The 144,179-nt window shown below is 39.4% G+C and overlaps 2 protein-coding genes across 5 annotated transcripts; both read right to left on the bottom strand.

Moving 5' to 3' along the window:
* Window positions 1-49,937: 49,937 nt before the first annotated feature.
* NXNL2 (nucleoredoxin like 2) lies at window positions 49,938-57,207 on the bottom strand. The gene is made up of 2 exons (XM_084503568.1): window positions 56,869-57,207; window positions 49,938-50,541 (listed from the first exon to the last, which is right to left on the bottom strand). Exons 1-2 carry the CDS (start codon window positions 57,168-57,170, stop codon window positions 50,373-50,375), a joined length of 471 nt encoding a protein of 156 aa, XP_084359694.1. The 5' UTR covers window positions 57,171-57,207; the 3' UTR covers window positions 49,938-50,372.
* Window positions 57,208-72,329: 15,122 nt separating this feature from the next.
* On the bottom strand, window positions 72,330-129,157 carry SPIN1 (spindlin 1). 4 transcript variants are annotated; one of them, XM_084504759.1, is made up of 7 exons: window positions 127,919-128,610; window positions 112,009-112,088; window positions 96,674-96,895; window positions 85,146-85,194; window positions 79,845-80,098; window positions 78,645-78,878; window positions 72,330-76,174 (listed from the first exon to the last, which is right to left on the bottom strand). In XM_084504759.1, exons 3-7 carry the CDS (start codon window positions 96,723-96,725, stop codon window positions 75,975-75,977), a joined length of 789 nt encoding a protein of 262 aa, XP_084360885.1. In that variant the 5' UTR covers window positions 96,726-96,895; window positions 112,009-112,088; window positions 127,919-128,610; the 3' UTR covers window positions 72,330-75,974. The 4 variants fall into 4 exon arrangements, with proteins under 4 accessions (XP_084360885.1, XP_084360887.1, XP_084360884.1 ...); XM_084504761.1 differs by lacking the exons at window positions 112,009-112,088; window positions 127,919-128,610 and adding an exon at window positions 129,105-129,157; XM_084504758.1 differs by lacking the exons at window positions 112,009-112,088; window positions 127,919-128,610 and adding an exon at window positions 128,869-129,098.
* Between the last annotated feature and the right edge of the window lie 15,022 nt (window positions 129,158-144,179).

Below are 144,179 nucleotides of genomic sequence, written 5' to 3'. Positions count from 1 at the left end.
GGTGGTATAGCAAGGGGGTTTCAGCCTGCTCTTTGATAGTCAGGTTCCTTTCTGTCCTCAAAGGCAGGCACATCACTGCTAGTCATGGACCTTAAAACAGCTGATGGTGTTTCAGGCTTGAATGCAGTACCAGATAACTCTTTCTGAGTAATATTGTGCCTAAAACCTCACTTATGATCCTTAGGAGATGTGACCAAAGGGACATACTAAAAAGGAAAGAAAGAAAGAAAGAAAGAAAGAAAGAAAGAAAGAAAGAAAGAAAGAAAGAAAGAAAGAAAGAAAGAAAGAAAGAAAGAAAGAAAGAAAGAAAGAAAGAAAGAAAGAAAGAAAGAAAGAAAGAAAGAAAGAAAGAAAGAAAGAAAGAAAGGAGGGAGAGAGGGAGGGAGGGAGGGAGGGAGGGAGGAAGGGAGGAAGGAAGGAAGGAAGGAAGGAAGGAAGGAAGGAAGGAAGGAAGGAAGGAAGGAAGGAAGGAAGGAAGGAAGGAAGGAAAGGAAAGAAGGAGAGAAGGAAAGAAAGAAAGAAAGAAAGAAAGAAAGAAAGAAAGAAAGAAAGAAAGAAAGAAAGAAAGAAAGAAAGAAAGAAAGAAAGAAAGAAAGAAAAAGAAAGATGCAGAATGAGTCATTTTCATTTGTGATTTTCTAATGATAATTTAATTTCTCTACAGCTCATAGAATCATTCAGGTTGGAAAAGACCTCTAAGATCATCTAGTCCAACTTTTAGCCTAATACTGACAAGTCCACAACTAAACCATGATACTAGTTCTGAATCTACATGTTTCTTCAAGACCTTCAGGGATGGTGACTCAGATGAATACTGCGAATTTTTTTGTCTCATAAAGATTAAAACACTTAAGTATTTAACAGAATTTTTAAAAGGAGAATTACTTATATTCAACTTTTCTGTTTGCTTTTCTATTGTGTGAAATACATGTATATATATATATTAATGAGCTATCTACAGCAGTTCTAGATCCCAAATGGGAGCATACATTAGGTTAGAATTAAGCTTCATGTCTGTAAAAAGACAGATCAGGGGAAAACAATGACATGAAACCACTCTTCATGCTCATTCCCATCTGTCTTGGATCTGAGACCAAAGAGTTTAGCTCTGAGGCCTCAATCTGTCTTACAAACAACAGGCCCTTTAAAACAAATGCCGAAAACTAAACAATTATCAGTTAATGTGTACATCGAAGAGCATGATATGATGAGCACGTTATATTTAATGCTATACAAATATTTGGTATGATTATGCTAATATATGTAGGACCCTTCTCAGAATGTCTATGAGATAAAACTGTAGGGTTGCTCATAAACAGAATTTTTCTAGGCCTGTCCTATCTAGAAACCTGCATCTTGCTGTCACCGTGCACTTTAAAATGTGATGGGGGGGGGGGGGGGGGGAAAGGGTTCACTGACACAGTGTTTCTGTTCCACTGTCAGTAGGAGTGCAACTGGTACCATCAGGATGTGCTGTACTTGCTCCAGGTCAGTTAAGAATTGTCTGGCTTATATAAAGATATACCTTGTACACCCACTGAACATTATTTGCATTTTCACAAACAAGAAGCATTGTCTCTGTATCAGAAAATACAATATTCTAGTCAAAACAGATGCAATTCCTCCCCAGTTTTCACAGAATCTCTTTAGGAAACAGACTCTGACTGTTTGACTCTGACTCTGATGGGAAATGTGGGTCACTTGACAAGAAGAAGTGGAGCTGGAAATGGCTTGCATTATGTAGAAGTTCCTTCTCTCTGCATGTAAGTAGAAGAACAGTAGAATTCTGTAAGTTACATCAAGGAGTGTTTTATTCACAAAACTAGAGAACCTGCACATTTCTGGTAGAGAAGACATTGCAAATATCCTGCATATTTGTTTGAAGATAAACCTAAGAGGGAGAGAGAGAGTCAGTATTACTGAAATATACGTTGTGAAGGAGACCTAGGCAGCAAAGATAAAGTGCAGCAATAGGCCTGTGCTGGAGAGACTTGCCTCAAGGCTCAGTAATTGCTATGGTCTGTTGTGTGAGAAGGGTGGCAATGAAACAGGTAGGCCAGACAGAACAAACAAGCTCCATTCCCTACAAAGAAATTACACTCTTGCATAAAACCAGGGCACTGTTTCTGGAAGATCTGTACATATTCATATGAAAAGAAAGAAGCAAGCATAATTACTTGCAATGTCACCATGCATATAATTACTGTTGTGATAATACATGACATAAGCCAAAACATTTGCTGAGTTGTTTTCTTCAGAAGTAGCCAGAAAACACCATAATAATAACCCTGTCAATCTGGAAAAGGACAGCTTCTGCTGTGACACATGGACATAACTTTGAAGAAATTTTGGTTGTCCTGCCAAATGTGAAGAGACTTACTTTCTTGTTGTTGTACTAGGTTAACATACAGCTTTAGAAGTTATAGTCCTGTTTTCTTCCCTTTTTTTTTTTTTTTTTTTTTTTTTTTCTTTGCTGGGGGTGGATGATAGATTATTAATCCCTGTTTTCTTACCTTAGTACTTTTTTCCGTCTTTCTTACTTTCTGTAATTTCACTAGTTTTCAGGATTCTCCCAGTATAATGTACATCACAAGCATTCACAGTGGGAGGATGGACCAATTTCCCATACGTGATTGTTGTGAAGCATTTGCAGATTTGCTTTCCTTTGTAGCTTTTTGTTGACCCCTTAAAAGCAGACAGTGGTCCCCCATGGTTTTGCTGTCCTCAGCCTGATAACTACTGCTCTAGACACTTTCACATTTGGTAATGTGTTTCTCTGTCATTGTGTTTTTAAACAGCTGTTGTTCAGAAGTAGGTCAGCATGTACAACCAGCTCATGATCTGGAGAAAAGGGGACACTCTGGGTCACGACTCAACATGGCTGTGGGAGTCCTGATCCATGAAATGAGTGTCTATTCAGTTGCTACTCCAGTTTTTCAGCTCACACAGATGCATACACATACACAGAGTGCAAAATCTTTTTGAACCACGGGCAATTATCTGCTTCCTCTTTATATATATACGACCTGGGTAGGTCATTAATGTTGAGTACCTTTTCCCGGAGCCATGCAGAAAGAAAAGTTGTGTAGAAACAGTAGGATTTAAGCCTCTCATTTTTAATGAAGACTCCCAGCCTCATCTGCAGTGACCTTCATGGCAGACCTCCCATGGACTTCACTAGGGTTAGGGGTTTTCTTAGAAAACCACATGCTGGAACATGTTGTTTTCCTCAAAGAGAGTTTACAACTTAAGGAAAGCAGAAGTTGCACATGTAATGTGGTGAGCTTTAAAAGTCCTGGTTGGTTTATTTTTCAATGTTAACTTCCCCAGCATAACACACCACATCGTAACCTCAGGCTCAGGGGTTCAGCCGTCTGTGACCAAGACCCAGATTTGAGAAGAGTAACAGTGCTCCAAAATGACATCAAGTTATCCATATTGCAACATCACAAAGCTCTTGGTTTATATATGCATTTTTCTCTGGACAATTGGGAAAAGTATTTCAGGGTTGTTTAATGTTAAAATAAACATGACAGAATAGCAAGTCCATCCCTACTATTTTTCAGCTTGTCATTATTTTCTGTACCCACACGGGACTTCCCATCCATATCCTTCCAAGACCAGCACTAGCCACACAGTTATGTCAAATGGTTAGGGAAAAAGTGGGTTGATTACAGTAAGCATCTTGCTTAGTATACAAAATCATACAGTTCCACCTGGTGGTAAAACTACTTTATAAAGATTTTATCTGTGATATTTTTTTCATTAAAACTAGCCAGATGGTACAAATTATCCCCACTTTGCACATTAGAAAAGCAACCAAAAATCATAGAGCCACAAATTTGTAATTTTGAATGCCTTGTGGCAAAATACTTTTATTATAACCTAGTGTGTTTTTAGCAATTGTTACAAACGTGTGTGAACACTCATTTGAACACTAAAAATATTAACTGTTATTGACATCTTAAAACATGAGCCTGTACTTCTCCACTAACATGTAAAGGTATACAGGTTTGTGTCTATCATCAACCAACTCTATTTTAATGAATTGATTCTTAACCAACAATGATAATTTATTCACTTTTTGAAGAACCCCATTTTTTCCCATTCCTCTCCACTAGACTGTAACAACTTGAATGCCATTTTCCCATTCTCTTCAGAATTTTCTTGCGACTTTAAATTACTTACAGAGTGCTTACTCTCGTGCAGAGCAAGTAATGATATGACAAGAAGCACAGTGATATTGTTAGCATGCAGTTCTGAATGCTCATGTTAATCAAATAAAAAAGAAAGGTGGCTTTTGGAACAAAATCTACTTCCTTTTTTTTTTTTCCAATACTGAGTTTCATTAGCACTAAGTAGAACATCAACAAGTAGCAATCAAAGCACTATTATTTTCTTCTCTTTAGTTCTGAAGTTACAGATCTAAAGGCAAGAAAATACCACTTTAACAGAGCAAAGATATTTGTTTTGGAAAAATATTTCCCCTATAAACCAGAATTGCAAGATGAAAAATCTCATCTTACTTTTTAGTTATTCTCTATTGAAAATATTAAGCTTTACTTCTAGGATTGTGCTTGAGCTTGTTTAACTTCAAATCTAAGCTTAAAGATGGATTTTGCAATACCTTTGCTTCCTAAAGGCTATGCTAAAAGTAGGTCTGATCCTGAAGCCTCAGTCACACTGCTAACAACTCTGCTGTATTTCCATCTCTCTACAATGAGATTTTCTACTTTGTTGGGACAGAACCCACTGCGGTAAAAAATAACAATTTAAAGAATAAAACAAACCCCTCAGTCCCTTTAGCATAATTCCTAAATACAGGTTTTGTACACACTGTGTTGTCTTTGGTCTCCTGTTTTCAAAGGCTGTCCTGTTTCTGTTTTCTCCAGGGTAGATGTATAAACTTTCTAGGAGCATCATTGTTGGAATTAGTAGGGAACTCTGGTTTCAAACTTTCTTCCTTTGTAGTCATCGAAGACTGAACTTGAAGACAGCCACATGGTATATAACAGTTTATAAGCATAAACTTGGTCACTCCTTACTTTTTTACAGCAGTCATGTAAAAACCCAGGCAAAGAAAAGAAAGGAACATCAAGGTACTTACCACTTTTAAATTCTCACCATGTTTTCACTTTGGACCTCTGAGGCACTTAGACAGTTCTGTTGTAGCATCAAGTTTTTCCTCTGAATCAGAGTGCAATTAAAATGTGTAGTTCCTCTGCAAGAAATTTCATTTCTCCTTGGTTGATCTCAAAGTTCAATCAAGCTTCTTCAGACTGTTTAAACAACTTTTCATTTTCACACCTATCCAGTGTAAGTTGCTTGTAATCCATTCTTTGACTCTTTAGAGATACTATTTCTGAAAGGCTTTAACAAACGCTGGCTTTTTTTTTTTTTTTTCTTTTTATCCTCATTGAAATATTTTTTTTTCCCAGGTCCTAATACTTTTGGAGATATTGAAGAAAATGAGTGGCTCTTATGTTTCTAGCTGCCTTTCTTTCAAGGTGTTTCCAGGCTGAATGGCAGCCATGTAAGTTCTACATCTCTCCCAAGACTTGATTTTAGTAACAACATTTGTTCCACAAGAAAAAAAACATTTATAATTCTGGACTTTCACAGCATCAGCCAGAATCCATAGGGGATATAAAACCAAACTACTGAAAATGAAACTTCTACAAATCAAGTAATTCCAATCCTTCTCTTTGATAAGCAAAACAGTATAATTCTGGATGCCAAATTCATAAATTGTGATGCTTCTTTTCCAACACTTACACATTCATCAAGGCTTTTATCTGACTGTTAAAGTGGTAATATTTCATTTGTGATCATAACAATACCATTAACAATAACATACCATTAAGTTACTTCATTATTCTAATTTCAGAGAGTCGCTGGATAAAATGAAGAGTGTCAGGATGGGGTCCAAACCTGACAACTGAGTGCTTCTTTCAAAATAATGTGAGGATAGCACTAATCATATATGTTCCCAAATATATTGTCTCATCAAATTTTTCATCTCAAGTGTTGAAATGACAAAATATCAATAACCATGTGTGGTGGTTTGAGCATTTTCCTAAGTGATAGAGGTTTCGATTCCTTAGAAAATAAATGAACTAGGAATCCATCTAACATTATCCTCTAAACATTGAGTTAATCTCTGTCAGTTTGCTCCAATGCTCTGTTCAATATGCTGGAGCTGAAACGTCTTACTGAAAAAAATAAATGAAACATAAAAAATAAAAGTTTTCAAAATGATATTCTAGTCAAACAATCATACAGTCTAGGACTACCTCTATTATAGGTCACTGGGCATTTCTGAATGACAAGGCCATCTTTTTGGAAGCATTCACTTCTCTTCAGCTGAATGAAAACCAAATACCTTGTGTATTCACAGGGTATTTCTCAAAGGAGAAATCAAGCTATGACAATCTTACACTGACTAATTATGAAAACTGCTCAACAGTGAAAGCTGTCTTTACTCTTTTTTTATCTCTCATGCATTTCCCTCACTCATGCATCAGTATAATTTCCTCCAGCTGTGATTCCTCCTCTGTTTAAACTGTAACAAATCCTTGAAAAGTGTCCTCGGAATTACATATTAGGGAGGGTGGGGGAGGGCATCATTCCAATGAGAAGATTGTGGAGATTAAGATGTAATATAGTAAAACAAGTCTTCTAGAAATATGCACTTTAACTATAAGCAGACCATTTAATAGATTTTGTTACACTGGACTCATGCCAGTAGATAAAAATCACATGCAACATACAACTTCCACAATGAGATTTTCACTTATTGCTTCTAACTATGAGAGACAGCAGTCACCTCCACTGGTGCTCCGTCTTCGGCCCCCTTCAGAGATTTAGGCCATTAAATTGTTTCCACATGACAGGACTTGGAAAGCTGAAAATCAGTCTAACTTTTGATACTGAAGTTTAGTTTCCTTTCAAGAGTCATATTTCAGAAGTTCACAAATGAACCCCTTCCTCTTCTTGCCTCAAACAGGGATCATCTAAAGGTAACTTAAACACTATGAGAAGATTACAACATAAAATTTCTCTTCATTTTTTTATTTTGCAACACGAAAAATTAAGAGAACAAAAACCTTTTGGAATGTATTAAGTACTAATATTAAGGCATTAATTTCAATTAATATCAGAAATAATGAACTTTGCTTGATTGTTGTTTATTTGATCAAGTCATTCACTATACAATTCAACAGCTCACTTTCAAATTTTCCTCTCCCTGACACAGATTACCAGCCACTAGGATCTAGTTTCTGTAGAGGTATACTGAGTGCTCAATTTAGACATCATTGGCTAATCTTCACAAACACCTCAGAGTAAAGAAAACTGATCTTTCAATTTTTATTTATTCCAGTGCTGCTTGCACTGAAAACTCTGACTTGTCCAGGAAAAAGATTACATCTCCATATTTAAGTGTCCTTGATGCAGCTTTGCTCCCAACAGCCAGGAAAAAGCTGTGTTGCTAGAATAGCATATAGGTACATACTAGCAAAATTTCTTAGAACATAAATTCAATGTGATTCTTTCACCAAACTGGACCTAGTTGGTCACTTTTAATGGCCTTTTCAGCAAAATTAAAAGCAACAAAATAAACAATGTATAAATATTTAGATATTATGTTATTTACAAAAACAAACAAACAAACAAAACATATAAAATATTTGTTTCTTTTCCTGGGGTCCTTCTTCACACTATCCAGCCCTGATTTATGGCCTGAGTATTAATATTATACAAACAATCATTTATTTCAAAAGAAATGTGATCATTATGATGCCATTCCCTTGGTTAAAGGAGACTCTGCTTTCTTTATCCCTGCTGGGTTGAGGTAATTGCCTTAGGCTGCAGGCAGGAGAATGAAAAGCAGATGAAGCATGTTGAAGATTAACCTCACAAAGAAACTGCCTGAACAGAGAAAAGACAACAATCAGAGATGCAGGGAAAATCTCTCAGCCTAAATAGGAATGCTGGAAAGGAAACTGCAGTGTAAGATTTGTAGTTACTGCTTCACAAAAAATGAGGAAGTCATTGGCTGGCGGTTGCTGTAGACTATTCAGTGTGTATGCAAGCAAACTGGGCTTGCAGACACTTTCTGTTAAGAAAGGAAATGCAACAGCCCACAAATGTAATCTGTCATTATCCTAAATGCTGGTACTAGGAAGATTGTTTAAAGGTAAGGCTCTTCTACATTTTGGTCAGTTCATAGAATAGAGGCCAGAGGAGTATATTTAAGAAAAATAGAGGCTCAAGTCAAATCTTTTAAAAAAGCTTCAGAAATCTCTTCAGCCACATAACCCCTGTAGGTGTCATTATACTATGTCCCAAGTTCAGTAAAGCTTTTTGTGTCCTGTAACACTTCGTATGGGATTCACCTAACTGAATAAATTTTAGAAGTAGAAAAACTGGCATTACTCACCCTAGATTCCTTTGTAGTCAAATAAGAAAAATAAGCATTGATTTACGTGACTTGTCTTAGCCACCTGTGCTGAAAAGAGATGACCTGTCCTTTGGAGATGCTCACTTTCTACTGACTATGAAAGGAGACTACAGTGACTACTTTAGGCTTCAAAGTCTAACTCTAAATTGCCTAAAGAGAGAGAACATCCAAGTATAGGAGTTCACTTTCTTCTAGAAAAGAGACTCTCCTAGACATTTTCTGGAGCCTGTTGCTGTCATTACAACAGGATTATTCTCTCCTACCATCTTATCAATAATAATCACAGGGTGGTGGTTTTCCTTATTATTTTTTTTCCATAAAAAACCCTAATACATTGCTTAATGCTCACTGCCAGATAAACATCATGTTACCTGGCAACCAAGTCTCAAAATGAGACTATGGACAGTGTTAATGATACCTCAGACAATCATTAGCACAAGGTGCCCACCAGAAGACCCAAGAAAACATCTTTTGAAATCCTCTTGTTGGAGGGACACCTTTGGAAGGCCTCCAATATATTTTTTTGTTCTTTAATAAGACACTGAGTGTCAGACAAAAAACGTTATGTTTTTTGAACTTGATAATTCCTAAGGGACCAATCCCTCCCTTTCAATCACTAATCTCAGGATAGATCTTTATTTTCAAAATCTTTATGTACTCCACATTAAAGAATTTTCTTTTCAGTTAGTCTTAAAGAATAATTATTACTGGTTTTACTTAGCTTCTAGCTGAAAAGAGTGATTGCTAAAAGAGTAAAACAACATTCTTGGAAATATAAAGCTGGTTTATTTGGATTATATCCTTGCTATTTTTGTGCTTAAGTAAATACAAGTAAGACTGGGATATGAGTAGAAGTGATATACTAACACTTTGTTAGCAACTACACACTTCTCTTTTTCTTTCCCAAATGAATTCAATCCTAATTCTCTTCTCCAACTTCAACAATGTAAATTTCCACAGACAGCTAAGGCAAACTTTGAGAAGGTATTATAAAAGGAGCAAAGAGTTTATGTTTTTGCTACTTTGAACTGATAACTAAAATAGAAAATCTGGATCACATATATGTTAAGATGAAAATATATAAACAAAATAGTCCTACCAAAGGCCATATGAGTCTGTCTGTGGACTTCAGCTGTCTTTGTATCAGACCATCATTAAGTGTTTGCACTTACATGTTGTTAAAGACCCTTGATTTCTGACCTCATCTGCATTCCAGTGATTTCCTTATTATAAATGGACTTAATTTGGTGATGGAACACCGGAACAGGATGCCCAGGAAGGTTGTGGAGTCTCCTTCTCTGGAGCTATTCAAGTCCCATCTGGACACCTACCTGGGCAGCCTTCTCTAAGGAACCTGCTTTGGCAGGGGAGTTGGATCCGATGGTCGCTTGAGGTCCTTTCCAACTCCTACAATACTCTGATTCATTGATTATGTGTGATTCTGTTATTCATCTTACCTGTGGCTTTGCCTGTTGAACAAATGGACATTGCATACAGTCTACACATCTAACCAGTCTACCATCTGTATTCCATTTTGGAAGGGAGAACTCTCAGAATATTTGTGTCACAGAAGAGGCACATATCAAAGTTATATAATCTGTGGATTTTCACTGATGCTTATAGTACAGTATTCTGCTTAGACAGTGAGTAATGAGATGAACTCTGGTCTAACCAGACTGAATGACAAATCTATTCATATCAGTAGGATCAGAAGAGCATACCTGATTCCCCACGGGAAAGGCTAGTTGTATAATATTACATCACTAAATAACTAGTGTGCCAGTAAAATGTTTTCTGCAATCAGGCTTCGTATTGGTCTAAGTCTTCCTTGAGTTCTTTTAAAAAATATGGTTTGGAAAAATTTTTGATCAATGCTTCAAAACCAGGTTTACTATGTTCTTGTCACGTGAAAGTGACCTGCATACTTATTCCTTATTTAATCAGTAATTCTGTCAAAGAACCTGACAGCTTTCTTCTCTTTCCTTGCTGAAGACACATTCCTGACTTCTATTCAGAAAAAGACTAAGACAAGCCATCTGAGCAGTCAGCTGACTTTTTATTAGATTAATCCAGCAGACTGCTTCATGAGTTTTTCAGAGTGCAAAGATCTCATAAGCTTGAACAAATGAATAAAATCATAAGTCTTGCCATCTAGTAGCAACACCATTTTTTTATGATTTATAAACTTTTGTTTCAATCATTCAGCAATATTAAATCTGTACTTAGCACATAGCTGCTATTAGTTCTTTCAGGAAAGCCTATGCTTTATCAGTAAGGGATGCTTTTCTCCCTCCTGAGTACAAGTGTTCATTCATATGTGTAATAAGTGTCATAGGTGTTAAACAGTCAAAAGAAAATTTCACTACAATGTCCAAAGACATCTTCTACCTATTGACATGCTTTTCCAGTCTCATAGTCATCTATGATGATTGTTCTCTTTCAGGTCACACTGGTCAGTAAATATCTCTTGGAAGAGCCAAAATATTTTGTACATCCGTGGACTATCATCGAAATGATAAAGTGCTTCAATTTATAATACCAGAAACGTAAGACCTGACATTCTTCTTTTGTTAAGATGTTCATGCAAAACTCTATTGCGACAGTCTCCCGAGGCTTGTATATATCTCACTGACATCTACCAGTTGTAGAAGAACTGTTCTTCAGCCTGTTTTTTCTGTGTTTTTTGTTTGTTTGTTTGGCCTGTTTGTTTGTTTGTTTTGTTTTCTTCCTCCATGGTTCTGAGGCTTCTGTTTCTTGCCACAGTGATGTTTTAAAAAGCAAAATCTGTTTCTGTTATGCCTTTTCTTTCCATATACCTTTATTGCTATCTGAAATCAACCATTGAAAATGATAATTTTTATTATTTATTTATTTATTTATTTATTTTTGCTTTGAGAATTTACGATATCTATTGCACCACTAATTTGTCAGGAGCATTCAAAGTTCCCTAGCAGATGAGTGCATGTGTGCTTCTGTCTCTCAGATATGAAGGGAGCTGTTTACACAGCTACAACCAACTCCATTGTGTTCACAGCAAACTCTGTGAAGTTCCTTTCAGCTACATGTCACTTTCAGTTTATGTTGTCTAAAGTTTTAACAATGGTAGATGGTACTAAGCTCTTTTCAAAAGTCTTGTTCAAGCAAGAACTGATACCCAAATCTGGCTGCACATCATGTTTTAAGTGTGATGACTATTTCAATAAGTGTGAAATAAATTTGATGAGCACATTCAGGCATTTATTAGACATTCAGAGTTTTTAATCTACACTGTGTATTTGGCAATACCTGGGGACGTGGGGTACACGGGTAGGTGACGAAGATAATTAACTGGACTAATCTTCTGAATGAAGAAAACACAAACAAGAGGTGCTTGGTGCTTTGCTTACAGGAAATAATATTGTGTAGTTTCACATCATTGTCAACTTTAATTTCAGCTCCACTACTTTTTCCAAAGGCAGTTTCTTTAACAGAGAAGCTGGTATAACTCTTCTACAATAACTCCCCCATGTGGGCATTCCATTTTACTCTATAATTATTACTTTATTCTCAAAAATAAATACATAAATAAATAGATAAAAGGAAAATTATCTTGAACACTAGTCTTTCTTTCAAGCACAGTAGATGTAAACACACATTTTTTCTGGCAAATCTGCAACATACAGAAATCTTTATCTTGGTTACTTTACCTGTGTCAATAAAATACAGAGCACATCATCTACGCCAGTCTAAGTCTTAGCATGGACAGACTGTTCTGATTTCCCATAGACTAAGAAGGATCACAGAATCATAGAATCACAGAATTGTAGGAGTTGGAAGGGACCTCGAAAGATCATTGGGTCCAACCCCCCTGCCAAAGCAGGTTCCTTAGAGAAGGCTGCCCAGGTAGGCATCCAGACGGGCCGTGAATAGCTCCAGAGAAGGAAACTCCACAGCCTCCCTGGGCAGCCTGTTCCAGTGCTCCATCACCCTCACTGTGAAGTTCTTTCTCATGTTGGTGCGGAACTTCCTGTGCTCCATCTTGTGGCCATTACCCCTTGTTCTGTCCCCACAAAAAAATAAACCTGAAAAGAGGTTGGCCAAATCCCTCTGTCTCCCACACTTCAGGTACACATTGAGGAGATCCCCTCTCAATCTTCTTTTCTCCAGGCTGAACAGACCCAGGTCTCTCAGCCTTTCTTCATAGGGAAGATGCTCCAGGCCCCGTATCATCTTTGTGGCCCTCCGCTGTACTCTTCCCAGGAGATCCCCGTCTTTTTTTTGTACCGGGGAGCCCAGAACTGGATGATTCCAGTTGGATCGGAATGAGGTGAAATGTCCTTACTGGTAAAAGAAGGCTAGGTAATCTTCTCTTCTGATTTAGTTGGTTGAGTCTGACTCTACTGGAAGCTCATGTTAACAATCTTAACTTCATCTCAGTTTGTTTATTGAATTTAGGCAAAGCCTGTCTGCCATCAAGGGCTTTGATTAAACATAATAAGACTCATCTTTGAAGTAGTGGTTAGAGCTGACAGCAATCCTTTATTAATGCTGTCAACATTTCTTATACCTATGGAGATTAACTAGTAATGCAAACAATTTGGAGGGCACATATGGCCTGGAAGCTTAGCAGGATTAAAGACCCACCAAATTTTATGTGGCTGTCACAGCTATGAAATTTCATATCAAAAGTCTACTGGTATTGATTAATAGGTTCTAAGAAGTTTGATTACACTAATTTTGTTTACCTCCCTGCTTTTTAACTACAGATAAAATTGTAAACTAATTATCTGATGGACTTTGTGAAAATAAATAAATGGTGATTTTTCTCTTCGCTTTAGCAAAGTCAAAAATCTAAATGACTAACTGTCAGATTACAAAAGTATGAAAAACAGTGTCATGTTTCTGTTGACAGTAGATAGTATCACATGAGCATCCCACACAGGCCACTACCTATTGAATCTAAATCAGTACAAAGAAAGAAAGGGATTCTCTTTCAAAGAAAGTTGTCTTCCCACTTTGAGCCAGTTGATTGAGCAATGGGCTACAAGTAGACAGAAAGGAGATCATTTTCAGGCTTAGTAAACAGCTATTTTTCACCCAGAAATCTCCCCAGTGGTAGCTGTTTGACCTACAGGGAACTTGTTCATTTTCTAACAGTGAAGAAAACTGGCTGTTCTTTGATTATTTTCTTTTCCTTAAACTTACTTCTTCTGGAAGCTAAAGTACCAAAGTTCCACAATAAAGGAAGTTTCTAACCTCATTTCAAATGGACCAGTCTCAAATCCAATTTTGTAGGCCTGTACTTAATCAAAGTACCCTAGAAGCTGATACTGGGTAAAGCCCTGTTTAACATCTTTGTTAATGATTTGACCAATCAGGCAGAGTGCACCCTCAGACCAAACCAAACTTGTTTTGGTATTACCTAGTGACTAATGTTTGGCAAGTTAGATGCTGTGAATAATATTAATTCATGCTGTGAATAATATTAACCTTATCTACATTTTCCTTATAGGTCCCCTTTTTCACAGCTTACATAAACAGCTGAAAATTGTTCAATGTATACCAACACGGTTATATCTTATTTTGTAAGCAAGAGTGTACTGATCTGGTGGGAGGACAGCTACAGAATTCCTTGTCTTGCTGCCCTAGCTGAGGATAAATATGTGACTACCAGATAATCCTGTATTATACATCAGATTAGTAACCCTATTGCAATAAAACTCTAACAATTGTTTTGAAAGGCCTGTACATAGTCAAGCATCTGACGACATTTTTTGAGTACTTGGATTTTGATGTTCTAGGCCTCAAAGTCTAATGCTGCCATCTGTCTTGTCAGGTGCTCCAAGCTTATAAAGTACACTACAATTTATATTTTTTTCTTGAATGCAATGACACCAACCAAAACAAGTCACAGAAGCTGATACTTCATCTGTAATGGATTATTGTCCCAGTCAACAAGTCACAGACATCCTATTTCTTCAGAAAGTCCCATGGAAAATGTAACCAGTACTATCCAACACTATTATTATCAAGTTGTTTTATTATTATTATTATTATTATTTATTTATTTATTTATTTACTTATAGATATATATTTTGTACATTTCCCCCACTTGCTTCATATAAAATCAGAATAGTATTGATTGCCATTTCTTGGTTATTTCCAAGGGATAAGTAATCACACACATACAGTATACATCAGGTTCAAATGAAACCTTAGGGCTCCTTAGTCTGATATTGAGCAAGCTGTCTGTTGCTTGTCAATGAACTCAAGTGCCAAACAAAACTGGTAGAGTTTATAATAATTTGAAGTTGGTAAATCATCTTCTAGGTTAGAAATAACATCAGAAAAATACTTATTAAAATTATGGCAAAATCAAGTGTAACAAAAACAACTCTGCTCCTACTTTCATATACTTTTATATTTCAGTTACAATAGTTCTGCCACGTGTACTTTGAAAAGACCTGATTACATTTTCTGAATATGTAAATAGTTTATTTCTGTACTTTTCAAATCCATTTCTCTGCTGGCTCTTGTTTTAACCTGAAATAAATAAATAAATTTCCTTGACATCCTTATAGTCATGTGTTTGGAAGAATTCTAACAGCCATCTCTAATGTGTCAATATCCAGCAGTGTTCAGTTTAATTGATTAAAGCATTGTTGTACTAGGAGAAAAGCAGAGTCTCTCACTTAATTCTAGATTTTAATGGGTGTGTGACAATCTAAACTTCTTCTGTGGTCCATGGAGACTGACAAGAGCTTTCAGAAGTCAATTACTCATCTAACCTAGTCCTGCATTGTGTATAAGATAAACTGTGTTTCCAGGTTAGCTATTGCTGTCCAACACAACAGAGAAAAAGACTGATATCTAACTTTCAGACTGCTCATGCTGATACGACAAAAACCACTTCCAAGATGGAATTTATTTGTAGAAGTTTGCATTCATTTATGAAATAGTCTGAAAACAATTAAAAACTGATTTTAATCACTTACAATTACATTTCATTAATAATAGCATTTTCTGTCAACATTGTGAAATACTAGTGGAAAAATTGTGAAATACTAGTGGAAAAGCAAATCTGTTTTTCCATACATGCTGATATATTTCCTCTAAATACCACATTGATTTAATAAGAGAAATCTTAAGCTATGCGTAACATGATCCTACATTTTTTACGGCCATAGCAGTGTTGTGAGAACATTATTTTTTTTAAGCTAAGAAGTTAGCAGAGACCATACATTATACATATGTTTTTTTGCCTATCCTCTCTGACCATGCCATTAAGATGCTTGAAAAATTTGTTTTCATTGCTGGAAGCCTCTTGGATTCCTAGAATCTTTGCTCTCAACTTTCTGTTTTCCTGAAGTAGCAGTCTGGATTTTGTTAAAACATATAAATAACTGAAGATTATGGTATTTTAATGAATTTCAGAGTGTGGGATTTTAGGTACTTTCAGAAATAGTAAGAAAGGAAATCAATCACTTATATTATAGCTTTTAACAGATAAAATAGGCATGTTCAACATCTGACTGAGGTATGTACACATCAGAGATATGTACATGACATTTTGTCCCCCTCTGTCTAAGTACAGTAACATTATGCTACAAGATCTTGTTTACTTTTTGGTTCCAAAACTAAGCTCTTGGCAACACAACATTCCAATGTCATCCAAAAGTATGGCTGGTGTACGGTCTGCTAAGCACAGCATTCATTTTCTTAGGTATTGAAAAAGATGCATGTGAATCCCTGTGACTGAGGAGATTTTACACTTTAGGTGTCTTGCTGCTGAATGAATGTTCCTGCCTTGAGGTGAGGAACAAGGTAAGAGTTACAAGCTCCATCTATGTTCCATCAAAAGCCCCTCAGGTGCCTTTCCATCTGCTGCATTTCATTTCTTCTCTACAGCTGACACATTTTTCATAATGTATTAATATAGAAACTTCTATTTTCCTTTTTTAAAATACATATTTCCATGTCTGGTGGCCAATACTACAGGTTTTCATAATCTCCAAAATGTGCAAAGGTGACACAGGATTTTAAAATTACTATCTCTTTGTGAATTTCCAGGCTGCTAATCTCTTCTTCCTACACATTTACCTATATTCCTCAGAGACCGTAAATCACAGTCATTGTTAAGCTGTGGTAATAAAAACATTGCTTTTTATTGTGGTGTTGTTTTCTTTTTGAACAATGGTGTGGCTCACCTTTTTCTTTGGCATTAAAAATATTGCATGGGTTACATAAAGCAAAATTTTTGTATCCTCATTAAAATTGTTTATTTTGTTCTTAAGACTAAATTCTAAAGACAGAACAATGTTGGACAGTTATACCTGCAATAAAAAGACCTAATTGGCCAATTTTGCAAAGAGATAATACCACTTCGTAGTGACTTCCACACTTTCAGATGTGAAAGTCCAAGCACTAATTTAAAAATTTAGTTTTTTATTTTTCAAATACTTAGAAAAAATACTATTTAAGTAATCTCAGTCTAAATACAAGTTCAGAAAGCATTCTAATTTGCTTAACCAAGTAAAATTGTGTAACAATTATTCTTTTAAGTCTTGTCAGGCATCATACAAGAGCTGTCTGGTCTACTTCAAGTGTGATGGAGTTAAGACCTGCTGGGCCAAAAAAAGTCAGTTATCAGCCTTACACTATGGGAAAACAGGACAGTGGTGCAGCCCCAAGGTACTCCATGCTGAGCTGCAGAGTCAGTGCCTATCATTGGATGGGCAGACTTTAAAAAGATGCAGTCAACAGCCCAAAGTCCAGGTGGAGATCAGTGATGAATGTTGTTCCTCAGGGATCGGTATTGGGACTGGTGCTGTTTTGCATCTTTGTCAGTGACATGGACAGTAAGATTGAGTGCACCCTGAGGAAGTTTGTCAATGACACTAAGCTGTGTGTAGCAGTCAACACACAGAAGGGAAGGGATGCCTTTCAGTTGGACCAGGCCTGAGAGGTGTGCCTGTGTGAACCTCATACGGTAAAACAAGGCCAAACGCAAAGTCCAGCATCTGGGCCAGGGCAATCCCATTTGGTTGGGTGGAAAGGGGATCAGGAGCAACCCTGATGAAAAGGACCTGGGGGTGTTGATGAGAAGCTCACCGTGAGCCATAAATATGTGCTTGCAGCCCAGAAAGCCAGCTGTATCATGGGATGCATTGAAAGAAGCATGACCAGCAGGTTGAGAAGGGTGATTTTCCACCTCTGTTCTGCTCTTGTGAGACCTCACCTAGACTACTGGGGCCGCCAGCACAAGAAGGAAACAGACATAATACAGAACAAACCCAGAGGAGGGGCACAAAGATGATCAAAGGGCTGGAGCACCTCTCTTATGAAGACAGGCTGAGGGAGTTGGGATTGTTCAGCCTGGAGAAGAGAAGGCTCCGGGCAGACTTTATAGTTGCCTTCCAGTATCTAAAAGGGACCTACAGAAAAACTGGAGAGGGACTCTTTATCAGGGAGTACAGAGATAGGACATGGCTTTAAACTACACATGTTTATGATGTATGTTTAGATTAGATATAAGGAAGGAATTCTACAGTCAGAGGGTGATGAGGCACTGGCACAGGCTGCCCAGACAAGCTGTGGATGCCCCATCCCTGGAAGTGTTCAAGGCCAGGCTGGATGGGACCTTGGGCAACCTGATCTGGTGGGAGGTGTCCCTTCCCACAGCAGGGGGTTGGAATGAGGTGATTTTTAAAGTCCCTTCCAACCCAAACCATTCAAAGATTCTATGATCACATTCTGGATAGCACCAGCATTCACAGTAATAGCCTTCATGTTTACCGTATTAACTTCTGAAACATAAATAATTTTGAGAAATGTTTCATCTTTGACCTAGACATTTTAGACAAAAAAACTTATAGGGAACTTACAGGGGAGGAACTGATCTTTCTGATGGGATTAAATAGAGATGTCTACACTGAAGATGTCTACACATGATGTCTAGACCAAAGGTCCTCACTGCATGAAGTAGTACTGAAAAGCTGTGCTCTGATTTCCTCTGACTAGCATGATTTCATATATTTCTGTATGGAGAATGTTTAAATTCAGGTGAGATGAAATCTAGCATCTGCCCATGCAGATAAACCCCATGGGACTGTTCCACTGGCCACTGAAGTCCATGTGTGACTGTTTATTGACCCCTCTGTATCAGAAATCATTCCTTTCTGAATGAAAGATACACTAATAAAGAATAAATGTTGGGTTTCTTAAGCTCAGTTGCCAATGCTTTCTCAATTGTGGCACAGCTATGGGAATACATTAGCAACATTAAAAAAGAAAAATGTCCCACATTAATCCTTGGATGTGAGTTTGGGTACTGGCCATTTTCCTTTCAACTGTTGATTTAGTAACAGAAGACCAATTAAATCAATATTTTTTATTTAGCAAGGAAAAACACTAAAACATTTTTTTATTTTTATTTATTTATTTATTTTAATATGTGGAGGTTTTTGAAAAATTCCCAAAAAGGGGTTGGACTGAAGTCAACTGTGTACTGATTACTCCTCCAAAGTATGGGCTGGAAAAGGATGTGCCATTCAGACTTCTTGGAAAGTAGGTATCAACCCATTAAAAAAAAAAAAAAAGTCTCACTCATGTTATCAAGAGTGTTACAAATTACTTTCTGTAAGCAATATCCATATGGTTGTTGGGTCACACAGTGCACACAAGGTCAAGATTTTCATGGACAGAAACAAATGTTCTCTATCCCCAAGAGAGTCCTCAGAACCTGGCTAAGTTACTATTTCATGGAGAGGTAAAGTTAGTGCATGAAAGCACCAGCCAAAAGGAAATGATTTCTTCTGTTCCAAAGCACCAAGTATTTTGGATAGTCAGATGCTCTTGCCATGAGGTGAGTTGTTTAGGATTTCCACGTCTACTGTAGAGCGTTGTAACAACTGCAACATTATTACATAATTCCAGGCTGTTGGGGAAAAATGAATAAAGTAGGCCAGATCAAACATCCAGCTGCAGTTTCAGTGTTTAATTACCAAATCATCTGGATTTGGAGAACTGAGAGAAAGTTGTTTATATAGAAATAAAATCATGTTCCAAAATCATGTTCCATCTTGATATGCTACATCCTTCTGGGACTCTGATGTTACATTGTTAAAGAGGCTCTTCTCCTGTTGCATGCAGAATTGTTTTGTACTCAAGCCACAGATGACATTTCACTAATATTGCCTGGAAGAGATCCCTAAGGCCTTTAAAATGAGGTACAATGTATTCTGGGAAAGAACTCTGTTTTATTTTGCTAACTGAAGATCATATGTGACACAAAAACTATTAATAGCTATTAATCATTAAAAACAACAATAATAATTTTGCAGTTCTCCATACCTGGTCATAGACTTCATCAAATGTGCTTCAATATTGTTACAACCAATATTTAGTAATGAAATTCTGTCTTTATTTTACTAATTATTGCTTTTTACTGAATATCAGAAGTCAAATTTTCAGTTGCATGACTAGGAATTTTTAAGCACATGCTTCAATTTCAGTAAAAAAAATATGCAAGCTACATATAAGTTCTGTTTGTCATGAAAAGTTTTTGTTAGCTAATGTTTTTGCAGTGTTGAAAGAATGTTAATGTGGAATGATATGACAAATGTCTCAAATTAGTTACAAATACAGACTAATGAATCAAAATGTCTTAGCCGTGGGATCAGTAACACTATAGTATCTTAATAAAAAAAAAAAAAATCCTACACACAGGAAAAAAAAAAGTAATAATAGAAAACAAATTAGAAAATATTTCTACCAGGAATATTGTCATTGGTTGGAGTACATATGTAGCTTATAAGTTAAAACAAGTTAAATATTTCAGAGTAGTATGCTTTGTTTGCTTTGCTGTTTGAGAAAAATGGGGCCTACAAAATACAAGGTGTAAGATGAGCCTCTCACCTGAAAATCTTTTGACTTTCATGCAAAAATATTGACCTTCTGAATACAAAGTCAACTTAAAAAAAAAAAGTGAGTTTTACAAATAAACGTAACTTTTTCAGAATTATAACCCAAGTTAGACCCTATGACAACCAGTTATGGTATATTAAGCACTGTAATCACAATTGGACGAATAGTTTTACATTATTTTTCCATCTGATTTCTTTTTCTGGACCATTAAAATTGTTTTGAAGTTTTGAAGTTTCCTTAAATACCAATAATGGTGTGATTTTACTAATGTCAGCACAGTCTAACCGCAACCAGGCTAAACAGCAAGAAAGATAAGTTTACACTGCCAAAGAAAAGGTGTCATTTTTTCCCCCCAGAAAACGACAGTAACTAAATTTTAAAATACTATTATTACAAGTCCTTCTAAGTTACAAAGGCTGAAAAGTACTAAAGTGCAAATAATAACTACTGCTGCCTCTTTGGAGTGAGGCAGATTCTTTAAAATTCAATATCTTGTGAATTTTTGGGAGTAGGAATGGAAAATAAGTATCTCAGATGACAGTCTGTCTGTATGGAAGAATGCACAAAATCTTATTTGCCTGAGCATAGGAGACAACAAAGCATCACAGACAGTTTCTCAATTGCCTCCTCAGACCTCTCTCAGTTAGCACTGAGCTCCAGAGGTAAAAATCCCAGCTGTATCAAGACCAGTGGCAAAATGAAGAGCTGACTCCAGCACAACTGAGGTTTCACCTGAGGAAAGTAGCCAGGATGGTGCCAATACATTAACCTCTCAATGATTTTGATGGCTCAGAATCATTCCCTCATCATTTATAAGTAAAAGAGAGTGAAGTGTACTTTGTAAAAAATCCATTAAAAGGAGGCAACAGATGGCCATTATCTCCCTAATAATGTTTAATTATTCATGTAAATATGCCATCGGCATTATTTTAGTCACAGAAACCAAGGCCGTGGTTTAAACAAGCAAGTGCAGGTTTGGAGAGCCTCCATTTCTTTGTGCACAGCCTGAGAAAAAGCACAGGACCTTGCTCTCACAGGTAGCATGTTCGATCCTTTCTGGAACAACTTGCGTAATGAAAAGCTCAGCTGCTGCTTCTCTCAGCTGGGTCTCCTCTCTGTGAACAACAGTTTTGGCTGTGCTGGTCAGTAACGCCATCACTTCCAGAGAATCTGTTCTGTAGCTGTAGTTTCTCCACAGAAAATAAGCTTACTGTGGTGACATGTTGAGCAGTATTCCTTAGCTTGTAATCTTTCCAGGCTGGTTGTTTTTTTGTCTGGTAAGAAGAGAGAATGAAACTCACAATTTAATATTGTTTCGCCTTGTGAATTTATATTAGAAACACTGGAGAGCTCTGGGAACCCCCATATAACACTTCTTGACATCCTGTTTGAATTTCTGTAGGTATTATTCTTTGCGAAACATGAACCTCCTAGGACAGTTATGGCCTTTTTTGGTCTCATACCAATAATGCCTCCAGCTGAGGCACAGGAAGTCCAAATTGCTCTTCAAATTAAATCAGGGGAAACCTTGATTCCTTGCTCGCCTCAGGAAAAGTTAATGGGAAACAGATGCACACTCTCATGAAAACATTACATTTTATATTTATCTACTCTTTGTTCATCTTTTGGCCTACTGGATTAAAATGTTAATATCCATATATATATATATTTTTTTTTCTTCTTTAATTAGTATTGTGTTTGGTTTTCCAAAATACTAATGATTTCATCAAAACTGAAATTTATGTCCTCTGGGAAAAACAGTAGCAAAAGTACTATTCATGATCCAAACTGATACAAAAAGATGAAATACCTAATTGTCTTCTGTAACAAAATAGTCAATCTAGACTCAAATGAAGTACTTTGTTTTGACTCAACCCAACAACTGTCTACTGAAATAACACTCCCCTTAACAGAAAATTAAGATCTAACTTAGATTTTACACACCACTCTGTTCTGTACAAAACTATGAAATCTATTCACTAGAGGCACACCTTTGGTGGTGACAAAACTGGCTTCCAGGTATCCTTCCACAAAACTTCCCAGATAACATTTGAAGATCATCAGTTAGGTAATTACATGCCAGAAAACAAGTGAGCAGTTGTCAGTGACAGAATCAGAAAGAAAGAAAAAAAAAAAAAAAAAAAGAAGAAGACGAAAAAAAAGTACCATTCCTGAGCTGGTTTAAATTGATTCTTTTTCTTTGTTGTATTTCTCAGGAGTATGAATGAATAAGGCTAACATCCTTCTCCTCCCTCTGGGAAGTACACAAATACTCTTGCAAAGTAGAAAGCATTTTGTAGGAGTTTTGTTGATGACTGTGCTGCCTAGTATATACTAGTCAGCAATACTAAGTCATATGTTGTAAAAATAATGCAAAATAGAAAAAAAATATATTTATTTGTGGAAAAAAAAAATAAAATTATTTTCAAAGCCTTTGTGTGGTTCAGAAATGTGGATAGAAATTGGTTTTAGCTGAAAACTGAGGAATCTGGCTGTCAGGTTAACACTACATTTTATAAATACAGTACAAACAATTCATGTCTCAGCAACTGACAATATATGGCTAGCATTCTGAATTTGGTGACATTGCCCTCACCTGCAAGCAAGTAAGTGAAGGGTTAACCAGGCTTATCCATATTTCATAAAAGCAAAGTCAGGAACACTTCACAACACTGAATGTTACAATCTCAGTCTGAAATTTATTTTCATTGTGGCACGAAAAGCCAGTATTTAACATCTGTCATTTTTATAACCTGACATGTTCACCCAGCTGTATCAGTACACAATGTTGTTAGTTGATGCTTCTCTCCACTTTGCTTTCCCATGTCCCTTGAACACTGAGAGTAGGCAAGTCCTCAATTTACTTGTCATTGACTGCTGAAAGTCCGTTACTTCAAAAGTTATTTATGAGGCCTCTTATCAAACGACCAACTCCATCTCCCAGCTTTGAAAGGGATATACCCTCTCTCTGCCCCCCACTGTTTCTCCAGAAATATGTGACATCTTTGAAAAAAGGGGCTGGTCCAGAATAAGTGAGCCCAGCCAAATGGAGCCCAGACCCCAGTCACACTGATACAAAATCAGAAGGTCTCCTGTGTTTTAAATGAGGTTGAGTAACCTCATATTCATTTCTCTTCTTTTCCTTTCTTGAAAGCACCAGTTTTGTCACCTCCAGAGAGCTCGCTCTTTGCACGGCGACAACGAGGATATTGGCTAAAGGAGCTGCAGCTCCCTTGCAAGCATAGAATTTTCTCCACCTTCGGATTTCTTTATCAGCACCTCGATGAGGAAAGAATGAAAACAAAGCACAAGGCAAGGAATGCTTCTACAGCGCCACTTCCCGCCCCTGCTGCTGACCCGCGAGTGCAGGCTCCCCAGGAAGGCCTCTGCACTGCTCTGCGGGCTCCCCAAGCTTGTCCTTTCCTCACTCTGCACCAGGGACCTCCAGGCAGTGTCGGATGTGCACACAGAGCATATTCCTGCGTTGTCTTTTATTCTGTTCTCGCCCAGTCTCTTTACAGAAAGTATATATTTTATAGTCTTCCAATGTAATAGACTGGCCTGCCAAACAAAGTGCTGGTTTTGTTTGTTGTTTTGGGTTGTTTGTTTGTTTTTGTTTGTTTCATGTTGTTTGTTTGGATGGTTTGGTTTGTTTGTTTTTGGGGGAGGAATTGGTGCTGTTTTTTGCTTTGGCTTTTTTTGTTGTTTGTTGTTCGGTTTTGTGAGTTTGTTTGTCTTTTTGTTTTTGTGGTTGGTTGGTTGCTGTTGTCTGTTTGTTACCTTCAAACAGAAAAAGAAATTTTGTGCATAACATAAGATAGTAAGTAAAAGCTGCTAAGCTCTATGTGTTCGTTGCCTCACTGGCAACAGGCCTAACCTAGCAAGCAAAATGCATGTTATTAGGAAATGCTACGATGGAGGTTTTAGATAACTATTTAAAGATAATGTTGCTGAGGATGGAAAGTACACAGGAAAGGGCTGCAGTAGTCACTGTAATAAATGGGAGAGAAGTAGCTACATAACAGCAGAGACGGTCTACCAGCATTAAAAGTGCAGTAGTTCAAACCATGCAAGAAAGGAAGGTAGGAGTGAGAGAGAGGCAGATGTGAGAGAGGCAAGGTGATCACAAGAAATGGCAGAGGTCATGACTTGACAAGGAGTGGAAGTGGTAGAGATGCACTGTGCTCAGGATGGGAGTCCGAAGCTGTGGTATAAAACTGAATATTGCTTGCTTGAGGGACAGGAGGAAGAGTGATGGTAGGTCTGTTTTTATTTGAGTTCATGTCCTGTGCAGAACAACTGCAAATGCCTTAGGCTGGTGGATGAGTTGCTTTTTTTTTTGTTTTGTTTAGTTTGCTTTTAATGGACACAGCTTGCCATAAAAATGTATCTGATACAACAAAGAAGACTAGGCTTGGGACCTTCCATGTAGTATGAAATCATTCAAAGGATTGCCTAATTTTCACTTGGACATCTTTTCTTACGTATTTGAACATTTTGCAGGGGAAAATCTCTGGATTTTGTTCATTCTCCTTGCTGTGGCATCTGAGCATGTCATACATTAATCACAGAGAAGAGAGGTAAAATAAGGAAATGCTGTTATCCTGTGAGGCATGGGCAGATGTGGCTTGCTCGGAGAGGGTCTGCCGTGACCAGCTCTCAAGCAAACATGCCACCTACAGGCCTGTTGTGCTCATGATTGCACCTCCCTTGCTGTTTCCTGTCACAACATAAAGCTGAGATCTGTGCTGATAGCCACTGAAAGAGGCAACCTCATGGTTAATTCATGTTTGCTTAAACGACTGCTACCCAATTTCATTTAGCACCTGTAAGTCTGAGCATGTTAAGCTGAAGTGCTTCCTGCGCAGTCTTGCCCTGTGCTCATGAGTGGCATTTTGCAGTGTGTGGCTAGGGTCCAGGTCCTGCTCTCAGGTGCAGCTGGATAAGTCAGTTCTGCCCAAAGACTTGTCAGGCTTTTTCTCCCTTAAGCCTTAGTTGCTTGCTCAGATGCTTGTTTGTTTTGTATGCTGCTGTACAGTTTATCCTTTTTGTTTTACTTCAGAATTTATGAAATTGTAAGTGAGGTTTTCTTGTTTGTTGTTTTTTTTTTTTTTTTTTTTTTTTCTTGTTGTTTTGGTGTTGTGTTTTTTTGTTTTTTTTTTGGGGGGGGGGTTGTTTGTTTGTTTTAATAACATATATATGTATATATATATACACATATATGAAATACTTCCGTACATGTGCTACTGATCTGATGTAAACCTACCTGGATTTCTTCTTGACAACTTCTTGATGACATCAAGTTCAAAACAAATCATTTAAAGTAGTGCATGTGTTACAGCAACACATTGAGGCAAGTTTATGTATTTTTCATACCACAACAGTCTTTCAATATCAGGTACAAATGACTCATTGCAGATTCAGCTGGTTATTGTCTTCTTGTAATAGTAAACTCAGTCTCTTCCTCAGTTGCTGTGTGGTACTTTGCATTTCTGGTTATGTCCCATTAAGTGTAGAAGAATGAAGGGAGTGATGCTCGTGGCAGCTGGAGCACTCTTAGTCCTACCAGCATCGCTCTCCTTTTTCAGTAATGTTTGGGTTACGTTTAGGACCTGCAGCACCCTGCCTGGCAGAAAAGCACATCGCTGTTTGTAAGGGTGGGAAATTCCAACCTCCTCATTGGTTTATTTACTATGTTTTACAAGGGACAACTGGCACGTATAAATGCTGTAACTTCTTTTAATGATCTCAGTCTGAAGCAGTCGTGATGCTTGGAAGTGAATGAATTTTCCGGGGTGCCCAGCAGCCTCCTGGGGCAGGACTGGGGGTATGCAAGGAGAGGTGGGCTCAGCTAGGTGCCAACCCATCTGCACACTAGGCACATCCTTTTACCTGCCCAGGGGTGCACAAGAGGAACTGGAGAAGGGCTGATGTGCAGACAGGGAATTGAAGCAGGAGTCTGGCTGCTTGTGCTGGGAGCTCCTGATGGCAGAGATGCTCTCTTAGTCTGAGCTGCCATACTTGCTGACTGAAAGAAACTATAGTGCAAGTAATAGGGGCAGAAGTTAAGGCTTTTATTATTTTTGCAGCAAGCTTATTTGGAGCTGCATTATGCCTGGGGGAGCATACACTGAAGTCAATGCCATCCTGCCTTAGCTGCTCTGAACACAAGCTGGATGGATTCAAAATGCTCACACATGGTGCAACTAGTCCTCCCACTCGCAGTAGGGCATGCCCTGTATCCCTTTATTTTCCTTCCAGAGTATTGCTTCATTATTATGCTAAATTGCAGAAACATCACAAATGTTTCTTCATCATTCTTAATAGCTGATTAAGTAGTTTTACCCTTACGTACTCCAACAAGCCCTGTTTAGCAAGGCTATGTGTGTTAATTAATTCTGATGCACCCTCTTGGGTTTGACTTCTCTAATGAGAGTGCAGCGAGTCTGTTGTATCTAGATAGTGAAGCACTTCAGAGGTTCCAGCAGAAGATTAGAAGATCCACCTACACTCTTGGCCTGTGCCTGTCATGCACCCTTCGATTGCGGTGTAATCAGTTTTTGTCCAGCACTGAACTACTGGAAGCCTCGTGGTTAAATACAAATTTGATCATAGAGTTTACATTCCACAGATGATTCAAACAATTTAAAATGACCTTGACTGGGCTTTTTAACCTTTCTACCAAGTTATGCAGACTGTTTTTACTGGCGTGAGGCTTTATGGTTGGGGTAAAAAAGTGAAACAAAAAGAGTCAATCATTTTATCTTAGCTGAGTCACCAACTCACTGTGTGAACGGTACAAAGCCCTTAGTCTCTCCTGACTTACTAACTAGTTTATTTTTCTAATTTATGAGTAAGCTAGGAGTCAAATACACCACTTGAAAGATGATTTTCTTGTTAAAACTATGTCTTCTTTTCGAAAGATTATCCAAGCATGGAACATATTGCACAATGCTGAGAAACAACCCAGACATGCTGGGAATACCCTGATGATTTCTCTGTTGAGAGTCTTCCAAAATGTGAACTGCGCTTATTAGTACACGTACAACATGCTTAGTACTGCCAGCAGTTCTTGAAAGTCCACTACAGCTTGCATGGGTTTGGTCATGGCTTTTATTTTTTTCAGAATTCACTCTTTTCTCAAGGAGGAGAGACTTTCAGATAATGATCTTATCTTTTCTTCAGGGCTGAATCATAAAATTTTAGAGCATGCAAGTTGAGCAGGTAGCAAAGGCATGTTCGGCCCAATGGTGTCACTGGACTAGTCAGAATTTAAAACCAGATTCTGCATATAATTCTATTCATTTTGAATCAATTCTGTAACTATCCTGGCTCTTGCCTTTCTGTCATTCCTGAGAGCTCTCTGTTTCAAGAATCATGGTATGAAGAATTGTGCCCTATATGGCTGAATCAGTGATACTGACACAAAACTAAATATTTAACAAATTTATACTTCTGCAGAAGACATCTACTCACTTCTTGGATTCCTCAGTTCTGTTTATGATCGTTTTGACAGCAAGAATAATCATTCCATAATATTGAAGATACAGAAATATACTTAATTTTAGTTTATAGAACTCTTGTGCACATGACTTACAAATACTGTATAAAGAGACCAAAAAACACAAGGCCTGTTCAAAACCAAAAAGAGCCATTAATTATCCAGGAATACCTCAGCTTCTTTCAGAGAGCAGATGCCATTTTGTATGCTGTTTCATGGCCAAAGTATAAGGGAACTATTTACTGCTCTAACTGTTGTGTTCTTTGTAATACGTCATTGTTTATTGCTTATCCTTAGATGGATATTGAGGTAATATCCATCCAAAATGAAAAGATACTAAGTCTCCAGACTCTGATTTTGACAAAAGCCTCAAGCATTCCCACAGACTGTGGCTTGACTGATACGCAATACTCCTTTTAGTAACTTCTTTGTGAGCATGGCCCATGTGTTGCCAGCTGGCTGTGGAAAAGAGGCATGCCACAAATAATATTAGTGTTTGATTAAAAATGCTCTGACAAGAACAGAATGGTTGCAATACCAGGCATCATAACTGAAGTTATTAAACTCTTCTGTAATAAATAAATAAATAAATGCAAGAAATAACATCTTACCGACTTTTGACTTCTTTGTTCATGTCAGCAGCACTTGGCCTCCAGTGGAGGTACAGAGATGGGCTGAAATCACACCCTTCAGTCAGGATGCTGCCTTTCCACTTCAGGGACTTTGAAGGACAGGCTGTCCACATGTCCACAGCTCCACACTGCCTCCCACAGCACAGAGCAGGGTGCCTTGCCAGGGAGGGACTGGCTAGGGGAAGCCTCAGTGTGACATGGGAAAGGGAGGTGACAGCGTTGGAGGGAAACAGAGAAAAAGAAACTGGTACATGCAGATTCCACACTTAATTTAGATGTTAATTGGTGTACTCGCTTACCTGTGTTGAGATTCAGAAATGAATGAGCAAATAATAGTGTTGAATAAAAGTTATGTAAATAGCAGTGAAGACATTGGCTCAGTGAATGTGCAGGGTGTCGTATTGAACTGGTGACTAGACACAAGCTAGATGGGCCCTAACCGTGACTGAGGTATCTGTACAATCTTCTATTACCCAGAGAAAACAGGATCGTCTGTGCTAGTGTCCATTTAGCCCTTCAGTGGGAGCAGCACTGATTATCTGTCTCTACCTTTTACTTTACATCAGCTGCCTCTATAGAATTTTATATGAGTTTGTGTATTTAAGGGCCATTAAAATGGTATGCCATGGGTTTTTTGGGTGATTTTTTTTTTTTTTTCTGAAAAACATTGGTGCTACAATTGTTTGTGAAAATGTTAACTGAATGAATGTGGGAATCATTGTGGAAGTGGGGGCAGAGGGTGGAAAGACAGTGGGTGGCAGAGGAGGAAAAGAAAAACACTGTATTCAGATTTCAACAAGAAAGGAAATACAGATACAATAGGAATACTGAAAGATATAATGGAGTATATAGAGTGTTCTCTATTGTGAAATTATCATGTCTTTGCAGGCTTATTCATTATGTATTTTACACCTTTTTGCAGATCATCCCTTTATCTCAAAGGTTACAACAACAAGCACTAGCTACTGTCTGAAGCCTGGGAAATATACTTTTTTATTTAGCAGAGTTGAAAAAGAGATGTTACACTAACAATTTTACTGCTGGGCATAGGAAAATAACTTATTTGTTTTGCATCTTTTAAAACTAAATATATGTTTACCTGTGCGCTGCAATGCACTGGGTGTAGGTATAAAAAATATCCAATGGTGTCATCATGAGTTATAACAAATGCTTTCTTGAAAGAGTGCCAAGTCCCAGGCAGTGCTGCAGCCTGCCTTTCTTGGAGACAGGCAGCGTGTTCTTGCAGAACGGGTGATCCCACAGCTGCCTCCCACAGGGTTCCTGTGATTTCTGGAGTCAACATGGGGAGCATCAGGCTAGGCTGGATCAAAATCAGGAGTGACACCATTTGATGTGCCCTGTCTCCCCGTAGGAAGTGTTGTGATGGGTGGTTCACTGAACTTTCCAGTCACAAAATGGGGTAAGAGCGATGCCAGCTTTGTCATGGCTACCCAATGGACACTCTGGCCTGCTAGCAAACTCTAGGGACTACAGTTTACTTATCTCTACTGAGCCTGTGCATCTGGCAGATCATAAGACATCATGAGATCCACTGGGAATCTTTCCAGATTACACAGACCCTTAAGAGCAGCTTTTGAAGTCTCAGACCCCTTGGGAGAAGTCCAGATCCCTTGTCACTTCCCTGTGGAGCAGATAAATCACTGGCTGGAAGAAGTAAAATGATCTTCTTGCTGTGACCTGGGCCCACTACTGTGGCTGCCAGCCAAGGGTGCTCTTATAACCCACCTCATCATCTGCACAGATGATAGGAGAGGTGCCAGTGTCACTCCTGCCATGAACCACCATCAGCACCACCCAGGGCTGCACCCCCTGTGGGAAACAAGGAGCAGTAGGAGAGCTCAAACAGAACCCTTTGTGATGGAGATGTCCTGTTTTACAAGGGTTCTTGCCACTAAGGGTGGTTGCAGCTGGCAGGAGAATCCTTCCCCAAGAAATGCAGTTGCAGCATGTCCAGGCCCCTCTGATGAGTCTCACAGGAGCATGCCTGTGGCCCAAAGCAATTCCCCCCCCCTTATCACACAGGCTGGCGTTACAGCTCTGCTGCAGCCCCTGGTGGTGCTGGTGTGAGCATTTGGGAAATGGTGACAATGTCGTTTTTTTGTGTAGATTTGCTGCTTTGTTTTTTAGGTGTGATGCTGTGCAACTGTGATGACAGAAGATTCAAAAGGAGGTCTGAGGGATGAGAGGAAAAAAAAAAAAAAAAAAAAAAAAAGAAAGATCAAGATCTGGGAAACAAAAGGAAGAGAAGTCCTCAGAGAACTACAAAGTGTTACTAGCATTAAAGCAAGGGAAAAGTGAAGGCCTATTTCTGCTGTAACCTTCCTGGGTACAACAGGTCACTTTTGATTTCTCAGACAAATTCTACAGTTTCTAGTGTCCTCTGATTTCAAAGCATTTTTCAAGGTGGAAAAACATCACCCACATTTAATTCATGGGAAATAGCAGCTGGGAGATCTGCACAAGGTCACAAAGCAAGTGAATTTCAGAAGCTGGAAAGAAAATAAACTAGTGTGATTTTCAGTATCTTTCCCTGATCACTGGCTCTCTCAGCTTTCCCCTGGGAGACATCTGCTCTCATTGACTCTTCAGTCATAGGACAGGCTCTTCCTACTTCTGCATCTAATGGGAGATGGAAACAGTCTCCTGTCTGCATCCCACTTCAATCACAGCTTTTAAGCCTGCACCAGCTCTTCCCAAGACTAATAGTGCTTCCCTGAGAATGCCACTTGGTCTGCAGAATGCACAATAGGATGAGCTCATTGCTTTCTGTAAAAACTCTCAGAGAAAGAAGGACAGCAGCTTATTGCCAGGTCACAACACTGTTTTCTTATATTCACACTGTATTTTTAGAAAGATCACGAATTCCTGATCACAAAAATAATAAATCTCCATGAGAATGTTGAGACTTCATCCTGCAAGCAGTTTACATTTTTAAGCTATTCTCAGTCACACTAAGATTTCACAGTCTTAATTGACTCTTGATTTTAATTAGTAAGTATAATTCATCTGTTACAAAGTCCACAGGCTACTAATGAAATTAGGATGGTCCTTTGTATTGCATTGGCTGCTACAAGCTCTAAGCAGAGAGCTGGTCCTCAGCACACAAAGCAAGCAATTAAAAAGCATCTTCTCTTAGATACCAGCACTGCTGAAGAACTGTTCAACACCTTGCAGGATGCGGGACTCCAGGTGCACACTTGTATGCTAAATTTTCTGCTTTATCTGTTAGAATGGGTCCAGAGGAGGTCCACAAATATGATCAGAGGGCTCGAGCGCCTCTCCTATGAAGAAGGCTGAGAGAGCTGTGTATTTGCAGCCTAAAGAAGAGAAGGCTCTGGGGTGACCTTATTGCAAATTTTCAGGACTTAAAGGAGGTTTATAAAAAAGAAATAGAGAGCAACTTTTTGCTCAGGCAGACAATGACAGGACAAGGGGAATGGTTTTAAACTAAAAGAGGGGAAATTTATATTAGAGGTTAGGAGGAAATTTTTCACTCAGAGGGTGGTTAGAGGGTTAGGGTTGTCCAGAGAAGCTGTGCATGCCCGTCCATGAAGGTGTTCAAGACCAAGTTGGATGAGGCTCTGGGCAACCTGGTCTAGTGGGAGATGTCTGTGTCCATGGCTGGGGGTTAGAATCAGATGATCTTTAAGGTCCCTTCTAACCCAAGACATTCTATGATTCTGTGATTGTAACAAAGTTCCCTATCCTCACCAGAGCACCCCTGAAGCCCAAAACTCCTTTACCACAGCTGGCACTGCCGGGCCTTCCTTTCTCCAGAACCCAGACCCAGGGAGCTGCTGCCTGCTGTCACCCATGGCTTGTTCAGGTCTGATATCTCTACAGGAGAATTGCTCTGCTGCATTTTGCCAGGAGGAGATTTCACAAGGTAGGTAGCAAAACAGGGACTGCCGGTGTCTCTGATACAGGCAAGCCTCCAGAAAATAGAAGAAATGGATAGAGACCAAGTCCCCAGAATGGAACATCTGGCAGAAAGTAGCAGAAGACCGTACCTGGGGTGACCAAACAACTCCTTGTTACTGTCAGTAGAACAAGTCCTTGGAAATTTCTTTTTAATTTAGACACATAAGCATTGTCTGTTGTGCTTAACATTCTTTTGTCTGGTAGTACTGTGTCTGAGCATTAGAGGATCACAGCTTCCCCCTCTTCCAACTCGAGCACCCAGAAGAGAAGGAATATTCTGACCGACACAGTCCCAGCAATAAGGGAAGTTGGAGCTCATTGCCATAACACTGCACATCTTCCACATCACTCCAGAAAGAGCACACTGACCATATGATCTAGTTGGTCAAAACCCACTGGTAGTAATGAGGGGAAATAGGTGGTGGGTGAGAAAAATGGGAAGGTCAGTGGTGCTCTAGGAGCTGCGTCAGGAAACAGGTGGGGCTGGAAGCTGGCAAGGAACATACTTGTTTCTCCTACAAGTCATTAGTCTTCTGTTTGTCATAATAGGAAGAAAACGAATAGGGCATTAGAATAAGGCTTTAATCCTTATTAATGTTGGATTTAGCCAATAACACATGGCAGCATTTGTAGGGATTTCCACGCCAGTAACAACAACCATCACATTATCACTGCAGGTTGAATGATCTACTGTACAGATCTTTTGTCTTTTTTTTTTTTTTTTTTTAATTGCAGATACGTTTAAGAAATAAAAACTCTACCATGCATAGGATTCTTCCTATGCATAGGATTTCTGTTCTATACCCTCAGACAAATACTGATGTAATGAAAAGACATAGAAATAAAATTCTAAGGCATTGGGAACATGGAATCATAACAACAGTACTGCATTTTCAAACCTCTGTCAAATTCATTTGACTTTTTGATGGGAAACCTCTTGCTCTTTCATATATATATCTTTTCCAAGCTTTAATTTCAAGCCAAATATTTTCTTGGCCAGTATTGTGTTACGTTCAAAGAACAGGAAAGTATATGCATTTGAACTCCTCTGCTGAAATCCATGAAAGACAAAATGAAAACATGTCAGCTTACAAAATCTGAGTGCAAATAAGAGAGACTAAAATATTTATCTAGATTTCCTTCCTAGCTACAGAGAAGGTAATCATTACAGGATCCAATGGAAAACAAATAAACAAAACAAAACAAACAAACAAACAAAACCGTGATTTCAAACTGAATTATTTTGCAAAGTATTATTTATTTATTTATTTATTTTAAAGGGTTTTGTTTAAGAACAGATCCAGGTAGCCTGCAACGATGATAGAGGCTTAAAAAATGTTCAGCAAAGAACAGTGTTGCTATTTGGAATAGTCAGAGGTCTTTTTAAAATATTTTTACAATAGTGTGTCTTGTTGAATCAATCAGACAGGTTTTCATATTCGTATGCATCATGCTCTATAGTATTGTACCTGGCAATACAGTCTAGCATTTCGAAAACAGATCCACTGAGAAGCAAAAGAAAATCTGTTCTTGACATCTCACATGTCCCACATCTCTAAGCCAGGGTCCCAAAAACTACAGTACAAGTTCTGGAAAAACAATATCCTTCTGTCCCCAGATGTGTTTTAGAGTTGAAAATCCCAGAATGTGAGGGAAAGTCAGATAAGCCATATAAGAGACATGGTTTGTTTTAGCAGGACAGATAAAGCTTGAAATAAACTTCCTATTCTTTCCCATCCAGCTTAGTTCAAGTGCAAGAAAAGACTAGTGTATGTATGATCATAACTCTCCAACAGGTAGCCTACCACTGCAGAGCCGTGTGTAGGGCTTCCCCAGTCAGCCTAGTTGTCCGATCATCTCTTGTTTCAAATTGGATATATTCTGTAAGAGCAGACAAGGTGCTAAGAGAATATTCTATCTCACATTTAGCTTCTTTAGTTGGAATGAGGCTCTTAATTGAACTGACAGGGATTTATTTTTGTTTGTTTGTTTGTTTGTTTTTATTGGTAGTAGTTGTTTGTTGTTCTTGTTTTGTTTTGGGTTTGGTTTTGTTTTTGAGGTTGTGTCTAGACAACTGTGAAGCTGACAAGCAACTAAGAGCTGCACTTTAAGTGTATACACTTAACTGACTTTTGCATTTTTTAATAAGCACCTCTGTCCAACAAAAACAAAAGAAGAATAAAAAAAAAAAGCTGAAGACTAAAAAGTTTTAAATCGCTAGAAAAAGTGAGATTGGAGTTACAAAGCAATTGTAATTTGGAATGTACGGATGTTTACAGTCTGCATGTTTATGATTTGATCCTTAAGCACCATTCAGGTAGCAGAAGAAGCTTTGGATAGATGCTAAATAGCCTTTGAGGCAGTCAAAACCACAAAGCAGATGAGAGATGACAGTGTACTGTTCACAGTAAGGCAACAAAGTTCCTTTCAGAGATCATCACTACCAGAACACATGAATAATCACACCATCCACTGAATTAACATTATCTACAATGGCAAACGGCATCAAGGAATGCAAACAAAGGCATCTGCTGGGAACATTTTCAAATGTTGGGAAAAAAACATCAGCAATTTGAACTTTTCTGGTTCTCAAATCTTTGCATGACAAAATTCCAGAAAAATCTCAGAGAAATATAACATATTCAAGTTTCAATATTCTTCTTTGTTTCGTGAAGCTTTTTAGATATATTTAAAAAAAAAAAAAAAAAAAAAAAAAAAAAAAAAAAAAGGAAAAATTAGAATAATTAGAATCCTGAACTCTGAACTCAAATGGGAATGTTGTTTTTTTTTTTTTTTTTCTCCTTGATGTTAGGGTTTTAAAATATACAGCATGTCTGTTCCCAGTTAAGCAAACTATTGTGGGAGCTTCACCAATTGTAAGACTGAATACTCCCCCTCAGAATGTGCCTACAGTTTTCTTTCCAAACAGCTGTGTCAAAACAAAAGGCCTGGACCCAGGAAGCCCTGATGCTTACCCCTGGGGGTGACACAGGCTCTCTTGGGCAAACTTTGTAGGCTTTATCCTGGAAGATATTAAATGCCTCATGTAAGACACAGAGATGTGTGCCTGGCATGGATTTCTGCTGAGGTGTCCCTTCTGGAACACCATTTATCTTTGCTGCTGCTGTGGTGACGAGAGAATCATGAGGAGGAGCTGCATGTTGCAATACTGCGCTGATGTGCTGAAGTGTGAGGTGGCAAAATAAAATGGTAGCCCTGGGACGGATGCTGTTAGCTTGTCCTCTCTGCATGTAGAATCCTAAAATCACAGAAAGTCTCCAGTTAGAAAACCTTCAAGACCATCTCATTCCAGCTCCCCTGCCATGGGCAGGGACACCTCCCATTAGGACTAGGTTGCTCAAAGCCCCATCCAGCCTGGACCGGAACAGGCTAAGGGTGACTATAAAGACTAAGAGAAGAAAAACTACCTGTAAAAACTTTAAAGAGGTGGGTGTACATCATGGAGGGACTAGGCACTGTCTAACACATCTTGGGGTCAAATAAGCAAACACAGATTGCTAACTGTTAAGTAGGAAGAGCTCTTACCGATTAAATAACCCAAGGCTGGTGTAAAGGGCAATTTATGTAAAATAAATGCTGATGCATGTTACCAGGGCACTGAACAGTAATTATCACCTTCCCCTCCTCACCCTCTCCCACGCCAAAGCTTCCCATCTCTCACAGATAGTCACAGGGATCGTGTTTTATAACGTGTTTCATAATTACGCTACTTAAGGATAGCAGGCCACCACTAAAGTCTGAAGCTGCCTACCTGCTGAATATAAATGCAGAAAACACCTTACAAGATTCCAGGAGAGCACACACATTTGAGACTCAAGTAACAAAAAAGAATTTGGGGGCTTATGTGACCCATCACTGGTGAATGGTCCCCTGGTTATTGATGCTTCAGCACCTTTGCCAACAAATAGCCTTCCAGTTATCAATGATTAATAAGCATACTGTTAAGTAGATCTATTTAAATAAGAGCAGCTCAGTGAGCAGCGTATGATGGTATCAGTGAAAGGGGACGGCAGACTGGAAGTTTTCTGCTCCTCAGCAACTGAATTTAAGGATGACATTGCCCTCTCGTGGCTAATCGCTGAAATGGAAAATGGAAAACGGCAAACTCCAATCCTAATGCAGCCTTGGTGGAAGTAATACTGCAAGTCTCAGTACAGCCTCCAGAAAGCACATTTCATGTGCTCAGGTCATTGAGATGAGAACTTCTCGTGTGCTGCAAGATCAGGACTTGGTTGTGGCTAGAAAACTCGGTGTGCTCTCTAGGAGTAAACCTGTGAGGCTATGAGCCAGGAACCAGATACCTACCTGTAAGTGCCAGATACTTCTGTATCTGTTCAAGACTCTCATTGCTGGAGGAAGATGGGAAAACATCACATTTTAGTGTTTTCACCTAGGGGCTAAGACACAGAGCACTCACTTTAGTCTGTGAGAGCCAAATCTGACTAGGACTGATGTGCTTTCAGATCACCCTTTCTTTTCTGTTAACAAGTGTTTAGACTAAGCAGTTCAGATCACATCTCCTGAGAGATTAGTTCCCCCAGTATAATGCGGGGAGATGCAGGAGAGATGGGTTTCATTTGAGAAGACGTAAATTTTATGGACTGTGCTGAAAGTCCATCGTACAGTAGTGGAGATTGTCCCACCATGGCTGCCATATTACATATTAATATTACTAATGGAAAGTATTACTACATTGTTTTCTTCTCAACTCTAGAATAATATTCCCAGATCTGTTAACCACTGTGAGAGCAGCAGTAAACCACTGCAGCAAAAAAAACCATAGGAATTCACTAAATTAGCAATGTTCTGGTTTTAAAGTTATTTATCTCCCATTCTGCTTTGATGTAAATGTTTGTGTGTACGTGTGTGCATTTATGTGCATTTGTATATATATATGTGCATGTGTATATATAAATGAATGATGTATATATGAATGTTGGTAGGAACTGCAGCCACTAAGTAAAACCTTTACCTATGAAGTCCTTATTCAGACTGTCTCAATTTCAATGTACTTGGAATGGAGGCCAAATAGAGAATGAGCAAGCAATGTCTTGATCAGAGAACAAGTGGTGCTTTGAAGATCCAGCTGGCTGCTGGAAAGGTAAGATGGGAGATAAAAGGACTATTTAACAGACCAACACACACAAAAAGAAGCCATGTTCACATAGCATGTCTTTCAGACTGATACAATGGAGGAAAGAGCAAGCAATTCCAGATAATAGCTACTTTTATTGTGTTGGATATTGTTCCTCCCACTGGAGCTGTGCGTTCTTGGCCCCCTTGCTGCAGCATGGCACTGCAGGGCATGTGGAGGCAGTCTAGCCCTATCCCCATTGCTTCTGGACCCTCCTGTAACACACAGCCCCCTGCCGCTTCGGCTCTAATCCAGCAGTGCATCCCGGATCAGAACCATATGGTTGCAAGACCAAAATTCAGTTTCTCCCATCGTGGATCATCCCATCCCTTTGTAGTGTCTCCCTAAGTTCTTCACCCTGGGCTGTCAGCCTTACGCTCTCTGCCCATCTCTTCCCAAGCCCTCTGTTCAGCAGCCAGGCCCCAGATGCTTCGTTCTTCCTGCTCTGTTGGATTTGGTCCTGCTGCTCCTGCTCCCACACAGCAGTGCTGGCTCCTGCTTTCACAGAGATAAAAACCACAGGTATGAGCTGCTTCTACCAAAAGTCTGCCTGGGCAAGACTGAGAGCATGCGTCCTAGAAAAAATGTGTGCCCATCTCTTTGAAGCAAAGTTAGAAGGCACCTGTGGGCGTCTCTGCATCTTTTCTCCATTAACTCTAGTGTCATGCGTGTGCTTGGAACTATATCAACTTTCTTGTAGTAAATATTCTCTCCTCCCTCACTTTTTTTTTTTTTTCCTTTTTCCTAAGATAAGCATACCTTTGGTGCTGTGGATGCATTTAAACAACATGTCTTGCTATCATGTTTTTTGTCCATACTTTTCTTAAGAGAAAAACGCAGGTTCATGAAGACACAAACTTTAGCAATTACAGCTACAGGCCTTTTGACTATGTTATATTTTTTCTTATCCACAGCAAAATGTGGTGCTTTCCAAATATTTTAACCCCAGAGAGCATAACTTTTCACACTCCCTTCCTAACAACTTTTTAATGGAAACTTTATCAAAGCAATACGGTTTTGTGGATCACCTATATATTATTTACCATAATTCTGCAGTGAGTCAACAGGCATAGTTTGGTAACTACTGGCTTAGGAATCAAATCCCACCACAGTTTGTGATCAGGTCCTGGCATTGCCACAGATTTCATGAGGAACCTTTCCAGACAGTTTTATTATACTTTATTTTCCCCATCAGTAAAATGAATACAGATTGTATCAGCTGCTTCCCAGGACTGTTTGGATGACTGGTATTTTGATGATGGTGAAATCTGGATGGACTTGACTAGACATGCACAAAATGTTGGTGCCATTTTACGTTCAAATGAGACCTTTAGTTTAGGGTTAGTCTTTAGCAAACTTCAAGAAAATCAGATTTAGAAATAAAAATAGCCAAAAACTAAATGTCAAAAATCGTTCATAATTTCTTGTTGAATCATGTGTCTGACATAAAATTATCAAGGTTCGCAGTCAAAGAAAACAGGAAGATTTATCTACAAAAGAAGACAACGAAAACAAATTGAAAAAACCTTGCAGAAAAAAAATAAAAATCAACTGCCTTTGGCTGCTGCCTTGCATTCACTGGATCTGGATAATGGAACAATTTGGCACAATGTTTTTGTTTGTTTGTTTGTTTGTTTAAAAAAAAGTTTTAGCCACTAAATAATGTTCATTATTGTGTTGCTAAGAACAACTTTTAAGTCATTATTTCCCTGGTTAGTTTACAGCTTTTCAGCTTCTAGTGTTTTGAAAGAAAAACTTCTCTACTAGACTAAGCTAAGCTAAAAAACAAAAACAAAACAAACAAACAAACAAACAAAAAAAAAACACTGTTGCATTGTTTCTCATGACAAAGATTTTTTTTTTTTCTTCTTAGTGAACAAATCCTGTTTAACTGAAGGCTAAGAACAGAACTGTAAAAATGTGCCTGAGAATCTGCTATTTTTCTTGTGCTTACTAGTTTCCATTTGTGAATCCATTTGCTAGTTTCATAATTAGAACAATGCTGTACTATCCGCTTTGCTGTTATGAGTCCTAAGAGAAAAAAAATAATAATAATTATGCTTTTCATCATTGTTCTTTCCATCATTTTGCTTTTGCTATTATTTTGGTCTATAGCAGCCCTGCTGAATTTCCACTTAGTGCAAGTAATGCAAAAGCACACCGCTGGTCCACATTCAGAATGCACAAGGACAAGTTATTATTTTGAGCATGCTGATAAAAATGCTTGAACTTGGACACTTTAAGTGGAGAATAATTGTTACTTTGTTATATAACGGGAGCTGCTACACATTTTATTTTCCTCCAAAATTATGGTTAATGTTTATGTAAATCCTGGAGATACTCATTGGCGGTAAACAGAGAAAAGTGTCGCCAGAAATCAGTGTCATAATTGTGGTGATGTCAGCACAAGGAGGGAAAGATAAACATTATTGTTATGCCGAAGATAATCCTTAAATGATATAAAACCCACTAAAATCTGCTTTTCAGCATTAAATTTAAGTTAAGTAGGCAATCAACTCTGCTCTTGCATACAGGAGAAGTTCTCTTCAAGAATCTGGCTGGTTTCATATGTGTGCCTTCCAAATAGTTGATGAATCTATCTATTTAGCTGTTCTTTTTATCATAGTATACCTCAATACTCTCACCTAACTGAGACAGCATAGTGCTGAGTTAACTTCCTCAGTGCTGTGAATAGTGCCAGACACACATGTAGCTACTAAGGTAATATCTCACTATCTGAACTAGGGAGAAAAAAAGGTGAGAAAATAAAAAAGTTTAACAGCTAAATTCATTTTAAATAGAAGCACTGTTTCACAGTTGCTTTTATTTTACACACAGCAACAAATTTCCTGCCTGTGATAAACCAGAAGGCTGAGAAGCCACTGGGAGTATTCTCACATGGATCAGAAGGGTGTCAGGTCAGTGAAACTCTGAACTGTTATTCAGAGAAAGAAAGAAAGAATGACAACCAATTTTATTGGAGCAATTTGAAATCAGAATTAAGAGAAACAAAGGAATTTTGATCTTTATGCAATCACTCATTGAAAAACGTAAAACATTTCTTTCAATAAGTGATATTTCATCCTGGTCAATTTCTCATGGGTGAAAAAGGTTTTGTGTTTCAAATCTGTTAAAAATCTAGTTGCATACTTTTATTGCCTTTTTAAAATCCCGGAAGGCCATAAGGTGTAAGGCCATGAGATGTAAGTTTGATGAGTCCATATTCTTCCCAACCTACAATGACACTGTTTGTAAAGATAGGCTTGCCTTCTCAGGATCATTCTGCTTCAGGGGTCAGACCGAGGTTCATGTCTTAGAAAATCTTTGATGTTTCTTTTCAGTGCAATAGACTATCAAGAAACAGTTTAATTTTTCCAGACAAACAAGAAGATAGAGGGCTTTTCAATGTGGTGAAAGTTAGGGGTAAAAAACAGTAGTCATTAATTACTGATTAAAAAAAAAAAAAAGTATGATCATGAATATGAATCATAAATATGAATATAAATCAGCATGACTGGTTGCTCACATCTTGGACAGGCACATGCTTTGTTGGGTTAAAAGCTGGCCAGGTGGCGGGGCCCAGTGTTGTGGTGAACAGAGATAAATCCAGCTGGAGGCTGGTCACTAGCGGTATCCCCCAGGGCTTAGTGTTGGGGCCAGTCCTCTTCAATATCTTCATCAATTACCTGGATGAGTGGACTGAGTGCATCAAGAGTTTGCAGATGATACCAAGGTAGGTGTGATCATTGATTTGCTTGAGAGCAGGATGGCTCTGGATAGGCCAAGGCTAACTGTCCGAGGTTCAGCAAGGCTCATCAAGGTCCTGCACTTGGGACACAACAAGCCCACACAGCACTACAGGCTGGGGGAAGAGTGGCTGGAAAGCTGTCCAGTGGAAAAGGACCTGGGAGTATTGGTGGACAGCTGTTGGTGGACTGAGTCAGCAGTGTGCTCGGGTGGCCAAGGTCAACAGCACCCTGGCTTGTATCAGAAATAGCATGGCCAGCAGGACTAGGGAAGTGATCATCCCCTTGTACTCGGCTCTAGTGAGGCTGCACCTCGAGTACTGTGTTCAGTTTTGGGCCCATCACTACAAGAAGGACATGAAGATGCTGGAGCCTGTCCAAAGAAGGGCAAGAAAACTGGTGAGGGGTCTGGAGCACAAGTCTGATGAGGAGTGGCTGAGGGAGCTGGGGTTGTTTAGCCTGGAGAAAAGAAGGCTTGGGAGAGACTTTCATGTACTTTACACATACCTTAAAGGAGGTTGGAGTGAGGTGATGCTCTTCTCTGAAGCACCAAGTGACAAGACAAGAGTAAATTGCCTTAAGTTGTGCCATAGGAGGTTTAAATTGGATATTAGGAAAAATTTCTTCACTGAAAGTGTTGTGAAGTATGCTTCACAACTGCCCAAAAGTAGATGAGTCACCATCCCTAGAGGTTTTCAAAAAACATGTAGACGTAGTGCTTAGTGACATGGTTTAGTGGTGGACTGGGCAGGGCTAGGTTAAAGGTTAGACCAGATGTTCTCAGAGGTCTCTTCCAACCTAAATGATTCTGTGATTTATTTTTTCATGTTGTTGTTGTTTGGTTTGTTTGTCACATATCCTCCTACTTTGGGTAACTAATACAAATGAGAAATGCCTTCTTGTCTGATTAAGAGTTCTCTGCAATTTGCCCAGATAGGTGTCCAGACGGGTCTTGAATATCTCCAGACTCCACAACCTCCCTGGGCAGCCTGTTACAGTGTTCCGTCACCCTCACTGTGAAGAAGGAAATATATCAAATTATATAAAAATTACATAGATATCAAATTATATATAAAAAAATATCAGATTATATAAACCAAAATTCTGCATGCATTAAGCAGACACACACACATAGACCATCAATTTTAAACTTATTTTTCTGGCTTAAATTTCTGACTAACTCAAAACAAACAAACAAAAAAAAACTTTTACTTAAAACATACGTGGTAAAATACACCTAATTTAAACAAAACAAGCCTGTTCATTTTTTTATTACTAACGTATAGAAATTTGGGAGCTGGTGTAATTTAGTGATAAAAATGGATAATGAGAACTGGAGAAACACATGGAAAAGTTAAGGTTATATGCTGAAAAATAGCAGATAACCACTGTTCCAGGGCTAACACCTGCATTAAGCTGAACTCTCCTTGTATTTAGTCTAGTGTGATACCTGGTGAGATTGAAATATCCATTCTCACAAGTCCTCAGGAACTGTGAATCTCTTTTTGAAGTAAACCATTAAAGATTTAGAAGCAAAGTCTGAACCCTGAAAGCAGGTCAAGAGATAGGACTTCACAATGTGGGCAGAAAACAGGGCAGGGAGAGGAGGTTACAATGCAGTTTGCCACCTTTTCCTTCTCTCACCTTGCAAAGCTAAGGACCAAGCTTGTCTCCTGCTGCTGGATCTCCAAACTGGTGACTGAAATTATTTGCTGACTACATTTTGTAAATGAGTACAGCTGGGATTATCCAGACTGCACACAATTGTCCCATCTAGTTCTTTCCTTTAAGCTCTAGCAGATCAAGTACTTTCAGCATAGCACCTAGTGTCCTCAGAGCTTCTGCTGCGTTTTGTTTTGGCATGCAACAATTACATAAGGATGTTCTAGGGTGGGATTGAAATCAAATAACTCAAGCCTATTGTCTTCTTTCAAAGGATAAATGTGCCAACGCTTTCCAAAACAAATCTGGTAAACAGATTATAAAGGGTGGCTTGTTTGGTGAGCAAGAAGCATTCTACCTGGATTTCCAGGCTGCAATTCTCTGGCTTTTCCAAAGGTGAGCAGAGCAGACAATTGAAGAACAGAATAAAAATTGTTAAGTCTAAGTTATTATACTTTTGTGCATCACTAGACAAAATATGCTGTGTAGCGAACAGTCTACATTGCAGGTCCATGTCAGGCAGAATCAGGTCACTTCTTCAGCTGTACTGGAGAACAGAGAGCAACAGATTTTCAGCCCTCCATGAATACAAACTCTGACTTAAAGCAGTACTAGGGTTTATATAAATTTATAGCAGACAAAAAACTGCTCTGCAAAGGGGCCTGACATGGCAAAGCAGCATCTGTGTGGAGAAAAACTTAATTCCAGTGGGTGTACTGGTTCCACCCCAATAGTTCAGTTCCCACAGCCATACAGCCTCCACCTACCTCCATGCAGCTCCTTCCAGCTCTTGCTCACAATTCTGCTATGCCCCCTTGACCCAGTTGAAAGCATGTAGAGGCCTGCTTCCATGCCAGAAAATTGGTTTGGGGCATTTGCTAGGAGATGCAGTTTCTTTCATAACTGTAGTTACAGCTACGTGTACATCAAACAGTTCATTTCTTGTCTCTATACGTGGAATGCTTCTGCCTTGGTCTCTGCATGTGCTCTCTCCTCCTTCTGCACCACACACAGTAAAATACTCCACATATATTCAAATTCTTGTGTGAGCTTAAATGTGCAATTGTTTAGATTTCAAAACAGTTACCACTTGGAAAAGGCAAGGTCTGTTCTCCTAGAAGAATGTGATAATGTGTCAACTTCAAATCTAAACTGAGACACTATTAACATGAACACTAAGTAGGTGATAGTTGTTAATTAAGGGTTTTAGCAAAAGCAGTGCTCTTCCTAAACACAGACTAGCTGCATTGCTGAATAACTGAACATGGAACCAGGGTTACAGATGTGTGCGTTAACATAGATAAGTAAACAAGGACTGGGACACCAGGATAGAATCAAGAACTCAAATCATTCTCTTTGTCTGCCCTTCCAGTTTTTTTTCTGTTCACCACATAGGACTACCTGTCATAGCTACCTTAGGAAGCCATAGGAAAAATACACCTGATTTTATATCATGGAATTCTGCTTTGGTATAACTGACAATGATGCAGCCACACACCTTCAACGTACACATACTACACTGAGTCACAAAATGCATTGGCATTGCATCAACTTACTTGGAGTTCCACAGCAGCCTTCAAACATCTCAGTCTCTGGAGACAGCGTTCATTGTTTTTTTATGTTATTCCAGAAGAAACTGTGAGCAGAGAGGGCACACTATTTGCACTACAGGTTTGGAACCCCAAGTTACCTTTTGAGGCTTGGAAAATTGTTTTTAATCTCAGAGTGAGAAATAAACATAATGAGTAGATGGCTGTGAAGAAGAAAATTTGAACATTGACTCAAAATATCCTCTTTTATGTCCAGGCAGACAAGCTTATCTGCTAAATGAAAGACAGAGCCTCAACCTATCCTGTTAGTAACTTGGGTATATTTTAAACCAAAATACCCAAAGTACAGAACCTCACTAAACAGCCTGATTCAGATCCACTTGTTTAAAATAATTTATTTTAATACCATTCTGATTCAAGAATAGTAATACTAGTACATTTTATATTTTCATGGAAATTGCATATTAACATTGTACGGATAAAAGTTGAAAACTGTTTTCTTTGATGCCCTATACTTACATCTCAGATTATTAATATACGAAGATTAGCTATGGACTATGCAAAACAATCCTTTATCATCTTATAGGATATATTCATTTATCAACATCTTACAAATCTACACAGGAACAATTGCAGTGTCAGCATGGCACAGATATTTTCAGGACAATACTTGTCTTATTCACCACCTGCCTGTAGTACTTTATCTAGTTGAATTGTCAGGACTCTTGTCTAGGACCCAGTGTTGCAGGAGTCTGAGAACACTCTTGTGCTAAATTATTTCAACTTGCAGCTGAAGTATTTCTTTGGGATTGTACCACTGTGATTAATTATTATTACCACTATTATTTAATACAAACAGCATATTCCATAGGAACTTCTTCAATGCACAGTGAGAGACTTCAGAGAGTCATGAACCGTATTGAACTTGATTTAGGGAATGTTCAATGAAATTGAGGAGGTAGAATGCGTAAATACATCTGTTTGGGTTCACTTATTTCTATGTCTATCTTCATAGAACCTGACAGAACAAAATTTAGGGTTGCTCATTTATTATTATTACCAACACAAAGAACACGGAACTGCTAGAGCCGACACTTATCAGCATCTGATCTTAAAACGCAAAATTAAAGTTTAAACTTTTAATAAAAGATTAAACATATTAAACTGATACATTTATGTTCAAGAAATCATTACAGTATTTGAAGAAATTCCCAAGAGGGCAGTAACTACTTTAGATCATTATTCTTCAGCCCAAATTTCAAAATTTTATTGTTTAGGTGTGACAAAATTGTTAATTTCATTTTTCCTATTTCTAGAGAAAATAAAGGAGTTTTGATAACGATCACTATTTTCTGCCTATTTTCTGGTATTTATCATGGTTCCATCACATTCTGGCGTAAGATTTGCAGTCGTTTTGTTTGTTTTTTTGTTTGTTTGTTTGTTTTGTTTTGTTTTGTTTTTGTTTTGTTTTGTTTTTAAATCAGAGCTTCCATAGAACCATCTAGACAGGAGACACAAAGGCTAAAATATGCAAGCCTGTGTATTCCTTTCATTGCAAGTCATACAAAAATTGCAATCACATGGAAGAGCAAACTTTATGCTGGCCTTGTCTTTGGATCTATCAATGTGTTCTGCTGAACTATACAAATTGTAAAAGTGACTAAGCTGTTCTTACTGTTTAATGTATCTTATTACAACAGTGCTCAGTACTAACAGTAGCCACAATATATGTTCTACCCAAGAGACAAAAACTAAAAGTACTGAATTTAGTACCATATATCTGACTTCACGTGGATCAAAGACCTTTACTTTTGATTCCAAAACATAATTCCAGACCAGTAAGAGGTTGTTGGCGGACAAAGAATTTCAGAAGTCATTTGGAAGGAAGCATGACTGTCAACCACAGGAAATCGCTCTACTAGGCAAAAATTGGCATACGTGCTATTTGGAAGACACACTGCAACCCTAGGTGAAGTGCCATCAGCCAGAGCCAAAAAAAACACTTCCTACTTAGCCAAACATGTGAACCTTGCTTTGGACAAAATGTGAAAGAAAAATGCAATGCTTCATCAAAGTATTTTGTCAAAGTAATGTAAAATTAATACACCTTTTGTAACAGTTATTTTGCTTTTATTCTTTTCCTAACAAAAACATGCATTCAGGCTACTCCCGCTTTTAGCGGTTAGATCCAATGACAGACTATTAGAATTGCATTAACAGCTAAATAATGTAGTATTTTAGCACAATTTAGAATGACCTGAAATTCTGCAACTAGATAAATGAACTGCTTTTTGCTCTGTAATGCACAGAAAAATATTCTTGGCATTTTATTCTTGGTTCAGTGTTCACTATTTGAACCACAAACTGACAGTGACTAGTTGTTGGAACTGAAGTGGACCATATCCCACTTAACTTTATTTAGTAATCATGAAGAAAGAATTGAATTATAACCTTCAGGTATGACTGTGACACAGTTTTGAACTGAGAATAGATGTTAAAAAAAACATTGTAGTTCTGTCTGTTTTTCTGTTCTTCCACAAGCCAGGTAGCAGCAGTATTAGGGCAGGAGAGGTACTGCCAAACAGCATTCAAATTATAGATAATACATTGTCAATGACAACTTTTTTTTTTTTTTTTTTTTTTTTTTAAAGTTAGTGCCCTTTACTGAAAACCACATAGGCACATGGCTAAATCTCAGTGACCATTGCAGTGAGATGAATGCAAACTTAACTTCATCTAAAATCCCTTCATTTTTACTATTTCAGTTACTGTTTTGAGGGTCCCTATAAAAGCATAGGAAACTGTCCACAGCATGATTTTGTGGTGTTTTTATTTTGTTTTAACATCAGATGTTGATTTGATATTTTAACAAATAGCATTTACAATTCAGGTTAATATGTTGATACATTTAGTTCCCAATGAACACTAAATTAACACCAAATTAACAAACCTTTACTATTATCTCACTGAGATCTGCCCCTCTAATTTCATGTGGTGCTGCTAATAAGTATTCTCCACTACCCTATATTTTAGTGTAAATTTTTCTCAAGTATACATTAATTTAGCACAAGGGAAACAAATAATTCAGATTCTAAACACTGATATGCAAACCCAGCCCTCAATGAGTCTCAAAAAGATATTTCATAATATATACTTTAAATTCATCATAAGTTAAAATTCAGCTAGGAAATTTATGTTACTGAATCAACGTGTCTGAATTATTCAAAGGACCTGATTAAATCTGAGTCTTAAAATCCTGCATTCTTCCATTTGTGTACACACAATGTACCAATCTACCTGGGTCAAAGTGATGCCTGACATCTGCCAATAAGTTACTGTGGATGCTCTTGCCATGATTTTCCACACTCAGGCACCATGTGTAAAAACTTTTTCTGAAATACTTTTATTATTCTTTTCTCATCTCCTGTTTGAAACGCATTTGCCATTAGCTGGTCCCAGAAGATCAGGCACAGCCTGCACATTACTTTCATGGAAAATTCACTAGAGAGCTTGGCATTCATTAGCTTAGAACCTGAGAATTGTTTATACAGTTACACAGTGAAAATTAGAAGTTGCCTGCAGTATCCCCACAGTTGTCATTTAAAGAACAGTTATCACAGAATTTTCTAGGTTGGAAGAGACCTCAAGATCATCGAGTCCAACCTCTGACCTAACGCTAACAGTCCCCACTAAACCATTTCCCTAAGCTCTACATCTAAACGTCTTTTAAAGACTTCCAGGGATGGTGACTCCACCACTTCCCTGGGCAGCCTGTTCCAATGTCTAACAACCCTTGCGGTAAAGAAGTTCTTCCTAACATCTAACCTAAAACTCCCCTGGCTCAACTTAAGCCCATTCCCCCTCATCCTGTCACCAGGCACGTGGGAGAACAGGCCAACCCCCACCTCGCTACAGCCTCCCTTGAGGTACTTGTAGAGAGCGATAAGGTCACCCCTGAGCCTCCTCTTCTCCAGGCTGAACAAGCCCAGCTCCCTCAGCCGCTCCTCGTAGGACTTGTTCTCCAGGCCCCTCACCAGCTTTGTCGCCCTTCTCTGGACTCGCTCGAGCACCTCCATGTCCTTCTTGTAGCGAGGGGCCCGAAACTGAACACAGTACTCGAGGTGCGGCCTCACCAGAGCTGAGTACAGGGGGACGATCACCTCCCTAGCCCTGCTGGCCACACCGTTCCTGATACAAGCCAGGATGCCGTTGGCCTTCTTGGTCACCTGAGCACACTGCTGGCTCATATTCAGCCGACTATCCACCATCACTCCCAGGTCCTTCTCTGCCTGGCAGCTCTCCAACCACTCCTCTCCCAGCCTGTAGCTCTGCTTGGGGTTATTGCGCCCCAGGTGCAGGACCCAGCACTTGGCCTTGTTGAACTTCATGCAGTTGACCTCAGCCCATCGGTGCAGCCGATGATATGAGATGCTCTGACTCACAACTCTTGAACATTTGCCACATCTAATATTTTTGACTTTAATAACTTAGTTTCTCTGGAGTACTTGCTTTTTGACTTGGTGCACATGACCTCTTTTACACATTTCCTTCCACACAGACACACACTCATCAGGGGAGAAATATTTTTTCCTACGTTAAAGGAGAGTGACACAGTTACAGTAAAATCATCCACACACCAATTTCAGACCATCCTTGCTGAGATTCCTCATGGTCAGACAAAGATTCCTCAAGAAAAATAAAGAAACTGGATGACAGGCAAGCCAAGGCCCCGGGCAATGAGGACAGAAAGAATGTTGCAACCAACAACACAGAGATGAAATGGGAACACTTTAGGCACAGGCATGTAAAGAAGGGAGTATGCACAGAACAGCTTCATGGGGAAAGGTCCATTCTGGGGAATCAACGAACAGGTGCATCTCAACTAATACATGCAGCATGGGAAACAAACAGGGCAAGTTGGAAGTCTGGGATGATAGAGAGGCCTCCTTGGCATCACAGGTGTGGTGGGACAGCTCACAAAACTGGAGTGCTGCTGTCAATGGAAGCAGACTCTGGGAAGTGCAGGCTAGGACAGTGAGGAGGGGATACTGCACTTTGTGTGAGAGCAGCTGGAGTTTGTGGAGGTCTGCCTTGGTACTGTTCAGCAGCTAGTAAGAGCTTACAGACCAAGAATAACAGCAGACCAAAACAGGCACTCTAACAGTGTGTACCTGCTACACACCACCTGATCAGGAAGATGACGTTAACTGGAGAGATAACTTACTTTCCAGTGCCAAATTTAGAAATCCAGGGGTAAAGAGAACCTAGCAAGACTTACATAAGTGTTCCCAAATATAAAACCAGAGAAAGTATTTCATCAGTACTGACAACTAAACATCTCATTTTCAGATTAGGTTGTTAAAAAAAAGAACTTTAGACTTGTATACTTCACAAATGTTTATTAAAGCAAACAATTTAATTTGATTTTCTTGACAAAATGTGTTAATCCCCAGAGAAGATCACCACAAAAAATAAGTTCGTGAACGAGATCTTTACTGTACAGATTTTGCAAAATAAGTTATTTGCATAGATATTATAGTGCTTCTTCATTACTATCTAAAATAGGCTATTCTCTTTAAGTTCTTCTGTATTATCAGGAGTGCTTTGGTTCATTCATGGTTCAGTAGATAAAACACTACAAGTAATTGTAAAATAAAAATTGCATTTTATGACTTACTGGAATAGCTAATCTTCAAGTTGAAAACAAATTTTGTTTTCAAGCAAAGATAAATAATGCAGCCTTACCCTTCTTGTTCTGAAGATGACAATCATTTGACAGCTCTACAAAGTTTTCCATGATTTCATCTCTCAACTTATATTTAGCTAGAAAAATTCTGAAAGATATCTGCACCCTCAAGCCAGTTCCGAAAACAGGATAGCCCTTTGTCTCTGATCTGTTTTCTTCCCTTGTCAGTAATGACTTCTCCAGTTTGTTTCACAATCACCAGTTTAGGAATTGCTGTAATGTTGTATTTCTTCTTCAGATCACTGAGAGAAAAAAAAAGTTAAAAATAAAAGACATCATTAGGAATCATTTTAGGAAAACTAGTCTCTCATGAAGGGTACTTGGGTTGCTACACATGGGAGAGCAGAAGGAACGAGTGTCTGGACTTTCTCAGAGTTTGAGGTACAGCACTGGGTAGTATAGAGAGGTGGACAAGGCTGCAATATTATTTACCCAACCTGAACTGGGAGTTTACATCGTGAAACTTAGCTGAAGGAGTTGCAGCAACCTTCCCATAACTGCTGTTCGTAGTCTCCAGAGGAGCAGAGACTGACTCCCGGGGACCATAAAGAGGTCCAGGAAAGTGTGACATACCTTTCCACCTTGTTTTTGTTAGCCAGAACCAGGTGTCTTCTAGTCTGCTTTTGATGGATGGGAGGAAATACAAGAGAACAATCTCACTTAAATTAGAATTAGCTATTACTCCAGTACAGATATGTTGAAGTGGGCCAACTCCATAAAGGTATTTCCTAAAACCTTCATTAAAGTATGGTCCGTAATTCTTCACTGTAAGAAGAGATTGCAGAAGTGTCTTAAATTCCTTCAGTGAAACAGGACTTCTATATAATGAAACGTAAACAAAAGAAAAATTGGAAGCAGCACCACACAGAAGTTGATCAAGAAAAAAATTCAACTCCTCTCTCCATCATGCAGACATTACTGATAGTGGCCATTTCTCAAAGTCAAGAGACAGAAATCCAGATAAATTACAAGTAACTGCCTTAAACAAATTAAACAAAACAGTTAAAATACAGGTTAAAAGTTGAAAAGCCTAATAAATAGCAGTGTTCCATGGGAGAAATCAGGATCTATTCAAACAGTTGATGAGTAGGTAACCCAAGAAAAATCTGTGATAAAATACTTATGAAGGATGGCTTTCAACAGGACAAAACTCAATACTGGAAGTAAAATAATACTTGGGAGAAAGAGAGACAGAACACAAGACATCCAAAGAAAAACAAAAATACCGATGTCAGCAAGAATGACTATAAATCACACACCAGAGATTAAAATGCAGAAATAGCAAGCTATCAGCCACACGTCATAAAACAGACTTCACTGACTGTTTCTGTAGATGAGTTGAAAGATATGAGTAAGATGTAAATAATAGAAACATGCAACAATAGGGGAGAATGGAGGAATACTACCTACTAAACCATTTCAGCTGATCATGACATTTGAAACTGAAAGGACAAGATGAAAGATTTCCAGGGAAAGCAGTTTAACAGCAACAACAGCTTTTGTTTACTTCCTACAGGACAAAATAATGAGCAGAGAGAAAAAGGCATATGCATTTATCTTCATAGAAAGACAATCTCTTCTACACAAGAAATTCCCCTTAATGATGTTACTGGGATACAGAAGAAATGAGTTTTGTCTTCTGGTAAATTATTAGTTCCAGTAACAACAAAGGAAAATTTAGGACACAAGCCAGAAATAAAACAATATCGAGACTACAACTTAAAAAAACACTAGCACTAACAATTTGTTGGCATTACTTTTATTTATTAATAACACAGGGCATTGAAAGAAGTTTGTTTTTTGGCATTACAGGACAGAGTTCATGTTCTATTTCATTGGACAACAAAAAAAACAGTATGTTGTTGAGCGTGCTGTTGAAAATAGGAGCCTTGAATGTTTTAAGGAACTCCAGAACCCATTCACAGTCCTGACTCCAAATCAGGCAGAAAAGCAGAGATGGCATATTCGAAGTTTCTTCCCTTGCTTATGACAACACTGCAAAAACAAGTTGTTTCCAAATACACAAAACAATACTACTTTCACACAGCGGCAAAATAAAAGTAAACTATTTGTTGGATACAAACAGGAAGGGAAACGTTCACACTGACTGTCACAAAGTCTGAACCACACCAGTGTCTTTTCCCATTGTTTTCAAATTAAGTGAGACAGTCTGAAAATTATCTGCTTCCTACCATAGCATGCTCTCAACACGTGTATCCAGATGTTCAGATCAGAGACCCGGGAATCAAACTACGTAGATGCCATTAAATTTGTATTGTTCATTTTGGAAGGCACAAGTTCTAAAAATGCCTTCTAGTCACCCTGAGAAGTGACATTTCACCTTATTAGTGGTATGAATGCAAGAAAACATTTGTAGGCATTGTTAGAAATAATAGATGTTATGCATATAGACATTCTCTACATTTTTCACTGAAATGAGGAGTCTTAAAAATACAAAAAGCAAATCCTCAGCAAAATATGGGCCCAGACAAAACATTCCTGAAACACATCTTTCCATCTTTATTTTTTCCAGGAGAAGGAAAATCCCCAGCAGGTGAAGGATACTGCTCTGCCAGTAAGTTGGCAGAGCAATAATACAAGAAATATTAAAGAAGAAACAATACAACCATCTAACAACAGGTTTGCTTGCTCAGACAGTTCTGGAATAAAAACAAGCTACCAAGAATCTCCACAGACTGTTCTGAAGTCTGCTAAAATGGGAGGAATAAACCAGTCTGAAGCAAGCTCATGTAGAAAGAATGCAAAAGGTCATCACCTCATACCACTGGTATGAGTAACAAGATGGAAGATGTGTTTTGTTGGTTCAGCAGACAACCAAATAGTTTGAGATGCCTAACACAATTGTAGCAGAAACAGAACAGTAGGAAACTGATGTTCATTTCCCATGGAGACTGGATGTAACTAATCAATTGCTTTGCTAAGAGAATGCATATACAGCTTATCCACCCCAGCACAGCCTCTTGTTTACACAGCTCTGGACTGAAGGCTGCTTGCATCAAACCAGACTGAAGCATGCACACAGATTTGGCCTATGTCCTATGTGTTGTGCACAGCTGGTTATAGGAATGGACCTGAAGATGACTGAGGAACACATCTGCAGATAATGCATCTTCATCACCATTAATATGGGTAGAGGTGTTTATGAAAGCTTCTGAAAACCTATTAAGATGACCTTCTCTCTCCTATGGGGATCTCAGATGTTGTGACTCACCTGCCCAGAGAACTATATGGACCATCCACGGGCTAACTCCAAAGACAATTTATGAAGTCACTACCTGCAAGCAGAACATCACATGCCAAAGGGAAATTCAATTTTCTTGCAGTAAAATAAAGTGATGATAACAACATTTTCAAAGATCAGCTGCTGAGATATTCCGAGGTAAGTGTAAAGGTACATATAGTGTCTTTACTGACTAGGGAAACAAAAAGACAATTCAGAAGAGGAAGCTATAAAAAAAAATGATAGCTAAGAAAGACTGAATGAGCAACTTTTGCTTAGTCACAGAGAACCTTTCAGTCAAATCCTTGAAAATGGCCTTGGCCACACAAGAGAGCAACTTTCATCTGCATATGAAATACAAGAAATGAGGATGTGAAGATTATTCAGGCAAACTGGAACCCATTGCAACTGTCAGGCCTCTGATTCTTGTGAGAAGTGCCTACTGCTGGGCAGTGCTGGCGCAGTCATGGTCTTGTATTTCCCACACTGCCCTGCCACTAAGGAGGCTTGGGGTGGGCAAGAGTCTGGAAAAGGACACAGCTAACCCCAAATGACCAGATGGATGTCCTGTACCTTGTAGCATTATATTCAGCAATAACAGCTGAGAAAAAGGAGGGACATTCAGATTTACAACATTTGTCTTCTTCTTTGGTAAACGCTGTGTGTGATGGAGCCCTGCTTCTCTGGACATGAATCAACATCCACCACAGGGAGTACTAAATGAATTCCTTATTACAAATTCCTTTGCTTGTGTATGCAGATGTGCTTCATCTTAAATTGCCTTCATCCCAAACCACAAGTTTCCTCCACTCCCATTCTTTCTCCCAGCACACTGGGCTGGGTGACAGGGAGTGAGACTGAACATGCTGTCATGTGGTGCTTTGCTGATACCTGGGTTAACACAACATATGTGGAATAATTTTATTTCACTGGTTAATATCTACACATGAGGGTTTCTGAGAGATAGACAACATGGGGCAAAGTCATTATCAGACTGGGAATATAAATAGCATGTTCATACACTAAGGTAATTTTGGCAACATTTAAACAGCTTTCACCTGGAACTGCTTTTGCTCAAAAGCAACAGACAGCTTGCTAATCCACTTCCACAGTGCACGCTGTAATCCACAGCCATGTGTGTTCTTTTAGCAACAAACTTACTCCATTAAGTGTGATGTCACTGTTAAGTGACTAACAAGCATGCACATTGCAAGGATGTGATTCTGTTTTAGTGTCTGATGAGATTTGGGATAACAGTCTGAATAGATAGAACAGGCTACAGCTCAGCTCCTCACAGATAGTTTCACCATCCTCAGATACCCCCACAGCTGCCAATCCACACTCATCTACTCATCTAAAGCTTCTTAATATAAAACATAAGCATACTTTTTTCCCAGATTTTTTTTTTTTAGGATTCCAGGTTTCACTGAGGTGTGTCACCCATGTACCCAGTTAAATAGTCTGCTTGGCAGCCTGAAGATCTACTAGCTTGCCACAGACACCTACCTACAGAGAATAACTGATTTCATAGCAGATAGCAGGGCTCAGTATAAACAGAGCAGTCTCCTCACATACCATCATGTAAACAGCAGTCCTCATTTACTAACATTAGTTGTTAACAAATGCTCCCTCCCTCCTTTTCTCTTGTTCTCTACTGTTCCCGCTCTCCTTCTATTGCTCATTTCTTTCTAAATCATCTTTGTCCCCACTTCTGCAAGGATCAAAAGCTTGTGCCTGCAGCAGCAGAATCAACATTAAAGCCACAAGCAGTCAAGGCACCAAGAGCAGTATTTCCTGTTAGTCATGGCACAGATGATATGCAGCAGCAAAGATGCAGCCCCCACGTCAGGGAAACTGGGGAAACTGTCAGAGCTGACAGCACAGGAGAGTCCTGAGATCCTGCTCTGAATTCAAATTTTTGCTTCTCTGCAGGTACATACACTTTGCACACCGCCTCACAGGCTATTTCTAAGTAGGCCAAAATTCATCCCCTATAATCTCCATGCCTCCAGATATGAAATGTGTTTTATCCAGCTTCAGGTTGGCTCTTTTGTCCCTACAAAGGACTTCGGTATATGCTGCAGATGTGTATCTTAAACACTAAAGTCACCAGCTAAACTATTTTAACTAATATACAAAGTATTAAAATATCAAATTGTTACTAGGTTTAGAATTGTGTTCTTAGAACCAAAGCATTTAGCCAGAATTGAAGTTTAACAAATATGCATCCATCTTGCCTAATGTCCGTACGGTTCATTCTGAAGCCAGATTGCCAGCTAATTCAAACTCAGCTTCTTAAGCACATCCACATAGATCCTTATAGTAAAATGCAATAAATCACTTCAAAATCGTTGCTTTCTCATATCTCTCTATACTTTGTTCGTCCATGAGCCTCTTCAAATGCTACGTTCGTGCAGCTGCCCCAGCAGCACAAGCCATGTTGCTGTAGATGAGTCTGGAGGTCATTAAGGATTTCCACAGACAAGCCGATTAGGTTGCCACCATACCTGTGTTCCACGTGACTTGGGCAAGTCACAGCAGAGTCCGGAACAAAACCCTAATCCACAGAGCCTGAAGCTGTAATCGCATTCCCATGGCCTATGCCAAACAGCGTGCTGCATGCAACACTACATTGCCTTCAGGAAGTTTTCCTGAATTCTGTTAGTATTAGTAGTTGCTAAATACAATTACTGCCTGGGGAGTATTTGGAGAATTATGGAAAAAAAGCTCCTTTTTTAAAGTCTGTTTTTGAGTCAATGGAAATTGTCATTAAAAACAAAAGACCTAGCACTAACTGGTTGCTGACATCCAGGAATGAGCCAAGAAAGGATGAAATAATTCCTGGCTTCAGGTTGTTTGCACTGGAGGTTCTCCAAGTGCACCGACCAAACAGTGTTAGTAAACCCACACCGACCTGAGCGAGCAGCTCAGGAATATGACAGCTCTGTCCTGGGTAGCACGCAGGTGCGGGTCTGGTGTTAAATGACCTCTCTAAGTTACTGGAAGCACTAGAATTGTGTTCTTCATCAACTTTAACTACGTCTCCTAATTTTTTTTTATGCTTTAACATCCTAGTCCATGTTTAAAAGTGACCCAAACACCTTGACTTCGATGACAGCTGTAACAATGACTCTGTCAGTGTACTTGTACGCGATTTAAAGGGGAAACATCCTTCAGCAGTACTGAATTCACTGATCTCACTGAACACCACCTTGCTGTGCACCCCCCGGACCTGTCCAAGCCCTCCAGCTGTATTTCCCTGCAGCCGGGCGGCTCTCCCGGCTGCCCCCCGCCACCCACCCGGGGCGGGGGTCGCCGCGGTACTCACTGCCTGTAGGGGTCGTGGAAGGGCAGCGCCAGCCAGTCGCCGTGCATGGCGCGCATGTAGCCCGCCATCTCCTCGGCGCTGTGGTCGGAGGAGACGAAGACCACCTCGAAGGGCGCGGGCGGCTGGCTCTCCTCCAGCAGCTCGGTGTAGAAGTCGCAGAGCACGGGGGTGAAGTCGCGGCAGGGCGCGCACCAGCCGGCCGAGAAGTACAAGCCCACCACCTTGTTCTGCAGCGCCTCCTCGGCGTCCACGCTGCGCCCGTCCCTGCCGACCAGCAGCCGCCCCGCGAACACGTCCACCATCTTGGGTGCCCCCCGCCCCGCGGCCGCTCCGCGACGGGGAGCAGGACCCCCCCCCGCCCCGCCGCTTTTATAGCCGCCCGCCGCTGACTGACAGCGGAGCTGGCCAATGGTCGCGCCGGGATGGGCGAGGCACCGCCCCCTCCCCCCACCGTGAGGCGCTGTTCGGGCGGTAACGGGCAGAAGGGCGGCGGGTGGCGGCGGGTCGGGGTCATGGGGGGGGGTCTGACCCAGAGCTGACTTTTCACGTGTTTCTGTGAAGGTCAGGCCTTACAACTTACTGAAAATAACGAGCGTGAGCAGTAATCCCTCCCGCACCAACGTCAGGGCTCATCAGCTTGCCCTGGGGTTCACCCTCTCTCCTGGGAAGGTCTCACCAGAAGAGTTTGGCAGCTTTTGTTGGGTATTTGACTCTGGATTGCTCTCTAGCACGGGAAACGTTCTGAATTTTGCTTGTATAAAGGTCTGTCTGTGCGCTGTCCGAGCCGAGTAGAAAGTCACATTCTATTCCGGTGCATTTGACGTGTTTGGCTTGAATACTGCTTATCCACCAGATACTGTGATAGAAATTAATAAAAATAGCATTATATTGCAAGTGTGCAATCTCTTCTGCCTAAAGCAACTTTTGAAGAAGAAGAAAAAAAAAAAAAAGTAAGTCTTGGCTGTAGAAGACTTCTAAAATTTAATTAAAGGGGTGTGACGGGTTGATACACCTGATGCATTCTCTTATATTCATTAATTACACATCTGATTAAAAGAGAGTATAGCTTAAACAAGAAGTATCAATATTCCTCAAACCACGTGCTGCTATTTACAATGGATACTTCAGGTATCTGAGTACGGAGCTATCATATAGAATATTTCACATTAAAACTGTGTATGCAAATGCTTTCTAGGCTGGCTGTTGCTCCTATTTTTCAGCTGCTGGCCCTCAAAAATCCGTCGATTTTACTTTGGGAACAGAGAGTTGTGACAAGTGTGTATTGTGATTTGAATACTGAATACTAGAGTGGAACTAATGTTAATCATAACAAGTGTGTGGTTAAGTATATTGCAACTAAGTCCACGGTGAAATGACATCCCACTTCCCCAGAAGTCTCCTGATCATCTACCATCTATCATATACATCTACTGACTGTATAGGATGCACTGTAAGAACTGAGATACTGGAAGTCAAAATTCAAATCTAATTTATTACAGGAATAAACAGAGCACAGGTCCTCCTTGCCCGTTTCTTCCTGGATCTTCATGAAGTTTTGACCTGACCCACTTTTTTGGTTAGTTACCCTCGCTTTCTGTCCTGAGTGAAAGAAACCGGTTCTCTCTTTAAAAATTTGGGTTTGTCAGAGAAATCCTAAAGAAGCATCACAAAAATAACACAACAATTTTATTTAAGTATGCTTTATCAAAAGTAACTGCGTGGTTGGATCAATATGATTTGAGAGATCCATCCACCTGTTCTTTCTCTCACCTCTTTTTTATTAAAGGAGTCAAGGGTAATACAAATAAACTGCTAATGAAAATGCTGCTTGCTTCTTATGCAAAAGTTCATGCATCTTTAAAAAGGCATAATCAGGAGTCTAGTTATTATTATTCTTTTACAAGAGATTTAAATACATGCAAATTACTCTTTAGAATCAGAGTATTTTAACTTATGGCATAGTATCTGACTAGTTTGTAATTACTATTCTGGTAATTCACTGAACAAAAAAAAAAATGCTGTGGGCATTTGGAAAGAGTTTTTGATTAATGTGCAATATTTATCCATGTTCATGGATGGCTGATTTATGCTGTTTTGTTTGGATTTGAAAACATCCCCAAATTTTGTTTTCAAAACAGAAGTGATACGTGAAACAATGTAATCATTGCATTTCTCCTATCTCCTATTAATTGTTTCTACAAGTTTTGAAAGCTGTTTTGTGCTGTTCTCCCTCAGACTTCCACCTGATATCCAAAGTAGAAGATAAAAGCTGTTATAAAAATTTGCCTGTGTTTAAAATAGCACACAAGGGAAGTTCAGCTAACAAAATCCTTCAGATTGCTCTACTGTCTGCCTTCGTGAGACTACCCTCGAAAAAGGACAGAGTTGGGGCCTCCAGAGCCTGGAGAGTCACAGGAAAAGCAAGTCGAGGCTTCCATAGGTTTGTTGTTGGTGTTCCTTCCAGTTTCTCCTTCAACCAGTGAGAACATTTTTCCTCAGTTAATTATGAACTGAAGCAACGATCCAAGGAACTTGTGACCATTCCACCTCTGTATTTTAGAAAGCCATTTAGCCAGAAACTGCACTGTTCCATGAGAAAAAGACTTATCAAGATTGTCTTCTAGGCCTCTGGGCAAGCAGGGAAAAGTTCCCAGGTACCTACAGCTCCATGGGAGAAAAAGCTGTGTGCAAAAGGCTTGAGCTGACAGCTGTTTGTACTGGGGTTTGTGACAGAAATAACAAGCAGACAAGGTAATCCAGGCTGACAGGGAATACAGCTATAAATAATACAGTGTTTTGCGGCTCCCTCTATTTGTAACTCGCTGAAAGCCTGCCACCAGGCAAATCAACCACCACTTATTTCCCTCTGGTTATTCTTCCAGCTGGTAAAAACAATGATCTTGTATATGAGAAGAAAATTGCACTGCCTTCCAAAATCACTTCAGACTGTTTCCCCATTCCATAAGCATACAAGCAAGAGAGGACAGGAAAAAAATAAAAAATGAAAATAAAACTTGTGTGGAAGGTTGTATGGGTAGAGCACCCTGTCTATACAGAAGATAGGCACATGCACTCATATTAGCATTTAAAGAAAATTATAAATTATTAGCTGATGTGCTCTAGGTTATAAGCCTCAATGACAGTCATAATAAAGTTCTTGAAACTATATAGTAAATAGCTACAGAATGTTAGAGAAACCAAATACCTTCCCCAAAAAGCTGAGTGTGATAATCTTTGTCAGGACATTACAGGACATTCACAAAAAAAAAACACAGTATGATATCACAGAAAGTCTTATTTTGCACCTGCTCTTGATCTGAGTGTTTTGATGTTGTGGAACTTGAGGCTGAGCCTGGGAATTGTAAGGTTGAGTCCTTATGGGTTAGGGAAGTCCAACAAGGCAAGCATCCTGGTGGGGGTCTGTTACAGACCACCAAACCAGGATGAGGAGGTGGACGAGGAATTCTACAGGCAGCTGGCAAAAGTTGCAAAATTATCAGCTCTTGTTCTCATGAGGGACTTCAACTTCCCAGACATACCCTGGACATGCAATACAGCTCAGAGGAAGCAATCTAGGAGGTTTCTGAAGTGTGTGGAAGGTAGCTTCCTGACGCAGCTGGTTAGTGAGCCTACCCGAGGAGGTGTCCTGCTGGACCTTCTGCTCACACACAGAGAAAGACTGGTGGGAGATGTGGTGATTGGGAGCTGCCTTGGGCAGAGTGACCATGAAATGGTAAAGTTCTCTATTCTTGGCAAAGTCAAAAACTGCAGTCTTGGACTTCCGCAGGGCTGACTGAGCTGTTCAGGACACTGGTTGACAGAGTGCCTTGGAAGGTGGTTCTGAAGTGTACAGCAGTCCAGGAAGGCTGGGCACTCTTCAAGAAGGGAATCTTAATAGCTCAGGAGCGGTCTGTCCCCACGTGCCCAAAGATGAGCCGTTGAGGAAAAAGACCATCCTGGCTGAACAGAGAGTTGTGGCTAGGGCTTAGGAAAAAATGAGGGTTTATGATCTTTGGAAAAGAGGGCAGGCCACTCAGGAGGACTATAAGGATGTTGTGAGGCTGTGCAGGGACAAAATCAGAAAGGCTCATCTGGAGCTCAATCTGGCTACTGCCGTTAAAGACAACAAAAAATATTTTTACAAATACATCAATGCAAAACGGAGGACTAAGGAGAATCTCCATCCTTTAACGGATGCGGGGGGAAACCTTGTTACAAAAGATGAGGAAAAGGCTGAGGTGCTTAATGCCTTCTTTGCCTCAGTCTTTAGCATCAAGAGCAGTTGTTCTCTGAATACCCAGCACCCTGAGCTGGTGAAAGGGGATGGGGAGCAGAATGTGGCCCTCACTATCCATGAGGAAATGGTTGGCGACCTGCTATGGCACTTGGAGGTACACAAGTCAATGGGGCTGGATGGGATCCACACAAGGGTGCTGATAGAAGTGGCAGAGGAGCTGGCCAAGCCGCTTTCCATGAGTTATCGGTAGTCCTGGCTGCTGGGAGAGGTCCCAGTTGACTGGCAGCTAGCAAATGTGACGCCCATCTACAAGAAGGGATGGAAGGTTGACCCAGGAAACTATAGGCCTGTCAGTTTGACCTCAGTGCTAGGGAAGCTCATGGAGAAGATTATCTTGAGTGTCATCACACAGCACTTACAGGGCAACCAGGTGATCAGGCCCAGTCAGCATGGGTTTATGAAAGGCAGGTCCTGCTTGACGAACCTGATCTCCTTCTATGACAGAGTGATGCACTGGGTGGATGAGGGAAAGGCTGTGGATGTGGTCTACCTAGACTTCAGTAAGGCCTTTGACACTGTTTCCCACAGCATTCTCCTCAAGAAACTGGCTGCTCGTGGCTTGGACTGGCATACGCTTCGTTGGGTTAAAACTGGCTGGGTAGCTAGGCCCAAAGAGTTGTGGTGAATGGAGTCAAATCCAGTTGGTAGCCGGTCACTAGTGGCATCCGCCAGGGCTTCGTCCTGGGGCCAGTCCTCTTTCATATCTTTATCGATGATCTGGACGAGGGCATTGAGTGCACCCTCAGTAAGTTTGCAGATGACACCAAGCTAGGTGCGTGTGTTGATCTGCTTGAGGGTAGGAAGGCTCTGCAGGAGGATCTGGATAGGCTGCACCGATGGGCTGAGGTCAACTGCATGAAGTTCAACAAGGCCAAGTGCCGGGTCCTGCATCTGGGGTGCAATAACCCCAAGCAGAGCTACAGGCTGGGAGATGAGTGGCTGAGAAGCTGCCAGGTGGAGACGGACCTGGGAGTATTGGTTGATAGTCGGCTGAATATGAGCCAGCAGTGTGCTCAGGTGGCCAAGAAGGCCAAGGGCATCCTGGCTTGTATCAGAAACAGTGTGGCCAGCAGGGCTAGGGAAAGGATCGTCCCCCTGTACTTGGCTCAGGTGAGGCCGCACCTCAAGTACTGTGTTCAGTTTTGGGCCCCTTGCTACAAGGACATCAAGGTGCTCGAGTGAGTCCAGAGAAGGGCAATGAAACTGGTGAGGGGTCTGGAGAAACAAGAGCAGCTGGGGTTGTTCATCCTGGAAAAGAGGAGGCTCAGGGGCGACCTTATCGCTCTCTGCAGGTACCTTAAAGGAGGCTGTAGCGAGGTGGGGGTTGGTCTGTTCTCCCACGTTCCTGGTGACAGGACAAGGGGGAAAGGGCTAAAGTTGCACCAGGGGAGGTTTAGGTTGGATAGTAGGAAGAACTTCTTAACTGAAAGGGTTGTTAGACATTGGAATGGACTGCCCAGGGAAGTGGTTGCGTCACCATCGCTGGAGGTCTTTAAAAGTTGTTTAGATGTAGAGCTTAGGGATATGGTTTAGTGGAGGATTTGTCAGTGTTAGGTCAGAAGTTGGACTGGGTGATCTTGGAGGTCTCTTCCAACCTAGATGATTCTGTGATCTGACTGTAAAGTCAGATCTGTAATACCAGCATGGACCAAGTTTCACTTTGTGATGCATCCCAAGCAGGACAGAACCTGTTTTGGCTACTAATTTTTTTTTACTACTATTCTCATTAGAGGTGCTAAAGCTATTGTGATTATTTTACTCCCTGGTTTCCATCTCCTGATAATAATGGAGCTCTTTATTCAGAACCTGTGAGCCTTTCTCAAGGGAACTGCTGTTTAGCTCAGAGATGACACTATCAGAAAGGTTGTAAACAATACTCATCCAGAGGAAGCCTCCTGGTAGGTCCCAGGGTAAAATAACTGAGATAAAAATCATCTACCTCTTCCACAGCTGGCACTGTTCTAAGTAGTGAAGGGTTTGATCCAATAAGCATTTCCAGTAGGTAGTCTCTAAAGAGTCCAGTTATCGCTTGCAGTATATTATATACTAGTATATACTGAAAAGTTGTTAAATTTCAGTTGGTTCATAATTCTTAAGCAGTCCATAGGGAACATGTGCCTGTGTAACACAACTGGACAAGCCATGTACACACAGAGTGAAGATGTAAGGCAAGAACTGATTAAGTGTACCCAAAAGGCAGTGTTACGTGGGTGAGAGCTTGTTGAGCTTGTTAGACTTGTATTCATTTTAATCGTTAGCATACAGTATATACAACACATCTACTTAATAATACCCCAATTTAAAAATAGAAGTGACAGACCTGATCAAGGTGAACTTTATTTGGGCAAAATTAAATGTAATCCCTGAAAAGTCAGATTAGAAACTGGCCCTTGGGCATACCACTGTGTTTAAACTGCTAGTCAGAAAGGCAGTCCACTAAGGAGACACCAACAGAAGGAACGCATAGATTGAAGGAAAATGCCAGTGGATTAATTAATTACATAAATAACAAGAATAGATGCAACCACATGAAGTAGTTATTTTTTAATTCACAGACACAACATGGACATTGAGGAGGTCCTTTATGTACTTCACAGTAATAAGCTTTAGAGAAGAGAGTTAGTGTAATTGAGTTATTGATGAGAAAACAGTTAAAATTACTCTCCACAGTGTACACAGTGTCTTCCAAAAGGGAAGGAAGAAAATCCTTTTGATCTCAACCCAATACATTAACCAGTGACCTGTGTGACGAGAGACCACTGCACAAAGATACTGAGCCAAAAGTATTCATTTTTTTCAGGTACAGTCTGTCAGCTAAAATAGTTATAGGATATTCATAGCACTCTTTAGATTTGACACATTTGACACTGTTTTCTAAGTTGAGATCAGAAGACCTGAATACACGGGTCATTATTATATATTGCAGTAATATAAATACTTTGTGAATGTTCCTTAGTTAATATTCTTGGATCTACTCTTCACTATACAACCTCACTGTGTTCCAACAATGAAAGAAGAAACAATTACTATTTTTTCTTCTCAAGTAGGAAAATTAACCAAATCAATAGCATACAGGTTCTTTAGATTACAATTTTGTATGATTATAGAATCACAGAATGTTTTGGGTTGGAAGGGACCTTAAAGACTACCCAGTTCCAACCCCCCTGCCATGTGCAGGGACACCTTCCACCAGACTAGGTTAGTCAAAGCCCCATCCTACCTGGCCCCTGAACACCTCCAGGGATGGGGCATCTACAGCTTCTCTGGGCAACCTGTTCCAGTGCCTCACCACCCTCTTAGCAAATAATTTTGTCTTAATATCTAATCTAAATCAACTCTCTTTCAGTTTAAAACCATTAGCCCCTGTCTTATTACTGTTATTCAAACTGTCATGTGCCTAATGACATACTGCAGCCATCAAAAGGTGCCTGGGTTCAAAACTAACGTAGCTGAGCATCGATAATTTAGCAAAGTTTTACTGATTTCTTCTCACAGTATGAAAATCCTGATTCAAGCATCCTTTGTATCTAACTTCATCCTGTGTATCAACCTGCCAAACAACATTAGGCTGTCCCAGTCAGTGCTGCAGCATACCTGACTTCCAAACTGGTTCAGTGGGGAAGCAACTCAGAGGGATGTAAAACAGCAGCAGCAGCAGGGCAACAAATGACAGCATTTGTACCTGCAGCAACGGAAAAATACTGAAATAAAAATCTGCTCATGTTCATTTGAAATTAAACACTTCCCTCTTCATTCTTTTGCTTTTTTATTTAGTGTAATTAGATATCTCTTTGCGATGAGACCTCTGACTCGTCCATCCCTTCTAGGGTCAGAATCATCCAGCATTAATGAGATCCTGTATTTTTGTGCTTTTCTGGGTATACAGGGCAGTTTGAGACTTCCTGCAGAATCCAGTTTAGTCCTCTAATGACGCTAGCAACCACCATCTAATCCTATTTGTTTCCAGAGCCTTTGATGGAGAAAGGCAGCCTGGCTCTCACAAAGTCTTGAGTATGAGGGACTCCAGTGTTTTGCTTCCGTTGCTTTGTTTCAGTAATTTGGTAGGCGCATATAAAAGTAAATGGCATCACTCTATATAAACACAACCTCTGGCAAAACTCAAATAATGTGCTTATGTCATGGAAAGGACGGCCAGCATCTACTTCTGTCAACCTTGTTAGCAGCCTCTATCGAGACTGACTTTGAATAATTTAATTAATGCAAGGATTTCAGGTGACCATTCACAGTATTGTTTGATGAGTTGAAAGAGTTTTATTTTAAAGAATACAATGATGGTGTTGTTCTTATTTATAGAAGGGAAGGTGACACTAATAAAAAGCTTATCATGTATAGCATACTTTCAGCATATATATATATTTAGCTTGATCCTTAAAAGAGTACTCAGAACGATCTATTGTTTTATTAGATTATTATGTTCATGACAGATACATACTACAAAAAATGAACACAAACACAGAGCATGCATTTGAGTACTTTTTTTTTTTTCTTATTCCCCCTGTTCAAGTTTCCCATTCTGTAACTTCCTTCATTAGCAAATAAAGGACCAAGGCCTGGGAAAAAATAAAAACAAAACAAAACAAAACAACAACAAAAAACAGCCAACCCCATGCAAGTATTTCGAGGATGAAATCTAGAATACTCTTCTGAAAAAAATCAAGCTGCCAATGTAGCTGACACCTGCTTGTAGGAGCTCCTCATAGGAGCTTTAGCAAAGCACATTGACCCTACTGCAATCACTTGTCTCAGGAGGATGCATACAGAGATAGTTTTCTCTATATATCCTTATTTTCTTAAGCGAATCTCTGCTTTTATTGATTGCAGAAAGGGAATGTTACTTTCAAGCTGAGAGTCACTGTTATTTGTATTGAACAAGCTTTATCTAACCACTATACAATCCCAAAGAACTTCCTCTTGTACAGGCATACACAGAAAATGTGACATTTGCATGCCTTTAGTCTTATGCCTTTTAATTTTAAAACCATTAGAAACTGAGAGCTAAGACAATTAAAACACTTTTTTTTTTTTTTTCACTGAGAAATAATTAACACCAGATAATTGGCATAGGTTGGAAACGCCACTTAAAAAAAAACAAACTAGGAAGTAACATTGAAGGTCTGTTCTTCTAGTTAATATGGGTTTAGAAAGCAGCAACAGTATTTGAGACCTCAGGAATAACTTTCAACTTGGGTGAATGAAAGACATCAAAGACTCAGGTGTTACCTGTTTAGTCTCTCTATCATCGTCTTTGAGTTTCATATAATTACATCATTTTCAACTACACACAAAATTATCCTAGCTAGCCAAAAGAAAACATCATGCATAAGGTTGTTGAATAGAATAAATTCTTATGCTCTTGAGGTGGGTTGACCTCAGCTGGCCACCATGTCCTCATCCAGCTCTCTATCACTCCGCAACAGAACAGCGGAAGAAGATAAGATGGAAAAGCTTGATGGTTGAGATAAAGAAAGGGAGGTCACCTTCCAATCACTATCATGGGCAAAACAGATTGACTTAGTGAAAATCATTCTAATTCATTGCCAATTACAAGTAGAATATCAGTGTAACAAACACGGACAAAAAAATACCCCTTTCCCCCACACCCACCATACACACTCCAGGGCTCAGCCTCACTCCTAAGCCTCCTTCTTCCTCATACTCCTCTCAACAGCATAGGCAGGATGGGGAATAGTGATTGGTATTGGTTCATAAATTTTTGTCTCTGCTGCTCCTTCCTCCTTATGCTCTTCCTCCCCTCCAGCATAGGGTCCTTCCCACAGGCTGCAGCCCTGCAGGTGCTGCTGCAGCTTTGGTCTGCGCCATGGGCTGCAGTCCTTCATGAGCGGACTGCTCCACTGTGGGCCACCACACACGGACAGCCTTTTGGCTGTGCCTAGGAAGACCTCTTTTATGGTATTACTCAGTCATTTGCTAGCAATCACAATGCAGTCCAGGAGGCTGTTAATCCTGAAAACAGGATGGTGCCAAGCCACAGGAACTGGTCACTGGAAATGGGGCACTGTGAAGAGGTAGAAGGTCAGGCCTAGGATGTAAGGACCTGGAGGCTCTATGGGTCAGTTAGCTGCTGCTAGGAGGTCAGATGTGTTGCCTGTACAGTTAGGTAGTTTAGTTTTTTCCTCATCCCCCCAAAAAATAGTCAAACCAAAAATAGTCAAAAAAGTCTTCAATGTTCACAGTGAAACCACATCATGTTCCACAACTCAGGTTGGCCACAAACTCTTCCCGTGAGATGCACTTAGACCTCAAAAACAAATAACAGATTTTTAGAACAGGAGGAGTCTATGGTGGCTCAGAGCACTGAGGCAGAGCCTTCCTTCTCTCTTGTGAACCATCTTGCAAAGAGCGCTACAGCATGCGACTGGACCAGCCTTAATCTGGCCCAGTAATTAAAGGATTATGGCTTCAGAACTGGGTATTTATCTCCTTACAGCTATGGCAAAGAGCCAGTAAAAAGCTGATTCAGTTCCTGTTGTATCTTGCTGGAGCCTGCTGTCTCACTGCCATCCCAACGTGTGGTTCAGAATTTCAGTCAGTTGGCCCAGTGATCTCTTCACTCCACAGCACCCTTTTCTCTAGCAGACATTTCTGCACCTTTACGTCGCCATGCAGCCATTTCAAATTAACGATTAATGCAAGCATAAACATAAAAAAATAAAATCTCAAAATTGTGTTAGTTATTTCTGAGGTGCTTGCCACCAATATAATCAGATAATTTGTTGAAAAACAGAGATACATCAGAAGGCAGAATCTACAGGCTTCAAATCTCTCTTCAGCAGTAAGGTGCACTTTCCCTTGCCCTTTCTTGACCCAAATAGAAAAAGTCATCAGCATCACTCATCTCTGCAATTTACATCCTGTGTTGAATACTAAGAAGGTTTTTACTTCACAGAGGAGCATCTCAGCACAAAGCAGTAAGGCAAAACATAGCTTTGAGGGAGATGACTGCATGCATCACATTTTCAAAAGTGAGATTTTTAATACTAATCATGTATTTCCTTACCTTCTACAACCTACTGTAGCCTCAAGCCATTTAGATTTTCATTTTCACACTTTCAGGTTATGTCCAAGTGTATGTTGTTAGCAATAATTAGCAGTAATTTAAGCTAGATGTACTTTTGTAATATGAATATTATTGGCTAAGTTGTAAAAATTCAGAATCAGGAGCACATATGATGTTAATCAAATTGCTTAGGCAAATGGCGTAAATTATGTTTTACATACAAGAATTTCTCCATGTTAAATTAATTCTGTGGAAGCCAGAATGATTTGAATATTCTCCTCATGTACATTCCTAGACTTTTAATATAAAAGACCAGCTGAATTATATTTGGATTTACCCCATTAGAGAACATTGACCATCCCAGGCAATAGTTAAACTTTTTTCTTTTCAGCAACATTTAAAACATTGTTTATTATATACTTTCAGCATCTTTTTGGTTAGCTATATTTTTATTCTCTTGGAATGAGCTCTTATTTCTGGTTTATGATTCAATATATTTCTTCCTTGCTGTCAGAAATACTCTGACTCAATAAGGCTAGGTTTACTTCCTTGATTTTGAAAAAACAACAACAACAACAACAACAAAAAAAAAAAAAAAAACAAAAAAAACACCTACAAACCAAACGGAAACCCTGCCCCATAATTCTAATTTCTCATTTTATTCCTTCTTTCTGCCAGCTTCTCAGTAAACAGCACTAGAAGAGAACTTTGACAGACAGAACAAATATTATTTGAAAGCAGGAAAAAGAATGAGTGAACAAAACATGAGATTCACAACGAAATATAGTTTCATCCTTTCACAAACTAAGTGTGGGGTAAACTAGGAAGAACGGTTTCTTATAGTGCTGTTGCTATCCTTTTTACACCTCTGAGCACAGGCTCTGATTTATATTATAGGTTTCTTTTGCATTGCTTCTACTATTGATTTTTTCTTTTTCCCTTAAAGCTAAAAAGAAACATAGAATCATGGAAAAGCCTGGGTTCTAAAGGACCACCAAAGATCATCAGGTCCTACCTCTCATGGGGAAAGGGAGCCTGCATGAGATTGTCTAGCACCATCCAACTGCATCTTGAAAACCTGTAGTGATGGGGATTGGATTCTACCACATCCCTGGGGATGTTCCAGTGGTTAATTGTATCATGATAAAACCCCTCCTGATGCAGTGTGTACCAGATTGCCCCATTGTCTTCTTCATGTGGCTCACTGTGACATGAGCGCCTCCATCCTAGTTGTAGCTACCCTTTAATTAGTGGAATGCTCTAAGATGCCCTCCCATTCCCCCCGCCACTTCATGGTGAAAGACCCAAATCCTTCATACTTTCCAGGGCAGGCCCCTCCAGCCTCTGTGATAATCTTTCTGGCCCTCCTTTGGACCCTTTCCAGTCTGTTCACAACTTCATCGAATGGTGGGGACCAGAACTAGACATGGTACTCCATGTATGGCCTGAAAAGCGTCAAGTAGAATGAATCTCCTAATTCCGCTAGTAGTATGCCCTGCACATGCAGTGCAGGATCTAATTTCCCTTCATTGCTGCAGCAGCCCACTGCTGACTTATGTTCAGCTGGTTGCCCACCAGGACCCCAGGTCCCTTTCAGCAAGGCTACCCCCCTAGCTACAGAGGTCCTAAAAGGTTGTTTTGTTTTCTAATTCATCACATTCACGAGTGTTCAATGGACATCTGCTTTTGTAAGTTAAAAATGTCTAGGAGTTAAACAGTGTTTTAAAACCCATTTATTTAGAACTTTTACAGAAAGCACAACAACCAGTATTCCCAGGGCTATGACTCCAGTGGAAGACCAAAGTCTTCATGAAGATAGTTTAAGAAGTCATCCAACAATCAAGCTCAAAGGTATGTATCATGCGTATGGTTAGCGCAGTTCTGCTACAGTTTAGTCCAACTAGTTAGTGCAGCAAGACTGAAAACAGCAAACCAAAACCTGGTTCCAGTGTGGCAAAAGGATATTACTTTTCCTTCCTCATATTTAAAGGACTAAAAACCCCGTCACTAAGCCATCATCCACATAAACAGTGTAAGGGAGGAGGGGAAAAAAACACAACAACAACAAAACAAACCTCTCTCCCCTCTCAACATAGTAGCTAGTTACATGAAATAGTATCAATTTAACTTAATTTGCACTTAAAAGTAGCATCAAGTGTGCTTTAAGTTGTGGTGACTTTTCAAGGATAATTACAGAAGAGTATATTAGAATACAACACAAATGGAAAAAAATACACAATGAACCATGCAGGAATTTAGATGTGACATTGTGGAAGCTGCTACTCCACGCTGAAAACAATTCTCTCTGGCAAAGAGAGCAGCCTGATATAATTTAAATGCAGCTATACATTGCTATACAATGCTATACATTGGATAATGATGTACAGGGACATGGAACCCTGGGCAACCTGGTCTAGTGGAACGTATCCCTGCCCACGGCAGGGCCAGTGGAATGAGGTCTTTTAGGTCTCTTCCAACCATTCTGTGATTCTGTGACAGTTTTATTATTAGAAACAAGACTCTTAAATGTCAAGTCAGGGTGGCAAATTCTTAAAAAACAAAAGAAGCCTGCTCAAATCAGATGGAAGAAGTGCATCTAAGAAGCATGCAAGAAGTTAAAATCTTTATTATCCAGTGCTTAAGGATGAAATAACATACCTACCATTTTCTCAACCCTGTTCTTACTTCTCCTTTGAGACCTCCATTATCATAAATTCCATCAGCCCAAGCTCCTCCAAAATACCCTTACTAAAATTTATCCTTTCCTATAAGCAGTGGAATCTGCTGAAGTCATCAGTGGATCAACTGCATACAGCATGAATACTGAAAAAAATATTTTAGTTTTCAAAGTAAATATCTCACTGAGCAAATATGAAAATAATATTTCTTTCTGAAAATAGCCTATTCAAGGAGGAACCTGGCAGATGTGGAAGTGGAGTACAGCAGAACATAGCTCCAGCTAGGATTCCCACCCCCAGCTCAAAAGTCTGCTGGCATTACTGTCTTCAAAACAGACGTTTAAACTGCTTGTAAATGACCTCCTAAGCAACCAGCTTTCAGGGGCACTTTTATATTACTACAGTAACAGAGAACTAAAATGTCTTTGTTTTCATGATTACTTCCTTTATGAAAAGATAAAAATTACTACAAAACTGATGTTGATTCAACAGCTGTAATACAGAATAGGTTTGGGCATTAGTTAAAATGCTTGTATATCTATTTTTAACCTTAATTTAATGTAGGCAGCTCACACAGATTAACATCCGCTTTTTGATGATGCTTTTGCTCAGCACAAGTCTTAGATTCTCCCTAATTGGCAGATATACGCAATATGCACAGGGACCAGTCTCTCAGGCAACACGATACAATAAACAGGACACTGAACTAAGGGAACCGAGGAAGCTTGGGTATTCATCCCAACTGCATACTGGTATGTTGCATAATCTTCAGCATATATCTAATGAACTTGGTGCCAAAATATGTATTTCAAGGTATCTATACAATACTTTCCATCGTGCTATGAAGGAAGAGGGCAGAATAAAGAAAATCTCTTCAATATTGAAAGCCTGCATTAGTAATTTACCAACATAAAAGAAATAAATCTTCACATGATAGTCTGAAAAACTTCCATGGCTTAAGAAAACTTGAAGCATGGTGATGTTATTTCTATTCATGACTCATCACCTCTAATTTGGATCTACTTTTTAATGGAAAAAGAATTAAGCACATTAATTTGAAGCAAACAAATGTATCACTTAAACATTGCCAAATGCTTCTATTGTTCACCACCACTGAAATACTTTTTGTGTGCTCTGGAAATAGATGCTCCCTCACAGAATAGTGTAATCCCTCAAACAGCAATTTTTCTGTTTGGTAAAATACAATTTAAGCAGTATGCTTTACACCATAGTCAAATTCCATCTTACCAGCGTTTATACTCACTTGGAAAAAAAGAGTAAAGATTTAGCTTTACAACCAACCTTATTTCATAGGGTATTATACCAGCATACATGGCTCAGCATTAAAATAATAAATCTTTTTTAATTAGAAAACTGAAGAAACTGCTTCTTCACAATCTGAAATCACATCACTACATTTTGCTCATGAGAACAAAGTTTACAGTCATAAGTTGCACATAAAGGGTTTATTTTAAATGTTTTAAGGATAGAGTTACATCATAATTATAAAAATTACTTACAGAATTAAGTAACAGATTTAAAGTGTTTATACTTCTAAATGCAGAGAACAGGGAACTGTCTACATTGTTCAAAATAAAATAAAAATAATGAAACCAAGCTCTAAAGATGAAGTCATTACCTAATTTTAAAATGTGAACACGAAGACCTTTGAACTATACACATACCAAGAACCATCCAAATTGCACTAATGATGTAAAATACAAAAAGCACAGCATTTTCAAGGAACCAGAAACTGTTTTTAATGTAATTCTATCCCCCAGAAGCAATTAATCAATTCTATCTGAAGATAAAGCCTCCGTTTTTAAATGATTTATTTAATGAAGGCATCTACCTGTTGCAATAAAAAGGGTTTCCCCAGAGTCTATTCCTACCTAGTTTAGGGTTTGGCACTCAAAAGAAAAATAAAAAATGTAGTGTTTTACTGATCAGTTGTGGTCTTATTTATTCTTTAACAGATTATGTGGTCCCTTCAAATGCTGTATGACACATACAACTGGAAAATTACCTTCCGTTGGCACTATGCTCGTCTCACCGGTGCATTTAATCCTACTAACAACCATTAAAACAGCACAATAAGCAAATTCACAAAAAACTGAACACAAAATAAAAACAGAACAAAACCAAAACCTAAACATTTTTAACATGCAACTTTAGTTTGTTACATTGAACGTTCTAACCCTCTAAGCATGCAAAAAAGGATGGTCTGCATTTAACTTTTTTTTTTCTTTTAAAAAGTTTTACATGGCAGCCTGACATCACGCACACGCACACACACAATATACAACAATACTACAGCAGGTAAATGTGAAAGGCCAATAACTTTTATACAAAGATCCATGGCCTGTGCCATCACAAGCCCTATGTAATTTTGGAAAGTAATGTTGAACCCCTAGAACAAGGAACCAACATTTAGTTACCAGGGTAACGCAAGCACTGCATGCAGATCTGAAACATGAGCCTAAAACAAAGCCCAGAGCAGATGGGCAGGGAGTGGAATTAGTCTCAAGCCTCAAAAAGGTGGTTTAAGCTAACAAAAACAAAACCAAAAAAAAAAAAAAAGAAAAGGAAAGAGGAAAAAAAGATTAAAAGAAATACCTATACAACAGACAATGGGGACATCTAAAAACAACCATAAAATTTACAGTGTATAGATTATACTCTAATTGGCATAATATGTGGTGTATTAAAGTGGCTTGCAGAAAACCCACAAATGCAAGCCTAATGCTAAAAATGTTCCAGTAGACCTAAACCTCAGACATTTCAAACCAAACCTCATATTCCTCAGATGTATAGCCCCAAATTCAGTGTACTAGGTTATTTGTGTGTCTTGTGTATAATCAATACACTCACTCATTCTTGTGCCACAAATATCAACTTGGGCTCATGGAGCCAGGCTCAGCTTTGAGATTTACATGCAGGACTCTTAAGAGTCAATAGAAAACACATAACAGATCTGCAGGATGAAAACACTGTGTTGCAAATCTGCTCACTTTGTTCAAAACACAAGGAACATTTACGACTTGGGTACTTAGAATTAGGGACTGCATTGAGAAGCTATTCACTGAAATACAATAGCCTGCCTTTGGTTGCCCATGATGAAATACTGGACATAATGCAATATAGTAGCAATGGACAAAGAATTAAGGTATCATATTTATATGGTGAGTATTAATTACCATTCAACAGCATAATGAGGCACAAGCCTTAAGGCTAAAATATGAAATAGGCAAAAAAATGGACAGAAAGGGGCTTAAACCACTGAGTCTTCGGTATCAAGAATACCCACAGTTGAGGTCATACAGACCTCTGTTCTCTGATTAACAGCACCTCTCCTGCATCCTTCCACTAATGGCGTAAGGGTGGATATCAGTGTATTTGTTCCTTCCATCAGCAGTGCTGACCGTCTTCACAAACTGCATTTCTGTGAAGCAGTTCTTTGAAACTTGCAGAGCTCTGCCTTAATGTAACATGACAATTTTGTTGCTGTGCTGATCGTTGTTACCATTCTGATACTTTCAAAAGCTGCCACACTTAAACAAAAGAAACAAAACAAAAACAAAAAACAAACAAACAAAAAAAGCACACACACAAAAAAAAAACCTTAATCTTCATTTACAACTATCTTGCAAGATTAAAACCGTGAAAGGATTTTGCTGTTGTGGGCTGCTATTTACATCCACAATCTAATGCAGATGACTGAACCACTGAGACTGCCTATAGCTTCCATTAGATAGTACACCACTGGCATGCAGAACTCTAGTGTTCATAGAATGAAATTCACGTTAACAGCATACCTCAAAGCAAGTACAATGTACACCACAAAAGGCAACAGGTTTAAGCTGTAGATTTGTCCAGACACTCCTTATGTGGGAAAGCCAGAAAAAGAGTAAGTTGGGAAGATGCCTTCTTAAAACAAAATGGTTACACACAAACAAACAAAAAGAAATCAATCAAACAACAACCAAAAAAGGAATGCAACAGACTGAGCAGAAGGCAACAAATGCCTCTCCTTCTCTAAAGTTGTCTTCAATAAAAAAAAAATTACTCCCACCTCCCCCCTTTGAGATTGTATTTACCGTGTAAAATATTAGCTACTGTTAGGCATCTAAGTCCACACACAAACATTCAGGTTGCTAGGTTTTGATATTAAATGAGAGACTACTGATTGCCAATGCGTAGTCTAAAGTCTTCCGAAGTAGCATATATACCGCTAAACTTGTGGCACCAAGCACTTGGGTTTTGCTAAGAAGTGTATATAACAAACAAATACAGAAATACAACATTTAGGATTGAAGGCAGCCTTGTTGCACGTATTTACTGGTTCCTACAACTTGTAAATATGGGCCATTAACCTGCATTTTCTAATTAACTGGTTATACAGATTAAATATACTTTTATAGTTTAAAGGCTTTTCACTGAAAGGTGCATAAGTCAAACATTTGATATCCTACTGCCCTGTGACTACTGAAAATGCACAAGTATTTCCACGTACTGCAATTCTTATAAAGCTGAATTTGAAATAAAGTGTAGAAACACAGCAGATTGGTGTTACTTGGGTTAGGCACTCCTTAACTCTGCACAAACTGTTAAAACCTTTCTGAAAAGTCAACTCTGTCCCAACCCTGAAAACAAGGACTGCCAGAAGCCAAGAAATTAAATTTAATGTTACAAAAGAAGGCATATCAAAATATCAAACTACACTTGCATGTGGCAGTTGAACAGGTGAGTGCAAGGTTGAAGAAAGTTAAAATCTATGAAAAAAATTTAGATTAATGATTACAATACTAGATCAACTTTACACAGCTTGAATTTGCAGCTGTTCTTTGCTTTTAACTCCCTCCTGCCCAGATATATTGACTTCCTTCAAGAAAAGGAGTTCTCTTACACAAAATGTGTCACGTTCACATACATTTTTTTTTGTATTACTCAGAACAAAACAGTTTTGCTGGCAGAGATTGTGGGTTCGCAGGGACATTTAAGCTTTCATTAAACTGGAAAGCAGTCAAGTCTTTGTGTCTACAAATTTTACATTTAATAGTTCCACAAATTTGGCAAAAGTTCACAATGATGTCTAGGATGTCTTCACCAAATCGTAGACATAAATATGGAAATCATCATCAAACTTGATGAAATAGACTGATGGTTTGGCTTCAACTTGATGAATGACCATGCCAGTCCTTTTTGAGCCATCTTCTTTGGCATATTCCACTTGTTTGCCTACCAGGCTGTCCACAACTTCACCTGGTTCCCGTTCTGCAGGAGGTGAATCATCTGTAACACAAAAATAGTGTAAGTTGGCAGGGATTGATGGTATTTCAGTATGCAAAACAATTGCAGAATCTTCTGCAAAATGGGTAAGGAAAAAAATCAGAAGGCTTAAATACAGAGTACACTGAAAGTAAGCTTTGTTCAGACAAGCACTTAGTAACTGTTACACTTCTGGAAACCATAGTGGTCACCCCAACCCCCCTTTCAATTTTATGAAGTCAAAAACAGCACTTTCGTTAAAGGGGTAAATCTATCAACATGAAGATTTAAACAGAAGTTATCCACAGAAATTTTCTATAACTGAATTTAAGCCACCAGCAGAAGGTGACACTGTATCTACCTCATTAGCTGCCACACTAAACCTTCCTTCTCCCTATACACGTTATTCAAAATTTGAATGTATGCATGCCCTTTCAACAAAAAACCCTCTAAGATGTCTAGTAAATGTAACCTTATTAAAAAGGGCTTTTGATCCCATGCTGGAATAGATGTCACTAGTAAAGTGTAACCATATTATTTGCTTGTCTAGCAAAACCTTCCCAGAAATATCCTTGTATTTTCAGCAATGCCTATGCCAAATGTGGATGCAAAAAGGCATGAGTTATAATATGCCAATGGGGGTTGGTTACAAGGCAATTACAGAACAAATGTGATCAGCAGTAAAAGCACCATACTTGAGAATCGGAAGCTAACCATATCAAAACATACATTTATTTCTCAGTTTGTCTCTTTTTTTGAATACACTTAGAATACACTTAGCTCAAATTGTGTTTTGTATTCCAGTGAGGAATTTTCTTAGTAATGGTCCAACCTGCTGTGGCTTTTATTCTGGAAATCCTAAGCCTCTAAAATACTTTGTTCGTGCTTGAGTTGAGAACCCTTTACAGATTTTATCCGTTCTCTTTTCAATTCTGTGAGTTGTGAAAGAACTCCCAAATGAGTGAATGGATTGGCTTGACGTAGTTACACTTAGATTCTTCCCCAAACTTATGAAGTTTCTCTGCAAATTTTTATTTCAGATTTTCCATAAATGCATCATCGTACATAGTTATCATCCTCTTAATATCAGCTTTATGTAAAGAGTCTTTGTTAGCCTAAGTTCAAGCTTAACACATTTTAATTTAGAAGGAATTATGTAATGTTGATCAAGTTTTAGTGTAATATCCAGAAATGCATTTTTCCCTAAAAAAAAAAAAAAAGTGATGCTGAAGGGGAAAAGGGGAAAAAAATGCCCTGGAAGTTTTAGTTACAGTACTATGGAAAGTTCTACCAAACTAACATAAGTACTTCCAGGTAGATTAAAATCTGATTTGAAAAATACTACCCATAATATCCAATCATCGATGTAAGGACACAAATCAATCTATCTGGAAAACATTCAGATTCACAGAAGGTAGCATATATTTGAAAGGTTTTGGAAAGAGAGTCAAGCAGTAGACAGGTGCTTGCCTTATTTATTTAGGAATAGGAAGGTCACTTTTTTCATTAATGTATGTGGCTTACGCTTTTACAAGTGGCAGATATATTGCTTTTGTTAGGGTTAGGGAACAACATCTAAATAAACGATTACTATTGACGAGAAACAAATAAATTGCACTTGTCTATTTAGTCAGCAGACTGCATGTTATCAGTAGTATGTACATCTGAAGGATTCACCAAATCAGTTTTACCTAATACTTCCATAGAGCACTATATAGCCTTCCACTAGTTACCCAATTATTAATTTACTTTGAAACCCAAATCATTTGTCAGGGAAGTGTTTTAGGTACATGGGAGAAATAAATCTCTTCTCTTTTTTATACTTGGCTATCCAAATGCTTTGAAAAATATTCATTCTGTGAAAATTCTTCTACATAACTAGGAAAAACAAAATAAAAATTTTCACTTCAAAATACAAGGAAAAAATATCCCTCTCATCTACTGAACTATTTTTCTTGCTTGGGTATTGCAATGTGTTAGACAAAACAAGTTTTCAAAAGATTAGTGCTTCTTTCTTTACTGCAAGTTTTCCCTCACTGAAGACACCTATCACAACTAAAGTAATCTGGTTATACTAACAGGCCCCAAAATATTATTCCTATAAGAACTAGTTCAGAAATGCAAATCAAGAGCCATTTCTATGATCTGTGATACTTCTCACTATACACAATAGTGAAAAACTTCTCGCTTGCCCGTTTCTATTAAAAAATCCAGAGTACATATTTTCAGCAGAATTGGGAATAAATATGGAAAATGGCTTTCTTTTGCTACTACGTCTGCTGATTAAAGTAAAATGTGTCAACAGCTAACACAGGTGATCTTGGTTACACTGTTATCTTGGTTAGCTCTCATATTATACTTCATTTAAAAAAAGGGATGAACAAACAAGATCGTGTCCAAAAACAAACTCTCATGTCCGTAAATAAATCATAGCCAAACAATAATATAAAAAGGTGTCACTTTCTAATAGAAAAGGTGTAACTGGCCTACTTACTGGAATCAGGCATAATGCGAAGGTCACCTTCTTTATAATCATCTAAAAGTTGGTACATGTACAACACAGGATCTTTCTCATAGGTAATATAAAACCACGTGTTCATAATAGGAGCTCGAGCCAAAACCATCCCCCTCCATTCATCTTTTGAGCCATCCTCTGTCTCAAACATATGTTCGACAGCTTTGCCAATCATTGTGTCTGCCAGGTGGGCATCACTAATCCGAGATGAAGCTGAAATGACAGCATTTCATAAGTACATTCATAAAACAATTTTTCACAATTCACGAACAAGTTTGATTGGAAGTTATTTAATTCATATATAAAAAATGCTGTCCATTCCAGAGAGTTTACTATTGAAGAAAAGCAGAAAAATGGAGTTATTAAAATAATAAAAACATTGTATTGCCCAAGAAGAAGTAATTACAAAAAAAGGTAAAGGAAGAACAACTGAGGATACAGCAATGAAGACTTTTTGCATTTTAACTAGGTACTCGACAGGGAGAAGGGCAGCCAGCCAAGAAGAGTACGGAAGACCAAACAGTTCTATGAAGTTTTTAATGGAAGTTTTTGGACTGGTTCTCCTCTAACACCACTCTAAAGACAACTTCTGATTGGTCTGCAGTCCTAAGAAATATCAGCTTAGTCCTTTCGTGGGTTAGGAATTAACTAGGTTAAATACTGAACTCTTTTGTTTTTGTTTGAAAAAACTTGCAGTTTAATAATCCAGTACTAACTGTGACATTTATTAAGTAACGTTATTAATCAAGTTATTTTACTCTGAAAGCATTTCCTCCTGTTATTAGAAACACTTAGCGGAAGAAGTACATGAGAAAAAATATCAGACACACAGAGCAGACAATATAACCAAAATGTCTTACATTTCAAATTTTTAACAGAAATACCAAAGCTAACTTTTCATAAACTCAAAGTGTAAAACCCTAAACAAAAACTGCAGAATATACTGCACACTATTTAAAGACAAGAGATACCACTGTACTCACTGGTATCATCAAATCTTTGTGAAATCAAGAAAATTTAAATAGAACATTTAGATTACCTCCCATGTGACAAAAATGCATTTGACTAATGTAATTTAAATAGTCAGATGTTATCTTGGAGATGTTGTGAAAGATTAGTAGAGAACATTTAATAGTAAACGTCCGTTTGTATGTATCTAGGAAAAAAACCAACACTTACCAACTCTGTCTGGAAGGACTTCAAGTGCTGAAACTCTTTCATCCTTGTGCAGTTCTAGTCCATACACACAATCAAATCCATCATACTTTATAAGATAAAGAGAGGGATTTACAGGAACTTGATCGAGAACTGTGCCCTTCCATTGTGTTACAGGTCCACTCCCTTCTTTCCATCCATGCTGTATTCTGCAGCCTACAATGTTTCTTCGTGGCTGAGAAATAGGTTTGCTTGGTCCCACATTGTTTCTATGCTTTCTGTACACAGATACAAACATAATATTAAACAAGTACATATCCAAAATTCTATTCCAGACAACAAGTGTATACTTTGTTTTAAGGAGATATAAAGCATATCATACTATTGGGAAAAAAAAAAAAGGAAGTAGTGGAACACTTTTGACATGCTTCAGAAGGTCAGTTTCGTAAGTGTCCTTTCTAAAACTAGTTTGCTTAAGAACTAAGTTGCAACACTGAATGTAAAACTCACCTGAACAGGTCTCAAAGCACAAAGTTACCTGACAGTATTACAACTTTACTACCTCGTTGCTTTCTCTGTACAATAGTATTCCCTTATCCTGGGGGAAGAAATTGGTGGATATAACTGGTGGTTGACTAAAATTCTTCCATGGCTTTTTTTTTTCCTCCTGTTACTTGTGGTTTCAATTTAGGTTCCTTTTACACTTACATATATTTTTAACTTCAAGACATGTCAGAAACAACATTCCTCTAGCATTCCTTTTTATTGCAAAACAAGAAAAATGATGTGCAACAGTAATAGCAATAGATGTGATACTCTTTAACATAGTAGAATGATTCAATGTATTTTTCTGTTTTTCCTTTGTATTTTCATGGAATTTGCATGGCAATTTCTGTTGAGTATCACTTGTTCTAATCAGTGGGCATGTAAGCTGGCTTGAAATTTCAAACCACAGAAAGCTTTATACAAAGCTTTATTATGCAGTTATTAAAAACATTAATTGACAGTTTTAAAAACAAATAAAGAAGCATCTGAACATTTTAACAGCATACAGGTGATAAAAAAAAATATTATTTCTATTTTAGCATGTTACAATACGGACATTAATTCCTAAAATGATTACTTAGAGGGTTGCCTGATCAAAATTATTGTGAATGTCAACTAGTTCTAAAACAAGTTTTTGGATTAGTTACTACTAGTACAACACTTCATTTAAATGACAGTCAAATATGCACACCACCAGCATTCTTAAAAGCAACATGGAAAGAATGAATACCAATTGCGAAAATAAAAAAGTATTGTTGCCTAGATTAGAGACACTAACCATAGATAAGTCTCTAGAAATGACGAAAGCTCACATGTATGATATGAATCCAAAAACGACCAGAAACAGTCATAACAGTGAAATCTCACTCTTAGAGTAATGATATATAACTGTATGATATAAATATTTCTATGCATACGAACATATAGAAATCATACATCAAATACATAGAAATACATAGAAATCAAACTTTATCAAAAATAAGATGTATCATTTTTTCATCAGCTTGTCCCACCTCCAGATGAATTTCTTAGCAGTAAGTTCCATAGTATTTGTCAAAATGCCCCATTGTGACAATTGGACTTTTTCAGGATAACCATGTTGTGTTTGTACTCCTAACTTTGAGAGCACAAATTATAAACTCTGCCAGTTAACTGATACCTTCCCATGAAACTGGTTATAATTTTTATGCAGAAAATAGAACACATTTTCAAATTCTTGTTCTTACTTTTTTTTTTTTTAGTGTCAGTCATGCTTTACTATGAATGACCAAATGAAGGAACTAGTTCTTGTCATTGAAATGAGTTTGTTTTACATGCAACTAATTTACTTAGTTCTAATGAATCAGCCTTCTATTTTGAGACAGAATAAAGCAAACTAAAGGTAAAACAGCTCATTGAACACTGACATAATAATGTCACAGTTTTTGACAGTTTGTCTATGTTGCCAATTACCTGATTGTTGAAAAGGGTAAAATACACGGTTTATTTTTGACCTCACAGTTGATTTTACTTTCTGACTGTAAAGCGTAACCCACTTTAATGTTTAAACTGTAACAAATGAGAAGCTTCACAGACATTTTAAAGAATATGATGGAAAAACGCTACAGAAGAGAGTTCAGACTGGTAACTACCTTTTAAAATGCCTCACAGAGCAAAAAGCACGAGGTGCACAATTGCCAGTCAAGCAATCCAGGTATACCTGCAGTTCAAGTTGTTTTTGAGGGCTGTCCTACTTACTGAACAGCCATTCTTTTTCACTTGCAGTGGTTTTTAGTGGGAAAAAAAAAAAAAAAAGAGATCTTTAAACAAGTAAATTGACAAGGAAAATCTACTTTTTCTTGCATCTGAATATGTGATAAGAGAGTATAGCTTCCTAAAAGACAATAGGTAAAAGCTACCAATGTATTTTCATACAAGACAACAGTAGTCAACCCAAATCTCCTCAAGCGTACACTGTCTTGCTGATACACCAAGTAATACAAATGTACATAACCTTCTGAGATGATATACCTGGAAGACCCAAAATGTTTTACTTCAATTTTATTAAAATTATCCTTAAAAATACCACAAAGATTTCCTCAAAGTTTGATGTAAGTTTTCCTAGATATGTGAAACCAGAAAACAGCAAGTCCTGGAAACAGCTCTTGACACATCAGATATGTCCTCATCGTAAATGGCCCTTCAGTCCCCAAGGGTTTCAGATCCTCTTCCTTATCTTGAAGGCATTATGCTGGTAAACAAAACCTAGTTATGTGAAAAGGTTTCATTATCAAAACCAGATAATTCATAAACTTGCTAGAGACTACACAGGTAGAAAGAAACCTTCATAGGTTTTGAAGCTGTGTTTAGATGGTCCTTATACAGACTTATTTGGCAGCTGCCACCAAGAAACCAATGTAGTGCAAAATTACTTAGGACTGGTAGCAGAAAATCATTGCCTTATGGTTGTACTTAGAAGACAAATGGGCATTTATAAAAGGAGCATGGCGATTCCCACTAATCTAAAGTTGTCCATTTAGGTATTTTATTTTAATTATTTTTGTGTTGATGTTCATCTCAGAGAAACACCACAGGGTAGAACTAAGGAAAAAAAACAGCAAAGGATGAAAGAAAGCCATAACTCAGAGTTTGCAAAAAAGGCACAACTGAAAAAAAAAAATCTGGGAAGAAAATGCTAAAATAGTGTTGGAGCAGCACAGTAAAAACAGTCAGTAAAATTTCAGTCTTTCATGGTGTAAAGTAGAAAAGTTATTAAAAATAGGACACAGACTTACTACAATTGTGACCTTACTACAGACAACCAGCAAAAGCAGAATGGCAAGAATTGTTATTTACTTTTCACAATATTAAGACTATGAGGCACATCAATCGAGGCAGAAGCCTTAAGGTATTTTCCATTCTCCTTCAAAAGCCGTAATTCAGTTGCAAAATTCATCTTATGATGCTGCAGGAGCCATGAATGCAAGTTAAAGTGGGCTCAGAAATTCAAAAGGCTAGGCTCATCGCTAATTAAACAGTAGGTACAACCTGTGCACTGAGGTCCTTGAATTGTCAACTACACAACATCTGGGCAGCATATGAATAAAGGACTGTTTTTATATGTACTCTAGTACTCTTTCCTTACGCAAAGAAGGTGGAAAGAGAGTAAGATCTGAGACACTACTGACTGATCTGACACCAATGACATCAGCTTCACATTCAGAGATCATCACTACCCACTGACAGAGCATTTGGAAGAACTGTCCTTTTGTAACTGACCTATAGCCATGGGAACCCTTCCCAGACAGCTCAGCAATTAACTACCACATAAGAGTTCAGAAGACTATCCTGTGCTGCTCATTTTATCACTTCTTTGATTACAGAATCACGCCCTCTTCCATGCTCTCAGCTCCTCCTTCTGCCACAAACCTTCAGAAGCCTGTTAAAATCTGCCCTGCCCCCCCCCACCCCCCCAGGCATTCAAGTGCCAGTAGGCTTGTTCCTTATTCTTTAAGTGAGGAATGTAAAAGTCACCTTAACTAAATCAACAACAAAGCATGCATTACTAACTCATAGTCTACTCTAACAGCTCAGAGTAGTATTAGCATACATTTTTAGTCTTTAGTATCCACTAGCTTACTGTAAACTACACATATAAACAATTCTCTACTGTCTCTCATTCTCTGAGGAATCAATGAGCAGCACGCATCTTGGTTTGTTACACAACACCTTTACTAAATGATTCACAAACAATGGAACTAGGCTAAATTAACATAAAGCTAAACTGGATGGTTAAGTTAAATGCTCATCATCATGTCATATAGCCTTCATGCTAAGAAATATATAGCCTATTTAGGTATTTAAAAAGTGTATATCAACACAACAGTAAAGACAAATCTAGCCACCCTCAAGTACAAAAGGCAACCCACCTCTGATAGTCTTCCCATCATATACTCCTTTCTCTGAGCGGTTGAAAAAGAACAAGAAAAATTAAGTTTTAACCAACTCTACCTGCCTCTAGACAAATAAATGTTTCTGTTTGCCTTCTATGAAGATAGACAAGAATGGATAATGATGAGTTGGTGGAAGGGATTAGAGTAGTTTTATATCAGGTGTTGTCTCTGGGAAACAATTATCAAATAAGTTAATCATAGAAAATGCACCTGCCAGACAAATCGATTTGGATTGATGCATGTTCTATACCATCATTATAGGACTTTACACTTCAAATGCAACTAGTAACATTTTAATAAAGTTTTTAAAAAGTTTCACGCTTAACCAGCCCAGATTGCTCCCACCAGAGATGCAGCCATATACACCTCGCTGTTCAACACTGAGATCAGTCATGTCTGGAGTACTACCTCTGTTTTCTCACAGCTACACACCAACATTCAGCTGCTGCTGCTATTTAAATATGTTGAACGGGAAACAATGCATGCTGCGAATGTATAGTATAAGCAGGTATCCTTCACACACAAATAGCAGCCTTCTCACAGAAGTACTTCAGTATGTTCTTTACTTTATCAAAATGAAAAATGCCCAGTTTCTGGCTTGCAACTGCTTCAGATTTCCAAAGTAATTATAAAATTCTTTTCACAAGACAATTTCAAAGTAACATTGAAAATGCTGTTTAAAACTCCATTAGTGGATTAGTCTTTCCTATGACCCTAAACACGCATACAGACTGAATACTATTCCATAAGATTTTCAGGAAAAAAAACAGAACAATACAGATATATTTCTAGAACAAACCTTCAAGTTACTGACAGCTATGCTTTTGTAAAAATAATGACAACTTACTTGTGGGAAGTTCTTTTCTTCATCATGCTGGCAGAGACTCCTGCATGACCTACAACATAAATGATGACGAAATTATTGAAAAATAAAGCGTGTATACAGTGTCAAAGAAAGTGAGCTTACGTAAGAGTTTTCCTTTTAAGTGCCAGAATGTAAACTATCCAAACGCTTCACGTTGTGATCGATCAATCAACTCCCACAATGGGAGAAAGATCTGCAGAAACAGACAAGGACTACAAGCTCATTAATTTTGGGGAATGAGCTAACCACAATAGATACAAAGAAAGCTGAATTTAACACAACAGGGACCTGAATTGTGTTTGTTCTAAAAGAAAGGCCACCACAGTTGAGATGATCAACTCCCTACAACAGTTAAGAGAATCAATTGACTGTGTAACTATTCATCTTTGTGTTAATGCAAATGAATGCCTTTCTGAGTTAGCCAGACCAGCACAAGGGAAGTATCCGTGTGGTTCAGCCTACAGAACATATAAAACAGCAATGAATGAAAAGCAGATTAACAAGCCTTTCATAATAACTAATACAGCGAAGATTCTGTTTACAATTTCAGGCTGTTATGAGACTGAGTAACTAGAACAGCAATTAAATCACAGAATCATAGAATTGAAGGGGTCAGTAGGGACCTTGAAAGATCATCGCGTCCAACCCCGCTGCCAAAGCAGGTTCCTTAGAGCAGGCTGCCCAGGTAGGCGCCCAGACGGGCCTCAAGTATCTGCAGAGGAGACTCCACAGCCTCCCTGGGCAGCCTGTCCTAGTGCTCCATCACCCTCACTCTGAAGGAGTTCTTTCACATGTTGGTGCAGAACTTCCTGTGCTCCATCTTGTGGTTATTACCCCTTGTCCTGTCCCCACAAACCACTGAAAAGAGGTTGGCCAAATCCCTCCGTTTCCCACACCTCAGGTATTTATACACATAGAGGAGATCCCCTCTCAATCTTCTTTTCCCCAGCTTGAACAGACCCAGGCCTCTCAGCCTTTCCTCATAGGGAAGATGCTCCAGGCCCCGTATCATCTTTGTGGCCCTCCGCTGGACTCTTTCCAGGAGATCCCTGTCTTTTTTGTACCGGGGAGCCCAGAACTGGACACAGTACTCCAGGTGACGCCTGACCAGGGCAGAGTAGAGGGGGAGGATCACCTCCCTTGACCTGCTGGCCATGCTCCTTTTAATGCACGCCAGGATCCCATTGGCCCTCTTGGCCACGAGGGCACAGTGTCGGCTCACGGTCAACCTGATCCACCAGGACCCCCAGGTCCTTCTCAGAGCTCCTCTCCATCAAGTTGTCCCCCAGTCTGTACTGATATGTGTGGCTGTTCCTTCCCACGTGCAGGACTCTACACTTGCTCTTATGAGCATCTTTATAAGAACTATTAACAGGAATTCAGAAACAGTAACAAAAGTGCAATTAGAAACTCAAGAGTAATTGAGACTTGACTACAACTAAACAAACTTTTTGACCATATCATTAGCTACCTCTTCTGTGTATGAGACGGACATGAATGATTTATACTTAATGTAACAAGATTGTTTATTAAAAATAAGGGAGTGTTTTGTTAAAAACAATTATTAAAAAATAAACCTGTTCTCACAATGGAACTTCATCATCAGAACAGGAATACACATTCATGTAGTACACTATCATAGACTCATGCATTGGTTTGGGTTGAAAGGGAGCTTAAAGACCATTCAGTTCCACCCCACCTGACATGGGCAATAACACCTACCTACCACTAGATCATGTTGCTGCTCAAAGCCCTATCCAACGTGACCTGGGACACTTCTAAAGATGGGGCATCCACTACTTTGCAGTACTCCAGGTGGGGTCTCACAAGAGCAGAGCACAGGGGGAGAATCACCTCTTTCATTCTGCTGGCTACGCAGCTTTTGATGCAGCCCAGGATGCAGGTGGCTTTCTGGGCTATAAGTGCATGTTGCTAGCTCATGTTGAGCTTTTCATCAACCAGCACCCCCAGGCCCTCAGGGCTGCTCCCAATCCATTTTCCACCCAGCCTGTGTTTGCACTTGGGATTGCCCTGGCCCAGATGCAGGACCTTGCACTTGGTGTTCTTGAACTTCAAGAGGTTTGCATGTTCCAATTTCTTGATCCTGTCCAGGTCCCTCTGGATAGCATCCCTTCCCAATATGTTGGCTGCACCACTCAGCATGGTGTTGCCTGCAAACTGGCTGAGGGCACACTCAATCCCACTGTCCAAGTTACTGACAAAGATGCTACATGTTACATAAAACCATTCCTGATGCAGACCCCCAAGGGACACCACTCAAATCACTGGTCTCCACCTGGATACCGCATTATTGACTACAACTTTTCGGGTGCAGCAATCCAGACAATTTCTTATCCAGAGTGGTCCAACCATCAAATTCATGTCTCTTTACCATTTCAGAAAAAAGGATATTGTGTGGGACAATATGAAATGCTTTGCACAAGTCAGGTGGACAACATCAGTTGCCCCTCCCTTATCCAATGTCATAACTACATTGTAGAAGGCCACCGAATTTGTCAGGCATGATTTGTCCCCTTTGTGAAGTCATGCTGGCTGTCACCAGTCACCGCTGTTCTCCATGCACATTAGCATTGCTTCTAGGAGGCTATGCTTCATGATCCTGTAGGTCACAGGAGGCAAGACTGGCTGGCCTGTAGTTTCCCAGGTCTTCTTTTCCCTTTTTAATGGTTTACATTTTCCTTTTTCCAGCTAGTGGGAGCTTCTCTGGACTGCCACAACTTCTCAAATATGATGGACAGTGACTTAGCAATTTAATCTATCAGTTCCCTCAGGCCCCTCAGATGCATCTCATTGGGATCAGGTCCAATGGACTTGTACACATTCAGGTTCTTTAGATGGTCTCAAACCTCATCTTCTACAGTGGGTGGGACTTTGTTCCCCCAGTCCCTGCCTATAGATTCTGGGATCAGGGAGGTGTGGTAAGAGCACTTGCCTGTGAAGACTGAGGCAAAAAAAGTTGAGTACTTCAACCTTCTCCATATCAACTGTATCCAGGCCTCTTGTTTTACTTTTCAGTGGGGGTAGTTTCTTTTATCTTCCTTTGTTATCCTATGTTCTTGAAGAAACTCTTGTTATTTTTTACTTGTCTAGCCAAGTTCAATGCCAGCTATGCCTTGGCTCCCGACACTCCTAAGCCATATATATGCCTATAATCTTCCCAAGATATTATCCCTATAATATTCCCAGGATACCTCTGGCTCCATTGCCAATGCATTTCACTTTTGTGTTTCAGTTTGGCTAAGATGTCTTGACTTAGGCAAGCTGGTCTCCTGCCTTTCCTGCCCAACCTCCTGTTTTTAGAACTGAGAGCTCTTGTGCCCTCCAAAAAATGTCTTTTTTTTTTTTTTTAATTTCTTTATACACACAGCAGATGTAAGGGTGGTATGTGAGGGTGGTTGAAGTTACCTTACAGGATCAGGGCCTGTGAATGCATTGCTTCCTGTAGTTGAAAAAAACTCAACATCAACATCCTGCCCTTGATCAGGTGCCCTGTAGCAGACACTAAGCACAAAGTTTACATTGTTGACTTGTTCTGATTTTCACCCATAAGCTCTTGACCTGTGCACACAAGTTCTTCAGTGACAGTTCTCTCCCTGATCAATCAATCCATTTATTTTTCCATGGATGGCAACTCCCCCGTCTTTCCTTCCTTGTCTGTCCCCTCTGAACAGTTTGTAGCCATTGACTGCAGCACACCAGTTGTGTCATTCATCCCACCAGGTTTCCCTGATAGCAATCAAATCAATTTTCCAGCTGGACAGCAGCTATCAACCTCCTCCTCATGTTTGTTACTCATGTTGCATGCATTTTGCAGAATCGTAAAAAAAATATCCCAAGTTGGAAGGGACCCACACGGATCATCAACTCCTGGATCCCCAAAGAACCATCCAAAACCAAACCATATGTCTGGAAGCATTGTCCAATCACTTCCTGAACTCCAGCAGGCTTGGAGCTGTGACCTCTGCCCTGGGAAGCCTGTCCCAGTGCCCACCCCTCTCTGGGTGCAGAACGTTTCCCTAACCCCCATCCTGACCCTCCCCCGTCCCAGCTCCATGCTGTTCCCTTGGGTCCTGTCGCGGTCCCCAGAGAACAGAGCTCAGCGCCTGCCCTTCCACTCCCCTTGTGAGGGAGCTGCAGGCTGCCATGAGGCCTCCCCTCGGCCTGCTTTGCTCTGGGCTGGACAAACCTATGGACCTGAGCTGCTCCTCATATGTCTTGCCTTCTAGACCCTTCGCTATCTTTGCACACCTCCTTTAGAGGCTCTCTAATAGTTTTATGCCCTTCTTATACCGTGACACCCCAAACTGCACAGAGCACTTGAGGTGAGGCCGCACCAGCACAGAGCAGAGTGCAACAATCCATTCCCTTGAGAAGCTAGCAATACCATGCTTGATGAACCCCATCATACGGTTGGCCCTTTTAGCTGCCAGGGCACCCTGTCAACCCATGACCAACTTGCTGTCAGCTAGAACTCCCCCAGATCCCTTTCTGCAGACTCTCATCTCTCAGCCTGTACAGATAGCCAAGGTTGCCCTGTTCCAAGTGCATAATCTGGCACTTGCTCCAGCTGAGCTTCGTAAAGTTGGTGATTGTCCAGCACACTAATTTGTCAAGATCTCTCTGCAAGGCATCTCCACCCTCAAGGGTGTCAACAGCTCCTCCTAATTCATTACAAAAACATTAAAGGGGACTGTCCCTATAATTGAGCTCTTGGGAATCCCACCAGTGACGGGACACCAGTGTGATTTAACCTCATTAACCCCTTTAAGTCCAACCCATCAGTCACCTGTTCAGGCACTGTATTTTATATTTGTCTAGCTGTACACTGAACATTTTGTCCAGAAGGACTCTGAGTTATCCTGTGCTGGGATTGAGTGTCACTCCTGACTGCTCTAGTAGGTGCACTCTTTGACCCCATTACCTGCAAGTATGGAGTGTCATGGTTTAGAGGAGCATTCCCCAGGTTCATTATCTTTTCATTAGTTATTCTGCAGAGTGACTCTGCAGAAAACTTGCTTTCTGTCCTCAGCTCAAGGATTCTTGTGAACCTGTGCCTAAGAAGAGGGGCCCAAAACACTTCCCAAGGTGAAGAAAAAGAAATTTAGAGGTATACAAAAGTAAGAACCTCAAGGGAGAAGGTATGCAGACCACTGGGAACAGGCCTTTGCCATGCTCAGTAACTTACATTGTGAACTTATTTTTGATATGATCCATGCTCTACAGACAGATTTCTTCTCTCTTGATTTCACTTAGGTCAAAATTTTTTTGACTATGCATACACAATCTCCACATAAGTGAAAAGTATCAAACCAAGAAGTATTTATAATAAAAGTCTGCTAAGGTTTGAGAGGTGAGTTTTACTGTTTTTGCTGTCAGGTGAAGACAAAAACTTGACAGGTGCTGAAGAAACTTGTTTGTTCATGCAGTTAAAGCTCTAAACCAAAGCTAACTGACTGACCATTGCTCAGGTCCTCACACCAGTACTTTGAGATAGCCCTCTTCAGATAAATAGACAAGTTACATTTATATATAACAAACTTAGAAGAAAGTAAGATAACATGTATGTGAAAATCCTAGAACAAACCCACGTTGGCATTGATTACAAGCCTGTTGGCAATAAACCACCTTTAGATTTTATGTTGGCTGAACTGATGTCTCAAAAAGACACGTTTATTTTAAAGACCTCTCAAATTAAACTAGTGAATTGTGTAGCACTTCACTCAGGTGAATCTCAAATTGTAGCAAGAGTTCACTGAATCATGAACATTTATCTCACCTAGAGGACCTCTAGACAGGAAGATTGAACACCACAAAATCCTTACATTTAATATATTCTAGCCAAAGGCAGAATTATCTGAGAAATCATTCTGCCTAAATCTTTCTTTGTTCAAGCAAATAGTTCAGCAATAGGTTTTTTTTTTTTTCATTGTGTTCAATGAAAAGTTCAACAAGCAAAGTTTTTTCATTGTGTTCAACAAAGTTCAACAGCATCCAGAGACACTCTGGAATTGTAGCTAGACTTCAACGTGAATGGAAAGTAAGTGCTCAAGATGTAAATAGTGCCACTTTATTATTTATCACTCTGGACAGCATCCAGGTTACTGCTAACAAGATATACTGAAGCAGTACATCAATAATCCATGCAATTTTAGTGAGGATTCTGAAAGAAAACGGGGGAAAAACGTGCACAGCTCATGTAACAGAACAAAAACTCCATTTAACTGCACCATAAAGCACCTATATTGTCCATCTGTTCCAAAATGAATACTACCTGACCCATGTCAGGATTAAATGTGCACGTGTATACACATACACACGTTTTAAGCAGCTGAAACAAAACAGCCTTTGAATGGCCTTCAAATAGATGCAAAAACATTTCTCTTAAGTGGTAAAATCCATCAGGACACATTCCCAGAAGAAATATTTAGAGATGTTGTTCCATTTTTCTTTTACTTACGGGAGTTAAAAAAAATTGAAGTAGTAAGATATTCTAAAACATTAAAAGATTTAAGTATTATGTATTTATTTTTTTTCACCGAAGATTAAAAGGAGAAATAAATTTTCACCATAAAAGATACACAAGAAACTTATTTTCCTGTGACAAGCGAGGCAAAGGATTCTTCTTTCCCTATTTAGAATTACCAAGAGCTTGTAGATCTCTCTACAGAGCTATTCACTTGTAAATACATGTCATTTTAACGAATTACACCTATGAGATGTTACATTGATGTGTCTTTGATATAAAACATTTGAAAGCAAATTTTAAAAAATATTATCATTTAACATATGCATATATTGCTGATTTTCTCCTTCAGCTAATGATTGTGGAACATAAAGCAATAACCCAACCTACATAAATTCTCCCCAGATATGTGGTATTATCACAGCCACTTGATTAATCTAATTATGTTTCTATCACATTCTCTGTCAAGTGCCCGATTTGCAGCAGGAAGATTTTTTTAAATCCGTATTTAAAGGGCAATATCTTCACAAAAATCTTTCCAGAGAAAAAAAAAATCTGTGTACCAAGCATTTTAGGGTCAAGCAGTTTGGTCACAAGCAGTAATGTGACTTCAGAGAAGTTAACTATAATTAGAGAATACTAATTAACATGCTAACTAGAGGACATCCTATACATGTATACCACAAATGCCATTGACTGAATGGGTTTAAACTTTCTTTATCTCCTCTGTATTATAGAATGACAAGTTCTAACTAGAACACTCCATGATATGCTATATTTTACATAACATTGAAAATGCTCTGTACGACTAAATTGCTCTGAACATAAAAATAAAAGAATAAGTTAACACTGAACAAAAATTAGAAGTAAATGGATTTGTTTTAAAGTTCTTTTTAACAAGCAGCAAAGACTCTAACTTTGGTGGATCTGAGAAAGGGGAAAATATTTATGGCTCAAGCTCTTACATGCTTAGTAATATGTATTTTTCCTAAAAGAAAGTGAACACAAACATAACTACTAGTCAAGAGCAACAGAATTAAGCATTTAATTGTCACATGCTGTTGCATTAAGGAGTACTTTCATCAGAGTCAAACATTTGTATCAAAGCCCTGCCAAGGACTTAGCATTGAGAAAGTTTTGCAAAAGTTTAAAACATTGAATAAGCTGACACATAAAGCAGGTTAGGAATTGCTGTTCATAAATACATTTACTGCACTAGCACTAACATACAATGATAGTGCTAGCAAAATGCTATCCCAGCTATTCCACACAGAAGTGAAGACACAAAGCTTACCAAGCAAGCATCCCTGCACTGTTGGAAGAGAAGGAGCACAGATCATCGACTGCCTCTAAGTCTCTTATCTCCTGCTTCTCCAGCTTTCTTCTCACTTTATCTAACAAATGCTAGCGCTAAACTCTTCTTCCCAATGCTAACACTTTTTCCACACTTTCCTTTTTGAGTTTATATCCTAACCTTATCTGTTCCTCCCTGCTGGAGTGATGTTTGGCATAGTTTACAGAATCACAGAATCATCTAGGTTGGAAGAGATCTCCAAGATCACCGAGTCCAACTTCTGACATAACACTAACCAGTCCTCCACTAAACCATATCACCAAGCTCTACATCTAAATGTCTTTTAAAGACCTCCAGGGATGGTGACTCCACCATTTCCCTGGGCAACCCATTCCAATGCCTCACAACCCTTTCAGTGAAGAAGTTCTTCCTAATATCCAACCTAAACCTCCCCTGGCGCAACTTTAGCCCATTCCCCCTCGTTCTGTCACAAGGCACATGGGAGAACAGACCAACCCCCACCTTGCTACAGCCTCCATTAAGGTACCCATAGACAGCGATAAGGTCACCCCTGAATTTAGGTGGAGATTTGAGTACTGTAGTCATATATGTTTAGCATGTGCTTCATTAAGTTAATACCATGCAACCGCATGTATCAGTACAGACTGTGGGACGACTTGATGGAGAGGAGCTCTGAGGAGAAGGACCTGGGGGTCCTGGTGGATGACAGGTTGACCGTGAGCCGGCACTGTGCCCTCGTGGCCAAGATGGCCAATGGGATCCTGGCGTGCATTAAAAGGAGCATGGCCAGCAGGTCAAGGGAGGTGATCCTCCCCCTCTACTCTGCCCTGGTCAGGCGTCACCTGGAGTACTGTGTCCAGTTCTGGGCTCCCCGGTACAAAAAAGACAGGGATCTCCTGGAAAGAGTCCAGCGGAGGGCCACAAAGATGATACGGGGCCTGGAGTATCTTCCCTCTGAGGAAAGGCTGAGAGGCCTGGGTCTGTTCAGCCTGGAGAAAGAAAGACTGAGAGGGGATCTCCTCTATGTGTATAAATACCTGAGGTGTGGGAGACAGAGGGATTTGGCCAACCTCTTTTCAGTGGTTTGTGGGGACAGGACAAGGGGCAATGGCCACAAGATGGAGCACAGGAAGTTCTGCACTAGAAGAAGAGGCAGTCATCATTTAGCCACTGTCACTTGACTTGTGCTTGACAGCTTCCTTTGCCAGAAACACTTAAAAAAGAAACAAACAAATTAAAAAATATATACAAAAAAAATAAAAACAACTATCCTACTACAATTTTAATTTATATCACTTCCTGCCTTCAGAATCATTTTATAAATTCTGACAAACTCAATTATTGCTATTTTTCTTCCCAAAGGAAAATGTGATCAGTCTCAGTAAAATTTCTCCTGTAATAAGCCAGTGTTCTCTTTCCTGACTTTAAAATTAAGTATCTGCCTTTAAAATAAAATCTCATGCCTGATCATTGTTACAGAGTGGCCTATGCAGTCCCTCTAATGACAGCTGCCTGCTGTCCTACCTATCCATAATCAAGTAATAAATAACAAATAATTGCATCCCCACATTTGCTTCTCCAAAAGAAACACAGTCCATCAAATATGGTAAAAACCAAAAGCAACAATAGGAAAAAGGTCAGCAGCTGTCTGCTTCAAGAAAACAAAAGCCAGAGGCAATACACAAGCCTACACAGCAACTGTGCTAAGAGTTGAGGCTGACCAAATGCATATGACTTATGGGTTATATTTAAATAACAGTTCATCAAGTTACTAAAATTTAAGGACATCTCAGTTAAGATTAGAAAATTTGATAATGAAAAAGATTTAAACAGTAAATGTTGTAATAAATGTTGTAAATGTAATAAATGTTGTAAATATTATAAAGCAAAAGGAGCAACTAAAGAAACAAGCGTAAATTTATTGATGATTTTGCATAGGGTAAACCACAATGAAATAATAATGGAAAGTGGAACCTTTCAAAAAAAGTTGAAAAATAAAATATATAAACAGTTGAAAGGATAAGTAGGAAGCAGTATTTTCTACAATAAATTTAAATAAAATTTCCTTTTTTTTTAATAGATACTATCTAGCCATGCAATCATACTCTAAATATGTTTAATTTTATGACATTTCAAATCTGTACTGTAGTTTTATTGATAATTTTTATTGATAATAATAAAATATCACAATTGATTTATAGATAAAGTTTTTTTTAAGGGAAATGTTAGAATTTTTGTGTCTGAATTTTTTGAACTTGGATGCAGTGATTCACTAATACTTACAAAGTCATCAGTACTAAAGTCAACCTTCAGTACAGAGGTTTTCCTTTTTTTTTCCTCCCACAAATACAATTCTCCTCCCACTGGTATTCTGCTAGTGTCAAGAAGAAGGATAACTTATCAGCTGTCTGGATGAAAACTCACTGAAACAAGTGACTATGACTCTGCAATGGATCACTCCTTTGAAACTATTTATTAAAAAATATTTGCAGAAGTCATGTTTGAAACATTAATGGAAGCTAATCACATGTAAAAACAAAGTTACCAACACATTTCAGAGAAATTGTCCATCATCAGTTGCTTCAGCATGAAGCAATTAATTGGTAAAGTATCTGAAACCACCAGAATGGGCTACTTCTTGCATATTTTAAAAAGCTAACTGACCTTTTCCAGTGTGAGGTGATATTCATTTGGTTTACTGAGATTTTTAGAAAAGCACCGCTTCACAATGGTTAGTGTTAGATAATATGCTGCACCATGCATCTACAGTTTTTTCCTATGCAGGTCATTAGCGAGTTTCATTTCGGTATAAAATAGTAAGATACTTTACAGCATGAGATAAAAACTATTAATGCACTTCATAGCAGAAAACTGACTAAATATACAAAACAATTTACATTACTTAAATAAGTACTACTAAAAAGCAGATAATCGAACAGAAGAATGAACATTCACCTGTAACATTTTCATCCTCAAACACTGGTTTATAGAATTCTTAACTTGCAAATGGTAACTCCTAGGCCCTGTCCTGCATGCTAGTCCAGACAGAATGCACTGCTGAAGTAGGTAAGAGTCTAGCTTAGTTTCTGCAGGACCAAGCAGCAAAATACTGAACAATACTTGTTTACTCACTTGATGCTTTTGTTGCATCATTGCTGATAATCCTTACTTACCATCACTGGTAATCCTGATGATCCTATAGAGAACCCAAGACTGACTGAGATTTGCCAAACTGCAAAACTTTAAATAAGCCCAACTGGTCATACAAGTCTGAATGCTAACTTGTGTTTTGCGTTTCTCTGAATTGCTTTTAAATACTTCTGACTAATCTTCAATTTAGATAACACACATCCTAGCAATAGTCTGTAATCTTTGAGATAAGCAAGAGAGGAATTTGCCCCTTAAAATGTCAATGTAATCCTATAAAAAGCTCATTTAGTTCCACTTCAGAATTTTATTTAACATACAGTTCTACTAAGACTTTGATATTATAGACTACTAAATACTTTTTATATACTGGTCTGTAACACTTAAATTAAAAAGACATAATTAAATTTATCAGCTTCTGTAACATGAGCTCTTTTAAGATGGAAATAACAACACCTTTATAAAAGGCAATAATACATTAAAAAAAAAAAATCTACAAAGTAAGAACAATTTTACGTCCTGAAAGCAAACAAACCAAAAAGGCAAACCAAAAAACAGGCTTACCTGCATCAGCTCTGGACCGCTGACCTGGTGATTTTCCAAATGGGGTCTTCATTCATCTGTGTTTAAGTGAGCAGCAAAGCTGCTGGACTAGGGTGAAAATCCAGTTCTTCCCAGATCCCAAGATACCTTCTTCTTATGAAATAAAACAGCTACTTATTAATCCACTATTCAATGAAAAAATTGTTCTTCAAATGTAGAAGATGCACTTTCAGTTATATCGCTCTGAAAAACAAAACAGGTGAAGTATAAGTAGTTTGATTTGAAGCTTCGTTAAAATAAGCATTAAAATAAAACAGTATTTTTTGATTTCATGCTCAATTGGAATTTCATTCATATTCTGTTATTCTGAACACACTGACCAAACAGGGGGCATGTAGGCCAGTAGACAGCAAAACAAACAATAAGGATGCTGCTTTTCCATCATATTCAGTCAAGTTCCGTATCAGATCAACATCAAGTACACACAACATATGAAAGTTTCTTTAAAACCACTTAGCTTAGCACAGGGAAGAACATCTACTAAGCGCAACTTCTTGTTTCAGGGTTTCTACATTCAGTAGGGTTGTGCTTCAGCTCTTGCTATTTCCATTTATTATAAATAAAACACACCCACATAGCAAAGTAACCTTTCCACATAAGGTTTAAAAAAGAAGTCTGCAGAAAAAAACTCTCGAGTTTTGAGGTATCAAAACCAGACTCCATTACTACAACTACCCAAGATCAACTAGCTGAACAAGTCATCGGTTCATAGAAGACCTACAGATGTTCTTGGTGATTCTCTACTTCTAAAGTCACCCGAGTCCTAGAACATTCAGTCATTACATTCCTCTAGATGAAGGAGATAATTGAGGACAACTTTTTCCAGTCCTACTGAGGATTTAAGTTACAACAACTAGTAAACTCAAGTCACTTAAAGTGCCAAGTGATAACACAACCATTAGGTATACACAACACAGATTCATAAAAGGAAAGGCTTTTCTCACTAATTTGATAACATATAAGATCATCTGTTTAGTGGATGAAGCGAAAATGGTAGATGTAGTTTTTCCTGGATTTTTACAAAGGCATTTGATACTGTCCAGACGAATTCCATGAGGGACAAACTGTCCAGCTGAAACGGGACAGGCACACACCACACTTGGTGTGGAACTGGCTAGACAGCAGATCTCAAAGGCTTTTAAGTGAATGGGACTACATCCTGCAGGTGGCCAGTCGCTAGCAGCGTCCCCGAGGGCTCTATTTTGGGCCAGTCCTGTTCAGCATTTCTGTCAGTGATCTGGATGGAGGAGTGGAATGCATCCTCAGTAAATTTGCTGGTGGTATGAAACTGGGAGGTGCTCTTGACTCCTGGGAAGGATGAGATGCCTTGCAGAGGGATCTAGATAGCACTGGGATCTAGAGCACCGGGCAATCAGCAATGGCATGAAGTTCAACAAATGTCAGGAAAACACTGGGTGCTGCACCTGGGATGGAGTGATGCCAGACACAGGCACAGACTGGAGGCAAACAGCTGCAGCAGCTCAGTAGAAAAGGACCTGGGAGTGCTGGTGACAGCAGGCTCAGCATGAGACATGTGCCCTGCCAGCCAAGCAGGGAAACCACATTTTGGGGTGCATTAATGCAGCAGAGTCAGTTGGTGAAAAATGGTGATTTTCCTGTTACATTTAGCATTGGTACAGCCTCATGTTGAACATTGCATGCAGTTCTAGGCTCCACAACATAAAAGGACGTTAAGGTACATGAAAGATCTCAGAGAAGGCAACAAAGCTGGTAAAAGGGATAGAAGGCATATCCTGTGTAGGAGGCTGAGGACACTATGGTTATCTGGTCTCAAAAAGAGAAGGCCAAAAAGCAACCTCGTGGCTCTCTCCAACTCCCTGAGGAAGGGGAGGGCAGAGGGAGGTGCCAGCCTCTGCTTCCTGGGAACCCGTGGCAGGACGCATGGGAATGGCACAAGGCTGTGCCAGGGAAGGTTCAGACTGGACAGCACGAAAAAAATCTGTACCGTGAGGGTGGTCAAACACTGGAACAGGCTTCCTAGGGAGGTGGCTGATTCCTCAAGCCTGTCAGCGTTCAAGAGGCATTTGGATATACAACAGATAACATATATATATATATATATATATATATGTATATATGTATATATATATATATGACCCACGCCTGTCCACAGTTAAGAGACACTTAGGTAATACTCTCAATTATGCGTTTTAAATTTGGGTTGTATGCAGTTAAGACAGCAGGTTATGTCAGACCATCCTTTTTAGCTCCTTTTCCTGAAGAAATGTCATTGCCGTAATCATGTTCTCTGTAATCTGTTAAACAAAAGATGGCTTTCCCCCTTTTATTTCTGTTTTGCAGCCTGCTGTCAGTTTTGATACACACGTTAAAACAAAAGAATACCCTTAACCACTGACCAAGCTGAGAGAAAAGGTGTATCTTATGCTTGTGCCTTACTGAGTAAGGGAAGAGACAAGGACATGCCTTCAGCTATGGTCCAAGTGTTACGCAAAATGAGCAAATTTACATCTAACAGCATTTGCCAATTCTTCCATGAATAACATTCATTAATTTCTAGGCATGTTGGAGTATTACAGAGGAATACTCCTAGGAAAAAAGAGCAGAGAGACAAAACTGTTTACCGATTTCTCATTTTTCTATTTTAAGCAAGGATTTGGTAATCAGCAGAGTTTTTAGAAAGATCAGTGTTTAGAAGAATTAACTTAAACATTCAGTCAGGAACTTGTACAAATTTGTGAAATGAAAGTTCAACATTCTTTTAAAGCAGCATATGATTTTTTTCCACATTTCACCTCCTCTCAAAATCTACCACTGTATACACAACAATGCTGAAGGATACCACGGCAACAACACTGGAAGTTTAAACAGCACTTGAAGATGCAAGAGGAAGCAATTGGTTTAACCACTTTACTAGGACACAGGATGAAGATAATTTTTCCTCACCAAACTCAAAAATACTTTATGCTAGATCAAAATACTTTAACACAGAAATATTCCTGATTATGAAAACAAACGAATTCACAGCAGCGTTCTCACATGCTGCCATACCGAGTCTCACAGCCTCTGTGTACCCAGATAAGAGAAATCCATTTTTCCTACAGTCCAGAGAGAATCAGCTGCAATCTAGTATACTTCTCTATTTTTAATAAAAATGAAATAAAATGTGTTTTTCTAAAGGTTGCATTATGAATTCAATTTGTCTTAGCTTTACTCTGACAGTTGTGAAGACCAACTAAGAAGGCTGTTCAAAATAAGAAGTGCTAAGACCAGGTTAGAATAGTACAATCATACTAACAGAATAGGGAGGAAGATGCGTTAGGACTGAAAAAATAGAGCTATGTTAAAGCTGTATTTTTTCCACCATAAAGGTAAAAAGAAAGAAAAAACAGCATGCATACAGACTACACAGCTTTTCCTGTAAGGCAGTTTAACCACCCTCTATAACCTTTTCATTATTTAGAAAAAATTAAACACACATATGAGCTTTTAACTCTACAGAATTAATATAATCACTTAAAATCATACTCTACCTTAACTTTCAGTTCATGTTCATGTTTATTTTTCCATTAAATTACACATATTTCACTGCAGCACATAGCAAAAAATGTTTACTGCATTCTACTGAAAGCTTCAGGACCCTGCTGTTGCCATGGAAGAGGGACGTTAGGTAGCACAACATCATAGCTGTGATAATCAACACAAATGGCACTGAAAACACAGCCTTAGATGCTTCTAACCTTTAACCACCATGAACACAGGTGGAAACTTTTTGTTCAAGTATTGGCAGACTCTCTGAGGCACTGCTTCAGTCAAGGAGGAAGCGTTTGGAAGGAGGCAGAGGGTAGTAGCACATGTTGCTTGTATAACTTAAGACACAGAACTGTAAATTCAAAATATACACCTCTGATATTAACTACAGGCTTCTGCCTTCTAAGGTCTGTTACAGCTTCAAGAGCTGCCAGTGAGCAGGCCTTCTGGCACCACCTAGCGGGCTCTTAACACTTGCTCGCAGCTCCCTCTAAACCTGCACTGACAGTCTGTTCAGCGAAGGATCAGCCTTGCATGTCCCGAGACCACTTCGTGAAAGGAGACATTCTGAAATTAAGTCTGTCAGCTGAAGAGATGTCTTGCTAAGTAACATTTTGATCTGTGCAACTCGGCTCGGAGCTGCTGGTATACACTGCAACTGGAGTAGAACCATGGTTTCAGCACAAGCTACTGGGATGACGCAGGCATCTCAACACAGACTCCTTACATTTTACCACAGGAACAAAAAGGATGATTGCATTCAAGTCTTCTGCACACACACCCTCCCCTAAGCAGGATCTTAATGTTAGAATATCCCCTAAATAACTGGGAGGATAAAAATACATGACTACTTTCAGTTAGTGTTACTTAAAAACAAACAAAAACCAGAAAAAGAAAAGCTTTCACATGCTGTGAGAATTCAATCATTCAAATTACAAGTCTGCTTTGAAGTATAAGTAACCTACAGACTCATCAGCAAATTAGTTATTAAAAACTTTAATTCCTATCACTAAGGCTTCATAAAAGTATTAACAGCTGAGAAAAAAAAGATAAGAGTACATGAACCTGTAAACACAAAGGTGATTTACAGTTGACAATGATAAAGAGCAATACATTTCAACTCTGGATCTATCAACAGACAGACTCCAAATCAAGTGTTTCCCTTCCCTCAATATCCTATACAGTTTTTCTTCTACCCATAGGTGTGTTATTCATCTAGAATTGTACAAAAACAAATAGCACTGGCATACGACTCTGTGTATATATACAAACAAAAATAAACAAATACACACTTAAGAAATAAAATTATTTTCTATCTACAATGCTACATTGATGCAACTGCAGATTATTCAACAGAAGACCGACAACCTGAAACTTGTGCAAATTACTTTTTGTTGATAGGGTGCCTCTACATGTGACTTCTAGGGAGAAAGGGACTGTAAACAATATACCATTTCTGCTAAAGGGAAAGAAACACTACTGTTTTTGTTTGTTTGTTTTCTTAAGTATCTTCATATTCATAAAGCAAAGAAAAAGTAATATGATGATTTTATTAAAGGCTAGCACAATAAAATGTTCCACTAACATAACAGAAAAAAATATACAATTATTTTGGACCTGAAAAAATTGTTTTAACCTTTCAGCAAACTCCTGTACTTTGTGTCCACTGCAAGAGACAGCACACTGCAGTTTTTGATTATAAATACCTTTTTATTAGCATAAACAAATGGAAAGATTAGATAAAAATTTTAACATAACAAAGAAAAAGTGGACAGTTTGTAAATTCTGGAGACAAAAACTTCCCAATATAGCACAGAACCAGAGAAACTGAGATCATTTAGGAATTGTAGAAAAACAAAAAAAAGTAGAAAAACTATAAGCAGTATATTAATTTGACAATTATCCCAATACTCCCCCCACAGGTATTACTGACAACTCCAAATGATTTAGAACAAGACAGGTAGACTTCTAAGATTAGTATGCTTTGTAAAGCTATCTCAGGCAACTATTTGAACAAGTTTTGTCTAAGCCAGCTTTCAAGCACAGGTCTTTACTGTAGCTTTACTGAAATTAAAAACGGTATTTTGGGTGAAACCTGGAGTTTTTTGTTTTGAAGTACAGCAGGGAACTTATGTATTAGTATAATTTTGCAACAACACATACAAATGGTAGCTCTCGAAGACTGCATTTAAAGGTCTTACACAGAAAATAAAAAATAAAAAATCCTCCAAGTACCATTTCCAGTGTTTCCTGTCTCTACCTGTTTTTTCCCTTGAATTACCAAGATGTAGCTGTTACTGCAGTAACAGAATAATTTTTTCTCTATTTCCACTCAATTTTCATCATAATGTATACTATTAAAACACTTGGTCTCCCTTACTTCATCCAACTTAGCATTTAAGAGCTCTTATTTTTGCAACAGATTTAATTTAAAACAAACTCGGATGGAGTACATAATTCAGCCACTCTGTAGAGGCATCAGGATGAACTTCATTAGATCCAGTAGTACAAACTGGTATTGTAAATAATTTTGGTATTTTAAATTTCAGGGGCTCAGTGATCACCCTTCTAATATCAAAATACCATCTCACAAGACTAACTTTGAGAACTTTCATACTACAGTTCAAAACTGTACTAAAAATATTGGTGCAGAAAGCATAAGAGCATAGGATTCTCACTCTGCATCATATAATGCACCTATTTCTGGCTTTAAAGGATTGTTACAGGTTAAATGCTAAAAATATGTTATTTCCTCTGAAACCTTATAGAATAATTTTTAGCCTAGTTTGCATTACCCTTACGCTTACAGAAATAGATGCTGCAGGCGATGAAAGGTACAGAAGTTGTTAAGCATGTTCCTGTCTGCATTACAGCACCCACCTCTTAATATTCTACAACACAAGAAAACAAATAGGATTTTTCAGTTTCTATGGAAAAACACCAAACAAACCAACAAACGAACAAACACAGGGTGATCGTATCCAATTCTTCCATCCTGGACAACTGCTATAAATTATAGGAAGTATATACCATACGCAATTCAAGGACCAAGACTGGCTGTATTTTGCTGGCATCTGTCCCTTGAAAAGCTGTATGTTACTTGGAGAGAGAATGGTTCAGGAAATTAGTTCTTCTAAGCACCCTATAACAAAGGGCAGGGTATTTAAGACAGTCACAGAAGTATACGTTGCAGTTGTAAAACAAAATATCCATATGTGAAAGGCAAATATAAAATGCAAGACATTCAAATGTTTTCCCAAGAACGTGGGATGAATCTGACTAGTGCCACACCCGTGAAATTGCTTCCTTCAGCACTGTTTCTAGAAAGCTATAATGGTTAAAGTCTCTCCAGATATTAAAAGCTACTGTTTTATTAAAAGCTACTGTTTTGAAAGCTTAGGTATCTAGAACTCAACTCTCGCTTTGTAGGAGTTCAAGTTCAGGAGTTCAAAGATAGCAAAGTGGCAATTTTTAGAGCTTATCTAAACCCTACCACAATCAGGAGTATTTTAGACTTCCCTGTCATCTACAAATTACAGCAATGTCATCTCATCCTCATGTGACTGGCTTGATATGGTATGTTAACCTAAACAATAAAAAAAATCTACATCCAACATGAATGTAGGATTCTGGCTTAAAAATGCAAGAACTTCTAAAAGTGATATACAATAGTTGTAGTTCCAAGGGGTTTGCACGAAATGCACTGCATTTATACATATCAAAGATTTCATTGAGTGGGTCACAAGTAAAACCAGTGAATATTAAGCTTGTCAAACAATTTGTCCTGAGATGACGCGACTAGCAGGTGAGCTGTCTGTCACAGCCTTATGGCTACATGCACATCTGTCCAGTGAAAACACACATGTACCTCAGATCCATTTAACTTTTTTAAAAAAAAACAAACAAACAAACAAAACAAAAAAAAACAGTCCAGACCTAGTACAGATAGATAGCTAAAATTAGTCAACATTTAGGCACATGAGCCCAGCATGCACTGTAGTACTACTGCACGTGAACTTCACATTATTTCTTTCCCTTTTTCTCAGTATTCCAGAGGATGGCAAAGCTGGTAAAAGGTCTGGAAGGGATGTTGCATGAGGAGAGGCTGAGGACACTTGGGTTGTCCATTCTGGAGAAGAGGCAGCGGCCAAGAGGTGACCTCAAAGTCCCTCTGCAACAACCTGAGGAGGGGAATTGCAGAGGGAGGTGCCAGCCTCTGCTACCTGGGAACCCATGGCAGGACGCATGGGAATGGCACAAGGCTGTGCCAGGGGAGGTTCAGACTGGACAGCACGAAAAAAATCTGTACCGTGAGGGTGGTCAAACACTGGAACAGGCTTCCTAGGGAGGTGGCTGATTCCTCAAGCCTGTCAGCGTTCAAGAGGCATTTGGATATACAACAGACATGAATAACATACTTTAACTTCTGGTTAGCTCTGCAGAGGTCTGACTGTTGGACTGCATGGTCTTTGAAGGTCCCTTCCAAATGAAGGATTTTATTCCTTTGCACACACTTTTATGTGGATGACTGAATATTTTAAAACATTCAGTCGTGTGTTCAAGTAGGCTTATGTATGTTTGAACACATCACAAGAGAACTGGTATTTACCTTTAACGTTACCAAGTTTTAGGTTGTACCAGCTTGAATTTTCTGTCTTCAGTGGGGGAGTAAAAAGCCTTTAGAACAAATTGTCCAAAGGTTCTTAGCAAACAAAAGCAGAAATTGAAGCTTGATCCATCAAAGAAATGCCTAGAAGCATCTGAAAAATCACAAAATTGTTTGTGTTGGGAAGAACCTGAAAGATCATCTAGATATTTTTGATGTGGCCCAGGATACAATTGGCCTTCTGGGCTGCAAGCACACATTCCCAGCTCATATGCAATTTTTCATCCACCAGTACCTCCCAAAAGCCAACTCTGCAGGGCTGCTTGCAATCCATTCATCACCCAATCGGTATTGACACTGGGGATTGCGCTGGCTCGGGTGCAGGACCCTGGACTTGGCTGTGTTGTACTGCATGAGTATTGCACAGGCCTGCCAAGGTTCCTCTGGATGACATCATCTTAAGTTTCCTATATATAAAGTCCAGTAAGAATTTCAGTGTAATGTGAAAAAAGTCCTATTTATTAAACCTCCAATCTCTGTTCAAAGTAGTTCAAGATACCACTGTGCAGGAAGCTTTAGCGTGCAGTTATGAAAATGAAACCCTGCTTTCTATGTCTACAGAGCTAGGAGGTCAATGCTTAACAAAACAAGCCTTGCCATTATGAGTTTTCTACTCTAGCATGAAGTTAACATCAGAGGATAAAGGATTAAGCATAGAATTTATTAGAATTTACTATAATTTTAAGAGGTAACTTGTTAACAGGGCAGTTTAGAAAAACACCTCTATATTCATGCTGACTTTATAATGGTCAAAGGACTACTTTTAGAAAGCACTATAACTGGACATTCAGAACAAAGCAGTGTCAGAATTAGCAGTTACCCTAGACAGACTGCCACCCAGAAGTTACGGAATAGAATTGGATGTCTCTGCTACCTAACACAGAAAGATTCTTAACTCATCGTGTTCTCAAGCAGAACCTTGATGTTTACGTATGTGTCATCTACACATTATGCAGCATCAAAATTTAATTACAAAATAATTACAAGTGAAAATTTTGACACCAATATCATTGGACATAAGTTTTAGGTTTAAACTTCTGACTTGGGTCACATATCAGTCATTTTATGTGTTTAATTGCCTGATGCTACTACAGATTCTCTTAGGAGTAAGATCTGTTAAACTGAAGTGAAAGTGGGAAGTAGAACCCCAGGACATTTTCAATCAAAGAAAACTGATAAAGCTATTTGCTTTACAACATATAAAGTTACGTAATAACTGCAACATGAACAATTGTGGCCTTCACTACTAAAACTCCAAGATAAACATTTTACTTACTTTCATATTTCACAGTAATGAAGAAAATGCTCAAATAACATCCAAGCTAAACACACAGACAAGAAGCAGCACACAGTATTTGTGTACTTGTGAAATATCTGTGGAAGTATTTGAACCTCATCTATGAAGTTCAAAAAAGAAAACAAGCCTGGACACACCTACATTAAATTTGACTTTTTTTGGTGTACAAAACATGTGTAAAGCGCAATTCTTATTCTACAGAAGATTATGGAAAAATTTCCCGTTACTCTACATTGCTAAATCAATACAATTCCTCCCCTCCCCCCCCCGCCCCCCAGTAGGATTCCTGGTACTTGCTACAACACATTGCTTTTAATATTTAATTCTTACTTAATAGGAAAGTCTTGCACCCATTAGATTTGCTTCACTCTAGCATCACAGAATCATATAATATCCTGAGCTGGAAAGGACGCACAAGGTCTTTGAGTTCAACTCCTGGCTCCACACAGGACCACATAAAAACCAAACCATGCATCTGAGAGCAGTGTCCAAGCGTCTCCTGACCTTCACCAGCTCAGTGCTGTGACCACTGCCCTGGGAAGCCTGTCCCGGTGCCCGACCACCCTCTGGGTGCAGACCATTTCCCTACCCCAGCCTGACCCTCCCCTGTTCCAGCTCCATGCTGTTCCGTCTCAGAGTCCCCAGAGAGCAGAGCTCAGCGCCTTCCCCTCCACTCCCCTTGTGAGGGAGCTGCAGGCCGCCGCCATGAGGCCTCCCCTCAGCCTGCTCTGCTCGGGGCTGAGCAAACCAGGGGACCTCAGCTGCTATGTACATGTCTTGCCCTGTACACCCTTCACCATCTTCGCAGCCCTCCTTTAGATACTCTCTAATAGTTTTATGTCCTTCTCATACTGTGGCACCCCAAACTTCGCACAAGTACTTGAGGTAAGGGCAGAGTGGAACAGACACCACTCATTATAATGTTATAAAAAGATTAAAGGAGATTGGCCCTAAAATGGAGCCCCATTTTACTGTGGAACCCCAATAGTGACTGGCTACCAGACTGATGTAATCCCACTTACAGTAACCCTAAGTCCAACAAATCGCCCAGCTGTGCACTTCAGTTCTGTACTTCTCTGAACACAAAAATACAGCTAATTTTTGCCATGTTCTCTAGAGCTATGCTCCTCTCACAGTTCACAGTATTTTCAGTACAATGATAACGCTGTTTGAGATGTGAGATAAGCCCTAATGATTGCATAACAGAAAGGCCTGTTAATACTGTATAGGTACAATGAAGCACTTCTATTGAAAGTATCAGGTTAAGAAGTCTCTGCCACTGTCAGCACCCACCTTGCCTGGCTCTCCGCATTCATTACGCATCAGTTATCCTTCCAGATTGCCTAGGTCTCTTTATCTGTCAAAAACATGTTGTTGCACTATAGTTTCTAAAGCTACCACTCCAAGCGTGTTCAATGCAAGCAAAACAAGCTTTTCACTCCTTTTTAAACATGGTTTAAAGACCTTACTTCCCAAGCACTGCCTTACACCCTCTTCCTGTATTATTCCCTACAGATTCCACTCTTCCCTGCATATACTGATATATTTATACATTTGCACACACACACACAAATTTTTTTTACATAGTTCCTCACACCAATACTCTCGGAATCACTGCAGCATTTTTTTCTGTCTAAGCCTATTTGTAAAGCTGGTTATAATACATGCTTGCCTGGGGTTTAGGTTTTCTCAGTGAGGGCTACTTGTCACAAATACCTTTTAGCCATCACCCCTGAGAAAACCTGCATTTCAGTCAAAAACAAATCTATTAAAATAAAAGAAAAACACACAAAGCAGAACAGAGAATACAAACAGACAAAGCCTCTCTGGTCTTCAGCAGCACAACAAATGCCACACTCCCAAATTATGGTCACAATCCTACCCAGCCCACACAATGCTGGATAGAAAGAAAACATATGTAAGAACTTAGAGAGAGCTCTGTTGCCAAACCCCAGTAGGTCACTGCTAAATATGCATGAACAGGAATTGCTCACTGTTTAATTGTTCAGAGTTGATGTTCTTCATTACTACTTCACTATTTTTTCATTAGTAATAACACCATGTCCTTATCAAAGACATATATATACACATATACACACACTCTTGAATAAGCCTGTTACACCTCTCTTATTTAAAAGGTCAAATAAGATCCAGAAGGCTACAGTTTCTCCAGGGAAAAAAAATATTTTTCTTTGTTATATCATCATGAAGACAAAGAAGCAATTTTGGTTGAAACTTTCTTAGAAGTTCAGTTAGTTTAATGCATACATCTAGCATTAAAAGGAGCAAACTTTAATGGTCCATCTTGGGCAAACAAAAGCAATTCCAAACGAACACTTCCAAATTTAAACACAAAGCAGCTTCCAGCATAAACAGAATTGCAGTACCACAAAATTCTATATAGCTTCTGTAGCATCACTTACCAACCACAGTACCATCCTGCCAGCATGCCATGTTAATTCCAAAATGCAGTAAGTGAAAACAATTTTAAATCTCTAATCTTACACCAACCAGTTCTGACCAACTGCTGAATACTGGTCTTTCCATCTTTTCGTTAGAGAAAACATGTTTCTGCAAAGTTTTCAAATCAGATTCTCCTCCCTCTTTTCACCCATTGAAGTATCAGTTACAATTGTTGTGGTTTAACCCGCCGGCAGCTAAACACCACACAGCTGTTCACTCACCCTCCTCCCTCCCTCTCTGGGATGGGAAAGAGAAATGGGAAAGTGAAGCCTGTGGGTTGAGATAAAGACAGTTCATTAAGACAGAAAAATAACAATAATGATGATAACAGTACTAGTAACAATAGTGTGTACGAAACAAGTGATGCACAATGCAATTGCTCACCACCTGCTGACCGATGCCCAGCCTATCCCCGAGCAGTCCGGCCCCCCCATTCCTATCTATTGCTCAGCATGACCCCATACGGTATGGAATACCCCTTTGGCCAGTTTGGGTCACCTGTCCTGGGTCTGTCCCCTCCCAGCTCTTGCTGCACCCCCAGCCTGCCTGCTGGCAGGACAGTGAGAAGCTGAGACGTCCTTGGCTTGGTGTAAGCACTGCTCTGCAACAATTAAAACATCAGCATGTTATCAGCACTCTTCTCATCCTAATCCAAAAACATAGCACCCTATCAGCTACCAGGAGGAAAATTAGCTCTGTCCTAACGGAAACCAGGACAATTCACAATGTCACCCGCATTCATAAATTGTTTGTATAACAGAAGTTCTGTTAATTCTTCTCTTCCGTTCATTCAGCTCTTAAGTCACACTCATTGCAGTGTATCATAATAACGAACCTTAAGTGAATCTTAATAATGAACCGCATTTGACCAAAAACTTAACCTGATACTTGACAAGTCATAGATCACTTTCAATTAAATATTGAAGAGTTTTAAGCCATGCTACTGCACGATGCAGGACACATGCAAGCAGTTACACATATTCTCTTAAAGTTATAGAAGAATAGGCGTATATATAAGCTTTCAAAATAGTATTCGAAAAAATAGTTAGATAATCCCAGCATAATTTTTCATTACAATGCATAGAACTCAATGGCTCGTAGTTTTGATTTTAAATTATGAGTCACAACTTTAAGGACAAACAAAACGAATTTGGAAGTGTTTTTCACATCTCCTTCCTGTTTAAAAAGTGTAATTTTACCAAATTCTGCAAAATGGACCAAAATGAGTTAATATCGTTAAGGAACAAAGTGCTGTCAAATAACACTTTATTAGCCCTAATCACATCAGCCTTTATCTCTTGATGAATTAAAGTGACTGAAAAGAAGTTGTCCTAACCATTCAGAGCAAATGCTTCGGAAGAGAGCTAATGAAAATCACTGGTAAGAATGAATTTTAAGCACACGTATCCATACATACATTACTGGTTACAGCAAAATAACTATACTAGTAACTCAGGATGACATCTTCACTTTACAGGTTTGAAAGGTGGAACAGCACTACAAGCAGAAAATATTTATCTAGAACAGATGAAAACAAGTTAAAGTGTGATTATCACATAAGCACTTCACATACACTAACCAAGCAACAGTTTTTAGGTATAGAGAATTAGTAAGATTGTCAACATTTCTAGTGAAAGAGATAAAAGTTTTCCTGTTTTATAAAGTCAGTGAATTAAGACTGTCAGTTGCAGATCAACAGGAAATCTGTTCTTGTTCCCACCTTGGGAAGAAGAGAAATTGTCCCTTGCCCTTTCTATGGGAGGCAGTCACATAACATTGTTCTTTCTGACTAAGTATCTAAAGACAGATGGAGAAGAACTATTTATCAGAGAGTGCAGCGTTAGGACTCATTGCAATGGCTTTAACCTAAAAGAAGGTAGATTTAGATTAGATGATAGGAGGGAATTCTTTACTCAGAGGGTGGCGAGGCGGTGGAACAGGTTGCCCAGAGAAGCTGTGGATGCCTGGATGTGTTGAAGACCAGGCTGGGTGGGGCTTTGAGCAACCTGGTCTAGACAGATGTGTCTCTGCCTATGGCAGGGGGGTTGGAACCTGGTGGTCTTTAAGGTCCCTTTTAACCCAAACCTTTCTGGGACTCTATGACCTGCTTATTGTTCTTGCTTTCTTGAAACAGTGCACACAGGCACACAATTTGTGACAACCAAAACCACTTTTTATTTTTATTTAATTAAATGGTATTAAGAAATGCTTTAGGCATTGTTAATACCATTCTAAAAGCCAAACATTCCAGCTGTGAACACCACACTAAACACTTGGCCCAGCTGTCCAGCAACTCAGCATCTACCTCTCATGATGCACTTAGTAGGATCTTAGCATTCCAAAATCATTCTTGATCTTCTCTACTAATACAGCTATTTCTAGAAGATCTTCAGAAACACAGTTCCTCATGCTAACTAGTTCCATTAGCAATGCATTGGATTTTTGATTTTTATTTTTTTTAAATGAAAGATTACTATAATGTAATTCAGCCTTGGTCATGTGAGCTACACCTCCTTACAAAAGAGTCACAAAGTTGGATCTTGCTAGTTCTCTAGAAGAGAAGCTAACTTTTCTAGGTATAAATATTGAGGCTGAAAGGTTCCCCAGACCATCAGCTTTAACATTCAGCTTGTGCAATCATCTTTTAATATTCTCCGTTTCCAGTGCATTACAGATCTTTTCACACACAGAGCTGGCTGGAATCAAGTTCCACGACCAACACTGCTGAGGTGTCCTACTAACCCAGTATAATGAAATCATGAAAAGGTAACATTGTGATTTAATGTAATCCTATTTCTGTAAGATTTTTTTTTTTTTGTCATACTGTTAGAGTTAGAGGATGTGCCTTGCTGTAATAACACAAGAAAAAAATGTAATATTTGTTAGAAAACAAATCTATCCTATTCCTTTAATTTTCCAGGACACCAGCAGTTGGGTTATGACTTCACTAACAAGTTGGTGAATTTTATTTCTTCCATTAGAAGCCTTAACACCTAATTCTACTAATATGCCAGTGGTCCAGTCCGAACACAGTAAGAATATGATGATCCTGGCTATCCTAAGACTAATTTATCACATTGTTCAATTCTCTTCATATGATTTAAGAAAGACTCTTTGTTTTGTTTTAAAAACAGGGGCAGGATAACATTTTCCTCTACAGTAAACAAAATGATCCACGCCATATCACCAAATTAAAAAAACTTGTTTTGAAACAAACACATACCCTAACAAAAAAGCAAGTAATTGACCGAACTCTCGAGTTTTACTTCAGTTATCAGCATTTTCTTTTGTTTCTAAAAATAGTGATTACCAGCTTATATAAAAACAAGGCAACAGTTTTCCTAAAGATGTCTGCATTACCAGTCTATAGTTTTTCCAGATGTTTCTGAGCTATTGTGTATGCTGAAGGCTTCACAGACAGGTAAGTGCTTTCCCCCTCCCTGTAAAGCATATAATGAAACAGCACGTTAGAGAAGCAGACCATTTTGAGAAGTCTTCAAGGCCATCTATTTTAATCTCTTTATTTGACAGAATGCTGATTAAAGCTCAAGCCATACTTTCTAAGTTTTGTGTTTCTATACTGTTCCTATACATTTTCCATCTTTATTTTTAAGGAAGTATGCTGCCTAAAAATCTTCTGTCAAATTTTGTAAGCATGCTTCCATTTTACCTTTTGTATCACTAATGGAACATGAATGAAAACGAATCCCAGAAGATGTGCTAAGCATGGTTTGTTTATCAGAACTGCCCAGGAGACCATGGTACATTTTATGTCTATAAGAACCATCAACAGCTGAAGAAACCAACCTACTGAAAACTACCTCTCAGTACACAACCATAATTTATTTTTGGTACTTAACAGCTTCCATAAGCAGGTTAAAGCAAACAATGTTTTTCATTTAAAGAAGTGATTGATGAAATAAAGTGACTTTGTTCTTTTTCAAATCAACGTGAGAGCTGCTTTGCTTTTTAATTCATATGGTACAGGGCTATTCAATAAGATTTCTTTCCTGAAAAGAGTATGAGAAACTGATTTACCGCATTTTCCCATATATTCAGCACCTACCACCCGCCAAAGTGTTCCACAAGCTTTACTGTCATATCCCAACCATGCTAACTACTTCTAAGTGAAAGATTTACTGTTATAATAAAACAGATATTTTTAATAATCTAAACATTTAAATATTTGGATTTTCTATGGAACACCTATAAAGACACATTAGCAGATTACGCAAGGAACTTTTGAAGGCTTACAGATATCCACTGATGTAAATTGCAATAGCCAGACACTTGTTTCAACACAACTCCCCCACTATATCTCACTATGTTTAAAAAAATACTTCTAATAGGTTTAACATTTATTTTCCCAAAAGAACATGCAACCATTGCAACAGATCCTTATGGAGCAAAAATACAGTAATTTTTTAAAATACTGGTAGTATTTTTAAATGATGAGTTCATGAAAAACTGCCAGTCCAGAAATTTGGTGCACACAAACACCTGAAATATCACCATATATAGTTGTGTTTTTTTTTTCCCCCCTTTTTTCTTTTAAAGTGTATCTTAATACCTGCACAAACGCAGTCAAGGTAAATTGACTGTGAACTTCAGCAATGAAATTCCTCTTTTGCCCTCACAAGTTTTAAATGATATTAGTTGATAAGAAAGATACCTCTCAGCCCTCAAATTGGCAGCATTGAAATGTAGCTTACTAACTCTAAGCAGCAAAACAGTTCAAGACATAGGACAACTCACTATCAGTTATTGAGATCTGTTTCCTAAATAATGTTAAAACATTGGATAACTTATAGCTAATATAAGCTCAACAGAAAGCAAGAAATCCATACAGATAATTGTAAACAGACTTGCACAATGTCCAAACCACTAGAGGCTGATACTGCCATTGAAACTGGTCAGGGAAGAACACTTAACTAATAAAAGGAAGAATCATCTGTTGGTAGAGCAGATATTAGTAGAAATCTTCAGAAATATTAAGCTTCCATAAAATTTGTGAACATTAAGCTGTCTGTAAAATATTCTAGCACAGTTCTTTTCAAGTTGTAGCCTTATTCATGCATTAGGGATAGCAATTACTGAAGTCAAAGCAATACAAAAAACTTACATATTCAGTCTTGTGTATAGTCAGCAAATTAATGCATTCCTTTGAACTTTAGGAACTTGCACACCATGCAGACTGCCAAATGCGGATATACCCACGTATACTAAAACTGAGTGATCTTCACAACAGCACTGTAAATGCAGATACACAAGACTGACTCCTCTTCTCCCCAGAATCTTCTGCTACCAAATGAGCTAGCCAGAGGCCAGCTGATTTTTCTTTTTGTGGACTTAAAAATATGGATAAAGAAGGACAGAAAGGGGATAACTAACTTGGCTTTCATTGAAAGAAAAGTGTATTTCTAATGTGCTTGATCTGTTTTTCAACATTTTTTCACGCAGAAGTCAGAGAAGATACATTATTCAGACCAATACTGCTACGTAGAAATTAGCTCATCTGTTTTCCAAAGTTCTTGATCTTTCCTTGACAGGTGCACCTAACAAGAGATGTTCACTGTGCCTGATGCAGCTCAGTAGTTCATAGATCAAGGCTCTTCACACTGTTTTGGGCTTGAGATAAACTATAAGCACTTAAGGAACCTCTGATCAAATCATTATGGTAATTATGTGCTGCTCTACACGTCCCTGCAGTTCTTCAGAGGACAAAAAAGGCCAAGAAAGACTTGTAGCCTTTTTGTATCACTTTCACTGTAACTGGTGAAGTTGGGTTTTATATCCAATCTTTAAGTACCTATCCTCAAGTCATGTTGGCTGACTGTAAGAAACTGACCACAGCAAACAACCTTCACTAAACCAGACATGCTGTCAGTATGTCCGCTGATGGTTACCATTCACTATAGGCACAGGATTTTTCTTCAAAGACAGACATCAACACACACATAAAAAAAATTAAAAGCACTGACAAAACTGAAGTGACAAAAATCATTAAAGAATTAAATTCCTGAGGAAAAAGGGGTGGGAATGGATAGTTACATATTCAAAAAGTAATGAGGAAAAAAAAAAAAAAGACAAACTGTTTGAAGTTTTATATCACAGTAAATAAAATCAGTTTTCTGCAGTTCCCCCCAGGTATCAGGAGAAAGGACAACTATATGACTACCACTTTAAGAACACATTCATAAATAACTTTTAGTTCTTTGGGTTAAGTTCTCTAGGAGAACATATTACAAAGCTTTAGAGTTTTAGTCTGCTTTTAGGACTTATCTGCAGTAAAGCCAGGTACCATGTATTTGTCTAAAATCAAATGGATTTAAACATAATGGTTTCTTATTTGACTTGCCTACCACATCAGCAACATCACACCAATACTTGGCTAAGGGACTGAATGACATATTGCCATATCTCTGCCCTTTGAAGAATTCATTGTTTACAATATTAATCCAAATAACACATACCAAAACAGAACACAAAAATCACAAAAATTTGATTTGAACTTTGGTATTAAAAACATGCACGCTGGCTGTTCCACTATCAACAGGAATTGAGCTAAAAAGGGTGAAAAGAATAGGCTAATGTCCAATGTGCTTACAAAAGCTTACTTAAACCAACAGAATATACTCATCAACATAAACTGAATTTCCACCTGAAACTACGTAAAGGATTTTAAATTAAAAAACTAACTATGGGTCTGTTCCCTTTTAAGATGTGGAAAAAACAAGCGTAACACTTTTCTATATACAAAACTTTCAGTTATTCTTTGGCAGAACTAGTTGTGCCAAAGAATATTTTGCCCATTACTGCAATAGTATGCATGCCTTCAGTACCAGAACACTGAAGACACAATCGTAGAGCATTTTTAGAGTTTTTAAATCTGTACTCTACTCTCCTCAAGCAGTTTGGCTAAGCAAAAACTTTTGTTTGTTCTGGAATGATTTGTCTATGCCAACAGAAGAATTAGGAGAATAGGAATTTAACAGTTTGATTTCAGTATCCTTCTGTTTTAGTATGGTACCAATATAAACAGCTAGTTTAGCCAGCTAGCTTTAAAAGTGGTAAAATTTATCACTCGGTAATATTAAAGATATGACTTTCTTTTCATCCCAGTACTTCAGCTCTTCTTGTGACTTTGCACAATATGCCAAGACTCTGAAGCACAGTGGACCTTTTAAGGTATCCCACAGTTATTCTTCATGGCAATGAAGAACTACTCGCTAAGCCTTGTGTATGTTCCAACTCTACTGACTGATCATTTAATAAAGGCACAGCCTTTAATATTAAAAAAAAAAAATAAAGTCTTACAAGGCAATGCTCCTATCAACAATTTGAAAAGACTGCGTATTTTTTCAAATCCATGAGAACCTTCCCTGGATCCCTTTACCCAAAGGTAATCATAAATTACTCCTAATTGTTCAGCCTACTTCAAATTACCTTGCATTTAACCACAGGGCAAGAACATGTATAGGCATCAAGGTAACAAGCTATTACATGTCCACGTAATTGCCTTAAGTTGCACACTTTACCATCATGGTAAATACAAAGTACTGTAGCTTCTGATTACGGATAGGCCATCCTCCTCCTCCTCCTCCGAACCCAACAGCATATGCACAGAAACAACCCCTGCCCAGGGTACGTGTACTGTAATAAGGTGCTGCCAATCATCATGCGCTCGCACTCATTCTGTGGTAAATGCAACTTCTAGTAGTATAATGCAAATTTTGTCCTTACTCATTCTTTTACAGATTGAGTTGACCTAACTCATTTTTTACAGTTGTAAGCAAGTTTACTCAGGTTGGTTTGGTTAACAGTTACAATGACAGATCTCTGCAAATCAGAGAGGGAAATGCCTGTCTGAAAAGACATTTCCCTGTTCTCTGTTTAAGTGTCTCCTCAAAGGTGCTACTTAAGTCATTAGCTTTTGTTTGAAGGGTAGGTTTAATTGCTATTCTCCAAGTCTAAAATGTGCTCTAGTCAAAAGGACATCCCAGGCATTCTGAAGAGCAAGCCCAGGGCAAACATAGTTAACCCTGCTGTTAGAAGATAATGGACTGTAAGTTGCTACACTTAGTCTTATGTTAATTAATCATTGTAAATCAAACTCTTGGGTTCACATTTCTTCAGGAGACTGTTTGATCTTTCACTGACATTTTAAGTGTCCAATAGTCAGTTCTCAACAATCCAGACTAGCAGATGCTGCTACACATTGCTGCCAACATTGAAGGAATGTAAGTTTGATACCATAACATAAAGGAATGGAAAAAACAGACTTGCTGTATCACAGACCACTTTCAAGCTCTTTGATTTACCAGTGGACTGTAAGTAAAAAATTTGTCTTTAACGTGTGTTTTGAGAACCTCTAAGTCCAATGCATTTGGATTCTAAGGTGTACTGAACTAAGCCACTGTGACATTGAATTTAAAATAAGCGTAATTGAAGTGTTTTCCTAAGTCAGCCTTAAAATTTGTGGCACCAGTTTTTTAGAGCAAACATTCTGGTGACATAGTTGAAACCTTCCCTAAGCCTTCTACAACTTTATTCACCAAGGTCCTCAACCAAGAACATATTTTGTTCCCTTCTTTCAGGAATGACAGTCCAAGGTTTAGAAGTTGTTGATTCTTAGGGTCTACATTCAATTTCTGTAGCTGTTTTATAATTTACTCACAGCATAATCACTTTACCCAAGATGAGCAGTAGCAGATTACCAGTCTGGAGGGAGCTAGAATTCAGTGTCAGAAGACATCAGTGTCGGATAGTATGTCAAGTATTTATGTAACATTATTTAAGATCTTTGCTACAGCAACTAATCTACCAATTTTAAAAGTAGACAAAATCAATGCATGTTTGAAATTTTTATCATGACAAGCTATTATCCACAGCATTAATTAAAAGAAGTCAAAATTTAATTGCTACAAACCTCAACCTAAATAACGAATAAGGATAGACAAATAAATAATAATTTGGCACTTAAAAAAGATACAGCTGCAAAATAATTGGTAAGAGGGACAATGCATTTACAATGCATTACCTCTATATACAACCCAAAAGTTGACAAGTTGTTCTATGAGCCCGTTTATTCTTGGATTTGAGACATGCATGCCTATACTTCTCCCACAATCAAAGTCATTGTAACTACAATCACATCAGACCATTGAATGCATCAGGGGCACTAACTTGAATATCTGTCATACCCAAATATTGACTGCCCTTACGTTATTAAAAGTCTGTTTCTTTTAAAATTAGTTGGGGAAAGGAAAGGAATTAATGAATTAGAGACAGTGGGTAAATCAGGACTCAAAAAGCCTCCTCGTCACGTAAAAAATGAACAGATAATGTCATTAAAAATTACTGTAAATATTAACATCTTGCAAGCTGCTGCATGACACATGATGCTGCATGATACAGAGATCCTAAGTTGCTAGTCAAAGTGCAAAAAAAAAAAAAAAAAAAGAAAAAAATGTCTCCTTACATGCCTGATTCAAAGAAAAACTTACAGACATGATTAGACAATTTAAATCATCAGCAGTCAGTTTTACCTTATCTTTGAAATGGAGAAAAAAGAAATGGGACTCCCGGAAAGTATCTCTTGTCTTTTATTTGCATCTTGAAAAAAAATAAGCAACTAGTCATGAACTGAATTTATCTTACCTATTTTCTTCACCTCCAGCCATTTTAACTTAGCCAAAAGCAGTTCTCATGCAAATACATTAAAGTAATTGTTTACATTGGAACAGTAAGTCACTTAAGTGAACGCATTTGCAGGTAAGAATGCCAAGACTCTTGCCACGGCAGCCAATGATATGTTATTTTTCAGACCAACTGCAGAATATTCACTTTGCTTCTATGGTGTTATTATAAATATCAACCTAAACAGATTATCAGCTTTAGAAGGTGAATAGCTGCAATGATTGTCAAACAATGATTGTCAAAGTTGTCATGTGTAGTAATGGTAAGGCACTGAAAACAAAATTCAGCATTATATTAGCAGCTACAGCTAAATACATTAGTTTTTGTGCGCGTTCTTCCTCCCAACCCTGATAAAATTGTAGGGTCAGGGAAAGAACAGCACTTTAAAATAAAAACTGTTACTTGTAGAAGAGCAGTAAAGCTGTAGAAAAAAAAAAAAAAAAGAAAAAGAAATCTCCAATACTGATTACTTAAATATTTAAATCAACACTGGATAAATGAGCAAAGGTATGATAAGAACTTACTAAATTGTTGATTATACTGTTTTATTTATTTTCTTTGTATGAAAGATGAGAACCCTCAGCATTAGAACACTACATGGTATTTTCTTTGTTTATATACAGATCTTTCAGATTTTTGGCAGAAAACACACCACATCCTGCAACGGTCGAAGCTGATAGGGAAGGACAGCTTGCAAAGAGGAAGATGGGAAACAATTCTGAAAGTAATGGTTTTCCCCAAAAGCAGTGAGGAAATCAAAACAGATCGAACCTCATACAGGTTAATTCTCATACTTTTTAATAGGCAGATAAATACACAAAGAGCTAGATCTGAAACTGCTACCTGCACACTCATTAAGCTAATTGGATCTTGAAGTATTTAAAAGGCTGTAGAAATGTTTCAAGTTGCTTTGTGAAAAGTCATTCACTGAACTGTGGAAGAAATGTATTTTAGAGAATACCTGCAAGAGTTTGCGTATATGACAGCTTTGCTCAGAAATTAGAAAAACTAATCTAAAAATCAAGGAATCCACTTAAACTCAGCTGTCAGAAACAGCCTGTAGCTCAGTCTACACCAACTACTCATCCCCCTTTCTAGAGGTGTCTCCCTCCCCTCCCAAAGCACATTATCTATTTCGTTGGGAATCAACACTCCCTTTGTGGCTTTTGGTAGAATTAGGTGCTTGTAAATGCTATCAAGAAGTTATTCACAAATGCAAGACACAATTCAATACAGAAGCAAGATAATTTTATTTGGGAATTGTATTTCAAAATGTTTTTAAAACTGGAAGTACTGCCTGTGAATAAATTTGCTTGGCTTTGAGGAACTGCCTTTACAGACAAGCAAAAACAGCTGCCTCCAACATTTAATTCTTGTCCTGTCATAGTAGAAAGGTGAAAAATGAGGGTAAGAAGGAAGTCAAGCCCCTAAAAACAAAGTGACTCTGAAGTACTCTTTATTCCCTACCATACCTTATTTGTCTCACAGAAAACATGCATTCCTTTCTTAGACTTGGATAATAAGCTCTCATTAAATATCCTGGCATTGAAATTACTTTACTGTGTATGTAATTACTTTATTGCACAAATGGAAAAGAAATGAGAAAGCACATTCATCAAGATAGGACTTCAGAGCAAGAACTTTCAGCTGCAGCAAAAGGTAGGTATAGATCTTTCTCTTCTTGTTAGCTTGGTAGTCTCTGCAGAAAGCTTTGTGTCTGACCTGAAATAGATTAACTAACAAACACATAATTATGCCTTTTTTCCTGAAATTTTACAACAGTCTAGGCATTGATAATAACAAAAAAACAAACAAACAAACAAAAAAAAAACACCTTTTTGTGCAATTTTTTGACCTTTAGTGCTTGAAATCAGATCAAATCTACACTACTATCTACTATCAGACATGGGGAGAAAGAAATCCAGAAAAGGAAAGACAGGAAAGACCAATGAAAACACCACCTCAAAAGGCAGGGTATCCATCCCCATAAAATCAAGACAGGCTTCCTAGAAACCTGTCCTGTAGATAAACAGGGTGCACACAAAAATAGGGAATTACTCCTCTGCCTTTCATGCTGATCCCTGCTGTGTGCCCACTCCACTCAAACATACTGTCTCCGAGCAACATAGTTAGAGGCCTAAGCATGACTAGAAACTAGGATGTTTACACACAAAGAATCTCACCCCACTACTTTTTCTCCTTCAGTTAACTTTTATACACCCAGGGAACAAAGATAAAAGAAACATCTCAAATGAATACATTTCATAGAATCACAGAATATCCTGAGTTGGAAGGGACCCACAAGGATCGAGTCCAGCTCCTGGCTCCACACAGGTCTACCCAAAAATTCAGACCATGTGACTAAGCGCACAGCCCAATCGATTTTTAAATTCAGACAGGCTTGGTACGGTGACTACTTCCCTGGGGAGCCTGTTCCAGTGTGCAACCACCCTCTCGGTGAAGAACCTCTTCCTGACGTCCAGCCTGAACCTCCCCTGCCGCAGCTTGACACCATTCCCGCAGGTCCCACCACTGGTCACTAAAAACAACAGATCAGTTCCTGCCCCTCCACTCCTCTTATTGAGCTGTAGACCACGACGAGGCCTCTACTCAGCCTCCTCTTTTCCAGGAGGAACAGGCCAAGTGACGCAAGCTGCTCCTCGTATGTCATCCTCTCTAGGCCTTTCACCATCTTTGGATCCCTCCTCTGGGCACTCTCCAACAGTTTCAACTTCCTTTTTGTACCGTGGTGCCCAGAACTGCACACAGTACTCGAGGTGAGGCCGCACCAGCGTAGAGTAGAGCAGGACAATCACTTCCCTCTCATATAAATCCTTCCTGCATGTACCCTAAAACTTTTATCTGTAATGCAATGAGTTTCCTTCATCATCCTGTCTCCATCATGTTTGCAGGAAGGTATTACTATTTTAAAGTGTATTAATAATGGATGCAAAGTAAAAGTCACATGTCCCTAGTGATATGAAAAAAAAATTGTCTCATGATCCTCTCTATACAAACCAATATAGGTAAAACAGAGAGTAGGAGTGAATCCCACCCCCAAACTTAAATTATTAGGCCAACACATGATCTGGAAAGTTGCTTTCCCTCTCTGCCTTAGAGCTAGCAACTAACAATACTCTTTTGTGTTTTTTTTTTTTTTTTTTTTTTTTTTTTTTTTTTAAAAAAAAGGAGGTGCGGAATACTGACAGGCATAATTCACCCCAAGATACACACTCCTGCAGTCAAGGGACTAAAAGAGACTTCTGTCCTTATTCACCCCTAGAAGACTTTTTCTCCTCCCTTCAGCAGCAGAGAGAGACTATGACCCTGAGGACAGCCCCTGAGAAAGCTCTATCTACCAACATGACATCAGGCACAAGCACCCAGTACTCTGGTTCATTGTCACATCAAATCCTTGCCTATTCCTTAACTCTAGAAGAACTTATGATAATGATTTTTTTTTTTTTGTTAATTATTTGAATCAGGGAATGACAGACTTTTCTGATAAGCTATTTTTTGAATATACTCTTGTCATAGCATTCAGTTTAACTGATCAAATCTCTCAAAGCTGCAGCTCCACTGATGGCAAAACAACCATTAACAAATTCGTGTGTCATTTTTCAAGATGAAGACAAAGATCTTCCAAAAGCAATTAATGAACAAGAAGTTATTATGCCCATTAATAAAGCTCCCTGCAACCGAAGGATTTTGAAAAGGTAGTAAATTAATCTCTAATGTATTTGCTCCCATTTTGATTTCACTTTGCTATTCATGTGACTGCATAAAAAACTATTACAGAAGACAATGGGCAAGCAACTGTCCAGAATTAGAGACATAGCCAACTGCCTTGTGAGTAGAAGATATAAATTACATGACCTACATCCTCCAAGCTTTATTTTCATTGTATCATTCCTACCAAAAAAGAAAAAAGAGTCTGTCTACCCTCCAAAGATTTTTACAATGAAAACTGGAGCATATAAATCGAAGACCAGTGACTAAGTTACAGACGCAAAGAAGAACAGGCACGATGTTCATCAGTATCTGATAGGTACGTATTATTGCTTACTGGAGACCTGAACACTGTGATGAACTTAAGCAGATGTTATGTTTTTCAAGGTATTTGAAAAAGTTGCCAAGAGAACTTAGCAGAAATGTCACCAAGGAAGTATTCCAGAATATGCTCTCTTCTATACTACTTAGCTCACAATACCTAAATTAAATCTAAAATGATAGAAACTTACATACTTAAAAACCTCAACAGCAAATATAAGATTATACCCCTTATTTAAGTTAATTTTTTCAACACACTGGTGAAGAATTTTGCATGGGGAACATACATACAAATGTAGTAAAATGGGTTTTGCAACACATAATTGTTTGATTTTAATAAATACCAGATGAGAAACCCAACAAATCTTCCAGTTTTCACCCACTGAGGGTAAGAGAACATGATCTAGTAAAATTCATTTTTAGATTTAAATTGGATTAATAAAGAAAAAAAAAGTAATCTGATTTTTTTGAAAGGGTGTCAAAGTGTATATAGGTGAAATTTTGCAGCCTTCAGGATGATCACCATAGATCATCTAGAACAGCTTTCTATGCTTCACAGCAAGTAAATTAACACTACCAAAAAGAAGTACTAAACCCCTACTTTTTTTTATTTAACAAATGACTGACCACATCTGTGCAGAGCAGTATCACATAGCAGCAGCACCAATGTTAGACATGAAACTACCAAGTAATGTTATACTTTACAATTCAGCAGAGTAATTTTAAAACAGGTGAAAGTCACAATCATTCTGTGTTCATTAATTGCTTTGCTATAACAGGCATCTAGGAAGGAAGGAAAAAAAAAAAGACAAGTAGCATAACATATAGGGAAAAAAAACAACACTGGAAGTACACATTCCCAGGGAACTGTTATCTTAACAGGCTACTCCCAAAGTTACATGGTTACTGTGTCAGGGTTACTCATGATACAAGACTACCTCTGAACAATTAGGAAAGCTCTTAAACCAAAAGGGTGAAAGACCCACCTCTGACCTTAAATGTAGCAACACATTTTACAAGTGCACTTTAATTCTCTAGCATTTTCAAACTTGGAGACACATGTGGTCTGAGACTTCACCAGATTGGCTCCGCAACAGTTTAACACTAAATCAAAGAAAGGAGAAAAAAAAAACAAAAAAAACAAAAAAAAAACCACAACTTGGGAAAAGGATCATGAATTGTTTTGTTACTGCACTCTACTATTACTAGTGATTGAACCCAAGGCCTTTCAATTGGGGTAGCTGGCACAGCCAAATGGGGACTACCAGCTAGCTGCAAGATGATCAAAAAGTAGTATACACATACAGCTGTGCGAGAAGTGAAAAAGGAAAAGAGAGATGCCTTCAAACACAGCAAGAGGGCTCAGCAACTGGTGACCATGATAAAAAAAATACTCTCCCTGTACAAGGCTACTGTTAGCAATGTCAGAATAAACACAAAATTAATAGAGAACACAGTAACGGAGTATTGCTCAAACTAACATCTGAAATGAAAAATCTAGAGCTCAACTGTCATTCTGTATAGGTTAATTATTTACTAGATCATTGAAATCCATACAGCTACTGTTAAAAGACTTATAATCTCTGACCACTATTTGTAGCTCAAGAACTTGAATATATTAAAGCATTCAACAGTAATGGGAACAAATGAACAGCAACAACAACAAAAAGCAATAACCAAGCAATCAAAAAAACCTATGAACTTGACCTTAACAAAAAGGCTATAATAACCTACCTACCTGTGCCTACAGCATATTATCAGTTACTGTTATTCCGTAGACAGAGCGCAAAAAAATAAAAAATAATCACAAAAGGTAGTCCAACCTCTCAAACACCTTGCAATAATGGCAAATATCCGAATACAATTAGCTAGTATTTAGTCACCACAGTTACTGACTACAACTTCTAACTCAGCAGTTTGTGGAAGCACAACAATAACATTTCCAAGTAAGCATGTCAAAACAGACCTCATGTAGCATGGTTTTACAGCAGTTTTACAACATGGTAACAAACAAAAAAGAAACACATACAGAAACCTAATAGCCAGAAACATGTACAGAAACCTAATAGCCAAACCAAAACACCTCCTAAATTCTGCTTGCCTTCAGCACATTCACATTTTACGCTATAATAGGAAGTAAAATCCAACCACTACCACACCCTGAAAGAACTGTTTGAATTAAATGTTTTCACCATCACTTGAAAACTGCTTTAATGATGTAGCCCTCTCTGTCACTAGAATCAACTGTTCATACATAACTGCAAGTTAGTTAACTACACTGTTTTGAGGAACTCAACACTTATCCATGTCATAGAGATACAGATGGAAGTGGTCTGAACATTTATACCACGTTCCAAATTCCTTTAAGTCATGTGGTATGCTGACATCTAAGTAGCATCTGCATAGCAAGTGGGACACATCTTGATATACAGAAAGTACTTACAAGGAAAACCAGTATCAAGAAACATCAGCATGTTTATGACTTCCAATCATAAAACTAACAAACTTGGGAGAGTAGTCAGGCAAGGAAAACGAGAAAAACAAACTATATAAATATATATATTAGTTTTTTGTATGTATAAATTCTCTCACACTGGATATGAGAAGCAAGCTATCTGATCATGTTAGAAAAGATAACCCTTCCATAACAATTAATTTTCTCCTTTGGTTCAGCTTCATTTAACAGCTTCTAAAGATTTTTATTTTTTTAATAATTCATCAAATAAGTTTTAAAGTCATTAAAAAAAAAAAAAAAAAAAAAAAAAAGAAAAGAAAAGCACATTCTGATGCCTTACCAGCAGGAAATCAAGTTTTACTTAATACCTGGGGGAAAAAGAGGGAAGCAAGCAGGGAAAAACAAAATGAAAGCACCAAAAGTTCACAGCAACAGACCTTAAAGTCTACAAAGACTGGCCTTTTCTTTTTGCTTCCTCAGAAATATACTCTTAGTGAGATTCTTTCCTTTGCTAAACACTAAGCAAATAAAGTGTTACATTAATAAAAACACTTTAAAGCAGTTATTGCATCAGTTGGATGTTTACAGATCTCAACATGTCAAAAAGTGAATCTTGGCAATGGATGACACGGGCTAAAAAGTCAATGGAAGAATACATGGATCAAAATAATACAGAGGAATTACTGAAGCATGAGATCAACTAGAAGTACTTGTTACCTTCAAGACTTTACATTTTAATTGGTAATTTCACAGAAACTGCATCACAATATATTTGATTCATTGAAAAATATTTATTGTAAAAAAAAAAAAAAAAAAAAAAAAAAAAAGACTATTCATTTCTACAGTAGCAAGCAAACTATAAAAGTTAACTGACTTTTTCCTCAGGTTTATTTCCCAATATGAACAACTGAACAGTTTTGGAAAAGAAGGTTTTACCGATACTTAGTTTTTAATTTGGCTAAAAATAGCCCAGTGTTACCCACAGTTACAAAAACACTGGAGTGTCCTCACTTAGAAGCACCAAACACACAAAGATTTGGCAAGTTATTGAACTAGATTGGCTCATCATGGGACACTTATTAAAGCAACAATATTGATTTTTGACCAGATCATCAACACAAAAAAGACAGAAGAAAAATCTTCCAGGTATCACACAAAAGAACAATTCCAATTTAGAGCAAAGATGTTATAAACAATATATAACTTCAATAAGGCTAACAAATCATAGCTGCGTTCTACAGAATAAAACAATTCGTAGCAAAACTAGAATGTACTAGAATAAGAAATGCAACTAAGTAGAATAAGAAATGCAACTAAGTGGTTCTTTGCAATCCATATCCATCCTTAAATGGGTGGGTTGTGGACAGCATATTTTTATTTTGTTCATTTTGTTCAGTAGCCTAAGGAACAGGCTTAAGTACCCAAAGGTCTATTCAGATCGAAGAGCTGCATACCTCAGTTTCCCTTTGGTACCATCTCACACTACTAGCAGAAGAGTGGTGACTCCAAAATATTTAGTGGCTATTGTAATGAACGACAGATTATTTACTGCTAGTACAGTATTCTAGTGGCTTTACCAAAATTCTTTTCTTGAACAGGTTGTTAAATGTAAAGAAGAGTAACTGACTGCCGTAGGAAACTAATGATATATCAAGTTACAGACTTCTGCTCAGACTTTTCCATCTGAGTATTACAGTTGGCTCAGGAGCCATGACGTAGATACACATTCCAAAATGATCTTGTAACTTGGATGACTCCACTCAAGTTTTACATTGTTGTAAACTCATTACTACAATTTATTTTCTACTCATGCCCGTTAATCAACACTTGCTAACATGGATAGAAAAAGCAGGTGAGAAGAGTCACAAAATTAAAAAGTATTTATATATATTACACTGTAACCCTAGAATTAAGTAACTATGTATCAGTTAAAAGCTGTATGACTATGCCATCCCAGTGCTTCTCTACTAGAAGCTTCCAAAGCCAAGTAGACAAAGACGACAGAGCTAGCTAGGACATTTGTTACTTTAGGGCACTGCTAAGGTATTAAGAGAAGCCGGGGCAATCCACATGCATATACTTTGAATAAATCCCATGCCTTCAACCTTTGAAGAATGAAACATTTACTGTGAGTGACAATAACACGTCTTGAAAGCAATAGGAGGCATCCACCTCTGCATCATCACCATTCTTCCCTACAGTTACATCCTAGATATAAATCTGTTCACAGTAGGTCATTTCAGATGTGCCCAGCAAACTACCTTATTTTGGTTTTAGGCCATAAGAAAGCAGTAAAATAAACAGTTTCCATCGAAGCCATAAGGGGGTGCTCTGAATAACTGAGGTTGGGAGGGGTATCGAACTGAACATTTGCCTTGCATTAGGAGAGGTCAGAAGCATGCTGTCTTGTTTTAGCTCAGGAGCTCAGTTAAGTCACGATGCCGTGCCTTTTGAACAAAAAAGGAAGCTGGAAGGCAGGAGTGCGCCTTTTAACAAAAAGGAAATGCTTCAGTTTGCTATTGTCATCACAAGGGCAAATTAATCTGTGATAAAAAACTAGCAGCACAAAGACCTGGCAAGCGTTAATTCCAGTTTTGTACCCCATGATCTGCCAGCTATTTGAGATATTGACAAGATGATACAGGGAATGCAACAGAACACAAAAAGCCTGTGCTGCGTTTTTTTTTTTGTTTTTGTTTTTTATCTGCACAATGCCTGTTCTGATCCAACTAGTTCAGCTCTTTTAAATGTGACTGTACCGAGTTGATACCTTACACTGAACTACACCCTGAAACGAAAGAAATGGCCCTAGATCATTCTGTAAGTGTAATACAGTATTTCGTCTGTGCCAGCACTTTGGTGCATCGGCCTCCCCCCACCCAAAAAGCGAAAATGATACGCACATTCCAATCGAGCCTCTCTCAGCGGGGCTCAACCAGCTCTCCCCCTCCCCTCCTGCCCTCCCCCCGGCCTTGCCAGGTTCCCAAACCCCTTCTGATTTTTAGGTTTCATTTTGTGGTAAACAGCAAAACGAAAGGAGAAAGCTCCCAAAGCGAGGATCCTTACCCTTGAAATCCCGCCATGCGCGCAATAAGGAGGGTGAATTGTTTTTCCTCCCTTTTTTTTTTTTTTTTTTGGATGGGAGACGAAGGAGAGGGGGGTGGGGAGGGGGAAGAAACAAAAGCCTAATCGGAGATGAGGCTAAGCGGCGGAGACAGAGGGAGAAGGCGGAGAGCCTGGTGGAGGAGCAGGGCGAGCGTCAGCCATGTTGTGTGTGTGTGTGTGTGTGTGTGTGTGTGTGTGTGCGCGTGTGTTGGTCCAGTATTTACAAACCTGCAGCTGCAGCAGCGCTCGGAGCGAGGGGAAGGAAGGGAGGGAGGGAGCAGGGCGAGGAAGAAGGGAGGGAGGGAGGAGAGCGCGAGAGGCACCGGGAGAGCGAGGGCAGGGAGGGAGGGAGGGAGGGAGGAGGGGAACAGCGGCAGCAGACAAAGGATCCCCGCACTCACTCACTCACTCACTCACACACACTCACACACCCGCTCGGGGCGCCTCGCCCCCGCTACCCCGGGGGCCGCAGCCGTGCGGGCGGCCCCTCGGCGGGCCCCAGCCCGGCGGTGCAGTGCAACGGCTGGGCGGCGGAGGGGAAGGGGAAGGGGAAGGGGAGGCAGTGCTGTGCTGTGCTGTGTTGGGGGGGGTGGGGGGTGCACAGCCCGCCCTCCCCGCCGCGGGGGCCGGGCGCCGAGCGGGGCCGCAGAGCACGGAAGGGTGGCGGTGGCGGCGGCGGGGCCGGGGGCGGAGCGGAGCGGGGAGGAGGGCAGGGTGCGGGCCGAGCACATCGCGGCGGCCCCGGGGGAGGGGAGGGGAAGGGGAGAGAGGGGAGGGGAGGGGAGGCCGGGCCGGGAGCGGCGGCGGCGGCGGCTCCCTCCCCGCACAGCGCCTCCCTCCGGCCCTGCCCGGTACTGGGCCCGGCCCCCCCCCACCGCCGCCGCCGCCGCCGCCTCCCCCCCCTCGCTCACCTGCCGCCGGGGCGGGCGGCCCGGGGGTGCCAGCGCTGCTGCAGCTGCCCCGCCGCGCCTCGCCGCGCCGCTCAGCTCAGCTCCTCCGCGGCGGCAGCGGGCTCGGCCGCTCCCCTTGTCTCGCCTGTCCCCCGCCGCCGCCGTCGCCGCCGCCGCCTCCTCCTGTTCGGCTCTGCCACATTTGGAGCCCCCCGCTGCCTACGCCAGCGCAGCCGGCAGGATAGAGGCCTGCTCACCTTCCTGCCAAATAGTGAGCCAACCGCAGCCGCCCGTTCAAAACAGGGCCGGGCCCCGCCCTCCGCCGCCCCTCCTCCCTCCCTCCCTCCCTCCCGGCCGCCCCGCCGGCGCGCAGGCGCACTGCGCCGACACAACTGCGACAGGAGCGCAGGGAGCGCGCCCCGCCCCGCCGCTGGCGGGCGCAGCGCGCATGCGCGGCCGCTTCGCCCACCGCCCCCTGATCCCCTGTTACTGGGCGCCTCCGCTCCCCCCCCCACCCAGCACCCGCTGCGCCCCCCGGGTGGGGGGGACGGTGCCGGGAGGAGGGCAAGGAGACCTCGGAAGGGCGAAGGCTGCGCTTGGAGTGAAGCTGCCTTCGTGTCGGAGGAGTGGTGGCATCGCTTCGTGGGATGGCGGAGCGGGTCCCTCGGCAGGGTGCCCTACAAGTGTCCTCCTCTGCTTCCACGCAGCAGGGAGGAAAACAGAGTGTGTGTGTGTGGAGCAGGGGTGCACCTCCAAAATCCCAGACAAACAGCAGCAAGAGCCTTAGGGACAACTTTCTTAACACAGTCTTCACTCATGACTCCCAGCTTAAGTTGATGCTCCCCACTTCTGTCTTCATTACACTGAAGGACAACACCTGAGATGGCAGCTGAGAGAAAACCTGTGGCAACTGTCAAGGCAGTTGTTTGGAAATTACCAGACAAGTCTCATCTACCGAACCATCAGTGTTAAATCCAGGGACATCTAGAATAGGTGCAGCAAGCTTCTCGTCTCTTACAGTGGCCATCATTTTCTAATTAAAGAAACGTGCACAGTCTTGAGAGAGTTAAATACAAGGAAGAAATACACTGAGACATACTAGAGGTTGGCACAGAATCACAGAACGGTTTAGGTTAAAAGGGACCTTAAAGATTACCCAGTTCCAATCCCCTGCCATGGGCGGGGATGCCACCCACTAAACCAGAATGATCAAAGCCCCATCCAGCGTGGCCTCAAATCACCTCCAGGGATGGGGCATCCACAGCATCTCTGGGCAACCCGTGCTGGTGCCTCACCACCATCTGAGTAAAGAATTTCTTCCTAATGTCTAATCTAAATCTACACTCTTTTAGTTTAAAGCCATTTTTCCTTGTCCTACCACTACAGTTGGTGACAAAGACTCCCTCCCCAGGTTTTCTGTGGGCCCTCTTTAGGTACTGGAAGACCACTATAAGGTCTCCTTGGAGCTGTCTTCTCCAGACGGAACAACCTCAATTCCCTCAGCCCTTCTTCATAAGAGAGGTGCTCTAGCCCTCTGATCATCTTCATGGCCCTCCTCTGGACTCATACAAATATTTGAGTGTTCTTGCGTTGAAGGCCCCAGAGAAGAATGCAGTTCTCCGGGTGGGGTCTCACAAGAGAAGAGAAGAGAGGGACAACCACCTCCCTTACCCTGCTGGCCATACTTTTGATGCAACCCAGGCTACAGTTGGCTTTCTGGGCAGCAGGTGGACATTGCTAGCTTGTGTTGAGCTTCTTGTCAACCAGCACCCCTTGGCCCTTCTCCTTAGAGCTGCCATTCTCCATTCTCCACCCAGCCTGTATTTGTGCTTGGGATTTATACAGGACCTTGCACTTGGCCCTGTTGAACCTCATGAGGTTTGCACAGGTCCACCCCTCAAGCCTGTCCAGGTCCCTCTGGATGGCATCCCTTCCCTCCAACATGTTGACTGCACCACACATCTTGGTGTCATCAGCAAACTTGCTGATGGTGCACTCAATCCCACTGTCAGATGAAACCATGCATAAGCATCTAATCATGGGCCAGAAAAAAAGAAGAATCACCTGTAGATGTTCTGGTAGAAAAGAGGATAAAAATTTAGATGGAGTGATGAAAATGAGTTGTGGTGTCATCAAATCGTAGTCCCTCAGGGTTTGCTACATTGTTCAAGCATGGAAGTCCATGAGCCATTCATAGCTTCAGACTAACAGAGAACAGAATGGGAAACATTGATGAGTAGGATGGTGTTCTCTGACAAATTAAATAATTGGTCCAACACTGAAAGCGGCTGAGCAGCTGAGGCATGGTCTGCCTCAACAAATGCAATGAGTGCTTTTTTTTCAGGGTAGGCCTTGGCAAGCATATCAGACACAATATGATTTTTTCTTTAAATCTTTGTAAGACAAAGAAAGTTTAATGCATCAACAGAACAATGAAGTATTGTTAGGTGTAGGTATGTAACTAGCAGAGACATGCAGTCAATGTACAAAAATGGAAAATTATTTTTGGAAATTATTTCAAGCAAGTCTATACATTTGGGATCTGTATAGTCAGTTGTAGCAATTGTGCAGGAAAAGATCCAAATTCCCAATCATAGTCTTTTTTTGAGTGAGAAAATAAAATATCAGACCATAACTGTTCAAGCATGTATATTTTGCTCAAAACAGGAGAATAAAGAATTTAGAGAGCTCTAGGGTAATTTCACAATTCTCTATTTCTTCAAAGACAGTATGTAATGGTTGGAATTCTTCTTGCAAAGGTTTCCCCCAGAATCTGGGAGATTATCCATTTATACCTTGTAGGAATAGAAATGTTGTTTTTGCAGAGTTACATTGTTTAGAAGGAGGGAATGTGGTACTGAGATATGCTTACAGTGATAAGAAAGCTTAGCAGGCGACCTTGTAAAATGCAGACAACCAGACTTTAGGACAATTAGGTGAAAATCACGGTGTCAAGTCAAGTCAGATAAGTGAAGAAACATTACTACTTCAAGCAGTAAAAATGTCAAAAGAAATTTGAAATTTAACAGGCCGGCAACTGAAGGCCATGCATTGTTTGTGAAGCATTAGATAGATTGTGAACCTGGATTACCCACTCAGTGGGGAAACAGGGGAGGGTCCTGCCATCAAAAGGTATATAAACTGTGTTTTGGAACTAGTAGGTGCACTCTCCTGCTTGTGGGGTGCCTGCCATTGCAATCGTGAATAAATTACTACTTCACTGAGATCCTCGCCTGAGCCTAAGTTATTGGCTACGGAGTGTTTCTCATACACCTTAAGGAAACTTTCAGCAAAGATAACTAAAGATACAGTTCTCCAAGACCATTAGAAAAAAAGTGTGAGTGTTTGTGTGGAAGAAAGGGGTTCATTCTCTTAGAACAGTGAGGTAAAGAGAATTACATACCTGTCTTGAGGTTTTGTGTGGGATGGAGTGCAATTCTCTGTTGTCTGGTTTGGATCTTCTTGCTTTCCTTCTATGCTTCTACTTATGCTTCCACAATGCTTCTGTCTTTCCTACATATAGACCCTATAGTTAAGTGAAACACCATCTTTTTTGATTTTCATGTATTGAGTCCGTAGCTTTAAAACTCTGAGGCAGTACAAACACAGAATAATAAGTTTTCTACTAATCCTGGATTGAGTCGGGGCAGTTGTAGTGGTCTTCTCCTGGGAAAAAAAGGGAGGTTCCAGAGAGCCATCACTTTGGGAAGCCACCTAGAGCAGGATCATCATGAGCCAGTAGCTCTTCTTCTCTCTTTTTGGGTACTGGGCATTGTCTACAGAATACTCTGTGTTTATGCCTGGAGGGAGAATTCATGGCCATGCATTCCCATGGCAGACCTATCAGTGGTCCTGAGCTGGCCAGAAAGTCTGTCCAATTGATTGAGAAGGCTTGAGATAGATTGCCCATCAAGGCCATTTACCCATTCTTTTGTATTGCTAACAGCTGCTGCCTGACTCATCCTTAAGCATGGCTGGGCAAACCTAAGTGTTTAACCCTTGCAGCTTTGGATGTGATGGGGATGTTCTGCTTCAGCCGGACTCAGACTGCGTGAGCTGGGATTGCTTGAGCACAAGCCTGGAGCCTGCATTACGCTCCCCGCACAGTCTTTGCTGGGCACCTTCCAGGGTGTTTTTCTAGAAGAACTGTGAGTGATTGCAAGTCAGTGTCTCAAGCTGTACAAGTTTTCATTTTGGTCCAACAAGCCATCCAAAATTTTGTGAGAACTGTGAGTATTTGAATTTGTTATTATGGGATGGAAAATGATTGAGAACATCTCTTATGGGAGAGCGACCAATTTAACAAGGTCTAACACTACTCATAATGCCTTGCTCCTGCCTACCTTAGCATTGATGCTAGAAATATATTGTTATGGAAATAAAGGGTGCTGTTTTTCAAATTGCTTTTACTGCTCTAACTATTGATATAAGATGGACTGAGTGAATATGGTTCACTTTGAGAACCTCTCTCTATGTTGAGACATATACCACATAAAATATGTGATAAGAATTGGTAAATTTGAAATTGGAGCTTAATAATGGCATACTGTTTAAATGGGGTTGTCAAATCGGAAATCCCATATGAATGTCAGAGTTATTACAGGAACAGCTGTTGAGAAATGCAACTATTTGTTTAATTTTCCTAGATTTAAATGACAATAATTGCCAGGAGCTCTGACACACAAAACTTTACCAACCTAGGCAATAGAGCAGTTATTCTTTACTAAATTGAATATACATGAAGATAGTTTGTGGGGTGTGGCAACAAAGAAGGATTGTTTCTCTAGCCTTTGAAGATCACAAACAACACCAGGACTCATGTTCATGACAACCTTCTGCATTCATACTTTTAGAGATGTTTATTTATTTGTTTGTATAGTGGTTCATCTCTCTAGAAAACATTGCTAAGCTCTACTTTGTTTGCAAACAGAAGTGGATTACAGGATAGACATTAAATAGTCGGCATCTGAAATTGAGATTATGAAAAATCAGTTGTTTTGTATCTGGATGTTAAGTAGCATTTATCAATGGGCTGCATTCAGTTAGAGATATCTCTGTCATGGTTGTTATTTGATCAGTTATACCACCTCTGTAAAAATTTGACCTATTCTAGCCGTTCCAGCCATGACAATGATTATAATCTTTAATATTTCCTGAGTTTGCATACTTAGTATAGCCGTATGTACAATACATGTATTTGCCAAATACTGAGTACTTGAAAGCAAAAACAATTCATGATTTTCTAGAATATTTTCCCACATCAGAAGTCTTCTACCAATATCGCACTGTCTGCTGTCTAGTTGATTTACAGCATCACTAGCAAACAAGCCTGCTCCATTAGGACCTATAAAGTTCTGCAAACCTCTTTTAAACTTGAATTTGTATGTTTCTAAATGCCTTGGCTTGTCCTGTTTTAGAGATACATTTAATTGGTGATGAAAGGATTAAACCCATGGAGAGTTTGATTTTTTTCTTCCCAATGCCAAAGTGTAATTCCCTTTCAGACTTTCTGTAAAGATAATTTACACTTCCCCAAAGTATTTGTAGGGGATAACTGACATCTTTACTGGATGTGGTTCCATTCAGTGGGATGAGCCAATGTGAGACTTTCTATTCAAATCTCTGTCTTTAATAGCCCAATTGAAGGACTTTGTCACACACTGCTATAGGGACAGACAGATTCTTTTAGGGATCCTCTGTAGAATGAGGACTGGCCACAGAGTTGTAGTTATGTGTAGAACATTACTACAGGTATGCTCTGCTGGGATAAAAACTCTCTGGACAGCCATGCCCAGAGAGTAGTGGTGAATGGAGTGAAATCCAGCTGGCGACTGGTCACCAGTGGTGTTCCCCAGGGGTCAGTGTTGGGGCCCATCCTCTCTAATATATTTTTTGATGATTTGAACGAGGGAATTGAGTGCACCTCACTAATACAGGACCTCAAGGCCCTGGAGCACATCCAAAGAAGGGCTACGAACCTGGTGAAGGGCCTGGAACACAAGTGCTGTGAGAAGCGGCTGAGGGAACTGGGCTTGTTTAGTCTGGAGAAGAGGAGTCTCAGGGAAGACCTTATTGCTGTCTACAACTGCCTGAAAGGAAGGTGTGGGGAGCTGGGGGTCGGCCTCTTCTCGCAGATAACTAGTGACAGGACTAGAGGAAATGGCCTCAAGTTATGCCAGGGGAGGTTTAGGCTGGAAATTAGGAGACATTTCTTCTCAGAAAGAGCAGTCACACATTGGAACAGGTTGCCCAGGGAAGTGGTGGAGTCACCATCCCTGGAGGTGTTTAAGGGAAGGTTGGATGTGGGGCTTAGGGACATGGTTTAGAGAGAGACATAGATGGTAGGGGGATATTTGGACCAGATGATTTTGGAGGTTTTTTCCAGCCTTAATGATTCTATGATTACATGAAAATTTTAGCAATCAGCATAGGTTATTATCTGTGATTTCTAGTAGTTAACATAGTTTATTTTTACACAGAATTTCTAATAATTGGCATAGCTTACCATTACGCAGAATTGCTAGCAACTAGTGTAATTCTCTTATTATCTAGAATTCTGAGATACTGGACTCTTCAGTCACCTGGACCCTCTGAAGACTCAGTCAAATTCTTAATGATCAGTGTGTGATCCAATAATCATAATCTATACCTAAATGAACATGAGTCACTCAGTTGATCCTTGGAGGAAGATAGCAATGGTGGAGGCATTCCTGACCACCAGGGAAACAAAGGTTTTTCTGTCCAGTAGCAGATCTGTTCCAAGTCCCACTTAGGATGTGCTGCTTCTTGATTTTGTATCTCAAATACTGTTACAATTCCCTGTTCCATAATGGGTGTCATCACACACTGGTGACCTAGTGCTCGGGCTTTGATATCACTGGTGGGCTGATGTTCTTATCACAGTGCCAAAAACTGGGAGAGAAAAGGGGGGTTATATGTGATCACCCCCCTTACAAGTTATGACAGCTTGCCTTACAAAATGGTGTTGGTTATGTTAACCATATTACGAAGGGCCAGAAGAGTGTACCAGTCACAGAAGTCCTTTCTGCAACAATTCAGCTAGTTTTAAGACAGGTGAGGGTGTCTGAACCAAAGTACAGTTCATCTCTTTTAAGACACAACCTGTCTCTTTTAAGACTTTAGGCCCTGTTACAAAAGCAAAACTAAAAGGAGAACTTGCAGCTCAAGCAATAGGTGACAGTGCTGCCTCATGCTTCTCAGTATAAACATCATAGGTGATGCTGACATCTGGGATTTTCCCTGCATAATTCCACAGTGGTTTACAAGACACAATAATTCCCTTCTGATCATCTATGAAAGTGTGTGTGCTATAATAAAAGCATAGCAAATCACCAGAGGCACATGGGACTATCAGGTCATCTGAGAGTATGGAAAGTATGAGAGGTCTATTCATTTGTTTCACTCATGCTGTTGCCTTTAAACCATTGCATATAAGAGTCCAATCCAATGTACTACTTTGTATAGCAACTCCAAACTGGTAAAGGCACAGGTCTTAGCTCCTCATCAGTTGTTTGGATGTTTTTGTCTGTTATTACTCTCATTGCATTTATCAACAGAATTAGTAAATATCACTGCATTTTTTTTTGTTTGTTTGTTTTTGTGAAGAGTAGAACTAGAGAAGGATGTTTTGGCCAAACCCTCACCCCCATGCCCCAGTAAAGGACAAAGTTGTAACAGAAGTGTTTGAAACTATTTACATTTTAATAGCTATTACCACACTGTGCAAAGATGAATTTTAAGTTACTCAAATCTGCTCAGGGAACTCACCTATGGGTGCTTATCTTTGGCAGATGAAGGTTCACTTTTTCATTTTTTCAACTGAGAAAAACGGAATTATTTCCTCCATAGCCTACCATGCTTACCCTGTGAAATTTCAGCCTGATAAACATCAGGACTAACCTCATCCACAAAGTAGACTGGTCCATCCCACTTACGTGTCAGAGAATGTTCACAGGGTATTATTTCCCATACATTACTGCCTCATTTACACCCCACATAACTGGTTTTCAGTCACATGCTAACCTTTCATCCATATCCATTTGGGCTTTCCCCAGTTGTCTTTCTACGTGTTGGTGATCCCTGGTTATTTCTATGTTTCTACCTACTCATCTGTAATTACTTTATGCTTGGGTCAGGTAACCCTATTCCAAAACATGAGGACCTAGGCATTCTCCTTTGCTGCCCCATCATAAATTAGGACTATAATCATGTGTTGCTTTAGATTCTCTCAGTTCCATGAAAATGATGGGGAGTTTCTCATCCTAATTCTTGCATTGCAGTTAGCTTTGCACTGTTTTTCTAAAGCTTCCTTAATTGTGTGGTTTACCTAAATGTGAAGATGTGGAGTGCCTGGCAGTGTAGAACCTCTGCTTTATTCCTAGGGCTTTGCACAGTTTGTATATAACTTTTCTGACAAAGGGGGTGCAGAGATCAAAATCTATTGTATGGGGCAGACTCAATTATAAAAAGATGTTAAAAAAAAACTTCGCAGTCATGGCTGCAGTGTTGGTTACTTAAAGGTTCTACTACAACCAAAATATATATGTTGTTTTGAACTGTCACTGGCAGAGGTACCCCAAAGTCAATCAGCTGACCATGGTCATTTAATATATCGGTGCTGGACTGGAACTTTTACTTCTGTGCAATCTGTGTTGGCCATAGACAAGAAAGTCAGTTGTCATACTAGCAGTATACATTCATTTTTATATTAGGCCTCCACCTAGTGTCATTCACTCTTCTTGTGGTGTAATAATTATTACTCTCCTTTATTGTGGTGAGTTGATCTGATTTATCTTTTCCTTCTTCAGCCAGTTCTTTAAACTCAGGATCCCTTTCCAAGAGGATGCTAAATTCCAACATGACTCTCCCAGTTCTGCCCTGAACACAAGTTGTGACAGCTGCAAGCAGGATAGTGCTCTGTGCTGTGCTCAGACTTGTATACAGCTTTCTTGGACATATTATTGACCCTATTTCTTATTTCCAGTGTGCTGTTTCAGTTTGCTATTCACTATGTTCAGGAGTGTGTGTGGTTCTGATAACTCCTGTTTTCATCTGGAAAAGATTAGCTGTTTGTTGCCATTCAGCTCTGTGCTACTGGCTTGCCATCTGAAGTCTCCAGATTCCTTGTTAATTGAACATGAAGGCCAGACTGTTGCCAGCTTTGATCTAGGCTGAGCCATAAAAACCACCAGAAGAACATTTGACAATTCAAATTCTCAAAACTTCCAGCAGTGCCTGTGGCTCTATGGTGGTTTTACCCTGCTGGACAGCTAAACTCCACCAAAACCGCTCTTTCACTCCTCCTCCTCAAAAAGATGGAAGAAGAAAGTATGATGGAAAGATAAAAAAGGATCACGGGTTGAGATAAGGGTAATTTAATTAAAGAGTAAAGGAGGGGCGGGGGAGTGGGGTGAAAGGCCATGTGGAAGCAAAGAGGGAAGAAAAAAAACAACTATTCTCTACTTTTCATCAACAAGCAATGCTTGGCCATGTCCTGGGAATCAGGGCTTCAATACACGTGTCATTTTTTTTGCGAGGACAGACATCTTCATAACAAGAACCTCCTCCTTCCCCTTTCCCACCTTTTAGTGCTGCGTGTGACCTCATATGGTATGAAATATCCCTTTCCAATCGCCCTCCACTAACCACCCATATAGGACTGTAGATTCCTGGGATGGAGTTTTGACTACAGCATTGATATTGCTGACATTATGATGAGCTAAAGCTACTGTCTGATGTACAGTTCTGATGTTGCTAACCTGACTCTCCTTGTTTTTACCTGACATTACTTACCTTAAAGGGGAATGTACAGTTTTCATCATCACTTTGGACCTTCCAATTACATAACTCCAATATTTCATACACCGTACTAGGATGAGGCAAACCTTTTCACATGAGCTGAACTTCTATTCATTTACATCCAAAGTCTGGATGCATAAGCCTTGACTTGCCTGTTTGAATTTGAGAATTGATGGCTCCAGTGCTTTCATAGGATCCAGGTAACTGGTGAAAAGGGGAGAGATGAGTCTGAGTGGGCTAATGCAGTAGCTCTTTGTAAATATATAAGTGCTTGACTCTGTTCCTTTTCCCACATCTTTTTACAATTTCTCTTGAGTTGCCACTGTAGAGCCATTTTTTTTTTTTTTTCTTTCTCCAAAGGGCTTTGTAATGTCTTGGGAAAAAGTAATTAGGCCTAAAAATGACCATAACGAGTGAATATTGGTTAGTGCAGAATTTTTGTAGTGTTTCCAATTTATGAACATCTAAGGACCAACTATTTTTCACCCAACAACATCTCTAAGTATTTGACTTAGTTTTGAACTAACTGAGCCTTTTGCCTTTTGATTTTAAGTCATATTTTAATTGAACAGGAAGTACTTCTTCTCTGTCTTCTCTGAGTTCTTTTGTTCTCTCCTTGGTGTGTGAGTGGATTAAAATGTCATTCACAAATGACATTACATACTGCTTGGGTTCTGATCACAATTTTTCTGACATATGTGATTACATGTGTATAGACAATACTGAAGGAAGACTAGTAACCTTGGGGGTGTGAGTGAATGCAAAAAGAAGTCCTGAAATGCAAAACTCACATTTGTAACAGAAAGCCTGCTGCAAGGGTACAAGGGTGTCTGTTACAGTAATAATTACTTTACAAAGACACTGCTGCAATTGCTGTCACAACTTCCTTTTATTTGGCAACTACAAGAGTTTCCAGAGTGTACAGGCAGTCAAAGCTCTTTAGACCAAGCTTCGAAGTCTGATCTCCTTTGTGCACAGGCCACAGAGGAACATTACAGATTGTCAACATCTCTATGAGAACACCTTGATGTACAAAATTTTCTATTACCTTAATTACTACCTCAGTCTCATCTCAGTATTTATATTTTTTTTCAAGTTGCATGATTGTAAACTTCAATCATTGTATCAGCTTTAATCCTACCACACTCCGTCTTGTTTTGTGTCCAAGTTTTCATGAAGTTACCTGCCCAAGCATCATCAGTTGTGGTTGCAATGGGTCCAACAATGGTAGTGCATTATGGCTATACACAACAGAAATGACTTGGTCCTTCCTCAAAATACCATTAAAAAGTATTTGACAAATCCACTGTAAGATAAGTTTGATACACCCCAAATTCTTCCTTTTGGGCTTTTGCTAATAGTGCTATATGTTATTCCCTTTAATTTGTCTGGTTGTAATGTGATGTTTTCCCAAACTGGGGCATCCAGATGGCCTCCATTTTAGCTACTTAAAAAGACCTGCTCTTGAGGTTTTCTGGCTTGAGTTTACCATAGACAGTGCAATAATGTTCACGGATGCTCCTGTGTCTGTTAAGAACCTGACACAGTGAAAACTCAGTAACCAAAGTTACTAAGCAAGTATTCTTTATTACAGCACTGGGTGTGTGGGGGATCACTCCGCCTAACACACACACCAAGGGTTACTGGCAGTGTGCTTATACTAGTGCCATATATATATATTCATTGCATTTCCCATATGTCTCTTGTGTATTCATCATGTCTCTGAAAAATCATTAACATAGGTTTCCATCCCTATTCACATGCATTCTGGAGATCTTGGGTGATTGTCCAGTGTACGCTGGTGGTCTTTTGATGATGGCCAGAAGTCTTCCTCACTACTAAACTTGTGACCTTTCCTTTCTTTGACAGGATTCAGCAGTCAAGCCAGTTCTTTCTGGTTCCATTATCTATGAATACAGTCTTTTACTCCCTTATCTTTGGCGTTGTCCTGTCATTGTGGTTAACATGCAGTTGTGTTAGCTAAGACCCACAGAATCAACATCCTTTACGTTGTTCCTTGTCTCAAACTAAGCCAATTTTCCCAGGTTCCTAATGGCCATTTTGACTGAGTATTTTCCTCAAGAATTCACTGGCAAAGGTATCAGGATTTGTAGTGATTTCTGGTGGAAGGTGCTCTAGTCCCTGCTTCATCTTTCCATCTCTGTGAAAGCTTCCATAAAAGTATCAATAGATTGGGTATAGTAGATCATTATATTCTCATAGAATGGTAGAAATACAAGGTTGGAAAGGACCTACAGGATCATCTAGTCCAACCATCCTCCTATCACCAACACTAAGCTACTAAATCATATCTCATAGCACCTTGTCCAAGCGCTTCTTGAAGTCTCCAAAAGCATTCAATTCCTTTCAGAGTAAATATCTGTAAATATAATAGTAAAGTAAATATAGAGTAAATACACAGATATTCTGTGTATTCCAGAGATTTTGTAAAGGGATTTCCATAGGCTGACTTGATCTGCATCTTTCAATGGCCTTGTTTTTCTTTATTGACATGGTTTTGGTTATAGGTTGGTCTCCTCTGGCTAAAGATTAGACTACTGTGGGTAGAAGTATTGAAGTTTGGGTTTTATGAAATCTTCTATCCTGTCCCTGAAGCTGAGTGAGGGCTATGATTAGAATAAATCACAGTTTGAACAGCTTCACAGTTTTTCCCCTGTGACTGACTATGCCTCCTGATGATTCCAGTGTGCTACGACAGTGCAATTACTCTCAAAAGAGAGGATTATGACTCTTAACTGGGAATAACGGGGATAAAATCTGTTTCATCCACCTGCTAAGGTTTATGTCTGGATTGGCTAAAGTTTGTAAGTCTTCCCTAAGCATACGTGTATCTGTGTTAAACAGACTTCCATTAGCCAAGTTGCATCTCCTCCATATGGATACATGCTCTGCTCTTGGTTGTACCAATTAGAGTATTCCTATAGGAAGGGCCTAAGCATTCTGCAATGGACCCTCATGGGGCTTCCACTGGATAATTTCCCATCGGACACTTGCTTTGCTATTTCCCATTATTCCAACCCTTTATGTCACTATAGTGCTAACTGGGTGAATTCTCCCCAGCTCAGGACTGGAAGGAACTTCTAGCAGTATGTCTTTGGGAGAAGGTTGACAAAGTCTGGAAAAAAAAAATTGACTAAGAAAGTTCAAGGTTTAGAAGAATATCAAAAATTCCTTCGGCCTTCACAACAGCTACTAACACTTCACAGAATCACAGAATCACAGAATTTCTTGGTTGGAAGAGACCTCAAGATCATCGAGTCCAACCTCTGACCTAACACTAACAGTCCCCACTAAACCATATCCCTAAGCTCTACATCTAAACGTCTTTTAAAGACTTCCAGGGATGGTGACTAAACCACTTCCCTGGGCAGCCTGTTCCAATGTCTAACAACCCTTTCAGTAAAGAAGTTCTTCCTAACATCTAACCTAAAACTCCCCTGGCTCAACTTAAGCCCATTCCCCCTCGTCCTGTCACCAGGCACGTGGGAGAACAGACCAACCCCCACCTCACTACAGCCTCCCTTGAGGTACCTATAGAGAGCGATAAGGTCACCCCTGAGCCTCCTCTTCTCCAGGCTGAACAAGCCCAGCTCCCTCAGCCGCTCCTCGTAGGACTTGTTCTCCAGGCCCCTCACCAGCTTCGTCGCCCTTCTCTGCACCCGCTCAAGCACCTCGATGTCCTTCTTGTAGCGAGGGGCCCAAAACTGAACACAGTACTCGAGGTGCGGCCTCACCAGAGCTGAGTACAGGGGGACGATCACTTCCCTAGCCCTGCTGGCCACACTGTTTCTGATACAAGCCAGGATGCCCTTGGCCTTCTTGGCCACCTGAGCACACTGCTGGCTCATATTCAGCCGACTATCAACCACTACTCCCAGGTCCTTCTCCACCTGGCAGCTCTCCAACCATTCCTCTCCCAGCCTGTAGCTCTGCTTGGGGTTATTGTGCCCCAGATGCAGGACTCGGCACTTGGCCTTGTTGAACTTTATGCAGTTGACCTCAGCCCATCGGTGCAGCCTATCCAGATCCTCCTGCAGAGCCTTCCTACCCTCAAGCAGATCAACACACGCACCTAACTGGGTGTCATCTGCGAACTTACTGAGGGTGCACTCGATGCCCTCGTCCAGATCATCGATGAAGATATTAAAGAGGACCTGCCCCAGCACCGAGCCCTGGGGGACGCCACTAGTGACTGGCCTCCAACTGGACTTGGCTCCATTCACCACGACTCTTTGGGCCCGGCTATCCAGTCAGTTTCTAACCCAACGAAGCGTGCGCCAGTCCAAGCCAAGAGCAGCCAGTTCCTTGAGGAGAATGCTGTGGAAAATGGTGTCAAAAGCCTTGCTGAAGTCAAGGTAGACCACATCCACAGCCTTTCCCTCATCCACCCAGCGCGTCACTCTGTCATAGAAGGAGATCAGGTTCGTCAAGCAGGATCTGCCTTTCATAAACCCATGCTGACTGGGTCTGATCGCCTGCTTGCCCTGCAAGTGCTGCGTGATGACTCTCAGGAGGATCTGCTCCATGAGCTTCCCTGGCACTGAGGTCAAACTGACAGGCCTGTAGTTTCCCGGGTCTGCCCTCCGGCCCTTCTTGTAGATGGGCGTCACATTTGCTAGCCGCCAGTCAACTGGGACCTCCCCCGATCGCCAGGACTGCTGATAAATTATGGACAGTGGCTTGGCCAGCTCCTCTGCCAGTTCTCTCTGTACCCTTTGCACTTCATGCAAAGGAAATTTTCTCTTAGATCTGCAATGATTGAATTGATAAATTGATTACATAGCTTTATGTTGCTTCTGCTAGGAACTAAGCTGCTGTTCTAGCTTTCTCTAGCTCATTTTCTAAACCCTTCTCTAAGTCTTGAACTTTTTCAACTTCGAATTGTTTAGTTTGCAAAGGTCCTATGTACACAAGCCCTAAGATTTTCTTTTCTGATTAAGATGGTGTTCTGTTAATTTTATCCTCCTTGGATTTTGAATTTCTAAGTTCTTCACCTCCTCATCTTTTTCTCCTAGTTGATCCTATGCATGATGTGAGGCATACAACAGAGTCCAAATATCCCAAGTGTCAATTTTATTTCCTTTTAGTTTGGTCAATTTGCAATGTCTAGTGTATGTTTCACACGTAGCAGACGTAGAATCTGCTACTTTTGACAGCTGATGCTCCATGGGCATTTCCATCATTTAATCACCCACTTATAAAGGTTAGTAACATTTTTTAGCTTGAGCTGCATGGTCTATCTTATCACTTTCCATACTGCCTTTACACAAACAGTGTTGAGAATTTTGTTGCTTCTATAGGTTATAAAATAAGAAGTGTTAAGAGTGACTTCTGTAAGAACCAATTCTAGAGTTCCATTTTTATTTTTTACCTGGAGGATGCAGAAAACCACGCTAAACCTGCACAAGCCATCCGCTTTTACTGAAGGACCTGTCCCTCAGTTTATGGGCTGCTGAATAAAACTAAGATGTGCGTGCTCCTTAGGACAGCTT

The sequence above is a fragment of the Aythya ferina genome (assembly GCF_964211825.1).
Source record: "Aythya ferina genome assembly, chromosome: Z".
NCBI lineage: Eukaryota > Metazoa > Chordata > Aves > Anseriformes > Anatidae > Aythya > Aythya ferina.
Note: the sequence above shows the minus strand (reverse complement) of the source record. Positions and strands in the feature narration are given on the sequence as shown.

Coding starts and splice junctions, on each gene's coding strand:
- NXNL2 (XM_084503568.1), bottom strand. CDS start 57,170: ATGGTGGACGTGTTCGCGGGGCGGCTGCTGGTCGGCAGGGACGGGCGC. Junction 50,542..56,868: donor TTCCACGACCCCTACAGGCA/GTGAGTACCGCG, acceptor TTTTTCTCTCAG/TGATCTGAAGAAGAAATACA.
- SPIN1 (XM_084504761.1), bottom strand. CDS start 96,725: ATGAAGACCCCATTTGGAAAATCACCAGGTCAGCGGTCCAGAGCTGAT. Junction 80,099..85,145: donor AAGAAAAGAACTTCCCACAA/GTAAGTTGTCAT, acceptor ATCTGTGTACAG/AAAGCATAGAAACAATGTGG. Junction 78,879..79,844: donor AGTCCTTCCAGACAGAGTTG/GTAAGTGTTGGT, acceptor CTGTCATTTCAG/CTTCATCTCGGATTAGTGAT.